This window comes from Pseudonaja textilis, chromosome Z (assembly GCF_049901715.1).
Source record: "Pseudonaja textilis isolate UNSWEBS1 chromosome Z, rPseTex1.2, whole genome shotgun sequence".
In the NCBI taxonomy this organism is placed as follows: Eukaryota; Metazoa; Chordata; class Lepidosauria; order Squamata; family Elapidae; genus Pseudonaja; species Pseudonaja textilis.
In genome coordinates, this window is record NC_142008.1 from 80507446 (window position 1) to 80651624 (window position 144179).

The window sequence follows — 144179 nt, forward strand, 5'->3', positions numbered from 1 at the left end:
TGTGCATCTTGCACTTTATCTACAGATAATCTGTGCTTAATTGGCACGCCACATGATTCCCCCCCATTTTACAACCATTTTGTTTAGCAACACTTCCCAGTCCCGATTGTGGTTATGAACTAAGAAATAATTATATTTGCCCATCTTTGATAAACATTTGTATCAAAGGAAATTAATCTATTCTATTTGCTGTTTAACTTAACATTTTCCCTGTCAGATAAAACTATCATAATTTTGATACATTTATTTTTGAAATCTCCACTAGTTGCATCATAACACCCTGCACTGCTGGGAGTCAGATGACATATAAAGAAAATAATAAAGTAAATAAGAACTATCTAATATTTGTAGAATATTGATCAGTCATTGTCTGAATCCAAAGCAAAATTCACACTCCTAACCAACATGTATCTAATGTCACTCTAAAACAATCAGTAAAGTTCAGGTAGTTCTCGAGTTACGACAGTTCACTTAGCAATGGTTCAATGTTACAATTCACACCGCAACAATGCTTACGACCCAATCCCAATGTTGTACCACCATGGCAGTCATTCACCCTTACAGGATGCTGCCTATTTTCCCCCTATCCTACCCTGCCAGGTCCCCACAGGTACTGGGCCTGTTTTGCTAGCCCACCAGATTCCATATGCTCCTCCCGACCTCATCACCAATTGCTTACTTTCAAAAATTTCCAGAGGTCAAGATGTCAGGGTAGGATAGAACAGGCTGGCCTATGTGGCAGAAAAGTACTGTCTTCATTGCTAGATGCTACCCTTCTCTCTTCCACCCTCCCCCCACCATTACCTCCACTAGTTTTACTGTGGAGCAGGGAAGGCATACAACCAGTGGCATACCTCTCCTTACCTACAAGCTTCTCTTCACGAAAGCATTCAGCAAATGGTAGATCTTGTGTTCTTACATATACTTCTCTTCACAAAAAGCACTTTTGCAAACAGGGAGACTTGCAAGATCGTGGTAGATTTCACGTTCTTGTATACCTTCTCTTTGCAAAAACACTTTGTCAAAAGGATGGAGGCCTTTTCCCTTGCTTCCCTTATACCTTTGCTTGGCATAAGCCCACAGTGCATACCCTCCAAATATTGCTTATTGTTATTTCTTTTTCTCTCAAAGTTCCGCTAAACACTTTCCAGGGACACTTAATAAACTTTTTTTTTTTAGTTTTTATATTCATTTTTCTCTTTCTGTAAAAGGACAATAACTATGGTCAAGCAGTCTTCATATATATTAAAATACTCCTTAAGCAAACCACATGCCTGTTTTGATCATTGTAGAAGTGTGTGTATATGTTCTGATGCTGGATCAATGCCTGGAAATTGTAAGGGAAGAAAGATGGAGCATGGTTTTTCTGCACCCGCAATCAGGACCATTAATATCTCTGATTATATCCTATACAGATTTGATGTGCAATTTAGGGTAACATTATCCTATATAGATCGGATGTGCAATTTGGATTCATGTCTCCCTCAGGAAGAGGATCTGGTATCTGTGACCAGGGGAACCTTTGCATAAATCAATCTTGTGCACCAATTGCAAGTATTTCTGGACTTAGAAGCCTAGCTCAGCCACAAAATGGAGCCTTAATCACTTCCATTTTACTAATTTACTGCTTCTATTTTACTCGTTTAATGCAATGTGATCTATGTGGGTCTACCCTTGGAGAATATCCAGAACCTGAATACAGTCTGCAGTATCAGGCAGTTCATCTGAGTAATACCATTGCTGTGAGAGGTGCACTATTCCAGTTATTTTCTAGGAGCAATTGAATGTACTGCTTATAATATATTTAAAGCCCTTCACGGCCAAGAGTCAGATTACTTAAGTTCTAGAGTTTGGGGAAGGCTCTGATAAGTGCTCTGCATTGGAGGCAGAGATGGGGCCAGGGCCATCTTGAGAGTTATCAGCTGCCTTCGGAGTTGGACATCAGTGAGGCAGAAGAACAGCTGGCGCCTGTTCCCAGTGTACGCATGTGCAGAGCTGTCAGAAGTAGGGAACAAGGGTTGACTTGAGAGTAAAGCCACAGGTGGACGGTGAATAACCCCTCTCGTAGGGAATAAAAGAGCGAAAAAGAAGTGGGATTTTGCAGAAGACAATTAGTTCATTTGGGTGAAAATCTATTCTTGCATTCTTGCCAAGTATTGTCTGCTACAGTGTGACATCTGAAAGATATCAGCCTGGCAACTCTCCAAGCCTGATAAATGTCTGTAATTGTGAAATATCTTGAACGACTGTTGGCCGGGATTTTGCTGGAAAGGAATTCACTGTAAACTAAATAAAGGGTTTATCAGGACGAGGAGTCGGCTTCATGCTGCTGGGGAAACCTAAGTCAGAACACATGCCAATTATTAATGTAAGAAAGCTATTCCTTAATATGAAAATAAAACTTAACAATTCTAGAACTAGGCATGCGCAGACTACTTATTTATACCTGATTATAAAATGGCTTTCCTCTCCTTGCATTTAGCAGTGCTTTTCCCTTATGTGTTAAATAAGACATTTGAACTCAATTTATAGTGTCTGATGAGCAAGTATTGAACTATAGAGAAGAAATTCTTCCAACATTATCAGCAGGGTGCTAATGGTCCCTACAGTTGATCTAGAAAATCTACACATGCTTGGACCACATCACCCTCATGGAACGGGACCTGCCTGGAGCTTGGAAAGAGATATTTGGTCTAAGCATAAGTGTTGTAGCATTACCTCACCAGTTCCTTGAAAGGGACTCTGAAATATTTTCCCCTTATCATTGCACAGATTGCTCTTAGAAATAGTACCAGGGGACATACTAATGTGTAAACTCCATGACCCCAAGAAAATTAGATGAGCTCTGAGCTTTTATAGACAAGAACTTGGCACAGGGCTTCATCTAACTGGCAAAGTCACACCTGGCAGCATCTGCATTATTCCAGGAGAAAAAAGATGGATCCCTCTGATTGTGCATAGATTACCATGGGCTAAATGCCATCTGTGTTGAGAACTTCTACCCCCTATCACTTATGGACATGTTCACACATCTGGCCAAAGGAAATGTTTTCACCAAATTAGACCCAAGAGAGGCGTATTACCAAATACAAATTGAGGGAAATGAATGGAAAACAGCCTTCAATTGCCCACTAGAATGCTTCCAGTTCCACATACTGCCCTTCAGGCTACAAGGAGCACCTGTAGTCTTCATGCAATTAATTAACAAAATCCTACACAAACATTTATATAAAGGGGTTCTCGTTTACCTAGAGGATATTTTGATTTACAGTGAGACTGTGGAAGAATATGTGAGACTGATTAAAGTAGTACTGAAAAACACTATGCCAATTGGCTGTATGCAAAACTCAAGTGCGAGTTCCACAAGGACAAAATGGACTACTTGGGTTATTGCATTTCCCATGAGGGAGTTGGATCCCAAGAAGGTGTGAGCAGTGCTAGAGTGGGGGACCTAGACACCCAGAAACAGCTCCAAAGCTTCCTGGGGTTCACAAATTTTTACTAGCAATTCATCCCATTGTTTGCCCAAATAACATTGCCTATTATTTACCTTCTAAAGACCAAAAGGGAAGAGAAAGCCCAAGCCAAACTCAAATAGACCATGGAATATCAAGCAGCATTAAAAAATCTAAAATGCCTGTTTGTAGCCAAACCTGTGCTGAAGCATCCTGATGAAAATGCCCCATTTGCAATTCAGGCCAATGCCTATGATGTGGCAGTCAGAGCTATCCTACTCCAGAAAAACAAACAAGGGACATTGAAGCCATGCAATTTTGCCTCTAGGAAAATATGTGAGGCTGAATGAAGGTGGAAGGTCTGGGGAAAGGAAGCCTAACCCTAACCCTACTCACATGGAAACATTTTTTTAGAGAGTAGTAAATTCCCTTTGAGGTGTGGATAGACCATAAGAACCTGGAAAGACTCAGAAGTCTTTCCCCAAAGCGAGTGCATCAACTGATTTACTTCACATTAATTACCTTCCTGGGGGAGGGGGAAACTTTCTAGCTGATGTCCTCTCCCGGCTGCCTCACTACAATGCCAGAACTGAAGTCATCATCCTGACTGTCCCTTGCAGCCAGCTGACTGCCCCTACTATCATCAGAGCTCAGGAACCCCACCCCCCAGACAGCTGATGATATGACATTGAAGAGGCTTTGAATAAAGACAAATGGTTTAAAAACTACAAACTGATTGTACCATGTTGGATGGGCTTCCTTGGATTGAGACTATGTTCCAACATGCTTTGGTTCTGCAATGCAGCCAGATTAAAAAACGGCTGGGTTAGGGTTTGTGGCAACCCTGCATTTGTTGACATGACAATTTTGATGGCCTTCCTTGAAAACAGACATTGAAAGTTACATCGCCAGTTGCCCCTTATGCTCCTCAGCCAAGGGATGACCAGGGAAAACCCCTGACCTGCAACCAGTGACAAAACCTAAGCACTATGAAAGGAAATGGAATTTATAGTGGAACTGCCAGAAAGCTTTGGGACTATGATGATCTGGGTCACCACTAACATATTCTCTAAAACAAGTACACTTTATACCACAGACCAAAATTCCTTCAGCAGGTACGCTAGCCAAGCTATTTGTAGCATATGTATATAAACTCCATAGTGTATCACACCAGATGATCTCTGACTGTGGAGTGTAGTTCATATCCTGGTTTTGCCAAGAACTCTGAAAGCTTTGGGGCACCACACAGGGACTCAACTCCTCAAACCATCTGGAAACAAATGGAGGCTGTGAATGTGTGAATGGTGTGCACCTTTGCATTTGATGGACTGACACATCATGCAGTGGTAGACAAAGCACTGGCAGAAACACAAGAAAACTACAAGAAACAGTCTAAAAAATGGACTAAACCAAAAGACTTGGGTAACGAAGTCTGCTTGTCTTCCAAATATCTACAATCCAATCAATGTTTTAAGAAATTTGGACCAAATTTCAGACTTTTCCTCATAATTAAAATCATCAAGCCAATAACAGTACAATTAGAATTACCCCAAATCCTCAGATGCATCGACCCACTTTTCCACTGCAGCTTATTGAAATTAGCAAACACCTCCCTGCATCCCACAAAAGGACGGCCTCTAATCCCTGCACTTATAGGAGAATAATAGTCAAAGAAACCTTGGACCTCTTCAAACATGAGGAAAAGTGCAGTACTCAATATAATGGAAAGACTTCTCCCCTATCTGAGACCAAATGAGTCAATGCCCAGCATGCAAATTCATTTGCAAATTTCATAACAAATACCTTGACAAACCTCAATGATACCCAGATGACACTAACCATTTTTCTTATTTTTCTGTTTCAGGTCTAAGCCATTTTCCAAGAGGGGCATATCTAACATTATCTTGAGCTTTGCTTCACATTGATGGCATCCTGACATAAAATGGGGGGATAGGGAGGAAACACTGAGAAAGGGATGACAGGAGCCAGTGGTGCCAATCTGAAGCAATAGATGAGAGATGCAAGGACATAAGCATGAGAATGGATTGCAAACACCCACCAAAAAGGCACTAAACAGGACTGTTACCAAAATATCCAATTTATGAATCTTATATACTGACACTTCTCCCTTTATGACTGGAATAGACATAAAACTGAATAATTTAACATTCTTCCAATGGTGCATAAATATGAGTGCCTCTGTAATATATTGCTTCCGTGTTTATATAGCTTCTCTGATTATGATTTCTGGATTTTGAGTTCTGGTTCTGACTTGGGTACTGTATACATACATCGTACTGTATATTATTTTATATAAAGTTTCTTCTGTAATGTATAACACTCCATATGCAGTGTTGTATGGGAAAGCCATCTCTTGCACATTTAAGGATGTTTGGAAGCAATGCATGGGTGCATATTCCAAAAGCAATCAGGAGAAAGGGTCAACCAAAAGCTAGAAAGCTCAGGTTTACAGGCTATGAGCTCATCCCAGGGGTGGGATTCTACCGGCTCTGTCTGGCTCTGTAGAACCGGTAGCCCTGAAGAGCAGCAGACATAGAACTGCAAATCGTAAATCACCAAACTGGTAGTTACACCGGCCAGATCCCACTCCTGGCTATCCCTTTAGTGATGGGAGCAAGAGAATAGTAATTTCCAGGTCTGCTAGCTTTGCAGAACAAAATTGGAACAGAATTGATGCCAGTTTTTGGAGTGATCCACTTAGTGATGGTAACTCAATTAGTGATGGTGTCAGTGTTCAGGGAGGAGAAACTAAAAGCGAACTAGAAAAGGAGAGATGATGATGACTCAGATATGAAGCCAGAGAGAGTTGAAACACAGGGGCAGTCAATGCCATGCAGGTCAGAGCAATGGAACAAGGGGATTCCACCTGACAGGTATTCTGATAATGAAGTAAAGGTGTGTAAGCCAGTATGAGCCAGTATGAGAAGTATTGGCACTACCCAAAATTGAATAAGTGAAATGGAAAGAAGCCATGGACAAAGAAATGAAATCCATGGTGAACATAAAGTGTTCACATATATGACTTTATTACAAAGTTGCAAAGCCATAGGGTGTAAATGGATGTACAAAAAGAAAGTACTAACCAACCATGAGATACAATACAAAGCAAGATTAATGGCACAAGGATTTTCACAGAAGAAAAATGTGCACTATAATGAGGTATTTGCACCAACGGTGAAGAGTGAAAGCCTAATGTTGGCACTAGCATTGGCAGTGCCACATGGTTCTAAAATTTGGCATTTTGATATAATCACAGGATTCCTCAATGCAGAATTAGAAGAATAAATTTATATAGTTCAAGCATCAAGCATGAAAGTAAAAAGCCTAACACTGTGTATAAATTGAACAAGGCCATTTATGGGCTGAAGCAGCCAGCCAGGAATTGGAATTTATGTTCAGATATGGCATTGAAGAGTCTTGGATTTAACAGTTGCAAGCCTGATGATTGTATATATACTGGAAAGTTACAAGGTGGGGATTGTCAATTGTTAGCATTTGTAGATGATCTTTGTTTCATTACAAAAGATGTGTCACAGAAAAAGAACTTACTAATCAATTAGAGAAAAATTTGAATTAAAAGGTTTGGGTGAGGACAAGAATGACTAAGCCATTGGGTGTAGTGCACCATGGGAAGAATATTAAGTTACTTGGTTGTATGTCTATTCCAGTCATGAAGGGAGGAGTGTCAGTGTATAAGGTTCATAAAAGTCAGCCAATAGGGACTGTTTGGTGACTCAGACCACTTGGAGCCTAGGCGTGGTTTAGGTTCACTGATCAGTATATATATATGTGCCTCTGTAATATATTGCTTCTGTGTTTATATAGCTTCTGTGATTATGACTTCTGGATTCTGAGTTCTGGTTCTGACAGGTATTGTATACATGCATCATACTGTATATTATTGTATATAAAGGAGTTTCTTCTATAAATGAATCCTGCTGAATTATTTACTTGTGTGCTGGTTGGATTGCTGCAAATTCTGACATCTACTTTGCATATAATTGGACACTGACCAGTGCCCAAAGGAGACCTGGAAGAGGGGAAAACCATTAAGTTTACACAAGAATATTCAAATCTTGTTTTGCTTACACTGTAACTACTTGTTGGCTTTAGTAAAAGTATACCTTTTCTATACTAAGGGAATCAATGGTCTTTCTTTCCTAAACACCCAAGCTGGGACAGAGCTGACACAATCTTTCTCTCAAGTTTGATCCGGTGGATGTTATCCTCAATGACCTAGTTGCCTTCATGGCTTTTGTACTTGATTTTTAGAATGTACTCACCTTCTAGAAGGGCTGCAGGAGCTGCATTGCTCTCGTCAGTCATGAGCATCTAAGACCATGAAGCCAGCCGAAACACAAATGCCATTGGCAACCTCAATGTTGCCAATGTCAAGCAGGTCCTCTATTTGTACCCTCCATGTACAGAAGACCATGGCAGCACTATTGACCTCAAACACATCTTTGGCAGCATACAAGATCTCAACCCTTAGTTGAGCAACAGGAAGCTGGACTGGGCAAGAGGCTGGATGTCCATGCTGATAAATTGCACCTACACTGCAATAGAATCAATAATGTGGCTGATTGATTGTGGCTGGAATGGACTATGAGAGCATGGCATAATACCTGTTTATAGGCCCAGTTTTGGGGCCCTAATTGGAATTCTGGCTTTTGTTTTATTTGCTGCTCATATTTTCTTGCATGCAATACACAGCTACCTTTTCATTAAGTTGACCCAATTCTTGGAATCCTTGTGCCCATTTGTGTGGGTTGTTGAAATGGCTGAGTAATGCCCAGTCTCAGCTACCAATTGAACTCTCTTAACTAACTCGAGTGCACAAGCCTTGGCAATTTCTTGCAAAAGATTAGCGTTTTTGCATCAACTGGAGGACAGCCCATATTGGTCTATGCTTCATCTGTAGTTGCTTTAATATTGCCATGTTTGTATATATCCTATCACAGGCTTTTCATGGCCATATCCTATTACAAATATTTCTTTAATATAAAAATTATTCAATTACATCACATGACTGCTGTTGCTCATCTAAAAGTAGTTTGAATTTTCTTCTGCCACATGGTTCTTTGGTCCTAAGCTTTTGTATGAGTTTTACATTGCCACAGACTTGTCTGGAATTGCACCCCACTCCACAACCTCAGCATGGCATTGCTGAGTATCATTTTTGCATTTTTTTTGTATCCTGGCTTGCTGAACCCAATAATAGTTTTTATCACAAATTTTTGCCTGCCCAATTGTCACTCAGCTACACCTTTTCCCAACAACCATCTTCACTTATAAACAATCTATTATAAGAGACATTTCTCTAATTAATTTAATTAAATCCATAATTACTCCACAATTAAGAGATTTGGTATAGTATCTATATAATGAACAATGACTAAACATATGAGAAATCTCAAAATACATTTTTGAATCCAGCATCATTCAGATGTCCAGGCTGAAAATACTTGTGACATAGCTATCCTTGACAATGCCCGATATACAGATGTTTTTATTCATGAAATTGCAAAAATTACAGTGGACTATAGAAATGACATGCCATTTCTAACTTCCCATTATGCAGATTCTGTTATACCTGAGCTGCATTGCCGTGGTGTCTTTTATGAAATTGGTAGACTATAACTGCTCATAAACAAAGCACTGTGTGATTTTGACTGGAATACTATAATTGACCAAGTTGTGGATAAACACAAAATTAAATTGTGCAGTCTTGCCTGGGAGAATAGTAATCCACCACCAATTGAATTTGGGTACTATCATTAGGATCATTCTGAGGAAGGGAATGAACTTGAATCCGAAAACGAGCAGGAGCAAACTTGAACTCTACGGAGCGGAGCCGGCGAGGCTCTCTTTCGCAATGCCAAGAGTTTTGGTTGGTTGATTTTTTTTAGCTGATTTAGTTGGTGTACTCAGCTGGAATATGCGCTGGGGAGCGGAGTGGCCCCATATTGCTTGCTGCACGTGAATGTGCGTGAAAGTGGGAGTTCGGCTGCAACATGCTGCCACAGTTCGTCTGCTTCCCTTCCGGGCTGAAACAAGGACTAGCAGGGAGGGGCGAAGGCTGGAGTTCATAATGCTGAGTCTGTTCAATACCCGGCTGCTTTTTTGCTTTCTTTTTCCTTTCTTGTTTTACATTAATTTGCATTAGCTTTTATCTTTTTGTTTCATAGGGCTGCAAGGGACCTTAGAGGTCTTTCTAAGTCCAACCCCCTTGCCCAAGAGAAAAGTATTTTATTGATTGATTGATTTGATTTGTATTGCCGCCTATTCGCCATGGCGACTATTAAAAGTTTAAAATTAGTTTTAATAAAAAATGCATAAAAATAGTTAAAATAATATGTTGCTGCTAGTGGTCACTGTACTGCTCATGGCTGTAAAAAACAGCGTGGGCAAAGATTACCCGAATAATCCCTCGCCAGTCTTTTCCTGGAAAACGGTTACAATCATATTTGTTAGTCTGTTAAAGCGGAACGTTCATGCCGGAATTATTGTTCCCACCCGGTAACCGAAAAAAGGTCTAGGAATTCCTTCCGGTCCCGTCGCTTATCAAGCTTATGCTGTTCTAGCTTTTAGGCTGCTTGGGTATCATTGATTTACTTTCGCAGAGAAGATGGGAAAATGTCGGTTCTTGAAAACTGCGGCTCGACAGTTGGCCGGAACATGCCCAGCCCAAGCGCGATTTTTGCTGTAAGGCTTTTTGTGCACCTGACTTTCTCATTTCTACTGGTTTCCAAATGCTTCTATAACGCTCATATCTGTTCCTGTCGCGGTTGCCTCATTTTCGGGCTTGGCCAAATTTCATGGTTTATAATTCTCGCTTATCATTGTTCCTTATTGTTAATCTTTTTCCATTTGTCAGATTTAGAAGGCTGTCTAATTAAAAATCTGAGCGACACGTAACCTTTCATAATAGTAAGATTAATAATAAAAAGAAAAGAGCAAGTTATGTCCAGAAGAGAAAAATAAATTAACAAAAAACAAACTTTCCATCTGTTTAGAAGGTATTCATTTTAACTGATCTAAACATTTTATATGATTGTGCTTAAAATGTATTAATCGTAAATTAGTAAAAAGTTATACAGTATAAACATATACAACTCATTTCTTTTTTATCATGTCTTCCCACAGATGGACACTCAGCAACATAGAAGGTAATTGCACAGGAATTGTGGTACACCATGCAAGTCAGATTTTGAGATTCTTCTTTCCTGTATCTTCAGCACTTTTAATCTTTCAAAAATGGAATATATAAATTGCTTTCCTCCTTACATTTGAAAATGAAATTTCTCAACTGTGGTCAGTAATTTTATTATTTAAAAAATGAATTGCAGAATATTTTCATTTTGGATGCCTTTTTCATTTTTCTTCTAATCATGTTTGCATGCAGGTAAAAAAAGTGGATTGGGAAGTTATGATATGAACTGGCATACCTAGATACTGTATTGGAGTAACATTTAATTCTCCAACTTCTTTGTGTTTTCTCCAACTCTTTACCTAATATTAGTGCACTGATTAATTCACAGGAAATCTGAACTCAGGGTGCTTGATTTCATTATAACCCAGAAATGTGATTGGGGAGGTGCTGAGTGAAATTTTGTGTCAGAATGTTTTTTCAACAAACTGAATAGTTAAACTGAAGAAATTTAATCCATAAGCTACTAAATAATCATGTATTCTGATAAAATTACAAACCCACTCCTTGAAATCTCTTATCTCCTTAGCAATAACTGGCTTATTCTATTACCACAAAATAACTATTCTATAGTCTTTGAAAACTAACACATTTATGATAGCCATTTTATTGGGGGAATTGATTTTTTTTCTCTCTTTTTTAGAAAAGGGTGGAATATAAATTATTAAATTACTAGTTAGCCTGGAAGCTTAATCTTACAAATAATTTAATTTTTAATTAGTCATAGATTAGTTTTTAAATTATATCACAAATGTTTTGGACAAAGGTGGTGTGTGGACTTAGCCTATCTGGATTTTAGCAAACCATTTGATATAATTCCACATAAAGATCTCACTAAAAAGTTGAATGTTAGGATTTAACCACTGGGTGGTTCAGTGTATGAGAAGTTGGTTCAGAATAGATTCCGATTTGTGATTGTTAACATGGGTTTGTCTGAACAGAGACCAGTTATAAGAGGAGTGTTCTGTTCAAATGTGTTTGTAAGTCATATAACAGATTGTTGGGTAAGATTCCTTTTTGCCCATGATGATGTTTCTGAGGGTATTTGTAACATGGAAAACAATTCAACATTTCTGGAAATTGGTCAAAAATATGGAAACTGCAATTCAGTGTTTCTAAATGTGAGATCATGCAATTGTGGGGAAAAAAATCATGGTTAGACTTAAGCGTAGCACACAAAATTATCTGCTACAATGTCCTACCAGTCAGTGACTACTTCAGCTTCAACCACAACAACACAAGAGCACACAACAGATATAAACTCAATGTAAACCGCTTCAAACTCGATTGCAGAAAGTACGACTTCAGCAACAGAATGGTCAATGCCTGGAATGCACTACCTGACTCTGTTATAACATCCTCTAACCCCCACTCTTTTAAACCCAAATTATCTACTATTGACCTCATCCCATTCCTAAGAGGTCTGTAAGGGGTGTGCATAAGTGCACCATCGTGCCTACCGACCCTATCACCATTTATTCATACCTATTTCCTATATTCTTACTCATGTTTATGCTTATACCTATTATTTTGTAAGTGATTGACAAATAAAATAAATAAAATAAACAGAACACTAATGAGTTAACAATGTATCCAGGCAGTGGTGAAGGCAAAAACAATCGTGGGATGTATCACTAGAGGGATAACTAGAGGAAAAAGGAGGTCCTAATCCTACATTGCAGTTTAAGTAGACCTCATTAGGATCAGTGTGTTTAGTTCTGGAAAACTCACTTAAAGATATTGATAGGATTGAGTGAGTGCAGAGATGGGCAACCAAAATGGTGCATGGTCTGACGAATAAAATACTCCAAGTGACATTGGAAGAACTGAATATATGTAGCCTGGAGGACAGAATGGAAAAGGGGGAAAATATTGAAACGTAATGTTATTAAATTTATTTCCCATTATCTCACTATGTGGCTTCTGTAGTGGCTTAAAATAATCAAAAGGAAAAAAAATGAAAAGAGTGTAAACAGAAGTAAAGTAAGAGAATAGTAACATAATGAAAAAGGAACACAACTAGAACAAAATCACAGAATAATAGAGTTGGGAGGGACTCTGTAGGTCGTCTATAGTCCAACTCCCTGCTCAAGCAGGAGACCTTTACAGAATCATAGAATCACAGGGTTGGAAGAGATCTTGTAGGTCATCTAGACAAGCGGCCAAAAAGAGACTGGAAGCACCCACAACTTCTAAAGCCGCGGTCAGAAAATTTCTCCTTATTTCTAGGTTAAATCTCTCCTCTTATCAGTTTCCATCCATTGTTCCTTGTCTGGCTTTCAGGTGTATTCATATTGATCAATATAAAAGATGAATGGGTGGAGACCAGGGAGGGGAGGTGGAGTCTGCCATGGCGGTGGTACAGTGTTTAGACTGCAGTACCGCAATTTGGCAGTTCAAATCTCACCAAGCTCATGTTGACTCAGCCTTCCATCTTTCTGAGGTGAGTAAAGTGAGGACCCAAATTGTTGGGGGCAATATGCTGACTGTAAACCGCTTAGAAAGGGCTGTAAAGCACTGTGAAGCGGTATATAAATCTAAGTACTATTGCTATCAATCTAGCAGCCATTTCCAGTGAGGAATTCCCCCATTTAGTTCCCAGGCCAACTGGCTGAGCCAAGTCTTCAGGCTCTTTCAGAAGAATAGAAAAGTGGAGCAGATTTTACCTTAGATGATAAGATGTTCCAATGGATGAGTGCTGCAGCAAAGAAGCCCTTTCTCCTGGATTTAGTTAATATGTACTTTTTGAAAATAACTAAATTTGAAACACTTTGTACATTTTCTAACATATTAAACACCCTCTGCCTCTGGAGATTTTTCCGCTCATATATTTAATAATCAGCTTCCTTTTTTATATATTTTCAGCATGAACTCTGCAGAGAGGGATAATTCTGTGGTATTTCTTTTTGTTTATGGAATTAGCTTTAAAAATGTCAGGTTTGCTTCCGTAAAGATGGGAAATATTTTCCGTTGCTTTCATGCAGTTTAAGAAAGATCTTTTTTTCAACCGGCAGGCAGCTGAACAGCATATTATCGTGCCTGCCAGGCAGTTCAGTTGATGAGAAAATGTTGCAGGATATAGCAGTTGATAGTGCCCTTGGCTAGTATATGTTAATTTATGGCTTTCCTCTTGTAAAACCCAGCTTAAAACACTGACATTTTAATTCGATTGTATTACAATATATTACTTTATAATTAAAATTCAAAGAACTTTACTATTCTTATTTTCAGGCAAAAAGGAACATCTGGTAAATCCAGTGTGCTACTACTGTTTCCAGTTTCTTTTTCCCAAAAACTATAGAATGCGTCTGTTGCCCAAAATGAAAATAACATCAAGGATAGAAAAAATACTTAATCTGGAAAAAAAAAATTACAGACTTAGTTTAAAGCAAACAAAGTTCTTGAGGAAATACAAGGAATCAAAGAATGCCCTGGTAAGTTGAAACTTGAAGTAATTTGCCTCATAGTAACAGAATAACAGATTATTAATGCAATTGAAGAGTTCTTAACTAAAGTATATTAAGAAAAGTAAATTATTAGAAGCAACAAAAGGACTTTTCCTTTGTAGTATTATATGGCTGAATTGATAAATGCTAACAGCATAATGTAATTCATACAGCTTTAGGAATTTTCTCTATTTTCTAAACATAAATCCACATCCATCTGGTCTAATGTCCTCCCCACAGCAGGAATGTACTGACAGCAAAAATAGTTGGAAAGTAAAGGAGCCAATTTCTTGGTGCTTTCTGACATAATGTTCCTGTTTTCCTGAAATGCAGTTATGCAACTTCCACAGGATCCTGTGGTATGTTGGCATATATAAAATTTGAAATATTATTTTCTTCACTTAAATGAATAAATAGTGATTATAAGTTTTTTGGCAGAACTTTGTAGATTTGCAATATATTTCTTGTGAATTCTCAGTTATTTTCATAAAATATTTAATTGTAGTACTAGTGTAATGTCAAAGTAGAAATGAACTTAATAGCATGTGTACTTCCCTTAGCTAATTACCTGCAATTCGTGCAAAAAAACAACAAGGCATTATGGAATGAGTAGAGAAGAATTCAACTTAAAAACACCAAATTTGAAAATATTATCAAACAGAAGTACACCTCTTATCAATAAGAACTCTGGATCCAAAAGAGGGAAGTCATCTTCAGGCCTCAGGTATTATTTATTTATCAGATTTACATTCTGCGTCTTTTACAGATACTTCTATTTTTCTTTACAACAATCATCCTGTGAGGTATGTTGCACTGATAGACTGTGACCCAAAGCCACCCAGTGAAATTATGTGGCTCAGAGTAGACTAAAACCTTTATGTCCTTATTACTAGCCTTTTTTATTTTTCTTTTAAAGCTGAATAGCAGTACACAACTGGGATTCATTCGTGAACAGAAGTTTTAGTCAATGTTGTTGCTGAAAAACTAAGCCATATATATATTGTGAATATTTAGGGTCATCACTGGCTAAAAGATAAGCTCTTAAAAAGCATATTAGAGTCACAGCTTGAAAGCTGTTTATAATGGAGTATTAAATGATGATATGGAGTGTATATTCATTACTGTAGTTTATTAATTTTCACTGTATAGATGGATTAGCTCTCATGTAAATTCAATAATTACTCCGCTTAGACAGCGCCATACTTTCCATTTTATTAATGAGTTTATCTTTAAATTATCAAACCCAAAACTTTTGATGATGATGATGATGATGATGATATCGATAGCCATTCAGTAGAGTCCAACTCTTGATAATTCTATGGTTTCTTCAAATCTTTCGATCTCACATTATTTCTTTGAGTTTTCTATGCTCTGTTGTCAACTTTGATAGTGTCTACTGTGTTCTTTGGCAGCCTGGTTTCTTTTACAGTTCACTGTTCCAAACATAATTGCTTTCTCCAGTGAATTTTCTCACATGACATGGCCAGAATAAGTGGGATGCAATTTCATAGTTTTGCCTTCTATGTCTGGTGTTAAGTATTCCAGAGCTTGTAGTTACCTTTGCTATCCAAGAAATACGCTGCAGCCTTTTCTAGGACCACAATTCATAGACATCAATTTTCTTCCTATCTTACTTTTTTAGATCCAACTTTCACAATCATAGGTAGCTATAGGGAACACAATAGAGCGAACTAATCTACATTTGGTTGTCTGGCTGATGTCCTTGCTTTTTCATATTCAACTCAAGTTCATCATCATTATGCAACCCAGTGCAATCCGATGTTTTATTACTGTGCTGCATTCACCACATTGAGCTATTTGTGATCTTAGGAAAGTGAATTTTTCCACACATTCTATTTCTTCACCATCAATTATTCTTTTGAAATTTTTCTTCCTTGCACTGATCATAAATTGTATGTGTGTGTTCAGAAAGAGACCAAAATTCTTTCTCTTTTGATTTTCTTGATCAGAGGTTCCAGGCCTTCTTTGGTTTCTGAGAGGAGAGTTGTATCATCAGCATATTGAAGATTATCAATGTTCCTTCCACCACTCTTTACCCCAATTTTTGATTTTTCAAGATCTAGTTTTTTCATGATCATTTCAGCAAATAGGTTGAATAAGAAAGGGGAGAGAATGCAACCTCGTCACACTCCTTTATCTCAAACCAATCAATGTCTCCATATGGTGCTCTCACAGTGGCTTCATGATTTGTGTACAGTATTGTCCCAACTTGACCAGATATGCTGGTACCCTCAGGACTTGTAAGTCTCTCCATAGCTTCTCATGATTAACACAGTCAAAGGCTTTCTTGTAGTCAATAAAGCACATGTAAATTATATTTTGATATTCATGACATTTTTCCATGATCCAGCACAGATCTGCAATATGCTTGTGGGAACATTACCCCTTTGGAATCTGGCTTGGACATCTGGTAATTCCATTTCGATGGCTGGTGCTAGGTGTTGTATAATTTTAAGTAGAACCTTGCTGACATGAGGAATGAGAGCCATTGTGCAATAATTGGAGCAATCTTAAAGTCACCCTTTTTGGCAGTGGAATGAATACTGAATGTTTCCAATGTTATGGCCATGTTTTGGTTTCTCAGATTTTCTGGCACAGGTCTTTAATGACTCTGGGTAGTACAGCTATCAGTAATTCTGCAGAGAAAGTGTCAACACCTGGAGCCTTGCTGTTTAGCAGTTAGCTCATTGCTAGTATGATCTCTTTCTCAAGGATGGCCAGTTCTATTTCTGCTTCTCTTGCCATCCTGAGGTTGGACCTGTTTGCTACCTGCATACAGCTCTTCTAAATATTCTTATCATCTGTTCTTGGTGCCTTGTTGGTCAGACAGTTTTCCCTTGCTTGTTTTTAATGATGCCTTTTTGAGCAATAAATGGTATTCGGATCTTTTTGACTTGCATGAATACATTCTTGGTGTGATCCTTCATGTAGTCTGCTTCAAGCTTTTTACCTCGCTCTTCGCAATATATTTCATTATCCTTCCTTGCTGCCCTGTGGAAAGCTGCATTCAGTCTTCTTCCCATTTGTTTCCTGCCTTGGCTGCTTTTCTTTGACAATCTTTTTTTAAAGACACGTAGTACCTGAGGAAAAAAAGTCTATGCTTGTGCTCCTATCCATTCTAGAGTATCACTATCATATCATTTTTGTGCTTGCACAGTCATAAAGCATTAGTATATTAAACAAGCATTTAACATTTATCATCAATTAAAGTTCACTTTAACAGCAATTTTTGGAAAAAAATAGTATAGTTTTCCTGTTTTGTTGAAGCTTACTCTGTTCCCTGAATGCCACTTTTCTACTAATGTTTCCTTTGCTCTTTTTGTACTGTACCTGGCACCCTACCATGAAGCCTGCTTAAATCTATGCTGCCAAAATCCATATCACTATTAAATGAAAGTTGAAAGGTTTTTTTCTTTATTTTTGGAGAAAATTCAGTGCCCATTCAGATATTTGCAGCCCAGATCTATTAGGCATACTTACGTGAATCTACAGTTCATTAGAAGAACACAAGTTTATCCTTCTAAAGATCCCAGATTTGATTTCATCTCCTAGAAAAAGAATCTTGAAATAAATACAAGTATGCATCTTAATCTGATTATCAGACTGAATACTTATTTCACTGATTATATATTAAATTGAAGTATGCCTTTAATACCTATCTCCTACCGTATTTCCCCAAATATAGAATAGAATTCAGTCTTTCTAGAGTAAGCTCTATGATTCATGAAAAAGCATATGTTGTATTTTTAGTTATTTTAAAACGTACTTTTTATTTTGGTAGTTTATGTGCAACATTATGGATAATATAATACAGCATATGTAACACTTAATCTGTGTTTACTTTCAGAACTACTACAGTTGGATTACATGATTTCTCTAGGACACAGAGTAAAGCCAAAATCCTTTCCAGTCAATTAAGAAAAGTGCTTAACTTTGAAGAAGATAAAAACAAAAGGGGAAACCTGAAGAATTTCTTAATGTCACTATAAAAACTTAAAACAAAGAAGAGCCTATAATTACAACTGTACTACATAAAACTGTATTTATACAGTTTGCACAATGCACCCTGAACCAATCAATATGCATATGTTGCCATAAGGAACAAAAATGGGAAAATGCGAATGGTTAACTATTACTACTTTTACGTTTCAAAACGTATCTTCAAAATAAAATTGGTCTGAACTTAAAACTCATAATACGTTGTGATGGAAAAATAATAGCAATAGCACTTAGACGTATATACTGCTTCACAGTGCTTTACAGCCCTCTCTAAGTGGTTTACAGAGTCAGCATATTGCATCCCTCTCCAAACAATCTGGATCCTCATTTTATAAATTAAAATTTCTTCCCCAAACTCTAACCCTCAACTCTAACCCTCTAGAACAATTCTAGAATGGGAGGCCCCATGGACCAGAAGGCAGCTGCAGGTTCCTGAGGTTTGCAAACTTCTATAGGCAATTCATTCCCACTTTTGCACAGATAGCTCTGCCCCTCATGAACCTGTTAAAGATGGGGTAGGGATGGGGGGTGAAACCCAGACTGTTAACTCTTGAATTGTGCTGTCAGGTGCCAAGGAGTTTTTGAAAAGCTAAGGAGACCTTTTGCCACTGAGCCAATCTTGAAACATCCGAACCCAGAGGAGCTGTTTGTAATCCAAGGCAGATGCTAGTGATGTGGCCATGGAGATGGTTTTATTACAGAAAAATAAAAGGAGAGAACTGCAGCCTTGTTTCTATACTTCTTGGAAGCTGTCCGACACTGAGAGGCAGTGGGCAATCGGAGGAGAAGGCTTATGCTATCCATTGGGCCCTCCTCATCTGGAGGCAATTCTTACAGAATAGCAAAATCCCGTTCAAAGTTTGGACTGACCACAAAAATCTGGAAGCACTGAAAGCTGCAAAGAAATTGTCCCCTAAGCAGCTCTGGTGGGCCCAGTACTTTAAAGGGATCAACTTCGCCCTACACTATTGGCAGGGGGCGGGACTTCCTAGCAGACACTCTCACAGCTGCCCCAATATATAAACACTAGAGATAGCAGTGCTGGTGTGCGTGAGACAGCCACACAGCCAGCAACTGAAAGAAGAAGCCATGGTGGGGATGAGTGATTTCAAAGGCATAAGAGTGACTGAAACAAGGCTTAGTGTGGAAGGGGGTTAAAGTTTATGTCCCAGACAGCCAGAGAACCATGATTCTACAAAGGACTCATGACACGAAACCAGCAAGGCACCTTAGGTTTTTTAAAACCCTGGATCTTGTAAAAAAGCAGTTTTGGTGGCCAAGAATGAAGAAGAATGGAACCCTACGTGGCAAGTTGCCGTATATGTGCATCTATGAAATGCTTGCTAGGGAAACCCCTGGGCTGCTACAGCCAATAGCCAATACAACCATGGTGTGGAAGGAAACAGTCGTGGACTTTGAGCTTCCCAAGAGTAGCGGGAGCCCACTAATATGGACCATTGTTGACCTGTTCTCAAAAGCACATTTCATAAATGCTCAAAGCTCCTTTCCACCTGGGTCTTAGTGAAAATATTCATACAGCATGTCCACAGGCTGCATGGGGTCTCAAGGTGGATCATCACAGACGGGTACAGTTCACGGCAAAGTTCTGGTGGGAGTTTTTGAACTAGATAGGTACATCCCAAGGGCTTAGTTTCACTTTTCATCCTAGTACAAACAGAGCAGCAGAGTGAGTTAACTCAATGGTGGAGCAATACCTAAGATACTATATAAACAGGCTAACTGGGCTGAGCTGCTGACATTTCTAAGGGGTTTACAATAACTTGGTGCATAATAGCATGGGTTTTATCCCTTTTAAAGTGTCTATGAGAGTTGAGCTCATAGCCATGCTCAAGTTTCCCCAGGGAACCCCATCCTCCTGCTTAGAGGAGTTAACAATCTGTTCTAGCGAATAGGTGCGAACCTGTAGAATCCCACCCGATCTGATCCTTATAAAAGGAGAGAAGCACTATGAAATCAAGGACATCCTGGACTCTAGATACCACCAGGAAAATTCCAGTACTTGTGTGATGGAAAGGCTAGCCCGTAGCAGATGCAGAGAGGGTAGTGGCAAGAGACGTTAAAGCAGCCAGGCAAGTGAAGAGCTTTCATTTCAAATAACCTAGATGACCAAAGTGAAATTAATGTTCTGTGTACTGGTGAATTGTACATACTAATGTATGTTTATATTTATTCCAGATGTGTCTATCTTTGGGGGGGTCGGCATGTCCACGGTGATTCACTCTTTCACCTGGTTACTTCTTCCTCAGCTTGACAACAATCGGGAGGGAGGGGTATTTGGAACGTTTTGGGTGGGAATAGAGTTCCAAGACTTCCTCTACAGATTGTGAAATCCTGATGTCCCTGCCAAGGTCATGCCACACAGATGTTTCAACTTTGCAGGCAGTTCTCATAAAAAAGAAGTGTTTTTAATTGGGCAATGGACTGAGGGGGATGGCCAAAGAGAAATTCAAGCTTAATTATGTGGACTTTAGCACAGGAAACTGAGTTGGTTTCGCTTCTTCTGTACCAGTGTAGTGTATTCAATAAAGTTTTTAGAGAAAAACAATGTCCCAGGAATTCCTTTCTTGGATTCTCTAGCTGGACAGCTGACACTTAAATTTATTTCAACAGAACCATATAATAAAATATAGTCAATCCAGAGATACAAGAGTTACAATAATTTTGTCAAAAAAAGAGGTTACCAATAATAAAAATAACTGAATGAAACAATTAATGCAGTGTTGAATTATTCCATGTCACAGCATGTTGGCTACGGTGAGTTGTCCTAGACCTGTTCTGCACTTAGGCAGGAAAAAAATCAAACACATAGATGCAGAACAGGTGGTACCTGGCTCAGCAGTAATTACTGTGAGCGAGATCTAGGTGTCCTAGTGGAATATCAGAGAAGCACAATGTATTGCAGCAGCCAAAAAACAATGCAAGTCCAGGGCTGAATCAACAGAAGGATAGCATCAAGATCACAAGAAGTGATAATACCACTTTATATCACACTAGTGAAGCCACACTTAGAATACTGTGTACAGTTCTGGTCACTAAGATACAAAAAGAAAGGAAGGAAGGAAGGAAGGAAGGAAGGAAGGAAGGAAGGAAGGAAGGGAGGGAGGAAGGAAGGAAGGAAAAAAAAAAGAAAGAAAGAAAGAAAGAAAGAAAGAAAGAAAGAAAGAAAGAAAGAAAGAAAGAAAGAAAGAAAGAAAGAAAGAAAGAAAGGAGAGGGTTGGACAAAAAGACCTTCATGGTCCCTTCCAGCCTTATAATTCTATGTTCGATGAATAAGAGGAATCGGTTTAAAGTAATTTGTTTTGGGCTACAGAAAATATCTAAGGTGTTTACCTCATACAGTATGTGCCAATTACATTAGTCCATATGAAACTCTATACTATAACTACATCCATATCTATATAGCTGATTACTGTCCCTTATGCTTGTTAACAAAATAGTATATTTTCTCTCTGCTATTTAGTTAAAAGTTAGTTTTAAATTTTAATTTATCACCCATTCAGGAATTTTAGTTCATTAGTATTTGTCTGTTTTTTCCAAGAAAAATTGTTTTAGTCAAATATAGCATTGAATCCTTTGCATGCCTTATCTCCAACATTTCTCAATAGCCACTTTGTTCAGATTCATCTTAATGTAATGTGCTGGGATGTAATAATATTAACAACAGTAGCGACACTTTCCCAAATGTCTATGCTGAGCATAAAATTTGCAAAAAAACCCTCAATCTTTGATGGTTTAAATCTGCAATTTATTTATGTAAGGTGTATACAATAGTGCTTAAATGTTTGTGAACCTTTCAAATTTTTAATATTTTCCATAAATATTATCTAAAACGTGATCTGTTCTTCACAATGAATAATTAACCCAGTTAAACAGCTACCCAGCATCACTTTATCAGTGAGATGCAGAACTCTGATTATTTTATTTATTTATTTATTTGTTCATTCATTCATTCATTCATTCATTCATTCAAACTGTGGTTGTCACAACACCGGATGTAAAAAAGTTGTCCTACAAAAAAAAGAGATATCTTGAGGACTCCCCCGCCCCAAAAAACCCAACAACAACTGGTGCTCACCAGGTGGGAAAAGGTTAAAAAATTATTTCCAAACAGTTTGGACTACACCATCCACTCTCAGGCAGATCACGTAACACCAATGTTATATCCCCCTGGAGTGGCCAACCAGCTAAGTTCACACAAGAGGAAGGTGTATATATGCTGGGAGGTCTTACACAACTTCAGGGTAATGGTTAAGGAACTGAAGGTATCTCTCTTTCATGAGGCCACCATTAGGAAAATACTTAATAACAATAATGTGCATGATAGGATTGCAAGGAGACAGCCACTATAGATGATGCACAACATGCAAGGGAGCGTGAGAGGTGCTGCAGGGGATCAGGAGTGTGGGGGTTTGACAGGGTGCATGAGAGGTGTAATGCAGGGTGTGAAAGAGGTTTGGGGAAGGTACGCAAGCATGTGAAGGGATGTATGAGGGAAACATGGATTGAAGAGAATGGAGGGATGCACAAGGAGGAAGATTTGCCAATGACTTGCAACTTTCTCTGTTAGATTCCCCATTGATTTTCTGAGAAACCAGCAAGGAAGATCACAAATAGTGACCATGAGATCACAGAATGATTGATAATTAGTCATAAGTGCCAAATACCCAGACTATTGGAAGAATGTTTGGTAAATGGAGGGGACTAAAAGGACATTTTGGCTTGAATGAAGTGTTGTTGTTTTTTTGGAAAATTATATTCCAGCATAAGAATCTTATTCCATCTATGAAACTTAATGGTAGCAATATCATGATTTTGGGCCTTCTTTGTTGCCTTTGGAATGGGGCTATTTGCCATCATTGATAGAACTATGAATTCTGAATTGTGTCAACACATTCTATAGGGAAATGTCAGGATACCTGTCCATGAGCTGAATTTCAAGACAAAATGGGTTATAGAGGAAGACAGGAACCAAAAACCACTAGTCTTAACCAAAGAATAGTTAAGAAGTTAATGTTTTGGAATGGTGAAAATAAAATCCTGGGACCAATCAGAAGTTATTAGAAACATTTAACTGAAATTATTGCCCACAGGGGACACACCAGTTACTGAAAATAAAGTTTCACAGACTTCTGTTACCACACATTTACCAATATGTAAATCATTTACTTTAATAAATAAAAGAACAAGCATAATGTTTTTACTTATTTGCTTAACTGGGTTCTTTTTATCTGATTGAAGGACTTGTTAGGAAAACAGATTACATTTTTAGAGCATATTTATTTTCATTTATGAGTTAAATTTCTATACTGCCCATCCCACCTAAGTGATCCTGGGCAGTTTACAAACAATTTAATAAAATAAAAATAGGACTAAAAGCAATTAAGAACAACACTTTACCAGGAGGCATTTAAGTGTCCCACTCAGCAAATCGTCTGGGGACAAGGTCCCTCAGTGAACTCCCTTGGAGAAGGAGGTGGGGCAGGAGCGCAGCAACCCATTGCCAAGAGAGGAGTCCCAGTGTGAAAGACCTGCCAAGCATAAATCCTGCTGGTGGGTCAGCTGCAATGGGGAGCCTACGGATAAGTGGGAGGAGCAATATGGACCGTTTGGACTCCACTATCCACTCTCTGGAAGAACATGTGCCATTTATCCCCCAAGAGCAGCCGGCCAGATATACATATTGTCCTAGACCCATGCCAGAAGACTGGAGAAAGAGATAATATTGTTCTGGTCTTTTAAAAAGCAAAAACATGGATCCAGGTAATTACAGATAAATTAATTTGACATCAGCACTTGTGAAAATCCTAAAAATAATCGATCAGTGGGCTTGCGAGCAGTTTGAAAAGAACAAGGTAATGACTAGAAACCAGCAAACAAACCAGAGTATGTTAAAAATAGATCATGCCGGATGAATCTTTGCTTTATTCTGCCAAAGTACCTAAATTAATAGACCAAAGAAAAGCTAAGAATTTAGTGCATCTAGACTGAAAACCATTTGATAAAGTTGACTATAGTCTCTTTTTTGATAAAATAAAATAAAGCAACATGGTTAGCATTGTACCCAATGCATATTTCTTAATGATCACTGTCTACATGGAAAGAGGTAGGGCACCTCAGAGTTATGCCCTGGGGCCCAGTGCTCTTCAGTATTTTTATAAATGACCCAGACAATGGGACAGAAGCCAACTTCAAAATATTTGCAGATGACTCAAAGCTGGAGAGGATTCCTAGCATTTTAGAAAACAGGCTCAAGGTTCTGAAAGGTCTTGACAAGTTTAACATTAGTCCTTTTATAACAAAATGCTGTTTAATGGTAAAAAATACAGAGTTTTCAACATAAGTACAGAAAATCAGATGTACAAAATAGCTAACATCTGGCCTAGAAGTAGATGTACAATATCTGGCCTAAAAATCAGATATACAAGATGGGTAATATCTGGCCTAGAAATAGTACTTGCAAGAAGAGGATGTCTTGGTATACCATAGATTAACCAGGAGCCAGCAATGTGGTCCAACCATCAAAGAACCATACAATCTTGGCTTCATCAACAGAAGCATAATGTTGAGATCACAGGAAGTAATTTTGCTACTGTGTGTTGCACTAATTAGATTTCACTTGGAAGACTGTTCAATGAACAGTCTGGTTTGCAATATTATTGGTTACAATAAAAAAGAGGAATTCTAAAGAGAGCAGAATATAATGACCATAATGTTCAGGGCTGGAGGCTAAATTGTATGCAATTAAAAGTTTAAAATGAGTGGATATTTTTAGCCTAAAGAAGAGAAAACTAAAGGGAGAGATGCTGTCAATCTTCCAATAATTGAAGAGCTGTTAACAAAAAACAGGATGTGGATTTATTTTTCACAGTACCTGACAGCAGGCCAAAGACCAGTTGGTGGACATTTTACAGTATGAGATTCAAACTCAATATTAGGAGTAATTTCCTTCTGTGAGAGATATTACAGCTTTGGAACAGCCTGCTTCTTGAGTCATGGATGCTCCATAACTGATGGTTTTCAAATAAAGATCGACAATCCTTGTTTGGGATAGTCTGAAAGTTCCTGCCTTAAGCAGGGGGTTGGATTAGAAAACCTCCACTCTCCTCCACCCTGATGGTATTTATAGGATTCAAATGTATGTAAAAGTCAAGCCACAAAAGAATTGCCACAACTAGAATAATACCATTGGATCTATAAACTCTTATTAAGAAGGAGGAAATTAAAAACATTTAATGAAATGCAAAAGCTTGGAACAAAAAGAACAAATAAAACAAAGCAAAATAAACAAAATGAAATCAAAAATTTATATGAAGTCAAATGCTGCTACTGCAATCAAAATTAAGCCTTTGATAATGTTGAAAGAGGCAATCTGCATCTGAAATCCTATGCAGTTCTACAGTGATCTAAGATAAACTCTGCATAGGAATAGAACTCATTCAGTATGCGTAAATCATTGAGAATCCAGTATACTAGTTCATGTACAATAGCTAATAAAATGAGATTTTGATCTTTATCATACACAAAGCTATGAAAGCATCACTAGTGTAAGTGATCATTTGAAGAATATTATTCTTTCAAATTCAGATTATATAATCACTTCAGAAATTCACAATGGAATATTTTAACAAGTAAAAATTATACAGTGCACAATTATAACGTACCTGATCAACATACTAATATCTATCTAAAGATCATACTTCAAAAAAATGAACATCATAAAATTTTTATCCTTTTTTCAGGAAGGCAAATCCAAAAATTATTCATTTAATTACTAAAATATTTTAAGACTATTTAAAAATTATAAGCAAGAATGAAAAATAGAAGCAAGCCATTTTGGATAAGAACAGAAGCATAATGCAAAAGTTAAGAATTTTAATTTGCTATCTGAACAAGATTTAAACACATATTTTATTCCTTCCATTAAAGGAATTGGATTTCATTATGCTTGATTGGACCATGCATAAAATGTGCAAACAGCATATGAACACATAACATACTATATACTATATAATGCAGATATGGTAAATATCCAATACTTATTGCATGAACTAAATGTTTACTATAGAAAGAAGTGACAGATCAGGAGATTTAAATGGGCACCAAAATGCCCACTGATGTTATATAAAGCCATTTTTCTATGGCTGTTTATATAATGTGTCCTCCTAATAGAATTTAATATATTTCTATTAAACAATGCTACAGGCAAAATCTAAAAATATGCCAGCAAAGAAAAGAGTGTTAATATACATTGTAAATATACATACAAATAATTTCTTCATTTGAGATTGTCCATTTGGGCAAACATGTTGAGATATAACAAATAGAGCATGTACTTTCCAACACATGAGTCATCAATTATTTTTTTCCATATGAATTCCTTTTTGCAAATAAATGGAAGCAACTGATATTTCCCAGAGTAACATAGCTCTTTGGTCAATGAATCTAACATACTACAATGATATTTTGTACTTATTTGCCTTGGACTATATCCCACCGAAGATACCACTGGGATTTGCTTCTGAATTAGAATTTCACTAATATTTTAGGTTTTTCTAAGTACTTACATATAATCACTCCCAATTATGGAAAGTGAATGATATTCAAGAAGCACTATTCTGAATGTTTTCTAGATTTGCCTACTTGAGCATAAATCACAGCAGAAATTTTGTATAAGCATTACATTTGAAAGTGTAAATAATTCAGTTTAAATATTATTGATGATTTGAAATGCAAATCACATAATATTTTTAATTTACTTAAATAAAATCACTTTATTTTTCAGTGTTTGCTTTTAATATGAGTTATATTCAATATTTAAAAAAATATTATTTCTTCCAATATTTAACAGTCAAAATATGTTTCTGCTACTGGTATGCACAAATGATGTTTAATTTAACAGAATTATATCCATAAAAAGTACACAAAAAAAGATGCTTATTGTTGGAGACAAGATTTAATCAAAAGGATAGAAAAATTAACTGCAATAATCATTTTAAACATAATATATAAATGCTGCCTCTTATATAGTACCTGCTTTATCTCTTGTTAGTCAAATATTAAACAAAGCAATATTCAATATTTCTTATAAATTAGAACATTTCAGTGCTATTCTCTGCAATCTTATAAAAATAATTATCCATCAACCTGACCAATTCCTCATTTCAGTGAAAGATTTGAATATCACTCATCGTTATAGACATCCCCTGCAAACGGTAGATGCACTTGACTTCCTGTAACATTGGGGAGCCTTGACAGATCAGGAAGGCTCTGGATGCGTGACTTGAGTTCTTTCCGTACCAGGGATACACCAGTTAATTTGCGCTTGTATTCCTATAACATATGAAAAACATTTACATAAGTCAATCAGTCAGTCAGCCATTTCATTAAGCTATTGAGAAGCAAAAAATGACAAGAATCCCATTTAATTCATTTAATATCTGAAATGGTGCATTTTGGGACACCATAGTCTGTATAAACACAGAAATTGATTAGAATAAAACAAGCTATACAATTATACAACAATTATACAACAATACAACAAAATTGTAGATTTAAATTTATGAATTTGGGGCATAAAAATAATGAAAACTATTGTTCACTGTTCATTGTCCACCAATCAATTGCATTCATTTTGTTTTGGGAACAATCTGAGCATCTCAAGTTTTCCCAGTGTTTGACCTTGGGGGTTGAGACTATCCCAGGCTCCATTGCTCCATCGGCTCAGCTACATTCCTCAATTCCACCCCAAATCTCCCTTGCATTACAATATTTTTCCTCCCACTCCCTGTTTCTGTTGTCTGGTTGTGAGCAGGGATGCATAGTGAGTCAGCCATGACATGCTGACTCTCCAGACTAAAGATAATCCTATAAGGAAACAAACAGAAAGTTACATTTCCCCCCTTTTCCCCAATATTCTATTGAGGCTAGTTCAGATACTTAATATGGAACCTGTGGATGAGTCTAGATGCCCAAACATCCCCTGTCACCACTCATTCTATATGTGCCAGAGGGAGTCCCTCAGAAGAGGATATTGGGCTCAGGAATTTATGCCAAAACTTTGACATGAATTGTACTCCCTGATCTGAAATGGTACATTTTGGGACACCATAAAGCTGGTACACATGCTGCACAGATAGTTTAGCTAGGGATCAGATCAAAGAAATCCTGGGTCACACCACAAAGTTGGCTTGCTTGAAGAACAATTCTATAATAGTCCAGATTACACTATTCTCAGCACTCTCTGGCAGCTCCACAATAAAATCCATAGATATTTCCTTCCAGGGAGCTGTGGGGCTGGCCAGAGTTTGCAGCAGACCTGGTGGCTTGCCAGACAGCCACTTAATTGAGGCACAGTCAGGACAGAGGGACACACAGGATTCTATGTTCTTCTTCATTCTTGGCCACCAAAAATTGCCTTTTTATGAGGTGAAGAGTCTTTACGAATCTAAAATGCCCTGCCACCCTAGCATCATGGCTCCTAGTCTTCTGGCCAGCTGGAATGTATACCTTATTCCCCATCCATGCAAGCCTGTCTCTTAATGACAGATTGTCTTTATATTGTTGGAACCACTCATCTCCTCCCAGAGCATCCTTGAATGGTTGTAATAGATCTTCAGTTAACAGCAGTGGTGATGTTCTCTCATGTTTTTTAAGGGCTGGTGCCATAAATTGTCTGGATGGAATGATAGTTAATGATTTCCTCTCAGGCGGTGTATTGTGGCATTTGAGAGAGTGCATTTGCCAGAAACCTTTCATAAGTAGCAGAGGGTAAAGTTGAAACAGTTGAAGTATTGGGCCTATTGGAACTTGTTTAGGAGAGCTTTTGGGGAGATTTCAACATTTCTAGGTTCTTGTGGTTCATCCACACTTCAAAAGAAATCTTACTGCTCTCCAAGAATTATCTTCATGTTAGGACAGCCCAACAGACCCTGTAGGTTTTCTTCTCTCAAATAGCCCACTGCCTTTCAGTTTCAGACAGCTTGAGAGCCATACACACTGCAACTCTCGCTTGGCATTCCTGTGGAGCAGTACTGCTCCTACAGCCATGCCATGAGCATCTGCTTGTATCACAAAAGGCTTATCTGGATCAAGATGTTTTAGGACTAGTTCCACAGTGAAAAGGCGTTTTAGCTTCTTGAACACAGTTTGGAACTTAAGTGACCAGGTCAAGGGCTGGTTGGACTTGGGCTTAGCTTCTCCCTTCGTTTTCAGCAGGTTGCTGATCAGTAGGGTTATCTGGGAGAATGTGAGGATAAATTGGTGGTAGAAGTTTTCAAACTTGAAAAAACTCTGCAACTGCCTCCTTGTTCAAGGGGGTTTCCGCTCTAGTATCACCCCAACTTTACTGGAGTCCATCTCCCCAACTTCTTTTGAAATCTGATATGACCGGATAGTCTAGGCTGATCTTATAAAAGTCACATTTGGACAGCTGTGCATAAAGTTGAGCCTTCTGCAGTTTCTGGAGCACCACTCTTACCAATTTCACATGCTCCTGCCTGGTCTTGGTATAGATAAAATATCGCTAGCCAAGACCCTTTGTATACGTGCTCATATAAGACTTCATTTATCAATTACATGAACACCACAGTAGCTCCTTGTAATGCAAATGGCATTACACAGAACTGGTAACACCCTAGGGGCAATTAAATGCTTTCTCCCATTTGTTCCCTTCCCTAATCCTCACTCAGTAATATGCCTTTCACTTTGTGAAAATTCTCTCTTCAGCAAGGTGCCCTAGTATGTCCTTCATTAATGGGAGGGAGTATATATTTTCTTTGCAGATATAGTTTTTACAGATTAACAGAGTTGTGTGGTCTTACTAAGGCTTTATAGAGTAGTATTAGTACTTCACTTGATCTTGATTGTATCCCTCTGTTAATACAACTTAGGATTGCATGGCTTTTTTGGCTGCTGCTGCTGCACACTGCTGACTCATATTTAACTAGTTATCCACTAAGGCTCCAATATCCCTATCACAGTTACTGCTATTAAGCCTGGTTTTATCCTGTCTATAAGTGTATTTTTGGTTTTTCTTTATAAGTGTAGGACTTTACTTTTCTCTACATTGAATTTCATTTTGTTTAGACAGGGCCCAGTGTTCAAGTCCGTCAAGACTATCTTCTAGGGTGTTAGCTTTTCCTGCCACCTTAGTATCACTTGAAAATTTGGTAAGTTCCCCTTCTATTCCCTCATCTAATTCATTAATATATTGAAGAGTACTGGGCCTAAAACAGAACCTTGTGGTACCCCACTGCTCACTTCTCTCCATGTAGACCCATTAAGGACTACTCGTTGAGTATGGTTTGTCATCCAGTTGAGAATCCATCTGGTGGTGATGCTATTTATCCTACTTTTCTCTAGCTTACCAAGAAGTAGGTTGTGGTTTACTTTGTTGAATGCCTTGCTGAAATCTACGTATATTATGTCCACAGTATGTCACTGGTCTACTAATTTAGTCACCATGTTGAAGAATGAAATAAGATTGGTTTGGCATGATATTATTTTTAACAAAGCCGTGTTGACTGCTAGTTATTACTGTACTCGTTTCTAGATGTTGGCAGATCTGTTTTTTTCTTATCTTTTCTAGTATCTTCCCAGGTATTGATGTTAGGCTGATTCTTTTGTAGTTTCCTTGGTCTGTTTTTTTCCCCCCTCCCCCCTCTTTTGAAGATGGAGCCATACCGGCTCCTTTCCAGTCCTCTGATAATTTCCCGGTTGTAAAAGATAAGTCTCATTTCTTCTTAAGAAAAGTGAAAATATGTGTTAATCTGAATTCCTATGGACAGTAAAAGGATGAGTCTGATTTCCTCTTAAATTAGTGAAAAACAAGCTTGATTCTGACTTTCTCTTAACCAGGAATGAAGCTGGGCGAAGTCCTTCTGTTAAACTAATGCTGCAAAGGATTTAGTCTCTGAATCCTCTCTGTTTCTCTCTCTGAGCAAGAAAGTTTAAAAGCCCATTTGAATCCCCCTATTTGCAAGAGACAAACAAGTTGCATCATCTCTGTCTCTCTCTGCAACCTCTGTGACTGTTTTGCAAACAAGAGACTGATTTGAGTAAGAAGCTGTGTTATCTTCTGGCTCTTGAATCACTAAAACTGTTCATCTGGAAGAAGGAATTCATGCCATAAAGGGGCCCAACTTTACTCAAATTTATGATAGTGGCCTCCAAGCAACAGAGTCATGAATACTTTAGGTTGGCTTTCCAAAGACTGAGGAAAGGTATTAGCAATTGAAAGAGATCTCCATGGAGATGAGCCATTTCCATAGAAACAAATCATAACCCCACCCCTCCAAAGAGGGAATCTACATCTGTAAGGAGGTAAACAAACCCAGCCTGTGGCTAACTTTGTTTGAAAGCTGAAGAAGCATTTCCCTTTATTGGAATTTAGAGGCAATCTCAAGTCTAAGGACAGTAGCCTATATTCCTCAACAAAGGGAAATCGCCTGATCACAATCTGCTCCAAACATTAGTTTAAATCACAGCATCCTTTGGTGACTACTCTTCATAGCATAACTGCCTGCAATCAAGCTACTGTTGCAGCACCACCCAGTGGTCAAGTAGTGAATTTCAAAGGCGTTTCCTAAATTCAGCTACTCGCTTGCAATGCGCTCTAGTGACCAACCTGTCTACTACACCAGTGTTTTCCAGACCTCGCAACGCACTCTAGTGACCAACCTGTCTACTACACTAGCGTTTTCCAGACTTCGCAACGCACTCTAGTGACCAACCTGTCTACTACACTAGCGTTTTCCAGACCTCGCAACGCACTCTAGCGGCCAACCTGTTTACCTGCACCAGCGTCTACCAGACCTCGCAACGCACTCTAGCGGCCAACCTGTGAATTTCAACCGAGTCTCCTAAATTCAGCTACCCACTTGCAGCGCACCCTAGTGGAAAAAAAGGGAATTGCATGGAAAACCGCTAAATTTTCCAAAATCCACCTTTTACCAATCTAAAGCATGGCAGCGTCTTCAGCCATGACAGATGTCTTTGATGTACCAGAGGACTCGAACCCTCCACCCTTGATATAAACATGGAGCTTGGTTCCCAAAACCCATAATCAGATGTCCAAACTTTCGGAAAAGCACAGGTACCTCAGAAAGCCTATGACCTCAGACAGCATAGGAAGCCTACCAAGGCCATGCAGTTACACATGGGGGAGGATTGGAACTGGCAGTATTGATGCTATACAGACTCATGGTCGGAGCTGGTGAAGATCTGCGATATCCCCAAATGCAAGTTGTCCCTCGAGAGCATCCACTCATTGGAGAAGGAGATAGATAAGCTTCTCGCATGGTGGAGAAAGTAACCTCAAATCCATCCAGTCGAGGCTGGATGACTCAAAGCTCCAACAGCACATACAATGCTTCAAAGAGTTAAACAAGGAATGTGAGGACTACGTTCAGAAAGGCAAAGACTCCCTCCAGGCTGCTGCACGATGCACTACAGCTGAAAGAAATGTCAAGGGAGAGGGCCACATCCAACATAGTCCCTCAATCACAGGTGGCTTCCTCCCACTATTCTAAGAAAGCCTCCTCCCTCCGTCCTAAGCCAACTAGATCTCAAATAGTTTCCAGCTTCTCATGGCAATTCTTTGCCGCTAGCTCTTCCCATCCCTCCAAAGCATCCTCCTGGCGCAGCAACACATCTAAGGCCTCTAAAGCAGCAAGTTATGCCGAACAAGCTGCAGAAGCTCAAATAGAAGTTGCAGTAGCAGACGCAGATCTACGTGCAACAGAGGAGGTGACACAGCAGAAGGAGACAGTAGCAGCTCAAGCAGAAGAAATGGCCAGCCAACAGGCAAAAATGGCCAAAGCTCAGGCCAGCCAACAGCAGAAATGGCCAAAGCTCAGGCCAAATTGGAGTTGCTTGAACGACAAAGGGAGACGGCAGCAAAGACGGCACGGGCCACAGCATTACGGAAGGTGGCCAACAACGCCTCCTTCAACTTCAACCTTGGAGAATTGGAAAGAGAGAGAGCCCAGATAAACGTGTCAAGGCCTATGTAGATGAGCAGTACTCGCTACAGCACAAGCAAGTGGAACCGGTACAGTTAGTTAGCAGCCTCCCAAAACCAAGGGATCGAAGGGGAGAATCTCAACCACAGGATCTAAATGCCAGTCAAAAAATTGACAACGTAAAACCTAAAACTCGAGATTCCATTCTCAAAAACAGCAAACCTACCTCACTGTCTCATGACCTGCTGGGCAAGCAAATTAGCCCACCAGTAACAACGAAGATTTCTCAACTGGTAGGCATACAAGCAGCCACAATTGGCGCACTCAATTTAAAGGCAAAATAGTTCCTGCCACACCCTCAAGGCAACTCTAACGCAGATGTATGGCAAGACAAATGTGGTACCCATACCTGGCAGCAAGAGAGACTACCCGTGTATGTGTTAACGGATCATGACCTCCTCATGAAGTACTCTGAGGAGAACTATGAACCATCTACGACACATACCTTCGAGCCAGAACGCCATGCCTATGAGAATGCTGCACCAAGGGATGATCTGCCATCACAGAGAGGAAACAGAGAACAGTTACCATCATGGGGAAAGCTGGACTTACCAGCTAACAGTGTCTATAAATTTAACAACAAGCCAGGCAGAGAATACCTACTGTGGAAGCATGTTTTCACAGGTACCATTCAACAAGAAAGGCCGTGTCCTGGCGAAGAACTTACATTTCTGTTGGCATGGCTGGGACCATGGTCTGTTGAAATAGTGAAAGATATCTACTCATCCCTACTAAACGACCCAGGCACCACCCTGAAACGAGCGTGGGATGCACTTGACCGGAAGTATAGCAATTCCACATTGATGGAATACTCGCTCTTGGAATGACTTGATGGTTTCAAGTGTATCAACTGCAATGAACCCTAAAGGCTGGAAGAATTTTCCGCCATTCTTATGCAGCTGCGGACAGCCAAAACATGTTCTGACTTAACAAGACTTGCTTGCCTTGACCAGTTCATAATGCAAGAAGTAATCATTACCAAACTACCAAAAGAGATACTGGAACAATGGATTGTTTTGTCTGATGCCTTCTTGGCCACGAACCAAAACAGAGAGCCACCCTTTGCCCTTCTCAAAGAATTTGTTGCCCAACAAACAAAGCCCTGCAACAGCTATCGAAACCTCTGCCTCAGAAACAGCTATCTCCCAACTGACAAAGAACACAACCGAAACTACATCTTTCAAAAGTATAGCGCAAATTGCAAGAGAAAAGAACTTTGCGGCTGTACATAAAATGGAGATCGCTACCCCACCCGTTCAGAGTATGGGCGAAGACATGTCAGAGACAACCCAAGATAGACTTCCAAGAACAAAGAAAGTCCAGATTCTCAACAACTCTCGACACTCACTGAACAGGTGCCAGGCATTTGCACAGAAACCTCTGCACCTACGGAAAGCTTTGATAAGGAAGTACAAACTTTGCTATAGGTGTTGCGAGTCTAAGCAACACACGGCCAAAGACTGCACAGCTAAGGTGCAATGTTACTTATGCAACAGCAACAAGCACCCGGACACTCTGCATCCAGACTCTGAGCCACCACAGCAGACAACTCATAACCCTCCCTTTGCCAAGGAGCCTCAGCATGTTACAGAGGCACGCCAGTGGTGAGTGGCAACTGCACGGCAGTGTGAGATTACACACTATCCCCACGCTTGTGTCATCAGATCTGCTTAGCCAATGTTTACCCTGATGGATGCCCAGAAGAAGCAGTGAAGCTGTATGTAATAGTGGATAATCAGAGCAATGGCTCGCTGGCCAGATCTGCATTCTTTGACCTCTTTGACATTCAAAAGGAAGAAGTGCACTTCACGATATCAATGTGCTCCATACCACAAAGCACAGTGGGGAGGAGAGCTACTGGACTCCATATAGAGTCATTAGATGGGAGTTCCCAGTTCCCACTGCTGCCTGTGTAAGAATGGGATGGGATACCAGGTGATTGCAGCCAGATTGCAACACCAGAGGTAGCAAGCAACATACCTCATCTGAAGCACATGGCTCATCACTTTCCTGCTCTAGATCTGGAAACCGAGATTCTGCTCTTGTTGGGAGTAGATTAATTGAGAATTGGGAGCTGTCCCCTTAAGGGAATGCCTCATGGGAAATGTAGTTCATGTCATGTGGTTATATCTGTAATCCTGATTGGTCACTGAATTGACCCTTGGTTGGTTTTTTGGGGAGTTTCCTTTATTCTTGCTTGGACTTTAGCATCATGCTGGTGTCTTTCCCTTTGCTCCATCGTTATGGGATGAAGATAATATTTTCACACTATGAAAACAACTATGCAAAGATTGGACATTAGATGAATCTCAACATAACTGTGAGTTATACCTTGAGGCTGCCTATTACAATCCAATAAAGAAATTTTGTATGGAAGCCTTTGTAGAGTTTATCTAACTGTCAGCCATAAAGTTAAAGACAGAGCACCAGTGCTCCAGGATTTTTGAAAGATGTGGGACAGTGGTTCTGAGATGACATCTGCCAGCTCCTTTAGAACTCTGGGATGTAATCCATCAGGTTCTGGTGATTTGTATTCATGAAGATCAGAGAGCTGTTCTCTTTCTATTCATAGTTCAGCCCCCTATAGTCCACATATAATTGTAGACCTAGCCTTCTTTTACTTGAAGAGCACAGGGGCCCACCAATGTTGCTGGTTGGATGAAACCCCCTGGCTAGATTTTTGTCTATCAATACATGAAATCCCCCATTTCCCTGGGTGTCATCTATCTTCAGCTTCAACAATTTAGCCCCCAGCACAATCTCAACTGCACAATCTGTGGGTCAATGGGGTTGAAATGTGTCCAATTCCTTCTTGCTAAAGGCATCAGCTAAATTGCAATATTCCTTTGAAATCAGCAGGTCTAAACCATCACTTCCCTCCATTGTATTAGCGGGTTCCACTTTTGCCTACTTTCAGGAGCATGGTAGACTCTCAGCACTTTCACTAGTCCTTATTGGTTGACTGCTTTTCTCCATTTCCACCACTTATTTTTGAATAAGGGGCTAAAATAAATCTAATAATCTTTACATGGGTCCCAGCTTTGAGCTTGACAGGTTTGGTCAGGCAGATTGCTGGCACTCTGCCTGTAATCCAATTGGGCAAATACCATAGGCTGTGTTAATTTCCTCAGTCATACCTCCAACTTCTCTACCACTTGGGGGCTAACCAGGCATTTGGTGACCCTGAATCCAATAGGGCAATAAGGATCCATATTACTCCTGAAGGGGTTACCAACATTTCCTAGCCGTCATAGGGATGATGATGCTACTTACCATTGGGTCATTTTCTCTTTCACTGTCACTTTCCTAAAAGACAGCTCCTGTCTTGATGGATGTCAGAGTTCCTTCATCCCGACTGGATTGAGAGGGAGAGAATTCCATGACCTGCTGCCTTACTCAAGTCTTTTCCTTTGACTTCACTTTGCTGCTCCAGGAGAGCATTTATCAGACATGGCATGAAGCATTTGGTGACTCAGTATAATTCCTTTCCACAGCAGAAGCAAGTTCCTAGACATTGGTGAGGCTTCCCTCCTCTGGTTGGAGGCGCACTCTTTTCCTCCTTTGGGAGTCATTCACTTATCTGGCATCTAGCAGGATCAACTCTCCTGCCCAATATGTTCACGGTATTCCATCAGGTCAATTTCCACTTCAGTAGCTTACTGCTATCATGCTTGCAGATTGCGCAGCAACCCCCTGGGGCAGGCAATTGTGGTATAGCTTCTTATTCAGTCTTTCCCAAAATTGGTAGATTAGTATATGCTCAGGCCAGTCTCCTTAATGGCTAGCCAGGCTATGGAAGTCTTGAATGTACTCTGTTACAAGTTGTTTGCCTTGCTTTAGGGCATGGATGCAGGCTTCTGTATGCTGGGCTGCTCTCATAGGGCTCACATTAAGGCATTGAGATCATTCACCTCCAGAGTTTCCTCATTGTACAAAGACACCAACCATCTAGAAACAATTTCCTCCAGATTGGCTGTGATGGTGTGGACCTAGGCTGCATTGTCTGGGTACATTGCTCCATAGTATTCCATGTGATGCCAGGCCTAGATACTCATCGAAATGAACAACTGGGGAGTGGTGGCTGCTCTTCTAGGACATATCCTAGGAACAAACCAGCTGCTGCCATCAGTGCTGGTGCTCTAGCCACCACTAAGCCCGTTGGTGCTGCCTGCTGAAATGCTGAAAGTGAAGCAGTGGAACTGGTCGCCATCACTGCCAGTGCTAGGGTTCTAATTACAGCCATAGATTCTGGCATCACTGGCTACAAAAGGAGAGGAAAGGAGTAGCTAGTCACTGGTGGCTTCACACCTCCCAACCCTGTTACTGTGACTGCATCTCCCGATATTCAGTTGCACAAATCTTCATTCCCCCAAACTTCTCCCTCAACTGCTCCATGGATGATCTGTGGGCAGCAATAGGGAGCTTCCACTCAGTGGGGTCATTCCACTTGTCCAGTCATCTCACTTTCCATTTGTCTCCCCAGATCACATTAACCCCAGAAGGACAAGGGTTTTTTTGGCCTCTGTGCCTTGCCCACATACATCACCCAGTGGGTCTTCAGTCCCTGGTATGGAGTGTCTTTTGCTTGGTCTTTTATGGCTGCAGATTTTTGCTCAAACCTTTCAGCCTTTAGTTTTATGAGTGTGCCAACTGGTTACATCCCTTCTCTGGCTTGAGGCGGTGTTGGAGCTTCTCTATCCAGGACCACTCCTGCTTCTTCTTTTCTTCTGAATCTTTATCTACAGTCAACATTTCCAAGTTGTTGGCCTCCTGGTGGGATGTAGGCAGGTCACTATTATGAGAACTGGCCTAATGCCAACCTTCCCATTGGTAAAATGCAGCAAAAGAAACTTTGATAATTGATATTGATAATTCCACATAAGCACAGATGTAGGAAAGCCAGTTCTAAAGTTTTCACGTGAAAACAAACATAGGAAAAATCCCCCTTTCCCCCTGGACCTCCCCACTGTTCACTGTCCACCAATCAAGTGCATTCGTTTTATTTTGTGAGCGCCTTGAAGTTTTGTCAGTGTTTGTTTCGGGGTGTTGGGATTGTCCCAGGCTCTTTCAGCTCACTTGCATTCCTTCCCACTCCATTTCTGTTATCTGGTTGTGAACAGGAGTGCATAGCAAGACAGAATCATTATAGTGCTAAAATTCATGAAAAAAATCATGATTGATAATGTATCTAGAGATAAGATGGTTATGTAATAAGAAAGAATAATATATACCACATTTTTTGGACTATAAGATGCTCCAAAGTATAAGATGTACCTAGCTTTTGGGGAGGAAAACAAGTTAAAAAAATCTGCCTCTGCCTCCCAGCAATTTGCCTCCTTGTAGCAAACAGCAAACAGCCTGTTTCAGCCTCAGCACAGCCTGATTAGCACAAACAGCTGATTGTCAGCTGGATCTGCCTTAAACTGCAGGGATCACCATCACCTATTGCCGCCTCTGCGGGCCCCGTTTTTGGCTTCCATATCCCATTTTTGGCCTCTGCGGGTCCCATTTTCTGCCCATTTCAATCCCTGCCACCCGGATTTGATTTTGACAAGACACAGAATGCTTAAAGATTTTGAAAACTGGATTCTAGTGGGGCTTTAAGATTTTAGATAGTTCTCAACTTATGACTACAATTGAGACAATTACTAAGTGAATTTTGACACGTTTTATGAGGTTTCTTGCCTCAGGTGTTGAGTGAATCATTGCAGTTGTTAAGTTAGTAGCATGGTTACTAAGTGAACCTGGCTTCTCTATTGCCTTTGCTTGTCACAAACAGCAAACAAACTGCATTGATCACATGAACTGCAGCTATCATAAATGAGAATCAGTTCCTAAGTGCCTGAATGTTGAGCATGCGACCACAGGGATGCTGAAACAGTTGTGTGAAAAAATGGTTATAAGTTACTTTTATCAATGCTGTTGTAACTTTGAAAGATCACTAAATTAACTATTGTAAGTTGAGGACTGCCTTTATAGGCTTCAATATGGTGCAAAACATTATGCCAATTAAAATACTGAAGGAGACTTTAAAGAATGGAATCAGAAACAGTGGCCATAATAGCAACAATGTCAGTTATGATATCAATTTCTATGAATAGATTATGTCCAAAAGATGTTATTGAAGAAATGTCAGATGTAGAACAATTTTTGTCTGATACAATAGAGATTATATTGGAAGTGGATTGATAACTGATAGGTCAAGATAATTATTTAGAAAAGGATAACTGGATCTACAAAAGAAATTGGCTGAAGTTTTAAAATTTAAGGGGGAAATATAAATGACAAACCAAGAAAATGACCTGGTTATTCTCTCCTCTACTGGATTTTCAAAAGAGGTTTGTTAAGATCTTGAAGAACTCTATGCAATGGAACAAGAAATAAATGGAGATAAATCAATCCCAAATGATATTTGAATGAACTAAAGATTAAGACTAATAAAAATATATAATGTAAAATTACTTTATTTGATCAAGGTTAAAATAAGATATGCTGTTACTTCTTGGGACTTTCTGCTGAAACCAGAATTGAAAACATGATACTTTATGGATAAGTTTAGATAACAGATAGTATCTGGGATAAAGAGAAAAAAAATTAATATTAGAAAGAGTAAAGTGTTACTAAAATTGTTTTTATTTGTGATGAAAGTGGGAAGTCATTTCTTTATATATTCCTTTTTATTATGTGCTCATATTTTCCTTATTTTCTTTGCATTTTCTACTTCTCTCTAGAATAGCTGGAATCTGCAAGGAAGGAGTCAGGAAAGCTAAGGTTCCAGAATAAGCTAAAATTAGCAATTAATATCAAAAATAATAAAATAAATTTTATTTCAAAATGTAGGGAACAAGAAAAGACAAGAAAACAATAGGTCCACTAACGGGAGCAGATGGCAAAAAATTGACAGGCAGCAGGGAAAAAGCAGAACTGCTTAATTACTTATTTGCATCTTTTTCTTTGCAAAAGAAACAGCCCAATGGATCAAAAGCAGCAAAGGGAAATAGAATAGGTACAAAAATCAAAACAGGCAAAGGATTAGTAAGAAAATACCTATCCATGCTGGATTAGTACAGATCACGTGGGCCACAATGTTTACATCCCAGGATTTTGAAGAAACTTGCAGTTGTAATTTTGGAGCCATTAATTTTTAATAGCACAGGGGAAATGCCAGACTCAAAAAGAATTGATGTGGTTCCAATCACACAAAAAGGGATAAAATGGATCCAGGAAATTATAGGCCAATCTATTGACATCAATAGCTGAGAATATCCTGGAAAAGATAATCAAGTCGAGGATTTGTGAGCACATAGAAACAAACTAGTACTAAGCATGGGTTAGTTAAAATGAGATTAAACCAGACAAACCTAAATTAAATTAAATTAAATAAATTAGTGGATCAGTAAAATGCCATGGACATAGTATGTGGATTTCAGTAGATCATGTGATAAAGTAGACCTCAGCCTACTTCTTGGTAAGATAAAAACAATGCGGGTTAGAGAGTACCACTACCAGAAGGATTTGCAATTGGATTTGCAATTGGCTAACCAATTACTCTTAGTGGGGAGTCCTCAACTGAACTACATCTACATGGAAGAAAGCGGGCAGTAATGTACCTCAAAGTTTGGTTTTGAGTTTAGTACTCTTCAACAACTTTATAAATGATCTAGATGAGAATAGAATGGGAACTTATCAAGCTGGGAGGGGGGATTGCTAACACTTTGAAAGAGAGACTCAATATCCAAAAGGACCTTGATATATTTGAATACTGGAACTCTATGTGACAATTTAATTAATGAGAAAAGGTTCTTTACTTGAGCAGAGAAACCAAATGCATGGATACAGAATAGGTGATAATTGGTTAGTAGTAACCATGAGAAAAATTTAAGGGTCCTAATGACCACTACTTAAATATGAGCTAGTAGTATGCTGTATTTGCCAAAAAGGCCAGTTCAGTCCTAGCTTGTATCCACAGAAGGATAGCATCAAGAAAATGAGAAGTGATTTAGACAACAAATGGTGAGACAACATTTGGAATACTGCATATGTAGTTCTGGTTACCACAATACAAAAAACTGAGATCCTGGAAAGGGTAAAAAGAAAAGGGACAACAATGATAAATGAACTGAAGGTTAATTATATGACAAGGACTTGATGGTATGTCTGGTCTATTGAACAGAAGCATTATGAAAGGACATGATAAAAGTGTTCCAGTACTAGAAGGGCTGTTACAAAGAGAAGATGGATTTATTTTGTAAGATATCAGAGGGAAGGACAAGAAATAATGGGTGGAAGCTTGTTAAATAGAGAGAAATTAACCTAGAAAGAGAAATTTTCTGTCAAGGAGTACCTGTGTTTCTTATGGCCAACTTAAGAGCTTTGAAAAACTTTGCAGTTAAAAATTTATTTAAAATTGGTCACAATTTCTTAGTTAACATTAATGATGCTTTACTTCATCTTCATCTGTCACTCTGGTTTAAAATATTGACTTAATATTGCTTAAATGTTTATATTTTTTCTTAAAGCCACACAACACAAACACACACACACACACACACACATTCATCACCCAAATGTTTTTTTTTAAGAACTGCTATTATGTTCCATTATTCCATTTTCTTGATAATTTTGTTCAATAATAAAGCACAGAAACACAAGAGCAATAGAAAAAAAGGTCCAATCAATGTAAACTAAATATTGCCAAGGTAGTTCAACATTCAAAAAAAGAAAAAGGAAATTCAAGTAGGCCAAATTTCTTAAGCATGTTTAAAACTTTCCCCAAACCTCAGCAACAGATATCTGGTATAAATTTTTACACTTTCAGTTGTCCTGGAAGCCCTTAAATCTGGCTCTATTTCAGGGCCTAAGTGTTTGCAGAGTCCTGCTGAACTTTTTTTAATAGATGTCATTTATGTGGATTTATCTGGGAAGTCATACTTCTTTAAATTTCATATTTTGGAGGCTTTTTGGAGTTGCATGGGCTCAAACTCCAATAAATATGTAAAATAAAAAGTTAAAAAGTCAGCTTTAAGATTTCTTAATAAATAATTTGAAATTATGGATGAATGGTAAAAATAATTTGTACGATAATAAACTAAGTTGCTCACAGGGGTTAGGAAAGAAGTCCAATCTAAAGAGAGGTTAATAAAATAATAAATATGGTTCAATGTAAGTCAATTAACAAGAAAAACTATTAGCCCAAATTCTTATTATTATACACTGCTAGGCAGGCATGGGGAGCAGAGGTGTAAACTTTTTTCTTTACGAATGATCAGAAATTCAATCAATTAGAATAGAGATGGAAAGACCTTGAAGGTCTTCTAGTCCAACTCCTAGCTCAAGCAGGAGACCCTATACCATTTGAGACAAGTGGCTGTCCAGTCGCTTCTTAAAGCCTTTCAGTGATGAAGCATCCACAACTTCTCAAGGCAAGCTGTTCCATTGGTTAATTGTTCTCACTGTTAGAAAGTTCCTCTCTTCTAAGGTTGCTTCTCTCCTTGATTAGTTTCCATCTATTGTTTCTTGTCATGTCTTCTGGTATTTTGGAAAATAAGTTGACCCCCTCTTCTTTATGGCAGCCCCTCAAATAATGGAATACTGCTATCAGGTGATTCCTAATCCTTCTTTTCTCTAGACTAGCCATTCATACACTAGGACTCCCAAGTTCCCACTCAAAGTTAGTGTTTTTGAGCCAGGTTTTACCTAATCTATACTTATACCTTTGCTTTTTCTTGCCTAAGTGTAAAACCTCTTTTCTTCACATTAAATTTTATTTTATTTTATTGGATAGGTCTCATTGTTCAAATCTGTCAAGATCTATTTGGATCCTGAGCTTGTCTTTTGTGGTGTTTATTCCTACCAGCTTTGTGTCATTTCCAATTTGATCAGTTGCCCTTCTATTTCCTCACCTAGGTCATTTATATTTAAGAGTATTGGGCCTAACACAAAACCTTGTTGTATTCCACTGCTTACTTCCCTTCATGTAGATATAGTACCATTAAGTATGATTTGTCACCCAGTTACAAATCCATCTGGTGAGGATGATGCCTATTCCATATTTTTCTAGCTTACCAGTCTATCGTGTTGAATGCTTTAATGAAATTTATATAGCACTTTGCTCATCTACTAAAGAATAAAATAAGATTGCTTTGGTATGATCTGTTTTTAACAAACCCATGTTGGCTTCTACTTATAATTTTGTTTCTAGATGTTTGAACGTGTTTTTTATTATCTTTTCCAGGATCTTCCCAGGTAGTAATGTCAGGCTGATTGGTCTGTAGTTTCCTGGATCTATTTCCCCCTATTTTTTTTTTTTTGTTGGAAGATGGGAACCACATAATCTCTTTCCAATTCTCAGGTAGTTTCCCTATGCTCCAATATTTTTGAAACATATGGTACAATGGTTCTGAGATAACATCTGCCAGTTCCTTCAGAATTCTGGGATGTTATCTTATCAGATCCTGATGATTTATATTCTTCAAGATCAGACAGGTGTTCTTACCAGTTTCTTGCTTATTTTAATTTTTATTTCTAATTTGTCTTTTATGGTTGTTTTTGGTAGGTTAGGCTATAGTTTCCTTTTGTGTGAAGACATGCAAAGAATGAGTTAAGCAGCTCCACTTTCTCTCTACTGCCTGTTACTTCCTTGCCATCTTCTATTTAGTAGACTGACTTTTTTCTTGTTATTTATATGTTGAAAGAAACTTTTTTATTGTCTTTGATTATTGTTCCAAGTCTTAGTTCATTCTAAGCCTTTGCTTTCCTGATCTCCTAATGGTCTGCCCCTTTGTTTTTTTTGTAGTTGTTCTTTTTGTTTCAGTTTATCAGAGAGATCTTTGTGCAACCATGTTGGTTTCTGTTTGGATTTCTTGTTTTTCTTTTTCAGTGGTATTGAGCTAAACTGGGCTTTCATGACTATATTTTTAAAGTTTTCCAAGCTTCTTGAGTTGTTTTCCCCTTTAAGATTTTAAGCCATGGAATCAGAGGTGGTATTCAGCAGGTTCTGACCAGTTCTGGGGAACCGGTAGCGGAAATTTTGAGTAATTCAGAAAACTGGCAAATACCACCTCTGACTGGGACATTTTTACAGTATCCTTACCCTGCCACGCCCACCAGGCCACACCCACAGAACCGGTAGTAAAATTTTTTGAATCCCACCACTACATGGAATCCTTCCAAACTTTCTCTCTAAGAGACTCTTAGATTCTTAAAGACACTGACTTGATTATGTTCTGTTGTTTGGGATTGCATTATATTGAATTCCAATGACATAAACTCTCTCACCCAAAATTCCAGCAACTTCAACTTCTCCTATCACATCTTCTCTATTAATAAGAATTAGTCCAGTATAGCTTTTTCTCTAGTCTCCTCCTCTACCTTTTGGATGATGAACTATATTGATTAGCAGTCTGTTTGATCTCCCAATTGCTACAGAATTTGCCTCCCAGTTGATATCAAGGCAATTATTCCTATAGTATGTTTCTTACATACATTTGTTAATTGGTTAGCAAAAAGTTCAACTATTTCTTCTGCATGAGTGTGGTGGTCTATAGTATATGCCTATAGCAGTATCATTTTCCCTTTTATATTCTAGGAGGCTTTCATCCTTGTGAAAGGATGGTATGAAGGCTTGACATCCATAGGTGGGGGTTGTGCTTACAGCCCAACACCGTGCAGGACGTTTGACATTTGCCAGAGAACACCAAGATTGGCAAATTCGCCACTCTGTGCTCTGTGCACTTCACAGATGAAAGCAGGTTCACACTGAGCACATGTGACAGACGTGACAGGGTGTGGAGACGCAATGGAGAATGTTCTGCTGCCTGCAACATCCTCCAGCATGACCAGTTTGGCAGTGGGTCAGTAATGGTATGGGGTGGTATTTCTTTAGGGGGTCGTACAGCCCTCCATGTGCTCACCAGAGGTAGCCTGGCTATCATTAGATACCGAGATGAGATCCTCTGACCCCTTGTGAGACCATATGCTGGTGCGGTTGACCCTGGGTTCCTCCTAATGCACAACAATGCTAGACTTCATGTGGCTGGAATGTGTCAGCAGTTCCTGCAAGACGAAGGTATTGATGCTATGTACTGGCCTGCCCATTCCCCAGACCTGAATCAAATTGAGTACATCTGGGACACCATGTCTCGCTCCATCCACCAACACCACATTGCACCACAAACTGTCCAGGAGTTGGGGTATGCTTTAGTCCAGGTGTGGGAGGAGACCCCTCAGGAGACCATTTGCCACCTCATCAGGAGCATGCCCAGGCCTTGTAGGGAGGTCATACAGGCACATGGAAGCCACACATACTACTGAGCCTCATTTTGACTTGTTTTAAGGACATTACATCAAAGTTGGATCAGCCTGTAGTGTTTTTTTCCACTTTAATTTAGAGTGTAGCTCCAAATCCAGATCTCCATGGGTTGCTAAATTTGATTTCCATTGATAATTTTTGTGTAATTTTGTTGTCAGCACATTCAACTATGTAATGAACAAAGTATTTAATAAGAATATTTCATTCCTTCAGATCTAGGATGTCTTATTTTTGTATTCCCTTTATTTTTTTGAGCAGTGTATAAAACCAAGAATGAAAAGCCTCCTAGAATGCATATGGTTAATAAAAAAGAAACAAAGAATGGCATAGCCCTAGATGTATGTTATAGGTCACCCAACCAAGCAGAAGAAATATACGAACCTTTGGCTAACTAGTTAAAAATGTATGTAGAAAACAGACTACAGTAGTAATGGTAGACTTCAGCTACTCTGATATCAGCTAGGAGACAAATTCCACATCAAGTGGGAGATTTGAAGGGGTTCCTGAACAACCTATTGAGAACTTTGCCATCCCAAAAGTAGAAGAGTGTACAACTGTACTGGATTTAATTTTTACTAATAGAGAAGTGACAGAGCAGTTCAAGCTGCTGGGCAAGAGTGACTATATCATATTGGAATTCAACATAATACAAATCCCAAAATAGAACATAATCAAACCAATATCTTAGAGTTTAAAAGAGTTGATTTTAACAAACTTAGAGACAGCTTATAAAGGATTTGGTGGATGGAAATTTTAAAGAGGAAAACAACTAATGAAGCTTGGAAAACTCTACAAAATATGATCATGAAAGCCCAGTCCAGCTCAATACCACTGAAAAAGAAAAACAAGAAATCAAAAAGGAAATTAGCATAGTTACACAAAGTACTCTCTTATAAACTGAAAGACAGAAAGTATTTGTATAAAAAATAGAAAGAGAGGGACATAACTAAGGCAGAATACTAACAAGTAAACAGATAATCAGAGTTGGAAGGGATCTTATAGGTCATCTAGTCCAAACCCTCCCCGCCAAGCGGGAGTCCCTACACCATTTCTGACAAATGGCAGTCCAATCTCTTCTTGGAAGTCTCAAGTGATGACACTCCCACAACTTCTGAGGGCAAGCTGTTCCATTGCTTATTTGTTCTCACTGTTTTTCTCCTTATTTCCAGGTTAAATCTCTCCTTGTTCAGTTTCCGTCCATTATTCTTTGTCTGGCCTTCGGGTGCTGTGGCAGCCCCTCAAATATTGGAAGACGGCTAGCATGTCTCCCCTGGTCCTTCTCTTCACTAGACTAGCCATGCCCAGTTCCTGTAACCATTCGTCATATGTTTAGTCTCCAGTCCCTTAATCATCCTGGTTGCTCTTCTCTGTACTTTTTCTAGAGTCTCAACATCTTTTTTATAATGTGGTGACCAAAACTGGATGCAGTACTCTAGGTGTGGTCAATACCACTGAAAAAGAAAAACAAGAAATAAAAAAGGAAACTAGCATAGTTACACAAAGTAACCCAAACCGGCAAAAGAAAAACAATAAGTAAAAAAGGAAACTAGCATAGTTACACAAAGTAACCCGAACCGGCAAATATGAAGTTAGAAAAGCTAAAGTTCAGAATGAAGTATAATTTTCAACAGATGTCAAAAGTAATTTTACAACAAGAAAAAAGTCAAGGAAAGAGTCAGTCCACCGATGAGAGAAGTTTCCAAGGAAGTAACAGGCAGTATACAGAAAGCAGAGCTGCTTAATTCATTCTTTGCATCTCTCTTCATGTAAAAAGATACTACAGGTTAACCTACCGAAACTATGAAAGACAGAGTAGGAATACAAATAAAAATAAACAAGAAAATGGTATGAGAACACCTGTTCTCTCTAGACAAGTCCAAATCACCAGGACCTGATGGATTACATTCTAGAGAGCTTAAGGAGCTGATAGATGTGATCCAGAACCATTAAACTCTATGTTTTATAGATCCTGGAGTACCGGGGAACTACCAGAGGACTGGAAAACTGCTGATATTTTTTCATCTTTGAAAAAAAAAAACAGATCCAGGAAACTACAGACAAATCTATCTGATATCAATATTTCGGAAGATCTTGGAAAAGATAATCAAGCAACAGATCTGCAAATACTTAGAAGCAAGTAAAGCTATAACCAGAACCCAGCAAGATTTGTCAAAACTGATTGTGTTAAATAAATCTTATTTCATTCTTTGACAAAGTCACTAAGTTAATGGACCAGCGAAATACAGTGGACATAGTATACTTGGATTTCAGTAAAGTATTTGACAAAGTAGACCACAACATATTTCTTGGTAAGTATCATCATGGATTTGTAATGGTAAGTATATGGATTTGTAATCTATAAATGTGGGATAGATAGCATCATCAACAGATGTTTTGTAATAGGCTGATAAACCGCACTCAACATGTAATCCTTAATGGTACTACATTCTACATGGAGAGAAGTAAGCAGTGGGGTACCCTAAGGACCCAATATTCTTCAACATCTTCATAATATCAGGGCTCCAACAAATCCACCCTCATTCAAATCAAAAGTCTCTAGCCACATCTCAGACAAAAGAAAATTGATTTATTAGAGGTTGCCATGTTGGCACATGGCTGGGTGAACCAGATACTAAATTACATCATATGTTTCCCCCTTGACCCTGATCTTCCCCCCCATCCCCTGGATGTGAGTTCTCCAATGGGACACATCTATCTCCAAGAGTCATCCATCATGCTCTCCAATAACCTTTTTATTCTCCAACAACTTTGGGCTACCAGGGTAATTATCTAGGCATTTCAAGAATGCCTTGTTTTTTCCCACTCCCTTTTTCTGGCAGCTAAAAAGACAAAGCAGTATCTTTTTAGTTGACACATAAACAATTTATATGACAGAATAGAAGGGGAAGTCATCAAATTTGCAGATGACATTAAATTGACAGGAATAGCCAACATCCCAGAACATAGACACAAAATCCAGATGGATATTTACAAACTTGAACATTGAGCCCTATCTAACAAAATAAAATTCAATGTAGAGAAAAGTTGGTTTTACATTTAGGCAAGAAAAACCAAATGTACAGGTACAGATTAGGTGAAATGTGGCTCAATATTACTATCTTGGAGTCCTAATAGAAAATCACTTAAATATGAACCAACAGTGTGTGGCAGCAATCCTAGGCTGCATTAACAGAGGGACAGAATCAAGATAATGTGAAGTATTAGTGCCACTGTATAAAGTCTTAGTAAGACCACACTTAGAATCTATTTTTGGCACCATATTATAAAAAAGACATTGAAATTCTGGAAAGAATGCAAAAAAGAGCAACAGGGCTGGAGGCTAAAACATATAATAGTTGCAAGAATTGGGTATATCTAGTCTAGTGAAAAGAAGGACTAGGGGTGACATGATAGCAGTGTTCCAATATCTGAGCGGCTGCCACAAAAAGAGGTGGTCAACCTATTTTCCAAAGCACCAGAATGCAAGGCAAGAAACAATGGATAGAAACTAATCAAGGTGGGAAGCAACCTAGATCTAAGGAGAAATTTCCTAAGTGAGAACAATTAACCAATGGAATAGCTTGTCTTCAGAAGTTGTGGGAGCTTTAAGAAGAGACTGAACAGCCACTTGTGTGGAATGGCATAGCGTCTCTTGCTTGAACAGGGATTTGGACTAGAAGACTCCAAAGTTCCTTCCAATTCTGTTATTATTTTCACATATAGCTGATGGGATCTATGCTAGTCGTAATAAGGAAACAAGGCTTTGATGAATAGGTTTATGAAACAACACAGAAAAGAATAATGTCTCAAAATGGAACTGGAGTTGCATTATGTCAGAAATCACTACACCTCTACAGAAATGTATAAAACCGAAGATGAAAGCCTTCTTGCAGCATATGGATTAATATATATAAAAAGAATGACACTGCTATAGGTGCATACTACAGACCACTGAACCTAGCAGAGGAAATAGATGAACTTTTGTAAATTAGTTAGCTATGTGGGGCAGGAAACATACTATGGTAGGGGCTGTAATTAAACTGGTATCAACAGGAAGACAAACCAGAACCAAATGGGTGATCAAACAGGTCAAACAGATCAAAAGTAGAAGTGAGCTGTATTGGATCTAATTCTTATGAACACAGATGAAATGATAAAGGGGGTTGAAGTTGCGGGATCTTTAGGGGAAAGTGACCATGTCATATTACAATTCAAAATAATGCATAAACAAGCAATAGAATACAATCAAACTATAGGCAATCCTCAACTTACAACAGCTCATTTAGTGACTATTCAAAGTTACGGCACTGAAGATAATGACAAATTTTTAGTTACAACCTTTGAAGCATCCCCATGATCATGTGATCAAAATTCAAATGCTTGGCAACTAGTTCATATTTATGACTGTTGCCGTGTCCAAAGGACATGTAATCATATTTTGCAACCAGGAAGTCAGGAAGCCTGATTCATTTAACAACCAGATTACTAAGTTATCAAGTGCAGTGATTCACTTAACAGCTGTGGCAAGCAAGTTTGTAAAATGGAGCAAAACTGACTTAAATGTTTCATTTAACAACATACATTTTGGGCTCAATTGTGGTCAAGGACTACATCTAATGTCTTATACTTTAAGAGAGGTGATTTCAAGAAACTTAGAGATAGCTTGTGAAGGATTCCATGGATGGAAATCTTTAAGAGGAAAATAACTCAAGAAGCTTGGGAAACTTTGAAAAATGGGATTATAAAAGCTCAATCTAATACAATACCAGAAAAAGAAAACCAAGAGACACAAATAATAAAAAACAACACAGTTACATAAAGAACTCTGAGAAAGTGACAGGAAGAAAGGACAAATATAAAAAATGGACATATAAACATTTAACTAAGTCAGAATGTCAGCAAATAGCCTAAATCTGCAAAGATTAAGTCAGGAAAGCTAAAGCTCAGACTGAACTAAGACTTGCAATAAATGCCAAAAAGAATTCAAAATGTTTTTTTCAACATCTAAGAAACAAGTCAAGGGAATGATCGATCCACTAAAGGGACAAGATGACAAGGGAGTGACAGGTAGCAGGGAAAAAGCGGAACTATTTAATTCATTCTTTGCATCTGTCTTCATGCAAAAGGAAAAAAAATAGTCTAACCTAACAAAAACAGTACTGTAGGAGACAGAATAAAGTCAAAATAACCAGGAAAATGCCTGGTTATTTATAGAGAATGCCTATCCATCCTAGACAAGTTCAAACTGCCAGGACCACATGAATTATGTCCCAAAATTCTGAAGAAGCTGGCAAACATATCTTGGAATAGAATCTTTCAAAATTCCTAGAATATGGGGGAAGTGCCAGAAGACTGTAATAGAGCTGATATGATCTGAATCTACAAAATGGGGAAAAAGTGAATCCAGAAAACTATAGACCAATCAGTCTGACATCAATAGCTGGGGAAAATAATCAAGCAGTGCATTTGTGGGGATTTATAAATGAACAAAATGATTACTAAAAGCCAGCATGGATTTGTCAACAAATCATAGCAGAGAAACCATTTTGCCTTCTTTGACAAAGAAGATTAGCAAAATGTTGCAGTGTTTACCTAGACTTCAGTAAGGAATAGGGATAAAGATATACAGTACCACCACCAGACGGATTTGCAATTGACTGATGAACTAGTCATAATGTACTCAATGGAACTTCATCTACATGAAGGGAAGCATGTAGCAGGGTACCTCAAGGGTCTTTCTTAGGCCAAGTACTCTTCAACATCTTCATAAGTGACCTAGATCAGGAATTCCCAACCCTTGGGCTGCGGCCCACTACTGAACCTTGATCCTTGCGGAATAGGGCCATGGAAGAGGTTGGTGAGTGCATGTAGACACGTTCCATTTGCGTGAGTGGTGGGTGTACGCCCGCTACTCATGCAAATGAAGCTGTGTGCATACATACACTCGCCTGCTGCATGCATGGAACCATCCTCCCCCCTCCCATCGGTCTGCAAAACCGAAAAGGTTGGGAAACTCTGATCTAGATGAGGAGATAGAAAGGGAACTCATCAAATTTGAAGTCAAGCCCAAGGTGGGAGGGGATCTAATACTTTAGAAAATAGATTCAAGATTCAGAAGGATCTTGGTAGACTTGAATACTGGGCTCTATTCAACAAATGCAATTCAGTGATAAGAAAAATAAGTTCTGCATGTAGGCAAGAATAACATAATGCACATGTATAAAATAGGTACTACTTGGGTCAACAGGAGAAACTGTGAGAAGGATCTAGATGTCCTAGACCACAATTTAAATATGAGCCAGCAGGGTGCTGCAACTGCCAAAAAAGCTAATCAAGTCTTACATTGCATCAACAGAGATATCACTTGAAGTGATAATACTGCTTTACACTGCACTGGTAAGAATACATTTGAAATACTGTGTCCAGTTCTGGTTTACCATTATACAAGAAAGATGCTGGACCCTAGAACAAGGGTGTCAAACTGGCGGTCTGTGGGCTGGATGTTACACACAGGCCACACCCACCCTGGCTCCACAAAGGCAAAAAACATTGCGATATGCACATTATGTCATGTGACGCGTTAGAGTTTGATATCCATGCCAACTTCCAACAAGTAGTCAATGGAGAAGCTGACAATAAAATTGCAAGTAATAGTTACCTCATTTAACGGCTGTGGCAGATTGTAAGTCTAATGGGGTCACAGGATGTCTCAACAATCATGTCATTTGGTAACAGATTTGCCAAATCCAATTGTGGTTATTAAATGAGGACTATCTGCAACAAGAGAGTTGATCTCATGCCAATAGCACAGTAGCATGCTTGGGCCTAAACAGAGTCTACTATTCTGATAACGTAATGTCTAAAATGCTCTCTCCAGTTTGATTCTCTTCATGGGATTCCAACTTAGGCAGTCATGTTTATAAGAAGCATACTATTTTGTTGTCAAATACTGACATATTATAATAAAAGATGTACTGTTTTTAATTGTTTTAGATGGATTCCTGTATCTCTAACAGGCAATTTTACACTGGAGTGTGCAAAGAAATCTCAGCATTGACAAATGTTTAGAATATTCTTACAACAATGCATGGATACGCACACGTTTACATACAGATTAGAATAATCAGTTACAATTTGTTTGATTGAACTGATAAATCAATAAATTACAACTTTATATAACAGTAACCAGTTAAAAATAAGTTTTAAGTTTATGAGCATTTTTAATGTCTATGTTATAAATATGAATTAAAATGTGATCTATTTTCCATACAAGTCCACACAACCAAAGAGAACCAATTAAACAAATGAGTTTAAAACGTTATACATGTTTGTTTATTGAGGAAATTTATCCAAAGTTACCTATTTGTAATGCTAAATGTATGTGAACCTCTAGAATTATCATTTGAAGGGAAAATTAGAGTCAAATGTTTCAAGAAAATAACAATCCAATCTTGTGGGATACCAGTTACCGAAAGCAATGGTTCACATATTTTTGCCATACACAAATATGTAGCTATAGCTAGATTTCCTTAATAAAAGAAGTTTTCATTCATTTGTTTAATTGGGTTATCTTTATCAAGTTTAAGGGATTGTGTGATGACAATTTAGTTATGCAAGAATAACGATAATTTAAGAGTTCAAATTTTGAACTGTATTTTTTCAGAATGAAGAGATGTTTTACTTCTCACATCTTTTACTTTTTCACACAATTATTTCTTTACATATCTACCATTCTTTAATTCTGTTAAACAAGGAATACAATGTTTCTTTTTCAAGTCAATTATAGCATTTGGACTTTAAATGGTATGTTGAGATCACATTCCTACTTTGGCAATGTCCAAGACAAAAAATTGTTTAATTGAAAAATCTTCATGTATTTAATAGTCTTTCTCTGCTATTTCATTAAAGTGATAGCTTAGGACATGTTTTAAATGATTTGTGGGGGATCTCAGATTTTCAATGGCCACATATCGTTCTTAGGACATAGTTGTATACACTTGCTCTAAAGAACAGATATTGCAACCTGACAAGGGGGAGCTTTTAACCTTTATGTCACACCTGTTAGCTTCCCAGAAAAACAATATTAAGACTACCCTTTCATTCTTAAAATTTCAATAGCAAGCCATAATTCTCTATAGTTTAGTGGTCAGAAAGAGGGAGGAAAAGAGGAAGAAAAGAACAATCAACCCTATTAGCAAAGGGAATTTCCCTCTCTCATATACTAATTCATATATATACACACACCTAGTTCTCCGCCTATATCTCAACATAATTCTGTTGTTATTCATTCAACTTAATATTGCAGGCAAATACATGTTTACTAAGTGATTTTCTAATAACCTCAATAGACAATATTAAATTGATGAACTCATTGTATAGACATTAATTTTAATGAATTTCATTTAACACATTCAGTTTGATAAGAATGATTGATATACAGCTTATTTCAATGTAAGCAAAACAGATTTGTCAAATATACTGAGCAGGTATTAATAAACTTTCTTTTTAGAAAGAGGAGACAAAACAGGATTTTGATTCTGAATTTTATTTTTAGCAGGATGCATTACTAACGAAAGATGTCATCATAAGAAGATAATATCCATGTTCCTCACCTGAAATAGAAGCTGGATATATATTAAAGACATGTCACTATCAAAACTGTCAGACATTACCCACCCTCATGGATGATAGAAGGATTAACATTAGGCTTTTGTTATATGTTACTAAGTAGAAATTATGCAAGTTTAAGGTGCAAATATTAAAAACTATTGGTATAGATTCTGAATTTAAAATTCTTAAATCAGGTTAAAAGTTGTCAAATTTAATAAATAGGCCTATTGGAATCATCACTGTTCCAATTCTATGAGGGGGAAAAGTGAATATATTGATGACATTCAATATATGTTTATTCAAACTTACTGCTACTAGAATATTTACCATAGATAATGCTTGGTCAATAACTATTATGTAAAGCTCTCTAAGTAATTGACTTATGACAATTCATTTTATAAGTTGAAGTTACGATAGTGCTGAAAAATGTGATTTATGGTAAGTCCTTACACATATCACTGTCACAATGTCACCACAGTCACTTGATTGTGATTCAGTTGGTTGGCAACCACTACTTGTTTATGACCGTTGCAGTGTCTTGTGGCATCACATAAAGTCACAGGAAAGGTCACAAGTTGTGGTCACATGATGTCTCACTTAACAACCAATGTGATTTGCTGACTTCAGCAAAAGACCATTGCAAAAGAGACTTCAAAATCAGGGGCAGGATTGTGATTCCTTACTTTATGACATACAGATTAATAATGAATTTTCTGCTCTCTATTGTGGTTCTAATAGCATTTTCCTAGGTAGAATTTTGAAGTTAATACGTATGACTTTTATACTTTTGTTTTAAAAAATCCAATTTTAAACACTTGAAGCTTGAAGAAAATCAATTTAGACTTCTACAAAGCATGCAGATAATCTAGCATTAAATTTTAGCTCATAAAAGGATGGTGAAAAAAATATTTTTGTGATTTAAAAAAATACAAAATCATCAAAGGAAACATAAGAATAATACAATTATCAATAGAAGTAGCAGTGAGAGAGGTTAGAAAGCCCTTCTCTGCATTGAGAGTTTTCATCAGATTAAAAAATTGCCTCAATATTAGAAAGAGATATGTTAATGTCAAACTTTATATTAAGTCCCAAAGAATATTTGATAACAAAATAAAACAAATTATTCTCCTAACAATTTTTCTCACAGTAAACACTTTACTGTTTAATATTTCAGAAGAATTAAAACCACATATTATGAGAAAGTTGAAGTATCTTAAAAAAGACACTTCACACCCTTAAACACACCCTCTGGTAAAAAGCAAGCACGGTAAAGAATGCTAAGTACGAAAGTTGGAGAAAAGAACTACCACAACAAATCACGCACTTCCAATGTTTGTTCTTTCTCTGACAGGGTTTCTTTTTGGCATCGTAAAAAATCTGACAACATCTGATTTAGTTGTTTTCTATCATCAATTTCAGCTGCCAACCTGCCATTGTAATCCGCCAGCAACATACATGCATCATCTACCATTTTGGAAAGCTGTTCTCCTGATTCTTTGTCTGCAAAGTAAGAAAAAATGTATTTAAAATTCACATTACAACTAACATTCAATTAAGTCTAATATTCTGACACTACAATTATAATATAGTTGGCCTAACCTGTGATTCTGTTAAGCAAAGTTGCATCTTGAACTTCTAGAGGTATTGAGGCTATCCTCTGATGAACTGCTGCATCTCCAGAGGCTGCATTTTCTAATTCTTGTAATGCTCTTATAAGACCCATTGTCTAGGAAAACATGTGTAAAAGTATCAGATATTACCATATTACAAAATAATAGTAGAGCTGAGAAAAATTGCAACAATGTTATTCTTAATTCAGCTAAGAACTGAAGCAGAGTATTCCTATTCAGGATACCAACCATGGCTTTTGTAGGACATTTCATTACATTCTAAATCTCTATCCCAGTTTCTTTTCCCTTTCTGGGATTTTCTCCAATCCCCTGCCATTGTGACTTCTGTATGTGTGGCGCTTTTTAACAAATACATAAAAGCTGACTTTTCAGTTAATTGTAGAAGATTTTTTTTCTAATCTTTCTATAGTTGTACTAAACTTGGGATCTATTAATGGTGGCCGTTCTGTCAATGTATAATATAGTTTTGGCAATAGAACTGTACAGAATGAAGATCAATGTATCTTCTAGCACATATAAAAGCCCACATTAAAATATCATAGTGAATCTCTGGAATTAACTTATTATCTGAGTCCTATGATTTGGAGAAAAGAAGGGAAGTTGACAAAGCCTCTGCTCTAACTTGATTTTTATTTCATACGCAGTTTAAAAGATTCTGAATGCAACTAAGTTCTTAACATGGATGGAAGGCAATTTTTTAAAAATGTTCTGAATTCTTGTAACTAATAATACAATATATTCTAGAATTGCTGTAAACTATCCTTTCAGCATAACTTCAACTTGAAAAGGCTGATTCACCTACAGTATCAATCACATGAAGGTCATGTTACACCACTCTTTCTCAACTTATTTTTAAATTTACAAAGAACAGCATTTGCTTAAGTATTTACATTAGCAATTAATTAAAAAAAACCCAAACAGAAAACAAATTAAAAATAGATATCTTTTTTTAAAATTGCATCATTGCAGCAATGATGTCCCACAGACATACATGAAAATTACAAGCTGTGTTATTTTTTCATTATATTATTTCAAACAAATATCTCCAAACATGTGATTTTATTATTCCTTCACAGTATTTGGAAATAATTTAAAACATTATCTGAAATTATGCTCTATTTTTAAAATTGCTGGAAACCAGGACAATGATTTGAAAGTAATTTTTTTTATTTAACTAAACATATGTCAGAATTTTAGGCCAAATCAATTTGCCAATTTTTTACTGCTTAGATAATTTGTAAGCAATTGACTCAAGACTCTAAACTATTGCAAATGAATGAATGAATGAATGGTTTGACTTTTTTCCTACAGGTGAATAGCATTTCTCATGAACATTTGTTTTTAAATGTTTGACTATTAAATGAAAACAGAAAGTACAGTAGTACCTATCAAGTCTTGATAAAACGAGAACACTTAGTTGGTTTCCCTACTGAGTGTCAACTCATAAAATATTTCTCTGGTCTTTTTAGAGTTGCCAACAGAAAGGAAGGGGCGAGCAGTGCAGCAGCCTGCGAAACCGAAACTGATTCCATAAATGTTTTCAAAGATAGTAACTAGGTGACTGAAGTTTCTGCTGCACAAAATTCTAACTGGAGAGCATGACTGATGACTCTTGGCTATGGATGTGCCCCATTGGAGAATATGAATTACGATACATCCAAAGGGTGAGGGGGAAATCAGGGTCAAGGGTGACAATGAATTCTGTGTCTCAGAGTCGGCTACACCCAGGCAGTGCCGGCATGTTAATTCTCAATAAATCCTTTTTAAGTTTTGGAAGTTTGGCTCGAGACTCATGATTTAAATGGGAGTAACTGCCGGAATCCTGACACTGAGATTAATTTCTCTATGCACCAATCATGCAGCTGGCAAATTTACAGCAAGTTCAGTTTTTCATTAGTACCCAGCAAAACAAGGATATGGGGAAAACACAAGTGACAAACAACTTACTGTTGCTGGAAAAAATCCTCTTAATCTCTTTGGGAAAAAAAACCTCTCAAAGTACAATAACAACAGAATGTTAAAGAGCAAGACATTTGCAGATTTATTTTTATACACTGCTAGTACCTGGGGAGGATCACATGGAGAGCTTTGTGCTAAAGAGTTATCTTCAATCTTTATCTGCTCATATGTGCGTTTCCTTGGGTTTCCATCTAGAAATTAAAAATTAAGGATTTAAAAGTCAAGTATAAAGTTATGCAAACCATTAAATAAAAGGCTGCATATGAAATTTACTTACACAAAGCTTGCCTAAGTTGTTCCAATACATCATTTTCATAAACAGACCTTTCTTCCCAAATAGATAGCACACGGCCCAGATGCTTTTTGCAACTATCATCAGTTTCACTATGATGGCAAAAAAAAAATCACCAACAGAAATGGAAGAAAAATAGGTAAACAGAAACTTATCTCAACAAACTTCTATGTACCTTATTTGTTTTATACAAACTTATTTCAAGTCAGCATATGCTAATAGGTTATCTGTATTTTTAGTCAGAAAAACAGAAGTTTCTGCAAATAGCTCCCATTTGTTAACTCTTTTCAATATTTGGTAATAGTATGGTCTATCAGAAGTTCATCAGTTTGATCGTTTTAAATGTCTGAATCTTGATGCTCATATTGTTAGATTAAATAATGTTGCTTACAAACCTCTGGACCAATTAAAACCATACACTGGTATAGATTTAGCCTTACAACAATTATCCACCTATGTGAATTACAAATCCAAATCTGTCTTGAGTATGTATTTTTAATCCTGCATGACAGAATGAACACAAACACACACATACATACACTTCCACTACATCCACACACACAAACATATGTATTCGGTTTAGTTCCATTTTCTAAATCAAATAATCAGCAATCTACATGTCAAACTTTTCATTATTCTAGGATGATTATTTTTGCCCAGAAAAGAATAGTTTCCTCAGATTAATATACTGAAAGGAATGTACTGTACCTGGATACATGTTTAAAGGCTTCCACTATGACAGGTGCAAAATCTTTTGTGAACTCCGGCCCTTTTCTTTTGCTATTTTGAATAACATCATTAGCCAGATACAAAAAAGTTAGCTTCCTGTTTGGTTTGGCTAAAGAAAAAAAAAGGAAAGAAAGAAAAAATAATTGTAGCAATCTAAATTAGATTGAATAGTTTTTGTCCCAAAAAACATGGGCTTTTTAGGGGACAACTTCATATTTGAATATGTGATAATAAGATAGTAATTCTGGGAGTTTTCAGCAAATATTAAATTTAGATTTTGTACAGGTAGTTCTCAACTTATGACCCCAATTTAATCAAAAATTTATGTTGAGAAATTTATTAAATGAATTTGCTTCATTTTACAACTTTTCTTGCCACAATTGCTAAGTGAATCAATGCAGTTCTTAAAGTAGTAACACAGTTGTTAAGTGAATCTGGTTTCTCCATTGACTTTCTTTTTCAAAAGATCACGTGTCCAGGATATTGCAACCATCATAAATATGAGTCCGTTGTCAAGCATTCAAATGTAAATCACATGACCATGTGGATTCTGCAATGGTCATACATGTGAAAAATGGTCATAAGTCACTTTTTTCAGGGCTGTTGTAACTTTGGTCACTAAATGAACTGTTGTAAATTGAGAACTACCTGTAGTTTCAAATCCAATATGCTAATTATTGTGCAGCATTGTTTTTATATTCTCTCTCTCTTTTATATGTAACATATACTGTATATGTTAGTCCTTTGGATTTGAAGCAGATATGGAGGTCACTATGTAGTGCAGAGTCTAATACAATGGGAACACCGAAAGTCCATTGCTGTAGTAATTCTGGATGTTATTTTAGGCTTGCTTATGGGTTCTGTCAGCTGCAATTTCTAGTTCCCTTGGCTGGATGTGATAGTGGTGCAGAGTTTCTTTCATAGTGTTTTTGTAGCACATGCAAGATTTCTTCTTGGACTCCACTCACTACAAAGCAACTAGCAAGGCATACAGTGGTCATTCATTCGGATGTGTCCCAGCCATCTCACCTGGGCTCTGATAATCAGGGATTCTGCATGAGTGGACTCTGCATGAATGGACTCTGCACGAATCAAGACCTTGAGGTTGAAATGACAGGGCAGGTTCTTTACAATGGTGAAACATCAGCTCATTTGCCATTTCCAATGTGAATAGCCCCAATCCTATTCTATTTGTTTTTTTCTTGTATGTTGCTACATACTGTAGAGCTAGTCCTTCACTTACAACCATTCATTTAGTAACTATTCAAATTTATAACACTGAAAAAACTGCTTATGGCTGGTTGCAGTATCCCCATGGTCATGTGATCAAAATTTGGGTGCTTGGCAACTGACATGTATTTATGACATTTGCACTGTCCTAAGTTATGTGAATATCACTTTAACCTTCCAAGCTGGCTTCCAAAAAGCAAAGTGAGTGGGGAAAGCTAGATTTACTCAACAACTACACAATTCACTTAATGACTGCAGAGATCTGCTTAATTGTTGCAAAAATATTGTAAAACAGGATGCAACAACTATCTTGCTTAAAAATGGAAATTTTAGGCAAAATTGTAGTCATAAGTCGAGAACTACCTGTGCATTGTCTGAAGGTTGTATTAATCAGTACCTGATTGATACAACTTCCTTCAGACAATGAAGAAGTTGTTAAAGTCAGATCTCTCTTTGACTTTTATTTATTTATTTATTAAATTTGTTCGTTATCCATTTTGTTTCAAGCAACTCTGGGTGCTAACAGCATAATAAACATTTAAAATATTAAAATCATTGAATATAAAATCACAGAATAGATAAAATAAGATGGAAAAAGAGGAAAATTATGTAAAATTGCTCCATTGACCACAACCCATCTGGCAGAATCAGGTTTTAAGACTCTTAGGAAAAGTCAGGTAGGTGGGAGCCAATCTCACATCAGAAGATAAGGTATTCCAAAGGGCAGAAACTAAAGCAGAGAAGGCTCTTCTCCTGTACCCCACCAGCCAAAATTCCTTAATCAATGAGATTCACAATATGCCCTCTCTGCCAGTGTAGGTGGAGCGGGCCAATCTCACTAGGATTAAATGGTTCCTCAAGTAATTTGGAACCATGCCATGAAGGGCTTTATGCCAACATCTTGAATTGCACCCAAAAGCAAACCCGCAACAGTGCAGCTCACACGGGCCAGCTGTAGCTTTTGAATGCTCTTCAATGGTAGCCCTACTTAGAGCACATTGCAACAGTCCAAATTGTTGTGGCCTGCCACCAGCTGGCAGAGCTGGCAGCAGAGTCGGACAGTAGTGAGGAGGTTGGGGAGGCACCCAACCCATTCCTGGAGGCTGAGGAAGGCTCGGATGAGGGCTCTGCAGGGGAGCTTCTGGAACGGGTTCCCAGCCTGCACATGCGCAGAGCTGCCAAAAGGAAGGCACAATTAAGAACACAGGGTCAATGTGGAAGTAAAGCCACAGGTGGACGATGAATGGCATCCCATCAGGATTAAGAGAAGCAAAAGCAGAGGGGGCTTTTGCAGGAAACAACTCGCTCATTCAATCGTTTGTTCGTTCCAGCCTCATGGAGATCTGTCTGTATAACTTAGCCCTTTCCTGCCAGCAGTGAGTGTGGAACTGTTTACTGGGCAGCGTTCCAGGATTGATAAAGGTCTGAGCTCATTAGTATACCTTCACAAGACTGTTTGCCAAGTCATTGGCTGACTGTGAATGAAATAAATTCACATTAATGTAATAAAAGAAGTTTTTGCCTGGACTCAGAATGGACTTAGTGCTTTTTGGGGAGACCTAGGCCAGAACACAAATGTGGGACTAGGGCTTGAGAGACTGAGCACAGGGATTCCTGATCCAGGAAAGTTTGCAACTGGCACACAAAATGGAATTGTGCAAAGGTTCTCCTAGCCATGACTGCCACTTGATCTCCAAGTAGGAGTCACAAATTAATGAATATCCCCAAGTTGTAGATCGGGTCTATTTGTGGTAGTGCCATCACATTCAGAACTAAAGATGTTAAAGTCCTAGATCTTCAAGCTCCATGTACCCAAAACCATCAGTTTTGCTAGGTTCAGACAAAGCCTGTTGTCCCTAATCGGGGGTCCAATAGCACCCAGATACTGTGAGGGCAGTCACAATATCACCTGGATCACCAGGGGTGGAGATATAAAACTGAGTATCATCAGCATACTATTGATATTTCAATCCATGATGATTGATGATCACATCCAGTGGCATCATGTGGAAGTTAAAAAGGAGTGGAGAGTGTACCTGAGCCCTGTGGCACCCTACAAAGGAATGGCCAACTACTCCTCATTCCTTATCAACACCGATTTGGATAGCCCTGGAGAAAGGAACTAAATCAGTGCAAAACTACACCGCCCAGCCCCCAAATCCATAGCTGGCCCAAAAGAATACCACAGTCAATTGTAGACATTTTTCTGAGAGGTCAAAAAGACCAAGGATGATTGTATTACCGCATCCACTCTTACCAGGAATCATCAACAAGTGTGAGCAAATCTGTTTCTGTCTTATAACCGGATTTGAATCTGACTGAAAGAGCTCCAGAAAATCATTTATCAATAATAACCCCATGTATGTTATATTAGCAGAATTATAATATTATAATTATCTGTTATAGCATAACACCATCATAAATAATATCTTTGTTCAAACTTTTGTGCCTTAGTCTGACATATAAATAAAGCATGGTAAATTGACTTAATCAGATTTAACTAGGACCTTCCCAAAGCTTTTATTCTACATCTTACATTTCTATTTCACACACTCAGCAATGCTTCAGATCCATCAGAAAGCAGTTCCTGAAAGTGTACTAAGGAAGCTATAACTGGTGTCTAGTTATAGCAATGGTCTAGATAGGACTAATAAAATAAGATTTAATCCAGACAAGACTGAAGTGTGGTTGACCATTTGCACAGCTGAAATCCCCATATGACATAGCAGTGGGGATGTTCTGTTCTGAAACAGGAACACTTTTGAGATTCTGCTTCTGAATCATGGACATGGACAAAAACACTTTCATAAAGCTTTGCCTAATTATGTCAACTTCTTTCTGGCAAGCTTTTGTTTTTAAAAAAAATCATGATTGCATTCAACAGAGTAACATCTCTAAAAATATTACCTTCCTGAGAATACCTCAATGGATAACTGTGTGGTCTTGAAGGAGTTGGCAGGACAGCAAGCCAAAAGTGAGCAATTATTAAAAAAAAAAAACTACAAATGCACACATGCACAATGTTAAAGAGTACCACTCTTGGGAAGGAAGGAGAGTAAGGTGGATGGGGTAGGGAAAGGCTTGCTTTACAAGATGGTTTATAATACCTCTAGAATAATGAATAAATGCCATGGGCCAGATTAGGACTAAACAAAATCAAATTATATAACAGAACATGGAATAATAGGGTTGGAAGGGACCTTGGAAGTCTTCTACTCCAACTCCCTGCTCAAGCATGGGAGTATATATCATTCCAGATAAATGGCTGTCCAGTCTCTTCTTTGAAAATGTCCAGTGATAGAGCATCACAACTTCCAGGGGTAAGCCTTTCCACTAATTAATTGTTTCCACTGTCAGGGCATTTCTTCTTAGCTGTAGGTTCAATTTCTCTTTAATGATCTTAAACCCCTCATGTACTTCAGAGAATGGGTAGACTTCCCTCTTCTCTATGACAACTCCTCAAGTATTGGAATACTGCTATCATATCACCGCAGTTTGTCTTTTGTTAAGTCTATTCATTAATCTTATGAATACTGAAATTTGTTTGACAATATTTTAGTAGAGAATTACCTTATTTTTATTAAGCTAAGTATATGTATCTCATGAATTCAAAAACCATACTGAACGTTTATTTTAAAATAGTGATAAAAATTCCCTTTGCTATTTACTAATGCTATTATGTTTACAATTCTTAACTGGCATCCATCAATAAGCATAATAAACCCTTCCCTTTTTACAATCCTATAATTCAGGGGTGTCATGATTTCACTGATGGTGGCATCAGGTTGTGTCTGACCTTAGGGGGCTGGGGTGGGCATGGCCAGATTGATATCACTCATGTTAGGGAAACCTGTGGCAGCCCAAGCACTCTGCCAGAGAAAACAGGCTTGTGAGCTCCGTTTACAGCTGGGATGACCTCCTGCAACCCTTTGCCAGTGAAAACGAAGCCCTTCCAAGCTCCATCGGGACAACTGTCTGCAGCCCTCTGCCAGCAAAAATGAAGACATCCCCCGAGCTCCATTTTTGGCTGGGACAGCCTCCTGCAACCCTCTGTCAGTGAAAACGGAGCTTGGGAGAGCTGAATGCAGCCCTCCCAAGCTCCAATTTCACTGGCAGAGGCACCGCGGGCCAATTCTTAGCTGTTTTCAGGGTAGCCCTGTGGGCCAGATCTAAGCAATCTATGAGTCGGATCTGGCCCGTGAGAGTTTGATACCCCTGCTATGGCTGCTTCAGCTTTCAAAAGTGTCGGGGTTTTGGAAAGGAATGAGCCATATGGATTGAACAACTTTTTAAGAATAGGGACAAGAAAGCAAAGTTGTAATGTTAAACTGCTATATGATTGCCAGCCCATATTGGATATGGAGATATTTAGTGAGAGAGGAACTGTTGAGAAAACTGTTCTGGAGAGTCTGCATTGCATCAGATTACTTTGGTGGAAGCAGTCAGCAGTGGAAGTGCAAGCAGTTTGCATGGAGGGTGAGATGTTGGCTGCAATGTCTGGAGGTGCTGGGAGAAGAAAGTGAATAGCTGGAGGTGGAGTCAGCCTCGTGCTCAGCATTTGGGGGCGGTGGAGGCAAAGGGTGGTGGTGGCAGCTGTTGCAGCAGGGAAGTATTCAAAAGAGGAGGCAGTATGACCGTAAGAGAAAGCATGGCAAACGAGAAGGTCTAACAGGTAGGCTAAAAGCTAAATCATACAGTGTCACTTCCATTTATGGTTAATACATATATGTATTAATATGTATGGGGGTATGTACAGTTGTGCTCGTAAGTTGGCAGAATTTATGATTTCTTGGCCATTTTTTAGAGAATATGAATGATAATGCAAAAAATTTTCTTTCACTCATGGTTAGTGAAACTACCCAAATGACCCTGATCAAAAGTTTACAAACCCAGTTCTTAATACAGTGTATTGCCCCGTTTAATATCAATGACAGCTTGAAGTCTTTTGTGGTATAGTGTGGATGAGGCTCTTTATCTTCTCAGATGGTAAAGCTGCCCATTCTTCCTGGCAAAAAGCCTCCAGTTCCTGTAAATTCTAGGGCTGTCTTGCATGAACTTCACGTTTGAGATCTCCCCAGAGTGGCTCAATGATATTGAGGTCATATTGAGACTGAGATGGCCACTCCAGAACCTTCACTTTATTCTGCTGTAGCCAATGACAGGTCGACTTGGCCTTGAGTTTAGGATCATTGTCATGTTGGAATATCCAAGTACGTCCCATGCACAGCTTCTGGGCTGATGAATGCAGATTTTCCTCCAGTATCTTTTGATAACATACTGCATTCATCTTGCCATCAATTCTGACCAAATTTCCTATGCCTTTGTAACTCAAACATCTTCAAAACATCATCGATCCACCTCCGGGTTTCACAAGGAATAGTGTACTTTTCATCATAGACCTTGTTGACTCTTCTCCAAATGTAGTGTTTATGGTTGTGGCCAAAAAGCTCAAGTTTGCTCTCATCACTCCAAATGACTTTGTGCCAGAAGGTTTGAGGCTTGTCTCTGTGCTGTTTGCATATTGTAAGCAGGATACTTTGTGGCATTTGCATAGTAATGGCTTTCTTCTGGTGACTTGACCATGCAGCCCATCTTTCTTCCAGTGCCTCCTTATTGTGCATCTTGAAACAGCCAAACCCAGTTGCTGGCATCCCTGTTGCACTTCACTCCCAGCACTGGTGGACATAGGTCCCCCTTCCCTCAGAAAGTGGTCCAAGCTGGTGGTAGTATTGGGGCAGATTCAGCAGTGGCAGGTTGGGCTGCTGACACCCAGTCGGGTTGGGTTTATGGTGGATTTGACCCCCTTTGAACTTCTGGGGTCAAGCCCATCACCTGTTCTAGAAGTAGAGTGGGGGTTCAGCTCATTTGATGTTGAACCACATACTTTGGTTGAGTGCTGGTTTTGGGATTGGCTCCCTTGGCTGAGCGTCCCTCTTGGAGGGATCTTCTTCCATCCATCTTTCCAATCCTGGTCAACTATTGAGTTGTGGATTGGGCATCCTACTCTTGCAAAGCTTCTACCTCTTCTCTCCGGCCAGGGTTCTTTTCATTGCTACCCGGTTTAGAAGTTGCCAATTCTCACTTCTCCAGCTTTTCCTGCTCTATTTCTTGAGAGGACATCTTTTGCCTGGTAGGGGTTGTCCTCTGGGTAGATTGTTATTGCAGATCTAGCTTAGTGTTATTTCTGTCCCATCTGGTCATCTAATAATGAAAGACACTTGACCCCATTTGTAGTGAAAGGTACATGTTTATTGATGCCAGGCGACTACAGTGTAGCAAAGCTAGATCTGATGATTCCTGCACAAGATGCCCCAAATTATCTCATCCCTTTCCCAAGCCCTCCCCCCTTGGTTGATTTTCTAAATGTCCAATAAAATTCAAAGTCTGTGACTTTTGGCGCCCTTTGGTGATTGGTTGCTTCTGCTCCCAGGCCAGATGTCCTCAGGCCCCTTTTCTGATGTCCCAGTCTGCTTCCTGTCTTTCTTCCTCCTGACAACTCCCACCCTCTGTATTTCATATCAGGTTAGTATTAAAGCAAGGAGGGTTGTAGTGGGACAATGGCAGTTCTGATACTAACTTCCAGCAATGAAGAGTATCTTCTTTGTTTTTTGTTTCCACTGTTACTTTATTCCTTATGGAGAGTGATTTCTATCGTCAGATTCCAATGCAGTATCTTTTTTTTCCTTTGAACTGATAAATCTTGGTACAACAGAAGAATGGGTATATGCTGCTCAGCCTTCTGACTGGTTCTTCAACAACAGCTTACATTTGTTGCAAATATATATTATGTAATTTTCAAGTATAAAGACTAACACGCTATCATCAATGCAAGTCACAATTTCCAACTCTTGTCCTTTTATCCTCATTTTTTTCTTTTTAAGGCAATATAAGTTAAAAAGCACTTCATCATGTTGTTTTCTGTCTTTCAGGACTCCATCTACCTGACAATTACTATTAATTCATCTTATTTGTCTGCTCATGAAAACCTAAAATTAAACAAAATTTAGAAACAGAAATAGAAATACAGAACTGGAAGGTACCTTGGAGGTTGTCTTCTCTCCCTCTCTTCTCAAGGCAAAAATCCTTATTCCATCCTTGAGGAATCCATCTTTAAAAAAAAAAAAAAATCTCCAGAGATGGAGCATCCACAACTCTGGAAGGTAAATTGTTTCTTTGATTAATTGTTTTCACTGTTAAATTTCTTAATTCCAGGTTGGGAATTTTCTCTTACAAACTTCCACCCATTACTTTTTGTCCTGCCCTCAGGTGCTTTGGAAAATAAATCAATCATCTCTCTTCTAGACAGTAATGGAACATGGCTATCATACTACAAGTAACCCTTTTCTTTGTTAAGCTAAACACATCTAGTTCCCTTACCTCAGGCATGTCCAAAGTCCGGCTCAAGGGCCAATTACGGCCCGTTTTCAAATTTCGAGTGGCTCGCAGCCTCTTCCCCCCGCCAGCTTAGCCTGTCACTCATCCCTTTTGGCCGGCGTTTTTCCCTTCACTGCACAGCGGTTCCTGCAGCTGTCCCCTGCTGCCTCCTGCTCAACAGCCACCCTGCTCTGCAGACCATCTCAGCCACCTAGCTCTGCAGAATGTCGCAGCAGCTCATCCAGTCCATCCAGCTGCTCTTCACCAGCTGGCTCAGCACCGCCTTCAAGGCTGATGGTTATATTTCACCAGAAGATGGCAGTAGACCTGAGTCAGCACTCTCACCATGTGACCCTTGTGACGCAAGGCTTGTGTGCCCATTTCTAAAATGGCAACTGTAACTAAAAAAAGGAAAGTTGACAAGGGCTGCTGCTTCCAGGACAAGTGGAAATTGGAGTATTTTTTCACTGAAATATGAAAAAACTGTGTCTGCCTAATTTGCCAAGAGACTGTGGCTGTTTTCAAGGAATTCAATATCAAGAGGCACTACCAGATGAAACATGCTAACTACAAGTTAACTGGGAATGAACGCGGCAAAAAATTAAAGGAACTGGAAGCTGCTTTAACGGCACAGCAGTATTTTTCATAAGTGCCTGTGAGTCAAAGAAAATGTCACAAAGGCAAGCTACGAGGTGGCAATGCTGATTGCCAAGCACTGCAAATTTTTTTTACTGAGGATGAATTTATTAAAGACTGCCTGATGAAAATGATGGAGAAAATTTGTCCTGAGAAGCAAGAGTTTGCCAATGTTTCCCTGGCTCGTATCACTATGGTACGGAGAATTAAAGACATTTCATCTAATATTAAGAGACAGTTAGAGGCAAAAGGAATGGAGTTTGACTTTTTTTTCCTTAGCCTGCAATGAAAGCACAGATGTATTTGACACTGCTTATTGACTTTTTTGAGAGGAGTGGACAATGACATGAACGTGAGTGAAGAGCTGCTTGACCTCCAGAGCCTTAAGGGCCAAACAAGAACAACAGATTTATTTGTTTCTGTTTGTTCCACTATAGATGACATGAAACTACCGTGAAATAAAGTCACTGGGATTATTACGGAGGGTGCACCTGCCATGGCTGGCAAGCGAAGTGGATTATCAACCCTAGTCTGTAACAAAATCAGCAAAGAAGGAGGCAAAGCTACAAAACTCCACTGTATTATTCACCAACAAATTCTCTGTGCCAAACATCTGAAAAATGATCATATTATGAAACCAGTAATGAAAGCTATTAATTATATTCACTCCAAAGCCCTGCCACCGCCAGTTTCGAAAGTTTCTACTCGATACCAGGCTGAATATGGAGATGTTGTGTATCACAACGAGGCAAGATGGCTCAGTCGGGGGTCTGCACTGCAGCGCTTCTACTCTCTTAGGGAGGAAATCGGACAATTCTTGGTCAAAAAGAGACAACTGATGCCAGAGCTATCTGATCCTGTTTGGCTGGCTGATTTTGGATTTTTAGTTGACATACACGACATCTGAACACGAGCCTTCAGGGGCAAAATGCAGTGGTAAGCCAACTGTATTCACATATCAAAGCCTTTGGGACCAAGCTGCTACTTTTCCAAAAGCACCTGTCACAAATGCAGCCCAATACCATACATTTCCCATCGCTGCAGGAAATAACGACCAGTTTTCCACAGAACAATAGGAATGCGCAAATAAGGAGGTATGAAATGAAGCAGACATCTCATCTCTGGCTAAGGAGTTTCAACCGAACTTTTGGGATTTTGCAACTATTGAAAAGGAGATCACGCTTTTTTCCCTTTTTCTCTGTGGACCCTGATGATGCTCCAGACCACCTGCAGCTGGAGCTCATTGAACTGAAGTATGACACCAAGTGTCGCAGTCAGCACCAACAGCTTCTTCTTGTCAATTTTTACTGCCAGCTGGATAAAGACAGGTTCCAAGAGATTCGAACATTTTTTAAGAAAATGCTGAGCTTGTTTGGTTTGACATACTTGTACGAGACGATATTCTTGGTTATAACATTAACAAGAGCTGCGTGAGGATGAGACTAAGTGACTTTCACCTGCATGACATCTTGTGCATCAAAACCACTGTTTTTGAGCCAGACCTAGCCTATATAATGCAGTCGAGATCTCAGTATCGACCTTCACTTTAGTGCAGTTAAGTTATTTGTTTAGTCTTTCATAAAACAGTTCATTTGCATTTAATGGTTCAAAGAATGTCAGGCTGAATAGTTGGCCCCAACACTTTTTCACCTCACCAAATCTGGCCCTCCTTGCAAAAAGTTTGGACACCCCTGCCTTAGCTGTTCCTCCAATGGTTTAGTCTCCAAACCCAAAATATTTGCTGCTCTTTGCACTTTTTGTATGGCCTCAGCATCTTTTTTGTATTGTGGTGATCAGAACTTGATACACTATTCCAATTGTGGTCTACTAATGAAATATATAACAATACCACCAGTATCACTTCGTGTGATCTTGATGCAATCTCTCTGTTGATGCAGCTTGGATTGTGTTGGCTTTGACAACTGTAGCACACTGCTGACTCCATGTTTCACCAGAAAACCTAGATCTCTCTCAAAGTTACTACTGTTGAACCAGTAGTATTATTCTGGACCAATTCTGGACCAATTCATTTATTTTTTCCTGCCTGTGCAGAACCTTGTTTTTCTCTCCACTGAACTGCATCTCAATGCTCAATTGTCAAGATCCTTCTGAATTTTGATTATCATCCAAAATGCTAGCAATTCTCCCCACCTTGGTGTCATCTGCAAATATGATGAGTACCTCTATGATCCCTTCACTCAGGTAATTTATGAGGATGTTGAAGAGTACTTGAGAGACTCAACAATAGGACCTTGAGATATTCCATATATACATGCATATATGCATGGTCTTTCTCCTCTCTCTCTCACACACACACACAGGCAGTCAACTTACAACAGTTTGTTTAGTGATCATTCAGTTATAACAGCCTTGTAAAAAGTGTCATGACCTTTTTTCACACAACCATTGCAGAAACCCCATGGTCACGTGATCAAAATTCAGATGCTTGGCAATTGGTTCATATTTATGATGGTTGCAGTATCCCAGGTCATGTGATCATTTTTTGTGACCTTCTGACAAGCAAAGTAAATGGGGAAGTCAGAGTCATTTAACAACTATGTTACTAACTTAACTGTAGTGATTTACTTAACAACTGTGGCAAGAAAGGCTGTAAATGGGGCAAAACTCATTGTCTCACTTAGCAATAGAAATTTAAGGCTCAATCATAAATCGAGGATTACCTGTACACACACACAGAGATATTCAAGCTATGGTAGTAGCTATTTGATATTTCTTGTATTTTATCTCCTATGGCTAATTACAATCATCTAGATATTGCAGATTCCACCTTCTGATTTAAAAGAATTCTATATATAGGGGCTTTCTCATATATATTTCATCTAAATATATTTCAAACATTTCATATATGAAATGCCTTCATCTAACTGAATGGATCTAATTCAAATTTAACATTTCAATTTCTACTTTTATATTGGATGTTAAATATTATGCAATTGATCAGCAGTATTGAATGTTTCAGTGAAAATATTATTTTAGAATACAGTACAAAGATTTCCAATTCATGAAAAAAAATCTTGTTAGAATTAAAAGTTCTGTTATCCCAAGTGAGTCTATCATATTATCTGCTATCAGATAATATAAACTGTGATGTTCTATTTTTTTTAATGTGCTTTAGCTATCAAAATCCCCTTGAATATAGGTCAGTAAATAAATAAGATTAAAAAAAAAGATTAGAAGATTTTTTTTTATTTGCTGAAAAAAGTCAAATTTACCAATCATTAAATATGTGACGGGGTAATGTTCACTTCCTGGCCAATAAGATGCTAAACTTATTTCTTCTGATTCCTCAGATCAATGCTGATCTGGCTTGCTGAGCAAAACTAATTTACTTAATTTTAAGAGAGCTACCACTCTCATTTCAATTTCTCCATTTGCAACATGAGAATAGTATTATGATATTGTCTTTAGTTAAAGTTAAATTAAGGAATAAAACGTTTTAACACCCTGAACAGGCAGTGTATTTTTTTTTTCTTGAAAGAGTATTTTCATTACTATTGCTGTATCACATTTTGTAAAAAAAACATTATGTGTCAATTTGCTATGTAGTACTGAATTTAATCAGATTCCTGTCATTTTTAAATTATATTAAGATATATTCAATGGAATATACAGCTGACAACAAAACCCAATATCCACCAGCAAGCAGGTGCCACCTCTTATCTGAAAATATTCATCATTATCTATGACATTCTACTTACACTTCTTACAAAGGTATCAGGTAATACTCCTCCCAACTTTTTCTCTATCCTATCACATGGAAGAAATCTTTAACCTGACAGTTGCATAAACTTCTTATTTTCAGCATACGTTTAGCAGAATCAAATGCAATATAGCTTATCAGAACATAAAAACGAACCTTTTCCCAAAACAAGTTGTATTTTTTCCAGCTGCAGGCTATGCAATATAAACTTAATTTCCCTTGAGTTTAATGGATTGATAATGATAATGGATTGATAAGCCTCGGGTTCTAGTACTATTTCATATTCTAAATTTCTATGAACTGCAACAAGGCACTCTGTTGTTTTAATTTCAGCGCATATAGACAAGACCCTCCATTATCATAGTAATACAGCAGGGACTAAGGAAGGAAATCCTACTATTAATAAGGCTGTTAAGGAAGGCTTCTCGCATGAACAAAAAAACCCTCTTTCCTCGGTATATCTCTTCTTCCTCGTGGCCTTGTGACACCCCGCCCCGTATCCCTGCCGGGGGGGGGGGCAGACCCGCCAGCGCGTCAACCTGACAGTATTTCCATTCTCTTCCCGTGTCTTCTTTCATATCTCCGCCTCATCCCTAGGCCGCAGCGGACAGTCTCAGGGGAAAACCAGGCCACCTCTGAGGGAGGGGGCGCAGGCTAAGCGCGGGTGGCCGACTCCCCTTGGATCACCCATTCGTCCCTCACCTTTGCGCAGTTCGCGCTCCCAGACGGTGACAATGAGCGGCGAATGTTTTCGGTGATGGATAAGCCACAGGCTCAGTGTCTGGACACTTTGCTGAGAATTGCTTAGCTCCGACAATTTCCTCTCCAGCGCCGATTCTGAGAAAGCAGACATTGCCGCTTTTATCCTTTCCCCCAGTTTCGGACCTTCTAAGGTGAACGAACGTTGCGATGAGATCGCGTACGTTAACGTACCTAAAACAAAATGGCGGCTACTCTGCCTGTCGAACCGCAGGGGCACGCCTTTTGCACAACGTCACTAAGCGAGACATGTGCTACCGAGTATTACAAAAAAGTCCGTTTTAAAAACCCCAGTTCCAAAGAGGGGAGCGTAATTGGTTAAGAGTTTTCTTAGTGTGGTAAACCCAATTGCAGAAAAAGGCAGCTTTCAAAAGGAGTCAACACACACATGAAGCAGCCATATTCTCATTGCAGCTGTTTTTTGTCTTGGCTTTCTTTCTGTACACCACAAATTGTCCTGAATTTTGTACTAACTTTCTCTGTTTTGATGGAGTCCCCAGTTAGTGCAAATAGACTTAAAGTATATGAACTGACTAACAGTCTTTATTTGTGCAGCCAATAGAGACTACTGAGGGCCACAGAGCTTTTTAATACTCGAAAGATAGTTTTTGCAGTACTGCTCCATTGGCTAATTAACATGGGTTTTCTTGTATTTTAAATTTGTTTTTTCAATTGCATTGCTAATAATTTTCCATAAACCTTAACCTTCAAGAAAAAGGTCTCTCAGAAACCAGGACGTTCAGGAGAGCATTCAATACATTGTAGATAAGTTTCGGTTGTAGCTGTTCTCAAAAGCCCGTGAACAAAGAAAATAGTCAAGCTAACCTTGAAAAGCACAGAGAATATACCCATTTTGATGTTTTTCATTTGCAAATGTTTCTTTTACTTTTGTTCAGAATACAATGCTCTTTTTTATGGCTATGCACACATGTTATTGAATGCTGTACTTCTTGTAATGTAATTGAACAGATGGCAATCTCTAAACCAATCAATTTAAGTTATTTGTTGTGCTAACTATAAAAGTAATCCATTCATAAAATCCATTTCTGGGGATTCCCCCTTTTCATAGAGTAACCACACTTTATCAGAGTACTTTTATAAATTGCTTTCAAATTATCTTCTGACTTGGTTGCTTACTGGAAAAAGTAAACCGAGGCAGATCCCAGGACTAGATTTGGCCATTGAAATGAGTAAGCAGTGAAAAAGTCCCTGGCTGCTCCTGAACTACTTTACAAAACAGTCCAGCAATTTTGCATTCATGGAAGAGGAGAAATGGTGCCAAGGGATCCCATTCCTACAATTTTCTCTTCAGTGGGGGGAGAATCCTCAATATCTGTAAGGTTGCCTGAAGAATGATGTGATGATAGTGGCCAATTGTTTTCTTTAGCTTCACAAGAACAAAAGTGGCATAGCCAATTGCTGGGTCACAGAAACTGTTACTGGAGGTTTTTGTAGAAAAAAAACATATTTATAATGAAAAGACTACTTAATCAAAGTAGCCTGAAAACGGGCGGCAGAGTGCTGCAGGAGGCCGTGGAGGGAGGAAAATGAGATGGGGGGGTCATGCGTGAACCCTCTGCGCCCCATTTTGGCCAGCAGGGTGCTGCAGAAGGCATCCGTACCACCCATCTCAGCTGCCCTCCCACTGGCCCACGGAGGAGAACTGCAATGCTGATCCAGCCCTCGAAGAAATCCAGTTTGACACCCCTGATCTATAGAATTGTAGCAGTATATGCAATCACATAATTTTTTATATGAGATTCTCTAATTAGATGCATACATACATTGCCGATCCATCTTGTTTTAGGTCTCTTTTTATGTACATTTTTTTATCAAGTGGGATCCATAATATGAATGTCTTGGTCCATCTGCCATTAGTTCTTGTTATGTAATCAGTCCATTTCCATTTCAATTCTTTTACTCCCTTGATGATATTCACATACTTTTGTTTGTTCTCTAATCCATATGCAGGTCTTTCTATCTTGTCTTGTAATGCCAAGCATGCCTCTTTCCATGGCTCTTCATGCCACCCATAGCTTTTGTATTGATTGTGAGGCTAGTGTCTGTGTTTGACTGGCATATGTTCGAGCAGGTAGCACACACTGATCAAAAACTTTTCTCTTGAGGTATTTGGGGAGGTTGTTCCTGAAAATTATGCTTACCTTGCCAAATTTCTGCCAACCGTATTTAACACGCAATTCAATTTCTTTTATTGTATCATCTTCTATTGAGATACATTGGCCAACATAGATGTAATAGTCTACTATGTCTAATTTTTCTATCTATCTATCTATCTATCTATCTATCTATCTATCTATCTATCTATCTATCTATCTATCTATCTATATTTGTTTTCTTAAGTTTTCGCGGGTACTTACATGTATGGCATTCGGCTTTGCTTGGATATTTTCCCACATTATAGTAGTTGTGCTTTTAAAGTTGTAGCGACGTTTCAGCAGAATCTCATCTGCCATCAGAAGCCTGATGATGGCCGATGAGATTCTGCTGAAACGCACAACTTTAAAAGCACAACTACTATGATGTGGGAAAATACTCCGAAGCAAAGCGAATGCTATATATATATATATATACATATATATATATAATTGTTCTCCTGTTTTGTGCAGCTATTGTGTATTTTCTGTTATATATATAAAACAGTATAAAAAAGAGATAGTTAATAAAGATGGGATCCATCTGTAACTGGGAGTTTATATATACACTGCTCAAAAAAATAAAGGGAACACAAAAATAAGACATCCTAGATCTGAATGAATGAAATATTCCTATTAAATACTTTGTTCATTACATAGTTGAATGTGCTGACAACAAAATCACACAAAAATTATCAATGGAAATCAAATTTAGCAACCCATGGAGGTGTGGATTTGGAGTTACACTCTAAATAAAAGTGGAAAAAAACACTACAGGCTGATCCAAATTTGATGTAATGTCCTTAAGACAAATCAAAATGAGGCTCAGTAGTGCGTGTGGCTTCCACATGCCTGTATGACCTCCCTACAATGCCTGGGCATGCTCCTGATGAGGTGGCAGATGGTCTCCTGAGGGATCTTCTCCCACACCTGGACTAAAGCATCCCCCAACTCCTGGACAGTCTGTGGTGCAACGTGGTGTTGGTGGATGGAGCGAGACATGATGTCCCAGATGTGCTCAATTGGATTCAAGTCTGGGGAACGGGCGGGCCAGTCCATAGCATCAATGCCTTTGTCTGGCAGGAACTGCTGACACATTCCAGCCACATTGCCATGCATTAGGAGGAACCCAGGGCCAACCGCACCAGCATGTGGTCTCACAAGGGGTGTGAGGATCTCATCTCGGTATCTAATGATAGCCAGGCTACCTCTGGCGAGCACATGGAGGGCTGTACAGCCCCCTAAAGAAATACCACCCCACACCATTACTGACCCACTGCCAAACCAGTCATGCTGGATGATGTTGCAGGCAGCAGAACATTCTCCACGGCATCTCCATACCCTGTCACGTCTGTCACATGTGCTCAATGTGAACCTGCTTTCATCTGTGAAGAGCACAGGGCGCCAGTGGCGAATTTGCCAATCTTGGTGTTCTCTGGCAAATGCCAAACATCCTGCATGGTGTTGGGCTGCAAGCACAACCCCCACCTGTGGACATCAGGCCCTCATACCACCCCCATGGAGTCTGTTTCTGGCCGTTTGAGCAGCCACATGCACATTTGTGGCCTGCTGGAGGTCATTTTGCAGGGCTCTGGTAGTGGTCTCCTGTCCCTCCTTGCACAAAGGGGGAGGTAGCGGTCCTGATGCTGGGTTGTTGCCCTCCTACAGCCTCCTCCATGTCTCCTGATGTACTGGCGTGTCTCCTGGTAGCGCCTCCATGTTCTGGACACTACGCTGACAGACACAGCAAACCTTGCCACAGCTCGCATTGATGTGCTATCCTGGATGAGTTGCACTACCTGAGCCACTTGTGTGGGTTTTAGACTCTGTCTCATGCTACCACTAGAGTGAAAGCACCGCCAGCATTCAAAAGTGACCAAACTATCAGGCAGAAAGCATAGGAACTGAGAAGTGGTCTGTGGTCACCACCTGCAGAACCACTCCTTTATTGGGGATGTCTTGCTAACTGCCTATGCTTTCTACCTGTTGTCTATTCCATTTGCACAACAGCATGTGAAATTGATTGTCAATCAGTGTTGCTACCTAAGTGGACAGTTTGATTTCACAGAAGTGTGATTGACTTGTTACATTGTGTTGTTTAAGTATTCCCTTTATTTTTTTGAGCAGTGTATATATATATATATATGTGTGTGTGTATGTATGTATGTATGTATGTGTGGGGGGGAGGTGCATGCATGCGTGCTCTCTCTCTCACACCCTCTCTCTCACACTGCCACACGTGTGGGATGAGCCTCCTACGATGGCCAACCTGACCCTGGGTGAACTGTTATTAAATTACCTCTCCCCGCCGCCCCATCGAAGTGGATCCTGGGTGCTGTGCTGCAATTGAGAAATGAGAAATGGAGTGGTTGGCATGAGGGGAAAAGGATGTGCAGGGAGAAGTAAAAGGGAAAGCAGTTTCACCCTTCCCTTGTGCCGGCTACCCTGTTTCCCATTTCTCCATTGCAGCATAGCACCATCTCTCAGATCCCCTCGGTTCCCTCAGGCATTTCTTTGCCTACCTGATTTCCAGCTCTATCACATTTCTCACCATCATGTGCAGGGAAATACATTTGTGAGACTAAAAAAAATCAATTCCAACTTTACGAGATCTTTTTTTTTTGTGAGAAGTTGGAATTGATTGATTGAACTTTGTTTTTTAGTCCCACAAACTTGTTTCCCTGCACATAACAGCAAGAAATGTGATGGAGCTGGAAGCTAGGTAGGCAAAGAAATGTTTGGGGGAAGTGAGGGCATTTGGGTGCCAGGTGCTGAAATGGGCTCATCTAGGTCCAGCGGCCAGCCCAGGCCTGCCAGAGGAAAGGCCAGCATTTACTGACATTTAAACATGGTGCCATTCTGGCTTTGGCCAGCAAAGGACAGCTGGCATGGGTGCTGCAGGCAGGATTCCCGCTCCTTCATCACTGTCTCTGACTCACTGGTGCTCCGCTGGCGCTTTGGTCCTATGCTACCACCCTATGTGCAGGCCCCACCTCGAGACAGTTTTTGCCTGAGTGATGTGATCGAAGGTTTCCGTCGCTCCTCTCTTGGACTTTTTGGGAAGGCTTTTTTTCTTCGCTGCCTGGAAGGAAATTGAATGAAAACCAGACATGTTCAAGAAAACACAGATTTTCTGGAACACATCTGACTGGTTCACCAAACTCAGCAAAAAACTAGGTACTGGTTCTGCCGAAACTGTGTGAACTGGCTGAATCCCACCATTGCAATAAACTCTCAGCACCCAGTCAGCATGTTTACTAATCTATTTCTTGGGAGAGGACTTGACCCTCAATGAGAAGAATCTTGACAAACTTGAGCATTGACAAGATATAGTTCAGTGGAGGGAAGGGTCTCGTACTTAGGCAGAAAAAAAAAACCTCACGCACAACTATACAATAGGCAGTACAATAGAATAGGTCAAAAGTAGTGAATGCAAAAGAAATCTTGGTATCCTAGAGGATCATCACTTAAGTATGTGCTAGCAGTGTGTTGTAGCTGCCAAAAAAGGCAATGTAATCCTGAGCCACATTAACAGAAGGATAGCATCAAGTTCATAACAAATGATAGTACTGCTCTACATTGTACTATTGATGCTACACTTGCAATGCTGCCTCCAATTCTGGTCACCACAATACAAAAAAGATGCTAAGTAGAGTACGAGAAAGAGCATAAAAAAGCAACAAAGATAAGGCGTCCAGATGAACAGTTAAGGGAACTAGATATGTCTATCCTAACAAAGAGAAGGATTAGGAGTAACATGATAGCTATCTTCCAATACTTGAGAGGGAGTCACAAGGAGGAGGAGATGCATTTTATTCTCCGAAACACCTGAGGGCAGGATAAGAAGCAATGGATGGAATCTTGTTAAAGAGAAGATCTGAAACTATTGAAAAATTTCTTAACAGTGGAACAATAGTTTATTTTTTATTTTTTATTTTTTTTATTTTGTCAATTGCTTACAAGATAATAGGTATAAGTAAAAACATAGTTATTAATACATGGATACATATAAGAAAAATAAAAAAATAAAAGAAACAATAGGACAGGGATGGTAGGCATGTTGGTGCACTTATGCACGCCCCCTACAGACCTCTTAGGGAAGGAGTGAGGTCAATAGTAGAAGGTCTAAGAAAGTTTTGGGGGTTTGGGGAAAAAAAAACACAGAGTCAGGTAGAGTATTCCAGACATTGACCACTCTGTTGCTGAAGTTGTATTTCCTGCAATCAAGTTTGGTGCAATTAACCTTGAGTTTGTATCTATTGTTTGCTCTTGTGTTGTTATGGTTGAAGCTGAAGTATTCATTGACAGGTAGGACATTGCAATGTATGATTTTATATACTTTACTTAGATCCGACCAAAGGCGGTGTAGTTCTAGGTTTTCTAGGTCTAGAATTTCGAGTCTGGTGGCATAAGGTATTCTGCAACGAGTTGAGGAGTGGAGAACTCTTCTTGTGAAATATTTCTGGACTTTCTCAACTGTGTTAATATCAGATACATATTGTGGGTTCCAGATTGATGAGCTGTATTCAAGTATTGGTCTAGCAAATGTTTTGTATGCTCTAGTTAGTAGTGTAATATTACCAGAGAAAAAGCTACGTAGGATTAGGTTAACAACTCTTAACGCCTTTTTGGCTATGTAGTTACAGTGGGCTCTAGCACTTAGGTCATTTGAGATGAGTACTCCAAGATCCTTGACAGAGTTTGGATCATCAACAAGGTCTTGACTATTCAGCCTGTATTTTATTTTCTGTTTTTTTTTTTTTTTGCCAACATGTAAGACAGAGCACTTATTTGTTGAGATTTGAAGTTGCCATTTGTTTGACCATTCTGATACATAGTCGAGGTCTTTTTGAAGGGTAGCAGTATTGTCTGTGGTGTTGAATAGCTTTACATATATATATATATATATATATATAGTTAGTGGAACAACTTGCCTCCTGGAGTTGTGGGTCCTCCATTGTGGAAATCTTGTAGAAAAGAATGGACAACCATTTGACTGAGATACAATAAGGTCCCCTGCTTGAACAAGGAGTTAGATTAGAGGGCTTCCAAGTCCCTTCCAGCCCTATGATTGTATAATTCTATGAATATACTGTTACAGCAGTGTAGGACCTACTTACCATAATGGCCATGAAACCACTAGATGGCAGTCAAGCAGCTTTTTAAAAAAGTAAGTGTAATGGCCAATTTGAAGTGTCTAGACAGGTTAATATAAACCAGATTTACATCTTTGTATCTTAATATGGTCCTCTTCCTCACTGAATCATGGAGCTACAAGAGAGCATTAAGGCTACTGAGTCCATAAAATACCCCCAACGGACAGACAAATTCATGCAAAATTCATTACACTGTCAGATTGCTCTTTCTCTTATGAAGATTCAGTCAAAGTTATCTTCCTATAATCTAATCTATCCGTTGTCTGTGTGTACTCTGAAACAATACAGAGCCTTAAGGAAAGCTAAGTGGTTAAGTTGTTGAATTAGGAACAGAAGGATCTGATAATCCACCTCAGCCACCAAATACATTCTAATAGAATGGAATGGAATGGAGTGGGGAATGGGGAAGGGAATGGAATACTTTATTGGTCAAGTGTGATTAGACGCATAAGGAATTTGTCTCCAATGCCTAAGCTCTCACTATGCATGCAAAAGAACAAGGTAATAATAATAGTAACAGAATATAATAATAATGATAATGATACCAATAGAGAAGGTAGTAGAACAGATGAGAAAGATAAAAATAATATAGTCATACTACATGGTTAATATACTTAGAAATAAGACAGAACTGTGAAAATTAAGTGTTCAGCAGAGTGATGGCAGGATGAAAAAAAACCCTTTCTCTGTGTTTAGTTGTTTTGGCATGCAATGTTCTGTAACAGCACCCCAAGGGGAAAAGTTGGGAAAAATTTTGTCCAGGATGTGAGCAGTTTTAGATATTTTCTCAGTCCTCTTTCTAACCAATGCAGTGTACAGGTATTTAATGGAAGGCAGGCTAATTTATTTATTATTTATATTATATATAAATCTAATAAACAAAAAAAAAACAACCTTTAGTGTGGTATCTTTTAACATATTTAAACTATCACTGTATATCTCCCTCGTCTTCTCATGTAATTCAGTTCTGGATTGTGAAGCTTAATAAAAGCATTGCTCTGAGAATAATAAACTTAGTTCCTCCTTGTGATTTGTGATTCAAATCTGGGACTTGTTTGATTACTCTTAGTTCTAGCTTCTCTTAAAATTAAGAACTCAAGTAAATTTTCCTCACGGTTCTTGTTGCTTCATTTCCCCAAATGAATATTCCAAATTAAGAATAGCTGATGCACAAATGCCTTTTTTTAAAGCGAAAACTGCCAGGAAGATATCAGAAATTTCCTGGAAGGTCCATGCTTGGCAAAAGTTGTATCCCAACAGCTGTCAGTGTACTTAAAATCTCCCATTCCAATGATTTTGTGTTTGTTTGAAAGATATGCAGCTTAGTATTGGAATGCTTCATCAGTATTGTCTCCTTACATAAGCAGGCAATAGCAGCCACAAGCAAGAGTTTATTGTTTTTATATGTTCATATATTTATTTTATCCAGGTATTCTCTGCAGCATTACCAAGTTAATTCGTTTAGATTTTAGGCAGAAATGAATATTTTTAACATGTAGGAATTTACTTCTCCCTTTTAATGGTTTCTGGCCCTATTAAATGATTGCCTTCTTAATTTTTTATAAACAGTTATGAGAATTGTCCATCAGGTCTTCTAAATTCTAAAACATCTAAGAAATTACATTTGTTAAATTACATTTTCTTTTTTCAATTAAAAACTTGCTTAATTCTTATATTTATATTATACACAGATAAAAAAGGCTATGAACCAATTATTTCTATTTTCCTTCTTTTTCTTTAAACTACCCATTACAGAATCACTTTGTTTACAACACAAAAATCTTTTCCTGAAATCATAGGAGTTTTCATTTGTATTACCTTTCCTTATGGGGATTCAGTTTAAGGCCCTTATCAATCCAGCTAGCTCATTCAAACCATGGCCTCAGGAGATGTCTATGGAGATTTCTCAGTCATCCAGTCATGGTGTCCCAAAGGAGCTTTTTCAAGAGGCAAGTGGACTTTCTTGATTTTCTTTTTCTTTGAAGTTGTTTCGCTTCTCATCCATCACAGGAATCAGTTCTTTCCCACTAGCATAATTTGTGTAGCCAGTCATGAAGGGATAATTATCAATGAATAATTGAATAGTTTTGGAAGTTATTCTGATACACAATTTTTGCCTCTAACAGACTATACATTTCATGAATCAATTAGTTCTAACATTAGAACCTTCTTTAGAAGACACAACAAAGAATGGTCTTCTTGCATCAACTCAGAAAGCTCAAACTGCCCAAGGATCTGCTGATACAGTTCTACAGAAGAATTATTGAGTCTATCATTTGTACCTCAATAACTGGTTTTGCACAGCAATTAAATAGAACAGGCACAGATATCAATGAATAGTTAGGACTGCAGAAAAAGAAAAATTGCACCCCAGCCTGCCTTTCATTGAGGACTTGTATACTGCACGTATCAGAAAGAGGGCTGAGAATAAATCTACAGACCCCTCACATCCTGACATAAACATCTCCCTTCAGGATGCCTCTATAGGCATTGCATGGCAAAACAACTAGACACAAAGATAGATTTTCCCTGTGTCATCACTCTGCTGGACCTCTAATTCCCACAGCACTGTGTCAGGCCTTTATATATTTACCCATATGTAGGCTGCATTGCAATTATCCTTTGCATAATCTCATTTCTCATCTTTCTGCATCTTTCTCATCTTTCCCACTATCGTCTCCTATTGGTATCTTATGATTTATCACATTGTTTGTATTTTATGATTAATCAATCATAATTAATTAATTGTAACTATGATTTATTATCTATGAACTATCTTTGCCATTTGTATGTATACTAAGAGCTTATACCCCGAAGACAAATTTCTTGTGTGTCCAATCATGCTTGGCCAATAAAGAATTCTATTCTATTCTATTCTATTCTATTCTATTCTATTCTATTCTATTCTATTCTATTCTATTCTATTCTATTCTATTCTATTCTATTCCATTCCATTCCATTCCATTCCATTCCATTCCATTCTTTTTCTCATTGATCCATTTGTATATTATAACCCAAAATTTTATCCTATTTTATTATATACTCTTGTTCTTCTATATCATATTTCAGCAACAGGTTATACATTTTAGCAATAACATCTTCATAATTAGTACAACATTCTATTTCAAACTCGGTCTTTAAAAAAATTAATCTCATATTTATAAATAATTTAGGCAGCAAACTTACCTAATACTCCTACTCCCTCCTATTGTTCACCCAACACAACCCTGTGAGGTGAGTTGTTCTGATACAGATTGACTCACTCAAAATCACCCAATTATCTTTCATGCCCAAGTTGGGACTAGAACTCATAGTTTACTTGCCTGGTGCCATAATGACTTTATCAAACTGGCTCTTACTTTGTCCAAAACCAACCGTCTCCCAAAACACGCATACAAAATACAATCCTACTTTGTCCAAGCCATAATTTTTTAATCCACTTTAAATCTTTCTGAAAACTTACACATAAGAAAAACCATTAAAATCCTCTCAATAGTTATGTTGTTGTTGTTAGTCGCGAAGTCATGTCTGACCCATAGCGACCCCATGACCTCCAGGCCTTCCTGTCCTCTACCATCCCCTGGAGTCCATTTAAGCTCACACCTACTGCTTCAGTGACTCCATCCAGCCACTCATTCTTTGCTGTCCCCTTCTTTTGCCCTCAATCACTCCCAGCATTAGGCTCTTCTCCAGTAAATCCTTCCTTCTCATTAGGTGGCCAAAGTATTTCAGTTTCATCTTCAGGATCTGGCCTTCTAAAGAGCAGTCAGGGTAGATCTCCTCTAGGACTGATCAGTTTGATTGTTTTGCAGTCCAAGGGACTCGCAGGAGTCTTCTCCAGTACCATAGTTCAAAGGCCTCCATTCTTTGGTGCTCAGCCTTCCCAATAGTTATGATAATATCCCAAACATTGATATCTTTCTGTTATAAAATTTCCCTCAGTTTTGTTTGCAATCCCCTTGAGAAAATCTAGTATATCACAATAAGTTAACTATGTTTACTTATAATTGCACATGTATACAATGGTTGATAGCTTACATTGTAACCACTTGGCTTTAGTAAAAGTATAAGTAAAAGTATACCTTTCCCTGCAAACGGATTCAAAGGTCTTTCGAGTCTGAAAGTTGACATATGTGTAACCATTTTAGTTAGTGTAGTAATATAGCATTTGCTATCCTTTTCTCTTTTCTTTTTCCCTGTAAGTGGGGATTTGGGCTCACTACATTTCAATGGGTGGGAGGAGGGAATAGATAGTGGAAGTGACATACTTTCCCATGGGAACAGGCGGTGTCCCTGCAGATGGCTGAAGGTGGAGTTTGGACTTACCAGAGGCACCGGACTGAATGTAGATAACTTTCTAATTTTCAATATTATTGGGTATAATTCCGGAGTTGGGTTGGATCCAGAATTACAACAGACTTTGCCAATTTGATGTATACCTAAATAAAAGGAATTTGCTTTGGAAAATGGATTTTGCAAACTTCTTTTTGAAAAGGAAATTATCACTTGGAAACCTGACAAGGTCTCTTCTTTCCTAAATGCCCAAGCTGGGACAGCCCTTGACACAGACCCAATAAAAGGTGGGGGTATAATGTATGTAAGGAACTACTATACCTAGGTATACAAAACTAGAGATAAAGTATTTCTTGAAAATATTTGCTAAATATTAGAGGAAAAAGAAATAACTTTGCCAAATGTGTGTACTGTAGACCACCCAAGCAACCAATGAACTTTTTGCAAATCAGCTGAGGCATGCAAGAAATATACTACCGTAGTAATGAGACTTTAACTACCCAGATATCAACTGGGAACCAAAGTCTGCAGGAAGTGGAAGATCAAACATGTTCTCGATAAGTCTAGTTTAAGACTTTGTCATACAAAAGTAAAGGAGGATAGTAGAAGGACAGCTATAATAGACTTAACAATTACTAATAGGGACAAAATAGTTGAAGGAGCAGAAGTTATAGAAACTTTGGGAGGAGACTGACTATGACAACCTTGAATTCACCATAATGCAACCACAGATAACTGAACTGAAAACCTTGAAAAATTAGATAATAAAGGCCCAAGGAAAACAATACCACAGAGAACACAAATTATACCAGACAAGACCAGTATGGTTGCACATGAGCTCTGACCAGAAATATTTCACAAGAAGAATCTGTGTTTTTTTTCCCTAAACCCCCCAAATTTTAACCTTAGACCTTCTACTATTGACCTCACTCCTTCCCTAAGAGGTCTGTAGGGGGCGTGCATAAGCGCACCAACACGCCTACCATCCCTGTCCTATTGTTTCTTTTATTTTTTTTAATTTTTCTTATATGTATCCATGTATTCATAAGTATGTTTTTACTTATACCTATTATCTTGTAAGCAATTGACAAATAAAAATAAATTAAAAAAAAACCATTATCACTTTCCTTCAAGCTTGCTGCCAGCTGCCATGGAAACAGGAAGGGAGGGAACAATGGCCATTTGGGAAGGGAAGCATGCAGTTGATGAGAGTGGAATTGCTGAGAAGTGATGGGGAGGCTCCCACTCAGGGACGCTGCCTTAGGTTGTTTAACATCTTTGATATATTGATATACTATAACTCTCCAAGACTAGATGAATTGTATTACAGAGTATAAAATGAATTTTCTGATGATTTGTCCAAAACCTTACATACCACATGAGAAATCCTAAAGAATGGATGAAGTGCCATGCTTTTTGGATGCCTGGCTTGTTAATAGTATTTACAAAAAAGATCTTAAAATAATGGACTGAAAATCCTATTTTGTTAAATCTTCATTTCCAATAACGTGTAAATATAATTTTATAAAATTCTCTCCAAAGTTCATGGTATAATTTCTATCAGCAAGAATTATTTTTCCTGATAAATGGTAAATGGTAAGATTTCTTTTTTAACAGTACCAAGAGCTAATGGTATATTAAAAATAAAGTATTTCATAGCCGGCATTTGAAGCAGGTAGTACTTGCGATATTTGAGAAAAACTTTGGGACTTAATCTCCTATTCTGAAACCTTAGGGTGTGGCATTGTGTTGTAGTGTTTTTTTTTGGCCTAAGGGTGAGAAAAGCCAATTAAAATGCCATAAATGGATTTGCAATTTTCCTTTCTGGTTGTTACTCAGAATACCTTCTAAACTAAAGCACAAAACCATTTTTTTAGCAGCCTACAGTACTTATGCAAATGATTTTAAGAAGCATTGTCTTTGTGGCTATCTAAATAAACAGAGAGAAAACATGGAACAATTCTCTTCACTGGACAAACAAAAGCCAGAAAAAAATATATATAAAAGCTTAGCCTGAGCCAGAGTGCATAATTTACTCAACAGTTCCCAAGAATGCTTTCAGGACAAAAAAAAAACAAAAACCAGTGGGGGATGGCTTAGACATCTTTATGACGCTATTGATGTGGAGCCAATTGAGATTCCTGGCAGGCTTACGTTTGAACTGATCTCAAAACAGCAAGGAACTGAAGTCAGGATTAAAGAATGTTCAAAAACTGAAACAGAAGTCATAGCAAGAAAGAATGCAATGAGCAATCCCTTCTAGAATATGGTCCCTTTTCCTAATAATCAGCCTAGAAACTCAGGCAAGGACAAGCCACATAGAAGTTCCATAGCAACTTGATCCCAATTTGATTGGTTGTCAAATTATTGCTTTCTAATATCAGATGTTAGATTTGTTGCAGATCCACTTAAATCTTATCTATTCGTGCCAAACTACACAGCAATGAGAAAAACATAGGTTTTCATTTATAATAGAACATATAATCATAGGACTGGACTGGGTCCTGAAGGTATTCCACTGATTAATTTTTCTCCATGTCAGAAAATTTCTCATAGACTGGATTTCTCTTTAAAAAGTTTCAGTAGATATTCCAAGGATGAGAAAGTACTGGGATTAATATATATTGAATTGAATTAAATAATCAGAAAATCAAAATAGACTCACTGTTTAGATCCACAATCAACTTAATTTACATATTAATTAAAAACAAAACAATCCTAAGTGGACTGGCAAATGAAATTCAAAGATTGGCTAAGTAAAATCTACAACAGATAGCAATTGTGAGTTAAGCCTAAAGTAGAAGTTCCAAGCACTGGGAAATCTTAGAATGATAATAATGACTGAGGCATCATAAAGCTCACAAATCCTGGATTTCAGAGGGTAGATACAGACTCAACTGAAACTATGATAGAACATTGGCCTACTTATATTAAATATATGTTGTGCATTTAGACCCCCTTCACTTGGTTATGCTGCAGCCTAATTCTACATTTGTTGAAATTCATTTTTCCCATCATTAGTTTATACTCAGTATTCCATAAAGACAAAGTGAATACAGAATTTTAGAAATGTATAAATTTATTAAAAAGAAAAAACTGAAATATCACACTGGTGTAAGTGTTCAGACCTCTTCATTCAGTAATTTGTTGAAGCACCTTTGGCAGCAATTACAGTCTCCAGTCTTTCGGGGTATAATGTGATAAGTTTTGCATGCCAGGACTGGCGATTTATATATATATATTTGCCATTTTCCTTGCAAATCCTCTCAAAGTCTCTGAGTCAGATTAAGTGGATAACTATTTTCAGGTCCATCCAGAGATGCTCAGTAGGGTTCAAGTCTGGCTGGACCACTCTAGAGCATTCACAGAATCACCTAAGCCACTCCTGTGTTGTCTTGGCTATGTGCTTAGGATCTTGTCATGTTGGAAAGTGAACCTTAGCCCAGTCTGACATCCTGAGCACTGTGGAACAGATTTTCATTGAGGATATCCCTGTACTTTGCTCCATCCAACTTTGCCTCAACCCTGAGCAGTCTCCCAGTCCCTGTTGCTGAAAAACACTCACACAGCAAGATGCTGCCACCACCATGCTTCACTGTTGGGATGATAAGATGATGAGCAGTGCCTGGTTTCCTCCAGGCATAACATTTAGAATTGAGACCAAATAGTTCAATCTTCGATTCATTGGATCAGAGAATCTTATTCCTCACCGTCTGAGAGTTCTTCGGGTTTTCTTTTTTCTTTTTGCAAACTCCAAGCAGGCTTTCATGAGTATTGCACTGAAGAGATGCTTCTGTCTAACCACTCTGCCATAAAGCCCAGATCTATGGAGGGCTGCAGTAGTGGTTGTCCTCCTGGAACTCTGTCCTATCTCCACACAGGATCTCTGGAGATGAGTCAGAATGATCATCAGGTTCTTGGTCACCTCTCTTACTAAGGGTATTTCTCTCCCAATAGCTCAGCTTGACCGGACAATTAGCTCTTAGAAGAGTCTTTGTTGTTCCAAACTTCTTCCATCTGATAATTATGGAGGCCATTGTGCCCTTAGGAACCTTCAGAATCTGCAGAAATGTTATTGTAGCCATTCCCAGATCTGTGCCTTGCAATAATGCTGTCTCTTTGAGCTGGCAAACTTCACTCTCCCCAATATCCCCCTTTCCTGCCCTCTCCCATTGCTGATGTCTGGTTCCAAGTGGGGTTTGCATAGCCTTCACCAGATGACTCTGTGTTCTATATGTTCTATATCCCTCAATCTGTCAAAAAGCTCTTTTGTAACTAAGTGGCTTCATCTGGTGTCATTAAGCAATCAAATCAGTAATCCCCTGGAACTATTCTTTCAGGTAGAAGTAGAAGTACAATATGGTGCCCCAAATCATACCTTGCAGATGGTCCAAAAGGATACATGATCAATGGTGCTGAATAATGTAGAAAAGTCCAAAAGGAACAGGGGAGTGAACTACTGCCCACCAGATTCTGTGAAAGGATTGGCAATGCCATTTCTGTCCTATGTCTAATTGGAAAATATATTAAGAAACATTTTTGAATTTTTTATAATTGAGACCACCAACCATTAAGTAGATTATTTATATATCATTGAGCTCTAAGATCTGTTATCTCCAAAATTCTAATATTCTGTCTTTTAAGTGCAACACTGAAAAGTGACTGTTTCTTCCTCCTATAAATTCCTGCAATGAAATCTGAAATATTTGATGCTCTCCAATAATTGTGTGAAAAATTGAAATAATTATTTCAGAAAAAAGTGTTATGCTTGGCTTATCTGCATAGGAAGGCTTTTAAAACTCAGCAGGTCTTTTGTTCATGTAATTTAGTAATATAGGCCTTTTGTTTTCATATAGTACATTGTGAAGGTCGGAGTTTTATTTTAAACGTTTAATGAAAGTAAGCCAATGTTCTATGATGGGTGAAAGGAGAGGGAGGGGAGCAATGAGGGGAAAATGGCAAAAAGTGCCTTCAATTTGACTTCCCTTGACTTTCTCTCTCTGCTTCCTAAGTTTCAGCTGTATTTGTCTGTCAATCTGCAGCAGCAGCAAACAGTCTCTCCTCACACTTTTTCTTCTGATCTTGTTTGTGTAGTAAGCAACAAAAGAAAACAGAAGGGAGAGGAATGTAAAGTCACACTTCAACAAATGGAAGAATCTTATAGAGCAAAAGGTTGCAATTTGTTCTGTCATTGCAAAGTGCAGGACATGGAATAATGGATGTAATTTACATAAAGGCAGATTCCAAATAAATTTGAAAAAGCCATCCTAACAGCATAGTAATTTATTTGGAACCAGTTACTTAAACTGGGGCTAATGAGTAACAGGTTGAATTTGAGAAGCCAAGAGGCTTTTTATAATTTTAATCCTATATTTAGTTGGCTTTTGACAGGTTAATTGGTTATATGAGAGGTCCTTTTCAATGTGCTGATGACTCACTTTCAGAATTTATAAATTTGGTTGTGCTAAAAATATATTATTCCTCTCACTTTCAATTCCTTAAGAGAAAATCCACATATACAATCCTAAAATTGTTGACTTTAAATGTGTATCTATAACTAGATAATAACCTGTTCTTTAAAGAGGGTTGGACTAGTCCAGGGGTAGGGAAACTTGGCTTTTATAACTAATGGACTTCAACTCCCAGAATTCGTGAGTGAGCCATAAAAGGTTTCCCATCCTTGGTCTACTGGTTTTTCAGTTGTGGGAGAAATCAATGTTTGTCTTGCATGGGACTGTTTAGTATACAAATGTAGGACATATTACGCAGGAATTCTGGGAGTTGAAATCCATAAGTGATAAAAGAGCCAAGTTTCCCTATCCCTACCCCTAGACTAGACGATCTACAAAGTTCTTTCTAACTATGTTAATCTACAAAAGAGTTATCTTAAATACTGAGGAAAAGTAAAGATGCTGATAACAAAAGAATATAACAATAGAAAAGATTTCTCAAAACATGCTGTCATGGAAGGGATCATCATCTTGTTTAGTGGACTAATCTGTAATCTTTATCACTCTCTGACTTGATTTGATTCTACAAGCTTTTCTTTTCTGTCTCCATTTTAAAATAAAAAATGCTTTGTCAGTGCACATCTGGAATTTAGAACTGCTAATAGATTTGCTATGAAAGAAATGATGAAATGTCTAGCCAACTTAAGTCATATATTAAAAAACATAACACCACCGGCAGGGAAGCTTTTCTTCTTTTTGCACCATTGAAATTGGAATGCCAAGCAATCAGTTAGGGGCTTGGTGTATATCCCATTAGGTGTAATGGGATGTATCTCTTAAAACATGAAAATCAAGCTACTGTTTATGCTAGAAAACAATCCATTTGACAGCTTAGTATTTTTTTCTAAAGTATTATCATATTCAATATAGTGAAGATTTATGGGAAGTTTGCAACTGGTAGGTCCTTGGTGAAACCTACAAACTTGAACCATGAAGTTACTAACCAAAAGCAAGAAAAATCTATGCAAATCATGATAGAAACCACATTTGTTGCATTTTCCAAAGGGCACAGAATTCAGTAATATTTAGTTCCAAGTAGTTTTGGCTTTGAAAACTGCATAAAAAAAGAATAATTATAGCCTTTTTGTTGTTTTAAAATATACACAAAATCTATTGACTATATTAAGTTGCAAAGGCTAGAGAAGAATGGAAAGTAGCTAGTAATTATAGATTTTGGTAGTTATAGTGCAAAATTCATACATTTTGCCATGGTTTTAAAGTCTACTGTTGAGAAAAAAAAATCATATTCACATTAGCTATTGGGCAGCATTGATGATGAGATCCATTTGCAACCCGTTTGCCCATCTCAAATCTTGTCTCCCATTTACTTTCACAACTGGCAGTAATGTCTGAACATCTATGAAGATGTTTGGCTTGCCTTTTCAATCAATGCTTTTTAAATTCTGGGGGTCTGGAATATAAGAAATGTATGTGGAAAATCTGTGGAACTACAGAAGCACAATTTTTATTTTTATTTATTTGCACTCCAGAATCTCCTACTTTAAAATAGAAGCTTTGCCCAGTTTTTTATTTTATGAATTGTATTCCAGAATGTAGAACACAAAAGGCATACAGTATAAGAAAGAATTGTGCAGTTCTTTCTTCTTCTGAAGTCTTTATATTTGCAAAACAAAAGAGAACAAAACCTGTAGGTTAGTTTGAGAAGTACTTGTAAGGTGAAAGAGGGATACGGGAAAATAGTTCAGTATTATTTTAATGACATAGAAGTAATGCTAATGTTACATAACATAGAAGTAATGCTAATGTTACATAAACTGAGTCGGAAGATGAATATGGAAAATGAATAAATTTGAAATATGTCCAAGGGGAGTCTGAGCAATCATAGCCAAACCTATCCTCTGAAAAATAATTTCCCTCAGAGAGAATGTATTAATTAAACTCATTCCAATTTAGTAATTACATTTACAAATGATTTTCAATGCTGTCATTCCTGTTTCATTAAGAGTTGTAAAATTATTTATATGTTTGAAAAGAAACTCAAGTAGGTGTGTAAATATGGATGCATCTATGAATGTGTTGTACACCATTCATTTGAATTTGTGCTATTTTCTAAAGCAGATCCTGGTCTTTGTTAATTGTTTTGCATTATGATAAAATTGCATGTTGCAAAGAAACAAGATATGACAACAAAATTTGTGTTTGTTCTATAACTTTAATGCTCTGCTATTTCTCAGTTAATGTTTATCCACACTTTTCAATATTTAGAATTCAAGATACCTTAGCAACATAACTTAATCAGATTATATGTAGACAACATTTCAAGATTTGAGCCAGCGGTGACATAGGAACAATTTTTGCTCATTGTTCTAAGTGATAAATTGATTCTCCAGGACTATCTAGTGAATCTTAATTTCCTTTCAATGATTTATTTCCAGCTATTTCCAGTCTCCCCATTGCCAACAACTTATTACATTTTGTTCTCTATGTCCAATGGTATTATTTCTGTCCTGACTTTCCATTAACATTCCCAGCCATTTTATATTTGTGATGATTTCTTTCAAGCAGTAATGTTACAGCCAATGAAATAAACTGTTCTTTTGTTACAAGTGATTTTTAAAAACAAAAGTAAGACATTCAATCATTTTAGGATTGAAATCAAAACAATTATGCCTCTTTTTGACCCAAAAGGGAAAAAAACTGCACTAGAAAACTACTTAAGGTACATGATATGTTAATTGTCAATTACATTAGATATAGTGGCCTGTGGCCAATAATTAATATTCCAAGGCTGAGTAGCCCAGGAACAACCACCACCACCACCATCACACACACACAAGTGCTAAAATTGTGTTAAACTCATAGTGCCCAAACTGAACAGATAGTTATATATTTTAAATGTGCTCTTATATGCAACAAATTCAGAAAAATAATCAATTTATCCATATTCTCTATTCTTCTTCTTAAATGAAAACCTCATTCAGTAGAGTGAGGCTTATTTATTTAGCAGAACAATACTAAATAAAACTCCAGGGATATACTAACTTCCAAGCTAATTCAGTTAATCAGTTAATAAGATTGAGCCTACAATCAAAATAACATTGACTCATTCCTACCTAGAGACATGTACATGAATCTGTGACATTGTGCATTTTGTTGTTTTTTTAAATATACTTTTGGGCATGCATCTTTGGGTCTTTAAATTCATAGAGTAATACTGCTGGGTAAAATTCCTATTTTACATACAATACTACACAAAGAGAAAAAAAAGTTACACTTTTTCTACTATGGTATTTAACAGTTTCCACTTTACAAACTTTTTTTAAAAAAATACACAGCTCACAAATAAGACGTGAGAAATCAAAATACAATCCTTACAAAGAGAAATATAATCCAACTACAATGTTTTGTTTTATAAAAATCAAATATTTCTCTGCTATTAAAAGTTAATGGTGAATTGTTGTGATGCAACAAGGCATTTCAAAAATAATTAAAAACATTTTATTTTATGAAAGTTGCATTTATTATTTTATACAACATTTGTATAACTTAGTGTAATAACTTGCTAGCTGATCAAACATAATTTCCTGCCATATAAATTTAAAACCATTTCAAGGGAGCCACATCCAAAGTATGGTAAATATGCTGTAGAGATAATTTTTTATACTGTGTACAGGTTTCATTGTTTAATGTTTCCCTTCATAAACTGAGTAAGTCAGAAATTTCCCATATTATTAAATAACAAATCTCAGTTCTGAATTCTCTGAAAAATAAGATCCAGGCTTAATAACAAAATTTAACCCCCCTGCTGTATAAGCATACAAATAAATGGAATAGATTAACTCAAATTCTTAATTTTCTACATTACTCAGTGAAAGTTTTACAAATTCCTATTTTCTCTCATATTGACTAATACAAAAACCCCTCCCTTTTTATGACTCTGTAATCACTTGATTCAGGGTAGAGTTGGGATAACTGGATGGAACTGAGCTCTTAATTGATGGATGCCCTTCCTGACATCACCTGGATTTCGCAGCAGGTATTTTTTTTCTTTGCACCCTGGGATTGAATCCTTAACCTTTTGAATAGAAGGCGAGTCTTTACTACTAGGCCACTCCTATAATTATTAATATCAATTACTAATAAAGTTAAAAATAATTTTTAACTAAAAATGTGCCTCACTTAACTTAGTTACAATTCATGTAAGGATTGTAGCGTTTGTATTTCTCATGTCCTTTTTCAATAATAACAGGACAGTTTCAATTACATCCTTAAAGTGGTATTTGAATTTTTGGCCATCAAGTGGCTAAGGATGGTTACTTCTGCAAAACAAAGATTGTGAGAGAGGGAGAAGATTGGTAACCCTTTAATATTGAATCAGAAAACATACAGTTAAAAATAAGTAATTTCAAAATCACAATATCCTTTTGAATCAAGGTTTAATAAAAAGGGAATTGATTTAAGAGTTAACTGAAATTAATAAAGATTGTTTTAAAATATTTTAATTGTTATAATTTTTAAAATTTTAATAGGTCGAAGTTCTGCACCAATAAAAAAATTAATGACAACTATGGGCAAAACAGTGCTTCAACCTGGATTTGTTTGCATTCTACTATTTCCCAAATACTATAGCTTTAATGCAGCAATGTATAACTGTTAACACTAGGTTTCTCAGATAAGAGGGACTGAACCATATGTGAAAAAAAAATGAGACAGATATATTCATGTTCAGGCTTAGTACACAAGCAAAGGTTTATCCTTTTTTAAGGGCCAAAATATTTACCACTTCTAAATAAAACATACATTTCTTGGTTTACACTTATTGAATCTTTTAAATTCATTTTTATTAATGCAGAATTTAATACCATATTACTTTTTTAAAAAATTCGGAAAAGCTCATAAAAACTTTAACTGTATACGTAAGTGTCTGGAAATAGGTTGAAGTTTTGAGGTCAGGCTTCAGGAGTGCATGAAAATGAATCTGAGTTCATTACAGAAAATGATTCATTATATAAACATCTATAATCTATTATGTTTAAATCTTTGGATAAGGTTGGTCAATATCAAAAGTCAGGTCAAGTTGGAATACAGCTATAATTTTACACACACACACACTTTACATATATGTAAATTATTTGTGAAAAATTTCCTTTTGTGTATTGTAAATTGTATGGATGTGTGTATATATATATATATGAACACATACACACACATGCATTTGTATATATGTATGTGTATATGTATATGTTTGAAAATGATTAATTAAAGGAATTTGGGTACTTAAAAATCTACAAAGCAACAACGAATAGAAAAGGTATGCTTTATCACGGTCTTAGCATTTTATAATATGGAATTTCCTTGAGCATTTCAGCAGACAGCTAGTAATTATATTGTAACACTGACAATTATCCTTCAACATAGATGAAGAGAAAATAGAGATTATTTGGATACAATTTACATTAAAAGTCTCTATATATATTTCCTTTTTTAAAAGTAACAATTCTAATCCGTTTCATCAAAAATAGTTCCAACACATAGAATGAATAGTTGCTTTAGAGAAACATTCTAAAATAAGCAAACAATATGCATTGGAGTTTACTGAATACATTAAAGACAAACTAAGAAAAATGCCATCTTTTTCCACAGAACATTCTCCTCTTGCAATATTGGGCTAATTTTTTTAGTGAAACAAGAGTGCTGTTGTTTACTTTATCTTATGAAATGGCTGAAGTTTTCCGTTTTTTTGTTTTCCTTTAAAAAATGTCTTATATCTTTCACTGAAATACCAGATTCCTGTTTCAAAGGCTGTTCTTCTAAAAACGCCTTGGAAGAGGATATGTCACTTTCCTAAGCATTTTATGAAGAGGAGTTAATAAACATTTATGTACAGCTCATTAATTTTCCTTTCACAATTCTAATGATAGTGTAGTAAAAGACAACAATTCTAAAAGAAAGGTTCTTATTTGGAAGTAGGAAGATTAGTATGCTATCTTTTTTATAAATTTGGAGAGCCAGTCCTCAGCTTTGCTCCATTCTAATTTCCATTAATGTTCCCTTTCCTTTTCTCCCTCTCCCCCATGTAGTCATTTAAATGGGGTCATTTGACCTTTATTCCACTAACAAAAAGCTCACTGCATCTTGGAAAACATGTACTGATACAGGAATTTCAGTTGACCATTCATCATTAGAAATACTTTTAAAGTTTTGTCAGTCCTAAGAAGCAAAGGAATAATCTAACAGACATATTGCATGGGAGAGTATGACCATAGTCCAGTGAAGCTAATTCTATACACTCTTAAGAATACAGATGTAGATTTGGTTTTCTCAAAACAACCCCATTCTTACATGGCAAGCTTCAAAAGCAGGCTCCAAATGTTAGCTGACGAGATTTTCAAAGACAAAGCTCATATACAGTAGTATTTCATTAGAAAAAACTACCATATCTAAGTTATGAAAATGAACATGACCCAAGATAGCAACAAAGAGGTACAAAAATTATCTGTAATTCTTCAATGTCATCGAGTTGCAGGGGTACTCTGCCTGTGGCCATTACTGGGCCACCGGGTGATGTGCATGGCTAGGTAGTGTGCGCACACAACCCCCCTTGTGCGAGCCTCATCATGGGTGCTTGTGGCTCCATTTGTGCAAGCCTTGTTGTGGGCACTCGCAGCTCCACTCGCACGAGCTTTGTTGCAGGTGCTTGCAGACCCACTCCTCTTAGATTCATTGTGGGTACTCGCTGCCCCACTCATGGAAGCATCGCTGTGAATGTCATGGGTAACTACACACATGCACTTGCCCCTCCCACAATCATCCCCTCTTTTCCCCCTCTCCCTGGGCCTCCAACCCAGAAAGACTGGAGAACTCTGATCTAGTGTTATCTAGTTTTTAGGAGTTATATAAACTGAAACAGCTGTTTGAATTATTGTCATACCATTGTAGCTATTAACAAAAACTTATTTAGAAACTTAATGATTTTAGGAAACAAAACATATCATTTGTATATCAAAATACAATCATAATCATGATTTCAATAAACAAGTACTTAGAAGTGTTTCTCACAGAAATGAATTTTTACAAGATGCCTTTGGAATTAGATTGAAAAATGATTCACAAGATGTATTATAATATAAACAATAAAATGGTGAGATAAATCAATGCAACAATTTAGGATGGAAATTTGTTTACTTCTAAATGCATTCTTAACACTGGGATTAAGTTTTCAAAAATTACTTCATATGCTTATTTGGAGAATTTATAGACAATCATAATTGTGTTTTTTGGTAACCAACAATCCATTAAGAAATAAGATTGGATATTTTTCTGCAAAAATGAGAAATATGATTCAAATCTTGGAGAGGTCACCTGCTCCTCCTTCAGGTCAATCTGATTCCTTCCAAAATACAAAAAGTAAAGTGTCACAAAATTTGAAAAGAAAATGGGACAGAAAGACTTTGCAATAGAATGAAAGCAGAGAAAAAGTCTCACCAGTAAAGGGATGAAGAGGCACAAATACTTTTTTCTGTCATGAGGAGGTTATTGGAATTCATGGAAGGTCTACTGTTGCACTAAGAGTCAGATCATGTGATCCTATTGATAAGTATTTTTATTAATTTAAAAAATCTTTTATAGGTTTTTTTCCCTTAGTTCTAAAAATTTAGAAATATTTATTGCTTTTTGATTATCCAATGCTTTGGATTTAATTCCAAAAACATGCTTGGAGTGTGTGGAAATATAGAAGCTTGGGTTTCTCTGCAATGGTTTTTGATGCTTCATGCTCTGAAGTACCTTTCCTGAATTATTTGAATCACTGCATAACCCTGATACGAGCAACAAAAAATGTTTCTGATGACAACATTTTAGACAACCAATGCCAATATTTAGTTTTGAAACACATAAAAAGTCAACTGAGAAAAAAGATCAATATTATTCATTGTAGTAATAATTCCTTCTTTCTAGTTGAAAGCACAGCAATGAGTAAGTATTAACAAAATACTTACAGGTCACTGTAGAATCATTAAACAGTTGGGCATTAGGAGGAAAAAATGTACTGTATTTTTCGATGTATAAGACACACTTCCTGCCTCCCAAAATGGGTGGAAATGTCTGTGCGCCTTAATACAACAAATTTTCCCGAAACCCCACTCACCCACAGGCTCCACCCTTTGGCCTCTGCCTCCCAGCAATTTGCTTCCTTGCAGCGAACAGCCTGGTCAGCTTCAGCACAGCCTGATTAGCACAAGCAGCTGATTGTCGGTTGGAAATGCCTCCTGACGATCAGCTGTTTCAGTCTGCAGGGATCGCCATTGCCTATTGCTGCCTCCGCATGCCCCATTTTTGACCCATTCCAATCCCCGCCACTGGAACAGGCTGAAAATGGAGCATGCGGAGGCCAAAAATGGTGCATACAGAGACTGACAACGAGGCATGCAGAGACAGCAATAGGCGATGGAGATCCTTGCAGCCGAAAATAGCTGATTGTTGGGAGGCAGATCCAACTGACAATCAGCTGCTTGTGTTAATCAGGCTGTGCTGAAGCTGACAAGGCTGTTTGCTGCAAGGAGGCAAATTGCTGGGAGGCAGAGGCAGATTTTTTTTTCTTGTTTTCCTCCCCAAAAGCTAGGTGCGTCTTATATTTGGGAGCGTCTTATAGTCCAAAAAATATGATAATTCTGCAGCCCAGCTTTTATAGGTCCATATAATATCCCTATAGGTCCAAATAAATTGTAGAATAAAATCAGTCAAGTAATAGACATTATTAGGAATATCAAAATACATATTATTGCTCTTTCTACTTGTACTGCTTTTGTGGGGTCCACTTGTTTTGCACTGTGCTTACCTAGTTTACATTGCAAAGCTTTCACTGCATGAATTAACAAGTGTTTTAATTTCTTAACTAGCTTGTTGGGAGATGCTGACTAGGTCTCAGAGGTTTCATGCCTAAGAAAAGATTAGGACATGTATATATTTGATACCTTCTATATAAAGGTTGTTGATGAATGATCCAGAATAATAGCAGAAGGCTTAGCAACCATTGTGGTAAGAAGAATGCCATTGAATAGGTAATGGGGAAGAAAATTGATATTTAAACCAATTGTTTGCCTTATTGTTTCTTCAAGGTTTGTGAGGCAAATATTAATAAAATCTAATGTAACAGGTAAGTTAAATAATGCAACTTAGGTAAGCTAAATATTTTAAAATTGAATGAAAACAGCAGCTTAATGGGCCCCAATGTGAGCACTATTTTCCTATCTAATCCTTTATAGGAAATAGTATTTTCTTTCAAAATGGTTACATTGTATAAAGTAATCCCTTATGATTGGTTTATTAGCATCCCAAACAGTTGTTCTTTGTCCAAATTATTGTCAAAATATTCATTTAATTTCTTTTTACAGTTCAGAAGAAACCTCAGGAAAAGATACAAAAGATACTAGATGAAATTAGGAAATAGTATTTTGTTTCAAACTATTAAGATATAATTTAACTTGTATTTCATATTTATGCTTGACTGACATTTCTCTGCCTTAAAATAGTAGGAACTTTAAGAAAAATTGTTTAAAGAATTGATAAAACATGGTACTTTACAATTACTACAATAAACTGCAAGGAAAATTAGCATTAACACCTTTCACACAATGCAAGATAGCCCAAGGGCAACTCCCCTAAATGCAGCATGACAGAATGAATGTGACACAATGTTCAATTAACCTTCTGCTCCTGTAATTTATTTTTGTAGCAGTCAGTTACAAGATTACAAGATTAGTTTACTAATTTTAAGTTTATTATTTGATTCAGTGTCAGGCAGCAGTGGGACAAAACAAATAGCAGCTGAAACTGGCAGAGGGGTGTTGCATTTGAAGACTGTTGATGGCATGTGTGCATGAAAAAAAAAAGAGGAAGATTTTTTTTTTCCTTTAGCAGATTTAATTGCTGTAATCACACTTGCATCTCTGAAGTACCCATCAGACCCAAAGCTTTGGCTTCTTCTGGAGACAATCCACTCTTCAATGTCCTCCTTACTGTGCAATCAGAAACAGAAAGAAAAAGATAGTATGAATGTTCTAAAAGACAAATTGCACAATCCTATAGGGGAACACTCAGCAGTATTATTCTTGCTTTCTTTCACTTGCAGGTGTGAATATATATGACTGACAATATTACCACAAACGGAAACGCAAGTACTTTTGTTTGCATTTGTATAAAGACAAACCATTACCTTCCTGAATAAAATAACTTATTCATTGTACATATAAATATTTGATATCAAGTCACTGCATAGCAGACAGAATACTATTCATGATAGTTTTATACTTTATTAACATTATTTCTTAATTCCTAGTAAAACTGAATTTTTAGTCCAATGCTAAGCATTTTTAAAATTTTATTTATTACATTTATATGCTGCCCATCTCATCAATAAGGAGACTGAGTCTAATAATTAAAATAAGATAAATGGATATAATTATCAGGGAAGTACTGGCCCTTAGATAGCCAGATCCTATGCCGTGAAGGGATTTATAGGTACACCCTGAATCCTATCTAAAAGCTCACTGGCAACTAGTGCAGCTCACACAAGTGTTGTCAGATGGGCATATTGTGGCATGCCCATTACTTTCTATACCACTTCTGGACTACCTGTAAGCTTTTGATATTCTTCAAGGAACATCAGGGCATGGTAATAATATACTCTGAAGGTGACAAAGGATGAGTGATTGTTTTAAAGGACTTACAAAATGCCTCTTGACCACAGCTGCTATTCATTCTTCAAGCAGGAACTGGGAGTCCAAAATGATCCTTCAGTTTGCATATAGTCTTGAATAGGGAAGTGCAGTCTTCCCAAGACTAAAGATGGAGACTCCTCAGAAGTCTAATGAGATGATGATGTATGTGTGCATCAGTGGTGGGATTCAAATTTTTTTACTACTGGTTCTGTGGGTGTGGCTTATTTGGTGGGTGTGGCTTGGTGGTCATGTGACTGGGTGGGCATGCTGGGTGGTCATGTGATTGGGTGGGAGTGGCCAACTTGATGTTACTCATCAAGTGGTGCCTTGCCTATCCTCTCTTTGCCTCAATGCGATACAATTTCCTGCTCTATTTACTACTACTGAACATACAAAATACACTATTTAATCCGATGTATATATGCTATATGTGTACATACATATTACATAGTATAGTGTGTGTATAGGCACACAAAAATACATTATCTACTATATATACTATATGTATATCACACACACACAAATACACACACAGCTCTTCTAAAACTATATAAATTCAACCACACTGCATTTGGAAAAACATACCCATAGTCCACTTTTTGCCACACATTTAACTATAACTTCTGTACATTAGAACATTGCACATGCCTTCAGATTTACTTCCCTAGCCTGCACATGACTGTTAGACCCAGGAGATATCATGGATGAGTAAAATGTACTGAAACTCACTTAACAATACTCTTGTTTAGCAACCAAAATTTTGGACTCAACTGTGGTCATAAGTGAAGGACTATCTCTGCCTTCCTCTGCATGGTAGCCTTGTCCTAGTAAGCTCCTCTGCCAATTTTCCTCTCTGTTAGAGGCACTGTAAGGTCTGGCAGTACGCTTAAGCCAAAAATGAACCAAAACAAAAACTTAAATGGAGGCTTGCAAATCAAAGAAAGCAGACTTTTATTCTTTGATCAGAGTTAAAGATCTGGAAAGAAGTTCCTAGCACATCACTAGAGACATGGGAGGAAAATTCTACAAGATACCTGTCCTCTTACCTTTAAGATTCTTAGAATCGAGTAACTGCATTGTAACCTAGATTTATATCTTTCCTGCAAAAGACAAATCTCTTTCCGGCAATGTTTACCTGTCATTATCTCTTCTCCTATTGTCCATCTAATTGATCACAAATGACCACTTAAGGAGGCTATTAACAGCATACTTCAAAGGCGTGGATTCCTCCGAATGGAGGTAAATTACATTCCCAGAGAGGTACGTTTCATTCCCAGGGGGTGATGCTGGGATGAAATGTATCAATCCAGGAAAACAGATGGATTCAGATTGATTTAGATGGGACAATCATGTGTCTTACTAGGAGAAGGGGTGTAACTGATTGCAGGCATATGTTTATAATTGTTTTACAACAAGTGAAAAGTTAAGGAAATCTTTTTTACAACAGTGAGATAGCAAATGCCTATAGAGTAGCTCTCTATTTAATGCTATAATATATTTTACTACATTTCTTTATTTATTAATATCTCCTTCAGCACCAAAAGAATCCTGATGATATAAGGTCTCCTGCTGGAGCAGGGGGTTGGACTGGAACAGGTACCTTCAAACTTGACAGCTTTAAGACTTGTGGACTTCAACTCCCAGAATTCCTCCTCCAGTCATGCTAGCTCAGGAATTCTGGGAGTTGAAGTCCACAAGTCTTAAACTTGCCAAGTTTGAAGACCCTTGGACTAGAAGATGATCTCCAAGATCTCTTCCAGCCTTAGATTGCTGTGCTGCTTCCAAGAGTCTTCTGAAGCCAGGGTTTGTGTCCTTCCTTCCTCTCCTTTTTGTCCTCTCTCCTCCCCCCCTTCCATATATCTATCTATCCATCGATCCATATATCTCATTCACCTTCTCCTCCCTCCCTCTTTCTTTCTCTCCCTTCCCTCCATCCCATTTTTCTTTATCTATCCCTTTTTCCCTTTCTCTCTCTTTTCTTCCTTTCCCTTTTCTCTTTCTTTTCTTTCTTTTCTCTTCTCTCCTCTGTCTCTCTCCCTCCTTCTCTCTTTTTCCCTCTCTTTCTATCCCTTCCTTTCCTCCTTCCCTCTCTCCTTCTAAAGCTAGGAGAGGAGACCGACCTGAAACACACACAGGCTTCCAAGCACTCATTTGAAACAAACAAACAAACAAACAAAAACACACACACACAGAGTCACACATGCTTCTAAGTGCCTGGCAGCATCGCTTGTTACGAGGCCAGTCTCCGGTCCTGTGTTGCCCAAAAAAGCTGGCAGGCAAGGCAGGACTTTCTCCCCTCTCGCTTTTGGGGCTGGAAAATTCAAACGAGGCGTGTGCTGCAGCTTCGCCTCCCACCCCCATCACCAGCTCTGGGCTAGGCAGCTTTCCCGACTGCCTGAAACCTTACGTACCTTCCTCCTGCACCGAAAAAAACACAGGCCGGCTATAGGTTTCTTGTGGCGGCTTTGCTGTGCTTCTTCAATGCACTGCTGCTGCGTTCTAGGCGCCGGCCATGCAGGTCCACCCCATTGAGGCTGCTGCACTGAAAGGACTTGCCCAAGCAAGTCTGAGTGCAGTGGTGCAGCACTCCAAAAGAGGTGGCAGGAGGTGACTTTTTTTCGGTCTGCAGCCGACCCTTTTTCAGTGTAACTGGCCAGCTACTCCCTTCCTTGTCCGCCTGTTTGTTCTGTACGGCCGAGGAGGAGGAGAGCAGCCATCCGGTTGGGGGAGGCTTCTTGTGCTGAAAAAAGGGTGGCTGGATATGTAGCTACCTACAGATTGGCTGGGCCAGGCTGGAAGATGCGTGTCTGCAGGGAGAAAGAAGAAAGCATGTTCTGGGAGGGCGGGCAGGTGGGCAGATGTCCCGGGGCTGCTGCACATGTGCACTGCATGTGTAGTGGCTGCACACGCAATGCGCCTGTGCAGCAGCCATGGGACATCTGCCCAAGCTGCACTGTGGCCACTATGTGGTAAGGAAAGCTAGAAGAGCGACTGGGGCAAGTGAGCAACCGGGCGACCAGGTCAGGAGCGTTGCCAGCCAGGGTTGCCACTGGTTCGGCAACCATGTCAAATCACCGCTACCGATTCGCTCGAGCCAGTGAGAAGCAGCTGAATACCACCTCTGGTGTGCACGTGAGATGGAAATACACACATACATGCTCATTGTACATACACTCCCCTTGTGATTTATATTGTGTGAATATATAAATAACTTGCATAAATGAATCCTAAAAATAGGTGGTTCAATGAGTGAAGGAAATGTTGGTTTCAAAAAGTGAGCAATGACAGTTGTAAACATGCATTTATTTCTCTCAATCATGACTCTTTGGATTAAAAAAAATTGATATCTCTTCCAGAATGATAGAGATATAGTCCAGAGAAAAATATTTTGTGTGTGTACACACACACACACACACTATTTTCAAAGTATATCTAACATTGATAACCTAACAGGATAAACAATAATCTCATGTATTTAGTGGTGCTATTTCACTAAACAGGCTCACAATTCCTGCTATGATCTTTTTGCATTCATGTGAAATACTTTGTTTAAATATTCATTTTTTTCTGGAAGATCAAGGAAGTTTTTCCATTTCCTTATATGATTGGATTTATAAGCCTCTCATCCACCTTTAATCTCTCTTTTGCAGTGTTTGAAAATGGATACCATATTTTTTGGAGTATAAGATGCTCCAAAGTATCCCATTTTCAGCCTCCACGTGCCCGGTTTTTGCCACGTTCTGGGTGGTGGGGATCAGAATGAGCAGAAAATGTGCGGAGGCAAAAAATGGGATGCGGAGGCTGAAAATGGGGCCGCGGAAGCAGAAATAGGTAATGACAATCCCTGCAGCCTGAAACAGCTGATCATCAGGAAATCTATCCAACTGACAATCAGCTGCTTGTGCTAATCAGGCTGTGCTGAAACTGAAACAGGCTGTTTGCTGCAAGGAGGCAAATTGGTAGGAGGCAGAGGCCAAAAGGTGGGGGCTGGCGGGTGGGTGGGGCTTTGGCAACATTCGCTGTATAAGACGCACAGACATTTCCACCCACTTTTGGGGGTGGAAAAAGTGCGTCTTATACGCCAAAAAAATACAGTATGTGTAAATCAATAAATTTATTTTCTGTAAAAACTTCTTGTTCATATATTTCAGTGTTTATAGAAAAATCCAGAGACAAGGAAAGGTTAATAGCAGAGCTGATTTTGTAATTCACTAATCTCTTCCCCCTATAGATAGAAAACCATAGCTTAGACCAGACAGATTTGTAGTCTGACAGGTCACAACCAGAGTATACTGTAGTGCTTTTAGAAATATCCATTTTATCAATCTGTAAACAACTGAGCAATGGTAATTCAAATGCGTAAAAACTGATATATGGTTTTTGTAGCCAGGCTGGCTGCTATTTTGCTGGTGTAAGTTGGCACAATGTGGGAAGAAGAAACTTAGGTTTGGTCTTGCAATGTAGCTGTGCTTTCTTGAAGGCTGATCAGCTGCTAGCCAAGATTGCTCTGAGGCCTATGTAGGGACCATTCCCACTGGTCAACTTCTAGGTATAGGTGTTGGATACTAAAGCCCTGGAGAGCACACTCACTGGGGGATATGCTGCCAGTTTGAGCCATAAAAGAAGAGGAAGAACAGATACTCAGACAATGGGGACATTGCTGCTATGAGGCATCAAGACAGAAAGTGCTTTTGGAAAGACTGCAGGAAGTTCGTTGCTGGAGAGACATGATTATGAGTATGCTGTTGGACTGTGTAAGGGCTGATCCCTGGTCCCAGATGGAGATGAAAAATAAGAGGTCAGCTGGAGGCTTCCCTAAGAGAGAAGAGAGCTTCCCAGCAAAACATGCTTCACTGCAAGTCCAGGAACAAAAAGAGCTGACTACGTGCAGACAGAAACCTGGAACTTCAAAGAAACCCCACATTTGGAAATGCTGGGCACAAACCCAAAGGGGAGATGCGTTGTAGGAAACAAATAACAACGATTGCTTTATTGACGCATTTCTTTGTTCAAGAGATACAGTAGGATGTACTAGTTAAGATTTTGAACTTATACTGAATTTTATCCTTTCTCATTCAAACTTTGAGATAAGACACCCATCCTTAACACAACTTTCCTCTCAGAGTTGCTATAGGAAAAAATATATAAAAAGAGCTCCTTATGTAACCCACCTTGGCTTTTACAGGGGATATAAAGCTAACAAACTAAAGTTCTCTTCTTAGGCACTGACTAAGGGAAAAACACTAGGAGATACTGTTTTCCCTTTTAACCTAGGAGGCAAGGTTTCTTTTACTCAACCAAATTGCCTACCTGTTGTAGATGGAAGAAGAATAAAAATGTCTGCTATTTTGTTTTGTTTATAGATAATGAATACTAGTTGAGCTTACTTGACTTCCTGTTTGCTCTTGATCGCTTCCTTTCTTTGGGCACTACACGCTGACTTGGTACTTGTGTGGCAGACTTGACAATACGATCCATTATTTCATCTGCTGCATTGTCTGTAGCATTAGTCAAATCATCGTTGCTAGGGTTCCATGAACCTGCATTGCCTGAAACTATAAATCGAAATAGTTAATGATATTGTTAATAGTTAATGATATCTTCAACATGGCTGAGTATATTAGACAGTCATTCCCTGTGGGGGCCATAAGTCATAATCTGTGCCTTTTAAGGAATTACAAAGCAGTGAGAAAGATAAATTACTTCTGAGTTTGTAAGAAACACCACCATCAAATAGTAAATGGTGTTGCAGTGGTTAAACTGCAGTATTGGAAGCAAACTCTGCCCAGAGGCCAGAATTCTATCCTGACAGAACTCCAGTTTACTACTCTTCTATCCTTCCGTGGCCTGTAAAATGAAGATCCAATATACCATTATATTGAGCTTCTACCTTCAGAATTATCAGTATACTGGTTTTAAGCCATCATTTGAGTAGTATTTGTAATATTGTATAGTATAGAAAATCTTTCATAATCAGAGGTTTTTAACTTGTTTGTGCCATGATTTCTTTTGATTTCTCTGGAGAAACCTATGAACTCCTTTCCAGAAAATGTATTTAAATGCATAACATAAAATAGTAAAAATACAGGTATAATTTTGTCCTCATCCATGTTCACTGAAATTTGTGGACCTCAGATTAATGTATTATATATCGTACTGAATGAATTGGAACTGGCCTCCTATAAATCTGAATCCCAATTATATTCATTACTCAATTTATTTATTATAATACACACACACACACGTGTATAATAATACATATACACATATATGTATTATATAACACGCACATGTGTATATATAAGTGTGTGTGTGTATTGTATATGTGTGTGTATACACACAGACACACTGAATTATTGGAACGGGTCTTCTATAAATCTACATCACAATTATATTATATCAAAATTATATCAATTTATGTATAATAATAATACATATACACATAAGATTGAATAATATTAATTGACAAGATGATTTTGTAAAATTACAGGAGAAGATATACCAACTTTAATGTAGCGACGATGTTCCTGCCTCATGATTGGACAATCAAGTGCTTAGAAATAATAGGAGTCAGTAGAAACATCAGCAACTTTGTGTAAATATCAAGGGCAGAATGGAAGACATGGTTGTGATCAATGGTTTGGAAGAGATTAAAATCAAGAGAGGAATCTTTCAAGAAGACTCTCTTTCACTGCTAATGTTTGTCATTGCACTGATTCTTCTGCCAACCATATTGATTAAATCAATACATAGCTATCAAACATCAAAACATTTTTTTAATGTTACACAAAAGCCCAAGCAATCAAATACTTGATAATTAAGGATCCAGCAAAGGGGGAATCATCAGGCAACTATAGACCAATTACATGCCTACCAACAATTTTCAAATTGCTAACTGGAATGGACGCTAAATGAAAACCTGAGCAGAAAGAAAGCTGCCCAAACAGTAGAGAAATTAAAGATCAACTCCTAATTGACAAGATCATTCTGGAAAACTGTAACAGAACTCAATGTAGCATGGATTGATTATAGGAAAGCATTTGACTCCCTGCCAAATGATGGATAATCAGTGTCTAGAAATATTAGGAGTCAGTAGAAACATCAGAAGTTTTGTGCATACATTGATGGCACGATACAAAACATAATTACTGGTCAATTGTGATAGATTGGGAGATCAAGAGAACGAAGACCTTAAAAATCCAGTGGAGGCAATAACGTACCATCAAGGCAATTAATACCTAGGCAATTCCAATCATTGGATACACAGCTAGAAAGAGTGGGCTCAAGTTTGGTAAATGTTCTGCATAGAAAGACCAGAAAAATAATGACCATGAAACATGCCCTTTAGCCATCTGGGTTATTTGAAACATTCCATGCCTACCTATTTTCATTGGTAAATAGAGTCTGTCAACATCACTATATACCAACATTAAGATAGGCACCTTGGTTGCAATCCCAAAACAATTGTAACATCTCTTGAACACAATAGACATTGACCAAATTGTCATCAGTCAACTGCAAAAAGGCAGCTTTTACTTGGAACAGCTTACATCCTGTGATGATATCTGTAACACCATCCAACAGCCACATCTGCTTATTTCAGGTCCTTGGGAAAGACTTGAAAGGTGGAGAGAACTTCCAAATCCAGCCTAAAACTTTGATTGTGTGACAAATAATAATAATGAAAACAGAGTGAATCTCCCCACATAAGTCCAAACTATTCACCTTGACTGGCCCTGGATCGAGTGCGTATTCCTAATGCAATGTTCTCTCCAGTTGGAGATGATATCTTCAGAACAGCTTTCATGTTCTCATGTTCTACAGCATCTTCAGCATCTTGGAGCCCTTGCAGTTGATTTTGAGGTGTTGGAGAGCTACTAGAGAATTTTCCACACTGTAAAAAAAGGAAAAGTAACAATCATTTTTAGATTTATTCTTCAGTTCTAGATCAATAAAGAAAGAGGTCAATCCTCGGTAGATTTTATTCATGCTTGATTTCTAGAAATATAATTTCTTTCTTTTTAATAATTTTTAAATTTTATTTCTTAAAATACAAACTTCAAGTGAAAAAAGGGAAACAATAAAACTAAACAAGACAAAAGGTACATAAAATGCATATATTATCCCAATAATAATACTTTTCTCAGAGGGAGGTATTCAGCAGGTTCTGACCAGTTCTGGATAACTGGTAGTGGAAAGTTTGAATAGTTTGGAGAACCGGCAAATACCACTTCTGACTGGAGATTTTACAATATCCTTTCCCTACCATGCTTTCCAAGCCATGCCCAGAGAACCAGTAGTAAATTTTTTTGAATCCCACCACTGAATTTTCCCCTTAAAAACAGATCTATAATTTAAAACTTCTACAGATTTATTTGCCTATATTAACTTGCCATCTGTTTAGTGTAAAAAAAACACGTTAATAGGTAAAGCCTATTACAAAAATAAACTTCAAAGCCCCCTACTGATAATCTATTATAATATTCCACAGGCAGAAACTCCACAACGGCTTCTAAACTATCATAAACCATTGCAGTTCCCATATCTAATCTGTCCAGGATTGAATATATTCAACTGATTCTTACTAATGAAGCCTTTCCTTAAAATTATAATTGGGATCTTTTCCAACAATTGCAAGTCTTAGTTCTCTTTGGTGGATATCTCCACAGCACTTCAGAAGCTTTTGTGCAAATTGAACCAAAATATTTCTTAACAGTTGTCTTCTGATTGAATATGAGTCTATTCCACAATTTTCAATAGTTTTCTTAAGAAAGATCAGTTCATCACTGATCCATTCTTCCCTAACTAAGTCTTTTAAACTCATGCCCTTTTCAGCCTTCTCCAACATGCCTGAAATTCTCAAAGCTCCTTCTCTTTCAATTCTGTCAGCAACAAATTGACTTCTAATCCACCCAATTGCAAGTCTGATTTAGCTGCTGTTACCTATATCTGAATATTATCCTTAGGTTGAGTTATGACTGTTGTTAAATCATCAGATCTTTAATCTAAATTTTCATTCAGAGCCTATAAATTGAAAAGTATATATGAGATAGGGAGTGATGGAAAGAAAAGAAACCTCAGATTAAAGAAGGAGATATCGGAAGCATACCCAGATTCAGCCATAAAGGACTCAAATGCCTATACACAAACCCTCAAAGTTTGGAGAACAAACAATACTGGTACTTGAAGTACTAGTACACAAGGGCAAATATGATATAGTTATCGTTATCAAAACTTGGTGGGACGAAATGCATGATTGGAATATATTGATGGAAGGCAAATTTTTTTGGCTATATTATAGAACTAGACAAATAGTAAACACTTTTGGAAAAAAATTACATATATATAAGGAAAATTACATGTATATAAGGAAAACCTTTTAAAAATGTTTTACAGGCGGCATCTGCCACCGGCAAGATTAGCAAAAATGTTTAAAAATATGTCTGCCAAATGTTAAAATTCGAACCAGAGGCCAGGTACTTATTATCATATGTGATAGACATGTGTGAAAGCAAGAAAATATTGGACAAAAATACACACATGGTTGGAAAAGATGGTTAAGCATCATACAGATTTAAAACCAGAAATATTTTTGTTAGGTATAATATCAGAAAGTTATGATAAAGGGAATATATATTTAATACATGTATTGACAGCGGCGAGAATTGTATCTGAACAATATTGAAAAACCCTACCAGATGAAGACATAATTTGGAAAATATTGGACTCTGCAGAGATGAATAGACTGACATTAAAAATAAAAGAGACACAGAGTATTATTGAAAATGGAATAGATTATATCAATGGATAGAGATAAGAGGTAAAAGTTAGATGAAGAAAGATCACTGTTATATGTATGTAAAATGTGAATGTTGTCTATAACGTAAGTATGTTAGTATAAAGAGAGAGGAGAGCTGGTCATTGATTTGAGGGGTTGACAAACCAATGCAAATACCACAGTGGTCCTGTAATGTCCAAACAATAGAGACATGTGTGAAACAGATCACAGAGGCAGCAAGCAGAGTGTATACATACACATGAGAAACATGAGGGTTATATTAGAGGCCAAGAAGCAAGTTGGTGGCTGATGTTGAAGAACGAATCAAAACAAGACTTGATAAAACTCGCTTAAACATTTTTGTAACTCAGATAATTGCTTTCCAATATTAGTTTATGATTGCATGGATTATTTTTTGCTTAGCTAGGTAAAATTCATGCAGAAAAAAACTTTAATTTTTGTAGCACAAGGTATAATTTTGAGAAGATAGTTAACAATATTTGCTTTACAAGACACTTTTGTGAGATATATGATCACATGTGGGATTTATCATACCAAGCTAAACATTGTACAATTGCAAAAATAACAACACATTTGAATTCTTGGTGTAAAAACCACATATTTTTAGAACCCCTCACTGAAAAAAATGGCAAAAACGCCCACTGCATTCTAACCACTATGCCACTATGACTCTTTATAATTAAAAGGTTTCTTTCAATATATAAAAACAAGAAAAAAGGAAAGGAAACAATTGGTTCATTAATTAGAGAAGATGGCAAGGAAGCAATGGGCGGTAGAGAGAAAGCAGAGCTTCTTAATTCATTCTTTGCATTTGTCTTCATGCAAAAAAATACAGCCCAACTTACCAAAACATAACCGCAAAAGATAGATTAGGAATAGAAATTAAAATAAAAAAGAAAATGATAAGAGAACACCAGTCCACACTAGATCACTGGGACCTGATGGATTATATCCCAGAGATCTCAAGGAGCTGGCAGCTGTGATCTCGGAACCATTGAACCATATCTTTCAAAGATCCTGGAGCATCAGGGAACTACCAGAGGACTGGGAAAGAGCTGATCCCAAATTCAAAAAAGGGAAAAAAACACCCCAGACCAATCATAACTCAATATTTGATAAGAAACTAGAAAAGATAATCAAGCAACAGAACGGCAAAAACCTAGAAGTAAGCAGAGTTATAACCAGAAGCCAACATGAGTTTGTCCAAAACAGATCATGCCAAACAAATCTTACTTCATTCTTTGTAAAAGTGACTAAATTAACGGATTAGCAAAATGCTGTGAACATAATATACTTGGAATTCAGGAAGACATTTGACAAAGAAGACCATAACCTACTTCTTAGTAAGTGGAAAAAAATATGGAATAGGCAGCATTACCACTAAATGGATTTATACTGGCTGGCAAATTGCATTCAATATGTAATTCTTAATGGAACTACAACTATATGAAGGGAGGTAAACAGTAGGATACCCCAAGGTTCTGTCTTAGTTCTGTCCTAGTACTCTTTAATAGCTTCATTTATATGAGAAAATACAAAGGAAACTTATCGAATTTGCAGGCAAGACCAAGTTGGCAGGAATACCCAACAGATAGGTTTAAGATCCAGATGGAAAATTGGAACCTATCTAACAAAATGAAATTCAGGGCAGAGAAAAGTAAGATTTTACACTTAGGCAACAAAATGAAAGTTGGCAGTAAATGCAAGAGGAATCTTGGACTCTTGGTGGACAATCACTTAAAGCAATTCAAGCAAGTATAAATCTGAACCTTATAGTATTTAGAAGTTATTTGCAGTATTGATTGCAAAATTTAAAACGTTAAAAATTCCTATAATATATGGAAATAACTGCTAATCTGAAATATATCTAAGGAAAAAAAGCTACCTTTGGAAAGGTCTATCTCAGTTTTCAGACTCTAAATAAGCAGAATACAAGGGCCAGAAAAATGACTCATTCAGAGCTATCAAAGCAAAGTTATCTCAAGGCATTTCTGTTCTTATTCAAGTGGAAATGATGCTGAGATCCTCTATAATTACTTATATCGCGCAGAAGCTGAGTGAAAGAAAGCAAAGGTGGAACACTAAATAATACAAAGATAATATATACAACCTGATGAATTCCTTCACAATGTTAAACAACTCCAATAAAATATATTTGTGCACTCCACTTCTTGCTTCTGGTGTTTGTGTTTAAATTGTATACAATTGCTTATTTTGTTGTATTATTTACAGGGTGTCTCTTTTCTAGTCTCCCATGACAAACATGATACGAAGAAGAGAAAAGATAACTGGTATTTGATATTACCTGTTTTTCTACTTCAGATTATCTTCTGAACTTGCCATAACAACCTCTTTTCTTCTAATAATATAACCAGGCCTTGTTTAGCAACTACCTTAGTTAGTGAACATTTTCAAAATACGCTTCTAACCATGACCAAATCGGATTCTGACCAAAAAATTCACAAAATTTTTGAATCTGGTCACAAACACATACTCGGATGGTGATCAAACACGACTACTGACCCAGAAATTCATGAAGACAAAACATTAGAAGACGAAGAAATCGCCAAAGTTATGGAACAAATTATGGTAGTGACCAGGGGTTCTATTGTATCCCTGGCATCATTAAACATAAAAATTTTATCCAAATGATATGGTAGCAACCAGTGATTTTCACAGTGGTTCTCCCATTCAGGAGCATGTACGGTAGCAACTAAGTTTCTTACAAGCATGTCACCAGAACAGATTACAGTGGCCAAAGGTGGACTGCCTACAGAGTATTTGATGGTCATAATTTCTACAATGCAATGTGAAATTTAGGATTAACAATCTTTGTGGCAAATGGGCATAAATCTATAATGCTTAGACTTGCCATGCTTTTTTAGATAACCAATTAGTCATCATGCTGAAAGAAAAAGTGCCATATAGGTAGTTCTCAAGTTGTGACCACATCCTAAACCACAATTTCCATCGCTAAGCAAGACAGTTGTTAAATGAGTTTTACCCCATTTTATGATCTTTTTGCCATAGTTTTTTTTCAGTTTGTTAGTTAACCATGCAGTCATTAAGCAAATCTATCTTTCCCCATTGATTTTGCTTATTGGAAGCCAGCTGGGAAGTTTACAAATGGTGATGACATGATCCTGAGACAATGCAACTATCATAAATATATGCCAGTTGCCAAGTGCCCAAATTTTGATGATGTGAATATGGGGATATTGGAATGGACATAAGTATGAAAAATAGTTATGAAAATACAGAACTGCAGATATAAGAATTCCAGCCACAAAGCATGATAATGAAGCATTCCCATGGAACTGCCTTTGTTATCAATCGTTCTCACAGCAATCAGTTTTGAACAGAACATGCTTTTGTCAGAACCATACCTCAATGTCATCTTCTTCATCTGTCTACCAGTGGAACAAGGAATAGAACAGAGAAGGATAGGAAGCAGCATTAGGTAAGGTATAATGTCAACATACTAGCTATCAAAAAAATTATGACTCTGCTTCTGTATTATAGATAAAATATGTAATATAAAAATCAAGTATTAATGTGCATCTTTCATGATATCACAGAGCAATAAAAATCCCAAATTTTATATTATGGGAATGTTGTTTCAATAATAAATTACACTGGAGCCTTGTCTGCAATTTATCGTCACGTTCTCCAACATATTCCGTAGATAAAGATATCTATGAAATATGCTGGAGGTCAATTAAAGGTCAATTAAGTCAATTAAATTTCCCCCTCCATTTTCCTTGTTATTTTCTTTCTTGAAATCTCCATTATTACTGAGGCCAACAGCCATTCTGAGTTTTTCTGGAACACTCTGCATTCTGTCAAACCCTTTTTCTGGAAATTCAAAGTGGCAAAAAAAGCATTTCCTAACAAGTCTGTGAGTTAAAAGTGTGAGTAAAACAATTGTCCTGAAATCACCAAGAAACTGTTTTTGATTGAAAATGGACATAAAATAGGAATTTCCCAATCTAAACTCAGGATTTTAATTAAAACAAATGTTGTCACATTTATAAAGTATTTTGGGTTTCTGTAAACTTCAACAGTCATATGAGAATAGAACAGCAGAGTTGGAAGGGACCTTGGAGGTCTTCTAGTCCAATCTCCTGTTCAAGCAGGAGGCCCTATATTATTTCAAATGGCTGTCCAGTTTCTTCTTGACAACCTCCAGTGGTGGAGCACCAACAATTTCTGGAGGCAACTTGTTCCACTGGTTAATTGTTCTGTCAGGAAGTTTCTTCTTAATTCTAAGTTGGATCTCTTTTTTGATAAGCTCCTCTCCATTATTTCTTGTCCTTTATGGGAGTTTATGTTATTTTTATTTATTTACTAGATTTATAAGCTGTTTAATTCCTGTAAATTGAAAAAGAATAATAAAATATCACAATACATAAATATTAGTATTAAAATATAGAACATAAAAAGGTGATCAAGCACCATAATAAAAATAACTGAAAGGGCCATTCAACTGTCCTGTAATCCTAGAGAAAGAGCTAGATCTTAACAGCATTCACAAAGGCAAGCGAACTTGGGGTTTGAGGGAAGGGGGTGGGAGGGATGAAATAGTATGTTCCAGAGAATAGGCAACCTTCTATAGTGGAATGTTGAGGAAGACTATGAAGCATGGGGTGAAGAAATGCGACCCAGGGATAGAGAGGGCACAGACCCTAGCTAAATATTGGGTGGAAAAAGAGTCTAAGTCCTTCTGTAGTTTCTCAAACTGCAAAGGATATTGCTAGAAATTTATACTTCCTTATTTGCAAAATTGATGTTAGTCTTCCCGGTAGACAAGATAGGAAAAACGACCAGATATGTTTATTCTATGTTCTTGCAAGGCTACATTTGCAGAATATTTATGTAAACCTGATTTTACCATTACATCTTCCCAGATCCTGTAAGGTGGAATCTACAATCACTGGGCTGCTCGCATGCAAAGCTCCCTTTGTGCAAGAGGCACACTTGTTTGGAAAACTCCACTTGTGAGTGATGGGTGGGCACATTTGTGCACAAAGCTCCTTTTGCATGAATGGTGGGACGGCATACTTGCTTTCAGATGGAGCTGAATATACATATATCCGCCACTCACACAGAACAATCCTCTCTCCCCACCCTCGCAAATCCATCAAAGTTGGGGAGTACTGCTTGTAAGGTGGGGACTGGAAAGGTTGGGGACTGTTGCTGTAAAGTGAAAGGATTTAAAAGATCTCGATCTGCCCTTGATGGAATGTGTGGAACAAGAAGATGTTTCTGGGATGTTCTTGTTTTTCAATTGCCCTGTTTTAGCCCCCTGAATAGTATTTTCTCACTTGAGTTTAGTATAGGAAGGAATGAGTAGGACCAAGATATGAATATAAAATATGAATAAAAAATTAGACTAAAAGTTAGAAGAATTAGTAATAGAGTTAAAACATATCTAAAAAAGACGTTAAAAATATACAGACAAGGATATATAAAAATATGCAGACATAAAATTGGAGTCTAATTTATTACTATTCAATTTGAAGGAAAAATATATTTTCTGAGAGGCTTACCAGAAAATGTGGAAAAAGGTACAAATTTAAGAGATGTAATTGTAACAAAAATTTCTAAATAGTTTAATCATTTAGACATTTCTGTTGCAATTACATCTCTTAAATTAGACTTCTCCAAGGAAACTGATATGATTAACAAAATAAATTCAACATATGCAACCAGAAGATAGTTGCTAAGAGACATCATAATTTCATTTGTGAGAAAATCTATTAAAGAACTGGAGATGCAGAAATATTACCAACAGAGATTTATGATCCTTAGGAAGGAAGTGCAAATATTTATAGTAATCCAAATTATAATACTAAGGAAATATAAAGAATACTCCTTTCTGATAGATCTTTTAAAGCAAAACAACATTCTCTTTCATTGGAATAAAGTGGAAGGCATTATCAACATTTTAGATTAAATTCAATACCCAAAGCACAAAAGTTTTCCCGAAAGATATAGATCCAAACTGCATCATTTCCCACAAAATAAAGATCAATAAAGATCAAGAACTGGCCTTGAAGAAAAGTTAAAAAGAAGTCTGGCAGTGACCAAGGACATGTTATAGAGATGGGAGCCATAGCTGGAATACCTGAAAACTTTTTATCATATAAGGAGGGATTTTAAGATTTTAATATGGGGCAAATTCCCTATAAAAAAGAAATAAAAATATAATTTCAATATTAAAAAAAACACAACCAAGATATAATATGTTTGCAAGAAGCCCATATTAAAGAAACTGATAAAAATGTTTAGTAACTAAAAATTTAGGATTGGAATATATCTTGGCCAATCACAAAAATAAAATCAATGGGGTAGTTTTGTGTATAACCTCCCAATTACAAATACATTTATTGTTTGCTGATGATCAAGGTATATAATTGTGCAAATTGAACTACAGGGAATAAAATCTATTGTAGTTGGTGTATATACCCCATGCCAAGAAAAGCTAAGTTTTACAAACACCTATTCTCCTTTTCTTTTCAATATTGGTGTACACTTGAGGACTTGATGACATAGAAACCCTACAATTGGACAGATCTGCTGATAAAGGAATTAAAGAAATATAAGGGAAACTGCCCCAACTGTTTTTTAAAAATTGATTGATACTTTAGGTTCGGTGATGTATGGACTGGAAAAATATTTCACTTTTTGCTCAGAGAGACAGAAATCCTTTTCTAGAATTGATATGATATAGATTACTAAAAGTTTGATTCACAAAATATTAAAGCTAACATTCTTCTAAAATCTTTTTCTGATCACACTCCAATGATGTTAACCTTAAATTTAAATCCGTCTTTTAAATGGAGATTAATTGAATCTATTTTGCAGAAACCACAGAATGCATATAAGTACTCCAAGACTATTTTAATATTTAATTTTATTAATTTTTAATAATTTAACTTTGAAACTAAAGTATTTAATCATTTAATTTTAAAACTAAAACATTAAATAATGTAATAATGTACATAATAATGTACTTTTACAATAATGCACATTAAGAAAACAGATATTTTTCAAATATGTAGTTTCTTTTGGAACTATTAAACTAATCGATATAAAAGACACAAAGTTATATTAGAATGTGTTAATGATTATACTTTAGTGTATATTGATTTCAAAGCTATGAGACAATTAGAAGAAAATTATGAATAGTCTTGAAATAACCAAAACATTTAAAAGAGCTAAGATAGGTAAAGCTCCAGGCCTTTGATGGCTTATTGAGTGGATTTACAAAATGTTTGAAGATCAACTACTTTTCTGATAAAGGATTTAATGCATTCTATTTTTCAGGAAATGCTATGCCTGATTCATGAAAGAAATTGGTATTTCTTTGATACCCAAGGAGAGACAGGATAAACTGCGAAGCACTACAGACTATTTTCTCTTTTTAATAATGTTTATAAAATTGTTTACTTTAGCTGAAAGACTTAAAAAAGTGTTACAAGATTATAGATAGATAAGATAGCTAGCTAGCTAGCTAGATAACTATGGTTTTCTACAACTAATGGATAATGTGAGAATAATCTCACAGCTACAACAATGTAGTGACAAACAGGTTTCATTAATTTTCTTAGATGCAAAGAAAGTTTTGGACAATTTGAACTGGAAAATTAGAAAATAAAACGGAAATTAAAGTTGTGAAAAAGATAAAGTACTTGGGAGTGATTCTTACTAATGAAAATTCTAGTTTATAGAAAAATATATTAAAATGTGGAATGAGATAAAATTGTATTCACACAGATGGGAAAAATTAGATTTGTCATTAATGGGAAGAATTTTACAAGAATATTCCTAGAATATTATTTCTTTTCCAGAGTATTGATTTAAAATTCCTCTTTTAAATAGTGGCAGAAAGATATATCCAAATTTATTTGGCAAAATGAAAAACCAAGAATTAAATATAAATATATTAAATTATATGCATATTAAATACAGTAACATATGGTTAACAAAGAGCTCTGAAGATTAGTTTTATCTTTGGGGTTATCTGTTGACTGCTTTTTTATATATATAGCGAACTGATGTTGGGTCAGTTGAATTGATAAATAGATTTTCACATTAGAGATATTATTTATTAAATATAGGTGGGAAAGTTAATTAATGGTAGTCCTGTTATATAAGGGTAGGAGAATACCCCTTTTCATATATTTTTCAGCAGTGTGAATAGTAAATATGTGTTATTTGCTTTTTTCCTTTTACTACATTGTTTTTTATTTTTATTAGCTGATGATTGTTAATTTCTTTTTCTTGTCTTTAATTTCTTTTTTTTTTTTTAACTTTGAAAATTTAAAAAAACGTAGAAAAGAAGAGGCTCAAGCAAGTCAACTTTTGTCCCCCATACCCTTGTTTTGTACTGGATACACAACATCTATTTAGTTTTCATTTGCTATCTCTTGATTTTATATGCTTGTATTTCTCATCTTCCTATCTTTCTCTACAGAGAAAAGATAATATGTCTGGTACTTTTCTCTAGAACAGAAAGTAGATGAAAGACATTTGACCATAAAGTTAGCCAAAGCAAAATATTGAGACATCTATTCCCTTGCATTGTGGTAATAAGAAAAATAGTTAGTTTTATTATCATTTAACTTTTGTTACCTTAAATCTAAGATTTAATAAACATTTATTTAAATATTTCTTGTCATTTCCCAAATTTATTCTAGAAACATTTACCATGTCAAATAAAACCTAATAAGATTTGTCTTCCTGCAGAATAATAAAAAGTTTAGGTCTACAATGGCACTGATGTTGAACATTGATTTTATGATACATATTTTACCCATGGGAATACGATAATAAAGATTATCCTGAGCTATCAACTCATTATCAACTTGTAATAACCATATACAGTGGAATCTTGGGTTGCGACTGTAATCCACTCTAGGACTATGGTCATGACCCGATTTGGTTGTGAAACCCGTCTGCGCATGTGTGTACAAAGAAAATGGCGCCAAAGGGGAAATTGGCACAGAAAGGGAATCTTTTCACACCGATTTTGTTCGCAATCCGATTTTTGAATTGTGACCCGATTCAAAAATTGGGTGGATTTTTTGGTCGTCACCTGATTTGGTCGCGAACAGAAGTGTTCATGACCCGGGGCTCCACTGTAAATTGATTTTTTCCATGATAATCTATCCATAATCTGCTCTGTCAGATCTTCTAATGGTGCATTCATCATCATTGTAACTGAGTGCATCCACTTAGTTGTTGGTCATTTCTTTTTTTTCCTTCCACTTTTCCAACATTAGAAATTTCCCCAGAAAGCTAGTGTTTTTGCATAGTGTCTTCAAAAGAGGATGATTTGAGCTTCATCATCTGTGCCACAAGTGAGAACCTTATCTTGATTTGTTTGATGATCAGTTTATATTCTTGCCTGTCTGTGATGTTCTCAGAAATAATCTCTAACACCAAAATTCATAGTATCAATACGCTTCTTCAAAGTCCAACTTTTGCTTCCATAGTGTCATACAGAATACCATAGCTAGCATGATCCTCTTTTTTGTAGGTCTAGTATGACACATTATAACATTTGAAGGCCTTTTGCAAGGCCCTTATGGCTGTCTTCTACAAACTGTTTATTAATTTACCCTTGAAGGTTGATAATAAAAGACAGAAACTGTCTGCCACTTTGATACCTTCATCGACAATTATAAGGCTGATTATGTACCTTTTAATATTAGTTTTATTTTCTTTACATTTAACTTAATCTCAATTTTTCGATGTACTGCTTGACTTTTATTACTAGCATTTGCAGATCCTTTATTCTTTCAGCTATCAGATTCAAGACATAGAACACAGAATAATAGGGTCAGAAGGGTCTTCTAGTCCAATTTCTTGCTTGAGCATGATATTTTATTTTGGATGTCCAATGGTCTCCAAGTGGATGTTTGGATACTGTGCTTCCTGCACACCTTCAATAACTGATCAGCAAAAAGTTAATCTATTTCCTCTGCTTGATTGAAAGATCTGCAGTATTCGCTTAGGGCAATATCATTCCCGCCCCCCTTTTACATTAATTCAAATGGTTTCAAGGAAGTGTTCATTGTTGTTTTTTGCATTTCTGCAGAGGTATAATTATTTCTTACATATAATGCAACTGCACCTCCTATTGTTTTAATATTTATCCCAATGTTTTCAAGAAGGCTTTCCTCCCTAGTATTGGGCATTGCTGTGGATTATGATAATTCCTTATATATCACCCCCTCCCCCCCACCCACATTTTGTTGGGGCTTTGAACAATTTAAATCATGACAAGTATGTTCTGATCATAGGTTTCATCCCACCAACTTTCAGCAATGACAATAAAGTCAACCTGCCCTCATATACTAGGGCTTCAGATTTATCTTGTTTCTCATACTTTGAGCATCAGGGTATGGACATCTCAGTTCTTTTTGAATGATTCTACATCTCTTGTTTTATATCTGATTTCCTTCTCTTCATTTGGTCTTGAGGTTTATTCATGGGATTGGAAGGTCTCCCTTCCCTTTCCAGTTTTAGTTCAAAGTCCTTCAGATATGATGAGCCAGAACCACATTCTTCCTGGTTCTTGTGAAATGTAGTCTGTACTCATGGTCTACTAATCCAAAGTTCTCTTGAAAGCACTATTATTTACTTATAAAATCCACCATTTCCTCATTGTATGTTGACCTTCTTTTGGGAGTACGGGAGAAAACACCATTCATGGTCCCAACTGTTTGGCTTTCAGGCCTGGCTGCTCATTCTCTTGCTATTTTTTTCCACCTTTTCAAGAATCTCATTTTTATAAGCACGTTCTATAGTGAGACAAAACTGACACTACTGAAGACTTATAATCACTGAAATATTGTGATTTCTCTTTGGCTTTCTCAATTACAGGCAAAATGCCTCATGTTCCCTGAGCTAGCTTGACTATCTGGCATCACCTTTTCCCTGTGGGGCTCTAACTGGATAATCCTAAGCATGGGCCTAATAAAACTTGGTCAGTTAAAATGCCATGGAACTTAGTAGATATATTTACAGAATACATAATAACAGAGTTGGGAGGGATCTTGGAGGTCTTCTAGTCCAACTCTCTGCTTCAGCAGAAGACCATATACCATTCTGGATAAAGGGCTGTCCAATCTCTTGTTAAGACATCCAGTAAAGAAGAACCAACAACTTCATCAGTTGTTGAAATTCAGTAGCCTAATAGTCCATCCTGAATCTTTTATTCTATTATCTTACCTTTTTCCTATTATAGATTAAACAATTATTTAATTGAGGGTGTGCATATAAGTGATAACAATTTGAATATAACCATATTCATCTCAATAACAGAGCAATAAAATGAGGAGTTTCTTTTTATACTACCCGATCCAAAATAGCATCAAGAGTCATATATTACTAACTGTGATGAAATGTGCATCCACAGCAGCAGAGGGGGAGTACTTGGTCAATCAGAGCCTTCCCAGAAAGAGGCCTGATTAAGAGACTGCTGTCCTGAGTGGGAGGGGGAAGGCTAGCCATATGATAGACTCTCTCAAGGTATGTTTAGTAAATTAGAAAGTTATTCCTTTACTTTGGCAAGTTTCTGTCCATTAGGTGCAAGCAAATAAAAGATTGAATTCAACTGGATCTCAAAGTCTTATTTCTGGTTTTGGGTCTGACATTAACTTATTTAAACAATTATAAAATATGTACTGGTTTTATAACCAGAAAATAAATATTCAATACAGTACAGTAAAGAAAAGGATGCCTTGCTCAGAAGAAACCTGCAAATGATCTATATTCATGTTAGCTTGTTACTGCAACCTAAAAAATAATCCACATTTCACTAATGTTGATCTGGAAAAGGAAAATAAAAAAGCTGTGACAACGAATAGCAACTAGTAATATATTTTTTCTGCAGAACAATTTTGAGCAAGCAGTCTAAACAAGAATTAAATCTTTGAACAGGCATGGTACTACCACAATTCTTTTGTACAAGAGAATTAAAATTGACAATAAGATCCAACTTTAAATTATGTAATATTTCAAGTGTAGTCCTACCAATGCTTTGTAAAGTGGTACTTTATATAGTGGAACTATCACTTCCTGTCATTTTGATACTATTCCTCTGTTGATACAAAGGAATTGGAGTTTTAAAAATTCTTGCTAGAATTTTTGCTAGAAAAGAAATCCATCTGAAAATTGTGCTAAATAATTTATCCCCTATTGTTATTAACAGCCTGAAAATTAAAATTAGAAACTGATACAGTACTTCTATCTTTAGTAAAATAATTTAAAGTTTTTGGGTACTGCAGGCTTTTACTTTAGAAATGATTGCTACAAATGCAATCCCTTCAATCTTTATAGCGGAAGTATTGAGCTAGGTTTTACTGATTTTGTCATTAAATGAAAAGAGGTTACTAGCTAGTATGGGGTCAAAATTAGATAGCATCTGGTGAAATAGTTGATGCTTTTATGTAGATAAACAATGACGTGTGAATTAATTTCACTGAATGCAAACCTAGCTTCGAAACCTGTTCACTTCTTTGTCATATTTCTTACCAATTAGAATTCAAGATTATTTACTAATTTTATAGATACTATTTGTTAAACATTTTAGAAAGGAGAATTGGATTTTTTGTTTTTACCACCATATATTAGAAATGTTCTCTTGGACAAACATTTCTGCATATGACTTTTAGCCTATTGATTTTCACAGGACAGTCAATGTCTGCAAATAAACATTAAAATCTATTGAAAAAAATAAAAATAAAGAACTTTTCTACATTTTAAGAAAGATTAGGTTTTGAGGCAGCATAGTTTCAAAAATACCAGTATTTATTTGTTTGCAATACGGCAGATTAATTCTCTTAAAAGTTTTCTCTGTCTGCAAATTGTGCTCCATTTTACTGAAAAATTAAAATTACAATGATTTGTGGATTTTTCACATCATTCAGCAAAAGGTTTAAATCTTCATTTCTCTTAACTTAAGCTGCGTGTGTTTGTGTATGTGTTTGTGTGCACACACATCTATATGGTGAATTCATACACACATACAATGAGAATACAGAAAGTGCAGTTTCTTTGTGAGAAGCTAGGTGTAAAGAAATGTAAACATAGCCTGAAAGTTCTTCAATATTAATCAAATTTCAAGTATCAGAGATTTCTTGAGCTGTTTGGACTGAGTAAGACCATTCATTCTTAACTGAAGATTTACATATTTAAGAATTTACTCCTTCAGATTCAGAAGAAATATACCTTAGTGCTGAAGAAACTAGTTGATGGTATGAAAAACTGTATTTACTTTATTACTTTTCAGAAATCTTGTTGAGCAAGTAAAATGCCTATTTATGTTAGAGGAAAGCAAATATATTATCAAGGTTTAAAAAAGAAAGACTGATTTAGGAATTATAGATTATCATAGGGAATATGAACATTGATATCTTGAGAGATTTTACAGCATATCATAAAGAAATTGATTTATAAGTATATTGAAAACAATGTATTGATTACTCTAAAGTTAGGGTACATTTTTAATGAATACGACTTTTATCTCAACTTTGGGGAATAAATTGTAGACAAGAAGTAAATGTAAACTATTTTGATTTCAGCAACATCATTTAAAAATATCCTATCAGAAGTCTATGCCAGAGGATATAAGGAAGAAATTAGAAAAGCAACACTAAGTTGTCATGATGCAAGTTGTGCTCTTTTGCATAAGCAGTGTGATATTCACACATATATAAAATGGTTCAAAAACACACATCTGAAGTACAATGTTCCACTAATGAACTTTGAATACAGTTTTATTTTATATGTTTGGTGGTTTTAAATGTTAAATTTACGTGTTAATTTAAACATCTAACCTTGAGTTACAAATTCTGGTCTTGACAGTTGTACTAGTTTGGTCCATGTAAATTTTAGGACAGGATACTGTATAGCTTTTACAATAATGCTTTTTGAAAATGATTTGTTACTTGAATATAACTTGAAACTATTCTATTTTAGACTTTTATTGAATTATTTGAATATACACAATGAAAATTGTCAATGTTAGGAACTACTATTATGTCTATGTTACAAATCATTCTAAAGTCCTTTTTACATTATTTCTGTTGTTATAGAGCTATTGAAAAGGGAAAAAATCTGAAATGCAGTGGGCCTTAATAAAAACTTCTTTATTAGCATATGGAATTAGCCCCTTTCTCTGTATGTTTTGTGCCTGCAGTTCTTGCTTTCTTCTGTCATATTGTTTTAATATCATCCTGGTTGCTCTGGCTTAGGTAGCTCATGCTATGAATGTACTTTGAAAAAAAAAAGAAAACTGCAGCTCTGAGAAAGTAGAGAATCCTGATTAGATGGTTAAAAAGATATCTGAACACAACTCACTTAACAAATGCCTTGTTTAACAACAGAAATTCTGGTCCAAATTATAGTCATAAGTCGAGGACTACTTTGTATAATGTTAGCAAGTACTGAGTCTGAAGTACTTTTACCAATATCCATGAAATGTAATTTTAATTTCTGCCTTTTTCTGTACCACAACACATTCATAATCATATTGTTGCTCTCTAATATACTCTAATAAGTGAATGTAGTTCAATAACCTGCTTTTCATGCAGGCAGAATATGTAGGCAATGATAATTTGTGAATAATAACTTATTTATGCAGAGAAACCTGATAATTATGCTTTCCTGCACAAGAGACAAGGACAAAAGTGAACATAGATACAGGTAACCCTTGACTTACAATTGTAATGATGTCTGCCCATCATAGTTGTAAATCATAACTATCATAACAAATGTTAACATGAAACATAAATTCAGTCTATAGAGAAAAAAGAGAATGGACTTGTCAATTCTAATTGCTGTTCTGTTTGAAAAAATATACAAGGAACTACACATTATACTCTGACATCTCTGATTTTCTGATCCTAAAATTCTTCTTACTACTATTTTTTCATTAGTCAGTTTAGCAACAATTCTTCAGCAGCAAAATGATTTATATTAAATCAGAATTTTAAATCTAATTTCAGTTTGGTTGACACTAGTTATAATTAACTATGGTTAATTTTGGAAATATCAGAATAACAGTGGATAAGTTTATCAGCAGCTAACCCCCAGATATATATATATATATATTACTGCATGTGATTTATTTTCAACTTACATCTGTGATCATTTTCCCTCTGGTTTTGTTCCTTTCTCTGTGGTTGGCTCGCTTCTGTTTCTGTTGCAAAACCCGTTCCCTGGTGGTACGATACTCCAGTGCAAATTCACAAATAATTTTGCAGAATTTATTGATGTTGATTTCACGGATTGCATAAAGAGGATAGCCCAAAAATAACAAGAAGGAGTGGAACCTAGACAATCATAACAAGTTACCTTTTAGAATTTTTTCTATAGTTAGTAACAGAATGCCCACAACCATTCTTTTCATGTAGAAAACCAAAGTTTGGCATTTTGGGGATAGAAGACCTCCTTTCAACTCTATTATTCTCTTAAAAATAAATGTTTTTGAATTATGAACTTATATTTTATGTTTCCCAGATATCTGTTTTTCATGCCTTTGAATCCTTTTGCCTTCATTCCAAGGATTTATAAAAATAGAGAGAGTGACAACAAAGACATAGTTTGTGATTTCTTCTTTAACTTTCATGTGATGATATATAAAATAAATTTTTGGGGAATGGATAAACTGAATAACATTGATTTTATTTAATTAATGTTAATCTAATGTCAGCAAGGTAAGGATGTTTGGAAATACTTTAATAAAGAAAAAGATATGTATACCATCCATTTTTGTTGTTTTGATAAAGTTCAGATTTAGATATCTAATAGTAGCAATCTATTGTTAAAAATGGCTTATTTCCTTGTTCCCAAGTAGTATTTATTCATTATGAACTGCACTATACTCCATTATTTTTAAACAAGTAATGAAAATATATTTAAATATTATGAGAAATACATACACAACATTATTTTTAAGTCTTGCTAACAATGAATTGTTAATAACTGCACAACTAAAATAACTCAGCTGATGTAGATGAGAAAAGCAGATAAAAGTTCTGAATGCATTCAACTTCAAAAAACTTATTCTAAGAATTAGTGACTAATTTTCCCTCTTACATAATATTCTGCACAATACCAATACTTTTTATTGGAATATTATGTATGTAAACAAAATACCTGACTTTAGTGTGAAACTTGGATTTTAAGAAATATTTCATTCTCTGGAGAGGGCAGTAAAAAGACGAAATGGTTATTTTATTTTGTATTTATGCTGTGTGTAAAGTGTTTCAGGGAATAATCTTAATTTCTAAGGAGATATTGAAATGTTCCTTTTTTTGAAAAAGAACGAACCTGTGACAAATGTATCTTCAGGACATCTGGCTAATGAGCCTTAAAATCACTCATCACCATTTCTTTTTCTGCTTTTTTTTGTTGTTGTTCTGCTTACTCCACATTTATATTTTTTTTCAGGATTCCTCTTTGTTTTAGTGGATTAAAATATTCTAGAAAAAGGCAATGGGGAACTATGGCTATATTGTTACAGATTGATATGTAAGCATCAAGAGTCAAGCTTGATTTGAAGGAGACTTTGGCTTTATAATCAATCAGAATATGATTTCATTTGTTTTGATGCTAGTTTGATAACTGCTATTTTCATTTCCCCATTATGTCAGAATAATCTCATTTTCTAGCCAACTTTTTATTTTAAATTTGGGTCCTGAATGTCTTTCCCCTAATTCTTTCAGAGAAATAGATTGGATTTACTGAAGAGAAGAAACAAACTGCTCCTTTAGTGGAATTCTTGCCCTCCTCTCAGAAGAATGGCTATCCAACATTTATTTGAAGAACTCCAGTGGCAGAATATTTCAATGTCAAATCATTTTTGGCCAGAAAATTCCTCATTTCTGATTTTGATATATCTTTTAATGCTTCCAATTGCTGATTCACTACCCTGTTCTTGGACTCTATGAAAAATAAATCCATGATACCTCTTCAAGCATTGGAAGATAGCTATCATGACCCTCCTTATATCTAATAAATAAATTCATTTGGTACATATATTAATACATATACATATACCATAAAACTTATAGTGTCCCTTAGTAGTTTGGCCCATGGAATGGGTAAGCAGGAAATGTTTTAATTAATGCTACCCTGATGAACTTTGGAGATTTTCTGTGGGACAGTCAGTCAGATGGGCTTCATGGAACCATTTTAAAGAATTTAGTTTAAAACAACATTAAGTACTTATATCAATTATATCTTGACAATAACCTCCAGGTATTTTGAGAATGCATAATGCTATCACATAATTTTTATATATTAATCACACTGTGCCTTAATGCTTTACCTGTTGATTATTCTCCTGTGGACTATTTTTAAAATTATTATTCTTTCTGCACAGTCTTTAAGAAACTCTGACATTTTCTGCTTTAATGTTGATTTCATTTCATGCTTTGCAATGGCCTTCAAATGATCCCATGACGCTTTGCATCTTTTTTCCATTTGACATAAGTTATCCTGAAGCTGTTCAAAGTCAACCTGAAAGGAAGAAAAAGAATACAAAATTGTTTTATATACTAGTACTTCATCTTTGCAGTAAACCTAAATGCTTTATCTTTCATCATGATTTCCAAACTTTGTGATACAAAAATCATTATTTCTCTCTGGTTCTGGAAAATAGTTCACAAGAAATAAGGTATTCCTACATTAGGGAACAGAAAGTTACAGAAAGAGTGCTTAATGTAAATGAAAATGGTTATCTGCCAGGATCATAAGCCTGAGCAAAGTTTTTCTGGCAGTTTTTTCAGGTAAAGAAGACATAGATGCCCAGATTACAATTTGAGATTTTTTAAAAAGTGCTTGGTTTTGGTCTATATTATGTATTGGAGATAACTTATTTTATTTAGCGTATGGCAAATACATTCAAATGTTAATGTTCAGACCACCCAGCCATTCAAGGACGGGGTGGTCTACACTGAAAAAAATCAGACACTGGCTAGAGTAAGCTCTTGATGAACATTCAGACACAAAGTGATGGATATTTTGTTGACGAGCACCACAGTCACACAGAAGAGTACAGACAAGACTCCACTTAAACAATGAGTCCTGGCAGATACCATATTGGATAAGGATCCTGTTCAGAATTGACCAATGCTGGCGTGGAAGGTCAAAACATGGCAAATTGGAGGTAGTTTTTTTTTTTAAATAAAAGTTTCATTTAAGTTTTCACAAAACATACAAATACAAATAAAATATCTTTTTTTGAGAACAGCGTGGCCTTGGGTTATCACTTCTCCATACAGATATAAACTCAATACATATTTATCTTATACGTTCTAATCCATATCTTATAACTATTTTCACAATTTTTTCAATAGCTTTTCCCTTTCTTTACTTCCTATCGCCTTATTTTAAGTTATCTCATTCATTTCTCATTCCTTTCTTAATTCAATTACATATCTTTTTCTAATTTTTAAAATCTTTCTAGTCAATGTTTTTATATTTTCATCTGTCCTGTTTACAATTTCATATTATCTTTTCTCATAAAACAAATTTTCCCCTGGAATTACTATTTTATAACACTTACCTATTTTCAATCGAATTCTGCTTGGTATATTCCCTTAAAATACACACTAAATTCTTAAAAGAAAAAAGTATATATGTATATATATATATCTGTGTATATATGTATAACAGTAGTAAATGGAATAATTATTCTATTCAAATAAAGCTTCTGCCATTAATATTCATAACAATCTTTTACATTTCTATTTTTTTTAACAAACATTACCTAGTAATATCAATTGTCTTTCACTTTAATCATCTATATTTCATATTTTATTTATTACTGTCTTTAAATAAAAAACCAAACAATAGTTATTAACAGTAGTCAATAAAGTTATTATTCTTATTCAAGTTCATCTTATCAACTGATAAAAATCTTCCATGTTTCTTTTCATTTTTTTAAACGTTTTTTTTTAATCATTGAGAGCCTTATTCTCTTTACAAGCAAATATTCCACTAAACATCAATAGAAATTTTTTCTATCACTTTAATCATCTAACATATAACAATGCTATCTCATGCACCTTTGCAGAATCCTCTCCTTAAGTTAAATTTTAACCATTGTCTCTGTTTTTTTTAAATAGATTTATACCTTTAATTCTTGTACGTTTTTCCTGTACTTCTATATCTTGTTTCTATCTTTTGTAGCTTCTTTTCCTTTCCCTCTTCCCTCTCTTCTTCTCGCTCCCCTTTTTATTCCCTTTTCTATCTGATTCTCCCTTCTGTGATCCTCCCTTCTGCTTCTTCCTGATATTATGATTACTTTTCAAATTATTCTTTTTTTTGGTTGTTGCTTCAGTACTTAAGTTTTTAACTCTCTTTCCCCCCTTTCCCTTTTTTACCCCGCTTAAAATTGCTTGGTCATTAAAGATGGCTTCTTCGTTGTCCCGCCTTTCTTGTTCTGCCAGTGTTTCTTGTTGTTTTTCATAGTTCAAGATTTCCATTTCTAAAAATTGAAATACTAAGCCAAAAGATCCTCTTCCATCTTGTGCTTCTTCTTTTTGTTCTTTAAGTCTCATTTTTAACTCTTCAAGGAGTGATGCCATTTAAAAAAAAATTAAACAACTCCCAGTTGATTTTGTTTCATTTCATTAGGATCCTCCATCCAAAATTCCAGGAATCAGCCAATAATCCAAAACTGTTTCTTGCTTCTTTTCTCACTTTCTCTTTCCAGGGGCTTTGTTCTCTTGTAACAAAGTTTCAGCTACAATGTATCTTTTGCAAGTCTTGTTAAAATTTCACTATCAATTTTTTTTAAAGTTCCAGGTGGTCTCCTCTATTTTCCAGATTGCACCCTCTTTTTTCCTTTTTCCCTCCACTTTCTTTCTTTTTTTCAAATAAAGTTTTTAAATTATCCAAGAATCTTTATCCCTTTGACACTTTATTTTCAGCTAGAAATAGCCTATTAATGTTAAAGTGGATTAGTATCAATTTCTTATTCGAATCTCTCCTTCTTAATGTTCCAAGTCAGTTAAAACTGTCGATGCTAGAGGAAAAAAAGCCAATTCCATTTTCTTTCCCTTTCTCTTTCGCAGCTTAAAATCTTTTTTAGGAATAGTATTAGTCTTTAAAATTCAGGTTCCAGGTACCTTAAATAGATGTTCTCCATTCAACCCGGTCAGTCAAACTTTCTCCTTTAAACTTCCTCCTGCACAATCTTGTCCGGTCGGGTTCTTCTTTGAGGTGGCCATTTCTGACCACCGCTGCAACTGCCTTTGGGAAAGGGAGTAAGGGCCAGTCGAGGAGGAGAGATGCGGCTCTCCTCAACCCCACTGACGGCTCCCCCTTCTTCACCACTTCTATGGGGTGGCTTCAGCCTCGAGTCTGAGCAGCTCGGGGTACTCCAGTGGCGAGCAGGGATCAAAACCGTGGACAATCGTGATTTCCGTCCGTTGCTGAAGAAGCCCAAACCGGAAGTCACAAATTGGGGGTAGTTTTGTACTTTAATCAAACTAACAAGAGAATTTACGCAACAACATTAACTAAATACTAAACACTAACAGGATAAAAGCATTCCTGTCAAACAGACAACAAATGGTCAAAATTGGGAGCGCCCTATCAAATTCTGTACCTGTCAACAGTGGAGTCCGCCAAGGCAGTGTTCTAGAACCAACCCTCTTCATACTCTACATAAATGACCTCTGTGATTATATTAAGAGCAACTGTGTTCTCTTCGCTGACGATGTAAAGCTATTCAGCACCACAGACAATACTGCTACCCTTCAAAAAGACTTTGACTATGTATCAGAATGGTCAAACAAATGGCAACTTCAAATCTCAACAAATAAATGCTCTGTCTTACATATTGGCAAAAAACAAACAAAAACAAAAAAACCCCAGAAAATAAAATACAGGCTGAATAGTCAAGACCTTGTTGATGATCCAAACTCTGTCAAGGATCTTGGAGTACTCATCTCTAATGATCTAAGTGCTAGAGCCCACTGTAACTACATAGCCAAAAAGGCATTAGGAGTTGTTAACCTAATCTTACATAGCTTTTTCTCTGGTAATATTACATTACTAATTAGAGCATACAAAACATTTGCTAGACCCAGTACTCGAATACAGCTCATCAGTCTGGAACCCACATTACGTATCTGATATTAACACAATTGAAAAAGTCCAGAAATATTTCACAAGAAGATTTCTCCACTCCTCTACTTGGTGCAGAATACCTTATGCCACCAGATTTGAAATTCTAGACCTAGAAAACCTAGAACTATGCCGCCTTTGGTCCGATCTAAGTATAGTATATAAAAATCATACATTGCAATGTCCTACCAGTCAATGAATACTTCAGCTTCAACCATAACAATACAAGAGCAAACAATAGATACAAACTCAAGGTTAATCTCACCAAACTTGATTGCAGGAAATACGACTTCAGCAACAGAGTGACCAATGTCTGGAATACTCTACCTGACTCTGTGGTTTCTTCCCCAAACCCCCACAACTTTAACCTTAGACTGTTTACTATTGACCTCACTCCTTTCCTAAGAGGTCTGTAGGGGGCATGCATAAGCGCACCAATGTGCCTACCGTCCCTGTCCTATTGTTTCTTTTATTTTTCTTATATGTATCCATGTATTCATAACTATGTTTTTACTTATACCTATTATCTTGTAAGCAATTGACAAACCAAATAAAATAAAAAATAAAATAAATAAAATATCATATAGGTAATTATCAAATTACAACCATTCACTTAGTGGCCATTCAAAGTTACAATAGCACTAAAAAAGTGTCATGATCATTTTTCATACCTATCACTGTTGCAGCAGCCCCGTAATGACATGATCAAAATTTGGTTGCTTGGTAATTGGCATATATTTATGATGGCTGAAGTGTCCTGGGGTCACGTGATCAGCTTTTTGACCTTCTGACTAGCAAAATCAATGAGATAGCCAGATTCATTTAATAATCATGGTAATAATTTAACAACTGCAGTGATTCACTTAAAAACTGTGTCAAGAAAGGTCACAAAATTTGGCAAAATTTATCTAATAACTATCGTGCTTAGCGATGGGAATTTAGGGCTTAATTATTGTTATAAATCGAGGACTGCCTTTTTAAACTCATTTTTATCATACTTGATTATTTGTAGTTCAAGTAAACTTCCTTTGTATTATGACACATTTATAATTTTGAATGTTTATGTCAATGAATTTTATTCATATAAAGTTTAATATGAAAGAAGCCAAAAAATTCATCAATGAAATAAACAAGACAAAAACTGTTAAGGTCATTAATCATAAAAGGTGTTTAGATGGTAGTATTCCAGAATTTGGCTTATAAGCTAAAAGTGGAAAGCCCAATGAAATTTCACTGCATACATTGTGTAATTGTTAAACATAGATGCAGTGATAATTGTGGATATACATAAATTGCAATTATTTTTGTTATTATACTAGCTCACAGGATACATGTTCAAAGTGAATTAGGACCATCTTCTTATAAATACATATCTTAGAAATACAACAATTTCAATTATTATCTTTTTAGAAGAAATAAACAAACAGTAGTGTTTAAAAAAACCTCTTCAAATAATTCACTAAACTTTTATATATGACATATGACCTAGAATTAAGGGTTGGCAGACAATTTAATGTATGGATTAGATGTAGGAAGATTTCAATCACCTTTTCAATAAACTCAGGAACATTATAAAAACCAGTATTTTGAAAAGATTTGTTGACTAAGATTAGTAAATTCCAGTACTTCCTTCCACTGGAGTGGAAGACGACAAAAATTGTATTCAGTTAGTGATCTACCTCCTAATTTTTTCTTACCTGTTGTTGTGTTGATGATTTTCTAAAGTAAAATGATCACATGAAAAAATTGATAAGGCATCAAATCATTATTCCTCTGTTGCATTTAATTAATGAAATGATAGCATTATGCCACAACAGATGAACTTCCATAGGTGAGAGGGAAAAACTAGGTTGTGCCCAGAAACTATGAATCAGGGTGAAACATATTTCTGAAATGGGGAAATAGTCAATTTACATGGTCTGCAGAAAATAGAGTCTCATGTTAGATTCTAGACAATTCAGAAATGAATCAGAAATGCAATCTAATTTCTAAACACAGATGGTAACATAAATTTACATAAGCATCGTGTCTGGTCTACTGGTTATAGTAACAGATTAGAAATCAGGAAAGAATAAGTTCTACTCCTGTCTTAGACATGAAATCTAGTTAAGTGATATGGGGTCAGTTACTCTCTCTTAGCCCAACTCACAGTACATGGTCATTGTTACTGTGGGGAAAAAAGAAGAGGGAAGGAGTATTATATATGATTGAATGAATGAATGAGTGAGTGAATAAAAATAAATAATATACAAAGATAAGAGCAATAAAAATGATTGGGGGACTGGAGGATAAAAGTATATGAAGTACAGTTGCAGGAATTGGGTATGTCTAGTTAAGTGAAAAGAAGGACTAGGGGTGCCACGATAGTACCATTCCAATATTTGAGAGGTGCCACAAAGAAGAAGGGAGTCAATCTATTTTCCAAAGCACCAGAAAGCAAGACAAGAAGCAATGGATGGAAACTAATCATGGAGAGAAGCAACCTAGAACTAAGAAGAAATTTTCTGACAGTGGGAACAATTGATCAGTGGAATGGCTTGCCTTCAGAAGTTGTGGGTGTTCCATTGATGGAGGCTTTTAAAGAGACTGGGCAGCCATTTGTCTGAAATGGTATAGGGCCTCCTGCTTGTTATTCTGTTATTTTCTAGCACATGCAACAATGCTTAGTATCTTCTAAGGATCAATTAGATCAGGTCAAAACATCATATAAGGACAATGCCAATGATCATCCATATGAAGACTTTCCATTGCTGCTGGAGATTACAATTAATTTCTTAGCAATTCCCCCCCCCCAACTTGGATGCCATATTTTTGCATATTTTTCCTTAATCACATGTACTTTGTCCAATATCCAGTTAAGATTATATCTGACATGGAAAGACTTACCAACAGAGATTTATGCCATCATTACTGCAATATGCCTGGCATGGGATTATCATATCATTAAAAAGTATTTTGAAAGTGTTAATTGTTGTAGAATAAATATCATATGTGCTGATGAGTGACAGTTTCTACAGCCATGCAACATCTACATTGTGAAGGTTGTATTAGCTTCTAATATTTTGGGGGGCACAACTTAAAATGTCCCCTGCAAGACCATCCTATTGAGATGAACTGACCAATCCAATTAAGCTAATTGTTTGGTGAATACTTCTCTTGAGAAAGTGAAATACTGGTAGTTTCTGTTGAGGTCTATGGCAAAACTAAATATCTTTAAACAAATAGAACTAGAACTGGAGAGATTGACATCTAGAGGGCCAACTCTGGATATTGAAATCTTTCCAGATGAAGGGGAAATTGTGAGGTACCCTATTTTCACTCTGGACAAATGCTTCTTGTAAATAAGCTGAAGTAATGAAAGTTTTTGTAGTTCACTCAAGAACTGAATGGCTGGATTGATTCCATCTAGGAATGGAATGGTGCTCACAGAACAGTAAGCTCAGCTGAGCCCATTTCTCACTTATTTTTTGGAATTAATTATTCTATAGAAACAGATTTTTTTTGTATGGTAGGGTAAGACTCCTTTTGGTGAGTTTTATTTTTTTCTGGATTACAAAACTAAAAGAAGTATTAAAGACTAGCTGGATACATATTTGTTATGAAACTATGTGATCAGGCTTAGTTTTTGGGGAGGAAAATAAGGAGAAAAAAAATTGCCTCTGCCTAACAGCAACCATCGGTATGCATCTGGCTAGTGTTCTATCAGTGTGTGAGAGAGTTGAGGGCTGTTTGGAAACTGAAGCAGTATTTGCTGTGTGAGCAAGGAGACAGCAAGGAGCCTGGGCATGGCTTAGCTCAACTGTTCTGTACTAAAGCTACTTGCTACTGTGAAACTAAAACTGAAACTCCTCTCCTGTGCTTGTGTTTTGCAGGTGGGGAGGGGGAGTAGAACTCCTTAGCATCAGAGCTTGTTAATAATAATATAGGAAATACTAATGCTCTGATGGTTATTTCAAAGAATCCTTTCTAAGTGAGTGCCAAGAGGAGCATACATAACAAATTTCAAGTTTGTAGGCTTTATGGTTCTGGAGATTTTGTGATGATGTGTGAGTGGTATTTCACACATATACAAATAGCTAGCTAGCTAGCAGGTAGATAAATAAAATTAAATATTTTTTGGTAAACATTTCTTATATTCTTGTAAGAATATAAGGAGATGATGTAAGAAAATTTGAAGTGGACAAGCAGATGGTTATTTTAAAAGTTTATTTTAATGAAAGCTCAATGCAATAAACTGTAATTTAATTAGGCAAGTAAATTGGACTGTGGTCCAATTTTTTGTTTTGTTTTGTTTATTCTAAAGACTTTAGGTAATTGGTAAACTTTCAAAACAAACGATTGGATTGTGAGAAGGCGGTAGAGACAGAAACAGATAAAGTTTATGTAATAAATTCAAGATTTGTAAGAACAAGACATGTTGCAAGGGATATTTTGGTGCATTTGTGAGGGAAGAAGTCAAGACTTCTACTTTACTACTTTTACTACTGCATTTTAATATGAGACAACTGCAGTGAGATTTTTATATGCACAAAGGTGGAAAGATCTGATGCTATCCGCAATGGAGGAATGGATGATAAAGATGATTGAACCGAGGTGGACAAATTGACTTCTTTGATTAGAAAAAGGATATCTTTTGGTCTCCATGATGTAAAAAAGATGTTCAGCCTCTAGAAAGCGTACAGAGAATAGCAACAAAGATGATTAGGGGACTATAGGCTAAAACATATAAAGAACAGTTGCTGGAATTGGATATGTCTAGTTTATTGAAAAAAAGGACTAGAGGTGACATGATAGCGATGTTTCAAAATAGGAGTTGCATAAAAAAGGGAGTCAACCTATTCTCCAAAGCACCTGATGGCAGGACAAGAAGAAATGGATGAAAATTAATCAAGGAGAGAAACAACCTAGAACTAAGGAGAAACTTATTGACATTTAGAACAATTAATCAGCAGAACAACTTTCCTCCAGAAGTTGTGGAGGAAAAGATTGGATAACCATTTGTCTGAAACAGCGTAGGGTTTCCTACCTGAGCAGGGAGTTGGACTAGAAGACCTCCAAGGTCCCTTCCACCCCTGTTAGTCTGTTTGTTGATTGGGAATCCCTTATTAATTTTTGCCCAAAGCAGTTTTTTTTATAGTTTTGGTGATTAGAAAAAAAATAAGTAATAGAAAAAATGAGAATAAATTATTTATTCTTCAGGATTTCTAAGCTCTAAGACAGAAGATTGGCCAAACTATATATTTCGTAGAACCCTGGTTGCTATTTTAAATACATCAAAATTAGTGATATTCCCTTTCAAGTTCAATCTGGAGATCTTATTTCTTCAAGCAGGCCACCACAATTGCTTACATAAGTACTGTATATTTAATTTTCTAAAGAAGATTGAGACAAAAGAATTGGGTGATTTTGTTTCTTCCTTTTTGCCTTTCGCCATCTTCATAAACTTGTTAACCATTTTCTTTTTGCTTTCTGTTTTCATTTTATTTTGAACAGATCCAACAAATTGTTGATTCAGTTTAGAACTGAAAATTTATTAACATTAAATTTTGAAACAGTTTGAGATTAAAAGAATAGACTATATATTTAAAATCCATGAGAAATCTATTAAAGAGAAAAGGGAAAACTGCTATAATTGAAAAAAATTACAGATTAATGATGTAAAGCAATTCTAAGTTTGTAAGGACTATTTGGATAAAGGATAAAACAGCAAAATGAAAATATTGCATGTAAAGTATTATCTATTCCTTATGACTATACCCTACTATTAGAGATTTCTTTGCATTAATTGACATACCTTGGCTGATCTAGTGACGGCTCCAATTTCAGAATAAAGATCTGTGCTATCTGGAAATGTTTCCACCACTATTGTGCATACATGATGAAGAAGAGATTGTTTATGGACTGTGTCTTTGACTTCAGGCACTTTCTCAAGGTAGCTTAGTTCAAAGGCTTTGGTCTGTGTGGAGAAAAGTAAAAAAAGAATAAATTATACATTTGACATCATAGAGTTATAGACTGGACATTGGAGGTCTTTTAGTCCACTCCCCTGTTCAAAGTAAGAGCCATATATCATCCTGGACAAATGGATGCCCAGTCTTTTTTTAAAAAAATCTCTATTGATGGAATACCCACAACTCCAAAAAGCAAGCTGTTCCATGGTTAATTTTTCCCTATTCTAGGACCTGTCTTTAACAAGCTTCCTCCCATTGCTTCTTGTCCTGCCCTCAGGTGTTTTATAAAAGACCTCCTTTTCTTTAGGACAGCCCCTCAAGTATAGAAAAATAGCTATCAGGTCATCCATAATCCTTTCCTTTATTAGGCTAGATATATCCAGTTCCATTAACTGTTCATTGTATAGTTAGCCTATCTTTGTTGCTCTTCTCTGCACTTTTTCTATGGTCTCAGTATCTTTTTTGCCTCATGTGACTAGAACTGGACACAATATTGTAAATGTGCTTTACTACTGCAGTTTAAAACAGTACTACCATTTCTTGTGATCTTGATGCTATCCCTCTATTGATGCAACCTATGAGTACACTGGCTTCTTTGGCAGTTGAAGCATACTGTTGGTTCATACTTAAGTAGTTCTGCACTAAGAAACCTAGATTCATGTCACAGTTACTACGTTGAGCCAGACACCACATATTCTATATCTGTGCATTTCATTTTTTTCCTGCCTTACTTTTCTTACTGTGGAACTGCATCTTACTGGATAGGGCCCATTGTCCTAGTCTGTCAAAATCTATCTCAATCTTGAGTTTATCTTCCAAAGTGTTAGCAATTCCTCCCAGCTTCATGTCATCTGCAAATCTAATGAACATTCCTACTACTCCCTCATCTAGATGCTGAAGAGCACTGGGCCAAAGACAGAACTTGAGGTACCCACTGCTTGCTTCTCTCCAGGTAGATGTGGTTCCATTGAGGGTTACATGTTGAATGCGGTCAGCCAGTTGCAAATCCATCTGGTGGTGGTATTGTCTATCTCAGATTATTCCATTTTACCAAGAAGTAGGCTGTGGTCTACTTTGCTTTACTGAAGTCCAAGTAAACTATATCCATAGCATTTCCTTGATCCAGTAATTTAGTTACTTTATCAAAGAAAGCAATAAAGTTTGTTTGGAATCACCTGTTATTAACAAAGCCATGAGACTTCTAATGTCTGCCCTGTTCATTTCTAGATACTCACAAATCTGCTGCTTGATCTTCTTTTTCCAGATTTTCCCAGGTATTGATGTCAACCTAATTGGTCTGTATTTTCTGGATTCATTTTTTTGGCCTTCTTGAAGACTGGAATCCTTCAGGTCTTTTCCAGTCCTCTGATACTTCCCCATGCGTCAGAAGCTCTGAAAAATTTTGTTCAGTGATTCTGAGATCACATCGACCAACTCCTTCAGAATTCTGGAATGTAAACCATCTGGTTCTGGAACTTTTAACTCATCTATAATGGATTGGTTATCTTTTACCAATTTCTTGCCTATTTTGACTTGTTCTTTTTTCTGTCTCCCATCATGCCTCTTTTGATAGTTAGATTATATTGTCTTTTTGCATGAAAACAGAGGCAAGGAATTAAGCAGTTGTGCTTGACATCTACTTCCATTAGTAGACTGATCATTTCCTTGACTTTCATCTTATTCATTATATATTGAAACTTTTTTTGCTTATTTTTGAAAGTTTTAATTCATTCTGAGCCGTAACATTCCTTATTTCATAACTGCAGATTCGGGCAATTGGCTGATATTCAGTTATGAGTCATTCTTTCCATTTTTAAACTTGTCTTTTCTCCCCCTCACTTTGCCAGAGAGATCTTTATGCAACCATGCTAGTGCCATCTGGGGTCGATTTTTTTCTTTCTTTCTCCATGCTATGTGTTTGATTGGGCTGTAATAATTTATTTTTTAGAGTTTCCCAAGCAGCTTGAGATATATTTCCATTTTGGATTTCCTTGGAATCCTTCTTAATCTCTCTCTTATTGTTGAAATCAGCTCTCTTGAAATCTAGAACACTAGTTTAACTTTGTTCAATTGCCTGTGCCTGCACTGAATCCTAGTATGACATAGTCACTCTCCCCCAAAGTTCCCACAACTTTGACCCCTTCTATCATTTCATCCCTATCAGCAAGAATTAATTCCTGTGTAGCTGACCCTCTAGTTCCTTTCTCTACCCTTTGAGTTACAAAGTTGTCAGCTAGGCATGTCACAAACCTGTTTGAATTGCTATACACTCTACACTTGTTATAGAGTTTGTCTATCAGGTTTTGTCAGGGTAGTTAAAAGCCCCCATTACTACAGAGTTTCCTACACATCTTATTTAACTGACTAGCAAAATGTTCATCTACTTCCTCTGGCTGGTTGGGTGGCATACAGTATACACTACAGAAATGTCAATCATCATCATTATCATCAACAACAATAACAATAATTTAAGTATTAACTCACCCAAATATATTCATGAGAACTTTCATTCTTGTTATTGTGTATTTCTGTAGAGGTGTAGTGATTCCTTACATATACTGAAACAATTTATATCTTTCTAGCAATATGTTCTAATCACTGGTTTTATCCCATCAACTTTCTGTACTGCACATTATCACATCTACTGTCATGTATTCGTTGTCGGGACTGGAGTCTGACATAGAATTTCAAGTCCTTCCTGTTTGTTCGCCAAACTCTGAGCATTAGTTATAAATATCTGAACTCTTTATGGCTGACCCTGCTCTTTCTCTCTGTTTATAGCTCAGGTGTCCTTTCTTCTCATCATTCCCTTCCTCATTGTCTGATTTATTATTTTGGGGTTTATACTTGAGATTTGATCTGAAATATTTGTAAATAATCACATATAGTATATTTAAATAGTGCCATTTAATTTGGAGTGACTTTAAACAAGAAATATCACCTCAACTATTGAGCATTAATTATAATAAAAATCAAGCTAAATGAGAAAACATGTAGTCTAGAATAAAATTGTACTTGTTTCTATGAGTATTAGCCATAATGCACTTTAAAAAACAGGGGTTTTCTCCCATTATGGTTTTGCACTATTTGTTATAAAACTTTTCACTGCTTTTTCCAAAAATTTATTTCAATGAAGTTTGGTCCTTTACAGTCATCCAAACCTTATCCTGAATTAAGAGAAAAGTACTGTATTTTTTACAACGTAAGACACACCTAACTTTTGGGGAAGAAAACAAGACAAAAACAACCCTGCCTTTGCCTCCCGGCATCCATCTGGTATTCATTTAGCTAGCGTCCTTGCAGTAAACAACAAACAGCCTGGTCTGCTTCAGCATATTATCGCAGCTCAGCATGTGGCTCATCAGGGCTCCTCTCTGTTGCGCCCACCACCGGTCAATTGAGCTGAGCTGCCGCCACCACCGGGGAATGATGGAGTCTTCGCTGCCAAACAGCTGATTGGTGGTTTGATCGGCTTCCTGGAATATCACCGACCAGCTGTTCTAGGTGGTGGGGATCGCTGCTGCCTATCGTTGCTGCTCATGCTAATTGACACCGTGGCGGTAGCGGTGATTGATGGTGGTGGAGATCAGCAGCAGCAGCAAACGGCAGTGGCGATCCCCGCCACCTAGAACAGCTGATCAGTGGTATTCCAGCAAGCCGATCCAACCGCCAATCAACTGCTTGGCACCAAGGGCTCCAGTGTTCCCTGGCGGTGGCCAATGGTGGCAACGGTGATAGGCGGTGCTGTCGCACCAAGCTCCCCTCTCCCCGCCACAATATTTGCTTTATAAGATGCACAGGCATTTCCACTCACTTTTTTGGGGAGGGGGAAAGTGTGACTTATAGTGAAAAAAATACTGTAAATCTTGTAACAATGAATATAGTATTTATATTTTTTAGAAAATAGGGTAGGTGGGGTAAAATATAATATCAAAAGTTTAATAGATTTTGGGTATGAAGTATAATTCATGTTTTAATGTTATAGAATATCAATAAACAAGGAATCATGATAATTTAATGTATGATAAGGACCATACATTCTATTTCAAGTATTAATAAAAAATGAAAAGAGTACCAATTAAGGAGAATATTTGAAGCTCAGGGAAATCCTTGGTCCTTGGTATTCTCTGAACTAGCACTGATGTTACCTAGTTAAGATAATGAAATGTTTGCAAGAAAACAAGGAAGCTCAGAGAGCACCACAGACCCCTAAATGAAAAGAGTGATAAGCTGCAATCTAGAAACCCCTATAAACCTCTTGTGATTTAGGAATCAATAATTCTTTAACTTTTTTTAATGGAATAGAATGGTCCATCTATCTTTACTTCTTAGTTGGCCTAAAAGGATACCATAATCATGGCACTAAAGACAGCCAAAACCCACCAGGACTAGGAAATGTGCAATTCAGCTATTGCAATCCCAATAAGGATATCAACAAGTTGACTTTTCAGTTCATCCCATAATTAGGCCTGAATCACGACTGAAAATAGACTACAAAAATTTGTTTCATTAAAAGATTTCCATTTCTGCAAATCTATAATATTCTGAAATTTTCTCTACAGAATGGAAAAATTAGAGATTAGTTGAAACCGATCAAAAACAGCTGGGTTCAGCTATGGGTTTTTATGGAGGAGATGCACTATTATCGTTTTCATTCAACCCTTTACTCAAAGAGGTTTTCACCTCCACCTTTATTCAGCTTTCTGCCACCTTCTATAGCGTTCATTAACCAAGTAGGTCAGGGTATAACCTCCTAGTAAAGTGTTATCAAATTCTTTCAAGATCCATAGAAACAAACTGGTCCCAAATAACTTCACAAGACAAATCTGCTATCATCTCAGCTGGACTTGGCAAGCCAACTCTGAGCAATGATTATCCTTCTGGTTTATTTGTTTAATTACTAAAATAAATAATGAATCATTTACTTTTCTAATTACTTAGAAAATTTATTTCCATACAACTCAATACAACTCAAACATGACTTCGAATGGAATATAAAATATTAAATAAAAATATAAAGAAAAATGGCATACACCACTAAAACAAACTTAATCTTCTGGCCAGTTTTTCTTATTTAAGGAATCTTTAAAAAATGCTGATAGGTGTCTATCTGCGCATGCAGTAGGAGTGAAGAAGTAAATATGCTTCATAATTTTTGCCACATGGTGTGGCCTTGAACCTGAAATGTTTGAACATATCCACTCTTCATTTTATCCTAGCCATACTTTAGATAGCTCTTCTGCTTATAACTTCCAATTTTCCATCCAAATAGAAGCTTTTTCAGAAGTACTAAATGGAAAAGTGCTTCATTTGGGAACCTCACTGTGGCAGTTGCCAATTGCTCTGTGTCAATTAATAGTCTCAACTAAAGCAGATAAAAGTTCCTGGCTTTGACTTAAAGACTGATTAGCTGAAGTAAAGGCCTGTACTGACTTCAGAATGAAAGGCACCACTATCTTTTTATGCCACATCCCACAATCTTAAACAGCTGAACAAAAGCCCAAGACAGAGAGAGAAAGAGGGAAGAAAAAGCAAAACAAATATAATTTTTTGGGGGGTGGGTGGGGTCTATTTGGGTTTGCTTCCTTATGATATTTGCATTTATTTTCACTTGCCATTGTAGGATTATGAAAATATTGGTTAATAAAAATTAGTTAATAGTCAGATTTACTATATATTCATCATACACTATTCAATTACTACTTTTCTTAAAAAGATTTTAGGCAAAATAGAGAGCAAATATCAAAGCTTAATTTGACTAAGTTGTACGGATTTTTTAAAGAAGAACTAGGAATGTTGTATTATTTACAGTTTCTTACATCCCATTCTCTGAGACAAGTCTTTACAGAACTTTGCTTCCAAATAATGATAATAGCCTATTTGGATGAAAGATACAAAAATATTACCAAGTAGCACAGTTTATGCATTCGTAATAATTTACAGATGGAAGATCTTGACCATGGCAAACTTTATCAGGAACCTAGAGCTAGATTCACTGTCCCCTTGTTAATTCAACTAACTCAGTCTAGTTTGGAAGAAAACATATTTTCTGTTGTCTGATGAAGATGAACATGTAACAAAAGAAGTTGTATTGTTTGCAATGGCCACAAGGAAGATAAAAAAGCACATGATGACAAATAATGCTGTTAATGTTTGAGGGGACTTTTTTTAACTGATATGTATTTTTAATGAGTTTTGGTAAATATATCATTATAAATATTTTTCAATTCAATGCTACTCACATTGGTTCCATTGAGAAAATTTCCAATAGCTAAGAGAGCAGAAAGAATAAATCCAAAGGTAGCATTGTTCTCTAACTGGTCCATTCCTTCCTTTAGGTCCAAAAGTGGTTCTGCAATCTCCTGTCATTAACAAAAAAATAAAAACAATTAAATCTTATGAACAGGGGCTTTCACTTAACAGTGAATAATTCTTTTCAGGTAAAGGATGTTTCTATCAAAATAAACTTAAGGCCCAAATAAAAACAACATCAAAGAGAAATAAAAATAAAATATACCAGATGAGCCCAGCAAGGTTGCACAAAGAGTTCTGACAAATTGAAGGACAAAAAGGATAAGTACAACAACAGAATACCAACAAATATAGGTAGTCTTCAACTTACAACTATTTGTTAACTTTTTTTAAAAGTTATACTGGCACTGAAAAAAGTGGCTTATGACTGTTTTTTATACAACTATAGTAGCATCTCCATTTATACATCCGTAGTCGCATTACATGATCAAAATTTGTATGCTTGGCAACTGGCTCATATTTATAATGGTTGCAGTATCCCATGGTCATGTAATCACCTTTTGTGACTTGACAAGCAAAGACAGATTCATTTAACAACTGTATTATTAACAACACAATGATTCCCTTAATAACTGTGGCAACAAAGATCATAAAATGAGGCTGAACTACTTAACAACTGCCTTGCCTAAAAATGGAAATTTGAGGCTTAATTATGGTCATAAGTTGAGGACCACCTGTGGCCCAAATCTGCAAGCATGAAGGCTAAGGCTCAGAATGATTAAGGCT

The 144179-nt window shown here is 37.0% G+C and overlaps 3 protein-coding genes and 1 pseudogene across 15 annotated transcripts in view; 2 read left to right on the forward strand and 2 right to left on the reverse strand.

Annotated features, from left to right (window-relative positions):
- The first annotated feature begins 10020 nt into the window (after nt 1-10020).
- RMP24 (ribonuclease MRP subunit p24) lies at nt 10021-18349 on the forward strand. The gene is made up of 5 exons (XM_026721719.2): nt 10021-10181; nt 10623-10645; nt 13918-14120; nt 14693-14856; nt 18001-18349. The coding sequence occupies exons 1-5, from the start codon at nt 10105-10107 to the stop codon at nt 18140-18142; spliced, it is 609 nt and encodes a 202-aa protein (XP_026577504.1). The 5' UTR covers nt 10021-10104; the 3' UTR covers nt 18143-18349.
- A 7109-nt stretch (nt 18350-25458) lies between these two features.
- Nucleotides 25459-72693, reverse strand: RPRD1A (regulation of nuclear pre-mRNA domain containing 1A). 3 transcript variants are annotated; one of them, XM_026721714.2, is made up of 7 exons: nt 72388-72693; nt 58704-58833; nt 57981-58087; nt 57809-57894; nt 55713-55839; nt 55438-55613; nt 25459-27503 (listed from the first exon to the last, which is right to left on the reverse strand). In XM_026721714.2, the coding sequence occupies exons 1-7, from the start codon at nt 72536-72538 to the stop codon at nt 27354-27356; spliced, it is 927 nt and encodes a 308-aa protein (XP_026577499.1). In that variant the 5' UTR covers nt 72539-72693; the 3' UTR covers nt 25459-27353. The 3 variants fall into 3 exon arrangements, with proteins under 3 accessions (XP_026577499.1, XP_026577500.1, XP_087772181.1); XM_026721715.2 differs by lacking the exon at nt 25459-27503 and adding an exon at nt 52424-54127 and having other exon boundaries at nt 72388-72692; XM_087916055.1 differs by lacking the exon at nt 25459-27503 and adding an exon at nt 52471-54115 and having other exon boundaries at nt 72388-72692.
- A 19016-nt stretch (nt 72694-91709) lies between these two features.
- Nucleotides 91710-144179, reverse strand: part of FHOD3 (formin homology 2 domain containing 3) — a 288676-nt gene continuing 236206 nt past the window's right edge. For 7 of the 11 annotated variants that reach the window (XM_026719582.2, XM_087916030.1, XM_026719581.2 and 4 more), the window contains 8 exons: nt 143384-143503; nt 136985-137146; nt 127382-127572; nt 125189-125381; nt 113421-113444; nt 107961-108129; nt 105623-105790; nt 91710-99533 (listed from right to left, as the gene is read on the reverse strand). In XM_026719582.2, the coding sequence (XP_026575367.1) occupies nt 99451-99533; nt 105623-105790; nt 107961-108129; nt 113421-113444; nt 125189-125381; nt 127382-127572; nt 136985-137146; nt 143384-143503 (1110 nt within the window). In that variant the 3' untranslated portion in view covers nt 91710-99450. Of the gene's footprint in view, nt 99534-105622; nt 105791-107960; nt 108130-113420; nt 113445-125163; nt 125382-127381; nt 127573-136984; nt 137147-143383; nt 143504-144179 lie in introns of those variants that run through there. The other 4 variants (XM_026719583.2, XM_026719579.2, XM_087916027.1 and 1 more) reach the window with 2 other exon arrangements.
- On the forward strand, nt 128185-131606 carry LOC148124111 (uncharacterized; annotated as a pseudogene).

Excerpts from the sequence above, each read along its gene's own strand:
- RMP24 (XM_026721719.2), top strand. The coding sequence starts at position 10,105 with ATGGGAAAATGTCGGTTCTTGAAAACTGCGGCTCGACAGTTGGCCGGA. Across the intron at positions 10,182-10,622 it reads GCCCAAGCGCGATTTTTGCT|ATGGACACTCAGCAACATAG; the intron begins GTAAGGCTTTTT and ends GTCTTCCCACAG. Across the intron at positions 10,646-13,917 it reads GACACTCAGCAACATAGAAG|GCAAAAAGGAACATCTGGTA; the intron begins GTAATTGCACAG and ends TCTTATTTTCAG.
- RPRD1A (XM_026721714.2), bottom strand. The coding sequence starts at position 72,538 with ATGTCTGCTTTCTCAGAATCGGCGCTGGAGAGGAAATTGTCGGAGCTA. Across the intron at positions 58,088-58,703 it reads GCCTTTAAACATGTATCCAG|TGAAACTGATGATAGTTGCA; the intron begins GTACAGTACATT and ends TTGCCATCATAG. Across the intron at positions 57,895-57,980 it reads ACAACTTAGGCAAGCTTTGT|ATGGAAACCCAAGGAAACGC; the intron begins GTAAGTAAATTT and ends TTTAATTTCTAG.